The 144,179-nt window shown below is 44.0% G+C and overlaps 2 protein-coding genes across 11 annotated transcripts; one reads left to right on the top strand and one right to left on the bottom strand.

Annotated features, from left to right (window-relative positions):
* Window positions 1-26,006: 26,006 nt before the first annotated feature.
* On the bottom strand, window positions 26,007-59,650 carry LOC112267186 (Friend leukemia integration 1 transcription factor). 8 transcript variants are annotated; one of them, XM_024445381.2, is made up of 10 exons: window positions 59,497-59,650; window positions 56,840-56,955; window positions 48,670-48,881; window positions 48,154-48,311; window positions 47,190-47,393; window positions 40,700-40,768; window positions 32,562-32,621; window positions 30,671-30,730; window positions 30,476-30,523; window positions 26,007-28,665 (listed from the first exon to the last, which is right to left on the bottom strand). In XM_024445381.2, exons 2-10 carry the CDS (start codon window positions 56,909-56,911, stop codon window positions 28,136-28,138), a joined length of 1,413 nt encoding a protein of 470 aa, XP_024301149.1. In that variant the 5' UTR covers window positions 56,912-56,955; window positions 59,497-59,650; the 3' UTR covers window positions 26,007-28,135. The 8 variants fall into 8 exon arrangements, with proteins under 8 accessions (XP_024301149.1, XP_024301150.1, XP_024301152.1 ...); XM_024445382.2 differs by having other exon boundaries at window positions 48,154-48,308; XM_024445384.2 differs by having other exon boundaries at window positions 56,867-56,955.
* A 26,002-nt stretch (window positions 59,651-85,652) lies between these two features.
* LOC112267185 (protein c-ets-1-B) lies at window positions 85,653-128,293 on the top strand. 3 transcript variants are annotated; one of them, XM_024445379.2, is made up of 10 exons: window positions 85,653-85,752; window positions 87,084-87,178; window positions 89,932-90,088; window positions 112,230-112,349; window positions 113,037-113,237; window positions 113,774-113,851; window positions 114,008-114,253; window positions 115,634-115,894; window positions 124,646-124,764; window positions 125,056-128,293. In XM_024445379.2, exons 2-10 carry the CDS (start codon window positions 87,110-87,112, stop codon window positions 125,269-125,271), a joined length of 1,467 nt encoding a protein of 488 aa, XP_024301147.2. In that variant the 5' UTR covers window positions 85,653-85,752; window positions 87,084-87,109; the 3' UTR covers window positions 125,272-128,293. The 3 variants fall into 3 exon arrangements, with proteins under 3 accessions (XP_024301147.2, XP_024301146.2, XP_024301148.2); XM_024445378.2 differs by having other exon boundaries at window positions 89,932-90,100; XM_024445380.2 differs by lacking the exons at window positions 85,653-85,752; window positions 87,084-87,178; window positions 89,932-90,088 and adding an exon at window positions 97,888-98,199.
* Window positions 128,294-144,179: the final 15,886 nt, after the last annotated feature.

The raw sequence follows: 144,179 nt of genomic DNA, 5'->3' as shown, positions 1-144,179 counted from the left end.
TATTGTATTTTTAAAATTTAATTTAAAACATGGCTCAAATCTATCCAAACCTGTACACATGAGTTATCTGTGGTTCCTCGTACGTAAGACGACAATTGATGATAGTGTTGTTGTTGTTGTTAGAATGATATATTATTGGATGTAATGTATTTGTATTTTGTATTACTTTAGTGAGTATTTGTATAGTGGCTGTGTAAAGACCCTTACATGTCCAGGGACTACGGGTGCAAATGAGCTTTTGACTAAACCCGGCACATTTACATGGATGTTTCATTATTGTAATATTGATGTTGATTAATGTACATTGTCCCCTATAAATAAATAAATAAATGAAAATAAATACATTTCCACAACTGCTCAGAGAAAGAGATTCAGTTTAACAAACAATATATATTTTCTCAATAAGTTACCAATAAGATTTTTATTTGGTCCCAATTCCTAGCATGCAATGACTACATGAAGCTTGTGACTCTACAGACTTGTTGGATGCATTTACAGATTGTTTTGGTGTGTAAGCGAATATTTTGAGCCCAATCAAAACGAATAGTAAATAGTGTCTTGTGTCATTTTGGAGTGACGTTAATTGTAAATAACAATAGATTATGTTTCCAAACACTTCTACTGTACATTAATGTGGACGCTACAATCATTATGGATAATCCTGAATGAATCGTGAACGATGATGAGTGAGAACTTTACAGAGGATCAAAGATCATACCCCCGAAGACATGCTAACCTCTCACCATTACCATCATTGACCCTCTGACCCTCTCCTTCGTTGGAGAGACTTAAAAAGCTGCAATATAATATGCCCTGCAGAGACATGGCTGGATTACTCTGTACATAGAACTCCATGCACTCCATGGTTTCTCCATGCAGTGGCACAATCGGACAAAGGTGGCCTAGAGTCCAAAGGAGGGGTGAGTCTCTTCATGAACATTGCTTCCAGTGTGAAGGAAATCTCAAGCTTTTGCTCACCTGATATAGAATACCTCATAGTAAGCTGCAGACACTTTTATCTACCAAGATAGTTCTCATCCGTAATCATCACGGCTGTATGCATCCCTTCACAAGCCAACACCCCTCTGACATTTCAGCCGGAGCTTGTGACTTTCTCTTCCTCCTTCGGGTTCCTACGAGAGTGATAGCAAAAGACTTGAAAAGCAAAAGGAAACACAAAATATGACAGGTAGTAATGCATTAAGCTATGCATATTAATATATAGCAAAAACTGAAGTTTGATAACATGACGATTCCCACCTTCCTTAACCTTCGGGACACTGTTCTGCTGGGGTACACAAAAATGAATGCCCTAAAAACTTCCTCCTGCTTTCCCCCAGACTTCCCTGTCAGTAGAAGGTGGCCTAAGTCAATTAGATTCAGAGACAGGCTGCTGCCGGCCACAAATACATTTGCACATAAATCATTCCATCTAACCCAATAATTACTACTGATTGGCCACTTATATAGTTATAAACATACTCAAATAGTGCTCAAGTCCATTTCCCTAATTTGGAACAATGATCACTCACATTTCACACAACCTAGAAACCTTATTGACTTTCACAGGGAAGAGAGAGAACACATGTTATAACAGTTTCACACCAACCTTGTTAAGAATGAGATTGGGGCCAGTACCACAAAGCCTCTACCATCATCATCCCAATTATGGATAGCCCATGCTACATTCTAGTCGATTTTCTGATAACCTCGCTAGACTCAATGGATTTCCACAAATAATTAATTAGTTTCAAAGACAACCTGCAGGATAAGCAGTGCACCCTCCCTTCACTTTGTGCTCTCCTCACAGTTTAGGGGCAGCTGTCTCTCCTTCTCGCTTTTCCAAATCATAATTAGACCTATTGGTACAGTGGGGCAAAAAAGTATTTAGTCAGCCACCAATTGTGCAAGTTCTCCCACTTAAAAAGAAGAGAGAGGCCTGTAATCATAGGTACACTTCAACTATGACAGACAAAATGAGAAAAGAAAATCCAGAAAATCACATTGTAGGATTTTTAATGAATTTATTTGCAAATTATGGTGGAAAATAAGTATTTAGTCAATAATAAACGTTTATCTCAATACTTTGTTGTATACCTTTTGTTGGTAAATGACAGAGGTCAAACATTTTCTGTAAGTCTTCACAAGGTTTTCACACACTGTTGCTGGTATTTTGGCCCATTCCTCAATGCAGATCTCCTCTAGAGCAGTGATGTTTTGGGGCAGTTGCTGGGCAACACAGACTTTCATCTCACTCCAAAGATTTTCTATGGGGTTGAGATCTGGAGACTGGCTAGGCCACTCCAGGACCTTGAAATGCTTCTGACGAAGCCACTACTTCGTTGCCCGGGCGGTGTGTTTGGGATCATTGTCATGCTGAAAGACCCAGCCACGTTTCATCTTCAATGCCCTTGCTGATGGAAGGAGGTTTTCACTCAAAATCTCACGATACATGGCCCCATTCATTATTTCCTTTACACGGATCAGTCGTCCTGGTCCCTTTGCAGAAAAACATCCCCAAAGCTTGATGTTTCCACCCCCATGCTTCACAGTAGGTATGGCATTCTTTGGATGCAACTCAGCATTCTTTGTCCTCCAAACACAACGAGTTGAGTTTTTACCAAAAAGTTCTATTTTGGTTTCATCTGACCATATGACATTTTCCCAATCTTCTTCTGGATCATCCAAATGCTCTCTAGCAAACTTCAGACGGGCCTGGACATGTACTGGCTTAAGCAGGGGGACACGTCTGGCACTGCAGGATTTGAGACCCTGGCCGCGTAGTGTGTTACTGATGGTAGGCTTTGTTACTTTGGTCCCCGCTCTCTGCAGGTCATTCACTAGGTCCCCCAGTGTGGTTCTGGGATTTTTGTTCACCGGTCTTGTGATCATTTTGACCCCACGGGGTGAGATCTTGCGTGGAGCCCCAGATCGAGGGAGATTGTCAGTGGTCTTGTATGTCTTCCATTTCCTAATAATTGCTCCCACAGTTGATTTCTTCAAACCACGCTGCTTACCTATTGCAGATTCAGTCTTACCAGCCTGGTGCAGGTCTACAATTTTGTTTCTGGTGTCCTTTGACAGTTCTTTGGTCTTGGCCATAGTGGAGTTTGGAGTGTGACTGTTTGAGGTTGTGGACAGGTGTCTTTTATACTGATAACAAGTTCAAACAGGTGCCATTAATACAGGTAATGAGTGGGGGACAGAGGAGCCTCTTAAAGAACAAGTTACAGGTCTGTGAGACCCAGAAATCTTGCTTGTTTGTTGGTGACCAAATACTTATTTTCCACCATAATATGCAAATAAATTCATTAAAAATCCTACAATGTGATTTTCTGGATTTTTTTTCTAATTTTGTCTGTCATAGTTGAAGTGTACCTATGATGAAAATTACAGGCCTCTCTCATCTTTTTAAGTGGGAGAACTTGCACAATTGGTGGCTGACTAAATACTTTTTTGCCCCACTGTAAATTATCCAACACAAATTTAGAATTACAGTCCCTAGTGCTTCACATTGAGTCTATCATTCAAATTTAAGAACCTCAATTTAGCACACACCGACACTGGCAGAATGTTAATTTACATACGGGAGATAAATATACAGCATGTACTACTAACATTGACATACAGTATATTCATCTTATTCCCAGCATGAACTTTTCTCAGCACGGCCCCCCGTTGATCCACCTCCTACACTTTTGCGAGTTGCATGTTAATGACAGATCGGTATCGCAATGCATTTTAAATCTAAATTACCATAAATGTCACAGTGTGCTGACCCCCACAATCAACCTGACACCCCCAAATGACCAATTTTGAAGAAGCCTAAATCCATTATGGGCACAGTTGACTCCCCCGTCCCTCCCCGGCACTCATTCTTCTGGCGTCTCTTCATTTTCTTCTTTAGATAGCTGTATAGTTCATCCTCCCAATGGCACACATGTAACTCATACCATCCTTTACGGTCCATTCTGTCTTGTCCATTTTCTGGCCAGTACACCAGCAGCATGAGAGAAGTTTGGACGTGATCTCTCTCCATGCTCACTCCACATGGACGGTCTCGGGACTCATGGCCATAGTGAACGCCATTACTTCAACCGAGGGGGTGGTGAGGCTCACACTGTTCTCGGTCAAATTATGATCCTTTCATGCATCTAGATACAATCTGGGGTCATCTTTGTCATAACCTCAAGAGATGACAGACCAGAACAACAGTTTAGGGCATTTCTTATTTTGGAAATCCGGATAAACTATTCACTGTATCACAAATGATTACATTCCCAATATTCTTAATACAAATTTGTACGACAAATCTTGAAGAGAATAAAAACACACTATTGAAACCATTTAGCAGATTGGCTTATACTCCCTTATCATATTGGCGACCTCAGCGCAGATTTACATGGTCAGGGAGTTAGAGGGCTAACCCTTAGGGAGACATTCCGACCATACAGCAGACCTTATCTGATGAGATTTGTATTGAAGCAAAGACAAAAACAGAACAACAAAAAACAATCACAGCAATACACTTCTTCATATTTACCAGAATGTACATATTATAATTAAATCTCAACCAATGTATCTAGCCTTTCTGGTGAGGGTGATCAGGCCTCACCAGAAAGTCAGAACAGAGGTCATTCAACACCATTAAGTGAGTGTTCCTTCCCTTTTATTTCCCTGTACTTCAGACTCATTATTTAAAGACATTTCAAACATTCTGTGCCCCAGGTTTACATTGGGATTTTTAGCACATTTCTTATCAAGAGAATGTATGTGTGCAACCAAAATTTCGACAATGGATACCTCTGAAAATTTCATTGGTGTGCCCTTTAAGGTGCATCCTTTCTAACCTGTGAAGAACCCACTAATACCAAATAAATCAGAAACGGTATTACCATCACTAACAAATATTCATAACAGGTGGGTTGTGTGTGGTAACACATAGGGCAAAAACAAACAAATGGCCAGGCCTTACTTGATTGGGAGCTGTGTACACATATACTTAATAGAACTGCAGAATTTTACTAACTGCTCTCCCAAAGCAACAGCCTCGGGAAACATTTCAAAGGGAGAGATATGGACACCCCATCCTCTTCTAAAAGAGAATATGTATATTTCGTTCATTTTTACTTTGCCAAATCTTAATCAGCAACAAAAAGGTTTTAATTACAGACAACACAAAACATGATAACTTCTGTTCACAAGGAGGCCAGTGTGTGTTTTAATCTACCCCAACGTTTTTTTTACTCTGTGATTACAAAAATCGAGAAATATCAGGTTCTGAACAAATTTAATAAAAATCTCAAACCAAGTTTATTCACCCACTGGGTCGTACAGCTGCAAAGACAAGACATGATTACACAAGCACAAATACAGTATTTATAACCTCCTAATAGGCGTGGTCAACTCCTTACACATCTAGATAACCAATACATCACTGTTGCTAGACATAAATGTAATTGGTTCCTCTCACTGGTGTAGTCACAGCCCTGAGTGTGGAAGTGTATCACAGTGCCATCTGTTTTGTCAACAAAGCCCCATATACGACCCACCACTGCGACCTGTATGCTCTCGTTGGCTAGTCCTCGCTACTTATTCTTCGCCAAGCCCACTGACTCCAGGTCATCTATAAGTCTTTGCTAGGTAAAGGTCCACCTTATCTCAGCTCACTGGTCACCATAGCAATACCCACCCGTAGCACGCGCTCTAGCAGGTATATTTCACTGGTCATCCCCAAAGCCAACATCTACTTTGGCCGCCTTTCCTTCCAGTTCTCTACTGCCAATGACTGGAACGAATTGCAAAACTCACTGAAGTTGGAGACTTACATCTCCCTCACTAACTTTAAGCATCAGCTGTCAGAGTAGCTTACCGATCACTGCAGCTGTACACAGCCCATCTGTAAATAGCCCATCCAATCAACTATCTACCTCATCCCCATATGTTTTTGTTTTTCTGCTCGTTTGCACACCAGTATTTCTACTTGCGCATCCTCATCTGCACATATATCACTCCAGTGTAAACAGCTAAATTGTAATTACTTCGCCACTTGTAATTACTTCGCAATAACTAATTACTTATTTATTGCCTTACCTCCTTACTTCATTTGCACACACTGTATACAGATTTTTCTAATGTGTTATTGACTGTACATTTGTTTATCCCATATGTAACTCTGTGTTGTTGTTTTTGTCGCACTGCTTTGCTTTATCTGGGCCAGGTAACAGTTGTAAATGAGAACTTGTTCTCAACTGGCCTACCTGGTTAAATAAAGGTGAAATAAAAAAATTAAAAATAGTACTGCAGTAGGAGAGTCGTTGTGGTGGGCCTCTCTGGCCCCCCTCCCAGAGGTTTCTTCTCACTTCATCTGTTGATTTGACCTCGAGACACATTCCTCACTCCTCCCTACTTCCGCAGCCAGCCTGCCTTATTAGAGACTAACAATTGCCTTTCACCTCCCTCATCAGAAACATGGAACAGAAGATTAAGTTTCTTAGTTCCAAATCTACCCGTCATTGACCCCAACACATACATTCCATATACATGTCAAGTAATTCACGAGTTCTAGTATAGCAACATGAATCAGTAGATTTCAAGCTAGAACTTAACACTGCAAAGAGCTACAGAGGGTGGTGTGGACAGCCCAGTACATCACTGGGGCTGAGCTCCCTGCCATACAGGACCTCTATATCAGGCGATGTCAGAAAAAAATGTAGAAGACTCCAGCCACCCAAGCCATAGACTGTTCACTCTGCTACCGTCCAGCGAACAGTACTAGAGCATCAGCTCGCAGACCAATAGGTTCTGAGACAGCTTCTACCCCCAAGCCATAAGACTGCTAAATAGCCATAAGTAGTGCTCCAATCACCTCTCACTTACATGGCTCCATCACGTGATTGGGTAATTCTCAGAGGCTTCGGGTAATTCTCAGAGGCTACAAGTGAAGACAGACACATCGGGGACACAACTGCGCGCGTCCTTATCCAATTCCGACGTGCATATTGAAGATATTGGAAGAACTGTCCACATTTACTTTTCGTCAGCCTTCAAGATGAGTCAGCCTAACGAACAGCAAAAGCAATAGCCTATGTCAATCTACTATCCCCCATAGTGCAAAAGTCGACCTATTCTCTTCTGTGCGAGAAATAAATATTACAAAAATAGTCTGGGACAGTTGTAGGATGCGATAGATACCAAATTAATAGAACTAGCATAAAAAAAATCGTTTTACACAATGTGGCTGACGCAACAGATCAGAGCATTTAGCTTAAAATGTTGATAAACTATTAGGCTATTTCTTCACATTATATGCACAGCAATAAACATTAGGCTATATGCACAAATGTTCCATTAACAGAAAAACACCATTATCAAAAGTGACCGCAAATGCAATTATGCATGTCATGCTTTCATTATAAAGTAGCATTTTTATGGTGAAAATTATCTTCCCCAAACTTGAAACTCATCAAATCAAATCAAATCAAATTTATTTATATAGCCCTTCGTACATCAGCTGATATCTCAAAGTGCTGTACAGAAACCCAGCCTAAAACCACAAACAGCAAGCAATGCAGGTGTAGAAGCACGGTGGCTAGGAAAAACTCCCTAGAAAGGCCAAAACCTAGGAAGAAACCTAGAGAGGAACCAGGCTATGTGGGGTGGCCAGTCCTCTTCTGGCTGTGCCGGGTGGAGATTATAACAGAACATGGCCAAGATGTTCAAATGTTCATAAATGACCAGCATGGTCGAATAATAATAAGGCAGAACAGTTGAAACTGGAGCAGCAGCACAGTCAGGTGGAAGTTGAAACTGGAGCAGCAGCATGGCCAGGTGGACTGGGGACAGCAAGGAGTCATCATGTCAGGTAGTCCTGGGGCATGGTCCTAGGGCTCAGGTCAGTTGAAACTGGAACAGCAGCATGGCCAGGTGGACTGGGGACAGCAAGGAGTCATCATGTCAGGTAGTCCTGGGGCATGGTCCTAGGGCTCAGGTCCTCCGAGAGAGAGAAAGAAGGAGAGAATTAGAGAACGCACACTTAGATTCACACAGGACACCGAATAGGACAGGAGAAGTACTCCAGATATAACAAACTGACCCCAGCCCCCCGACACATAAACTACTGCAGCATAAATACTGGAGGCTAAGACAGGAGGGGTCAGGAGACACTGTGGCCCCATCCGAGGACACCCCCGGACAGGGCCAAACAGGAAGGATATAACCCCACCCACTTTGCCAAAGCACAGCCCCCACACCACTAGAGGGATATCTTCAACCACCAACTTACCATCCTGAGACAAGGCTGAGTATAGCCCACAAAGATCTCCGCCACGGCACAACCCAAGGGGGGGAGTGCCAACCCAGACAGGATGACCACAACAGTGAATCAACCCACCCAGGTGACGCACCCCCTCCAGGGACGGCATGAGAGAGCCCCAGTAAGCCAGTGACTCAGCCCCTGTAATAGGGTTAGAGGCAGAGAATCCCAGTGGAAAGAGGGGAACCGGCCAGGCAGAGACAGCAAGGGCGGTTCCTTGCTCCAGAGCCTTTGCGTTCACCTTCCCACTCCTGGGCCAGACTACACTCAATCATATGACCCACTGAAGAGATGAGTCTTCAGTAAAGACTTAAAGGTTGAGACCGAGTTTGCGTCTCTGACATGGGTAGGCAGACCGTTCCATAAAAATGGAGCTCTATAGGAGAAAGCCCTGCCTCCAGCTGTTTGCTTAGAAATTCTAGGGACAATTAGGAGGCCTGCGTCTTGTGACCGTAGCGTACGTGTAGGTATGTACGGCAGGACCAAATCAGAGAGATAGGTAGGAGCAAGCCCATGTAATGCTTTGTAGGTTAGCAGTAAAACCTTGAAATCAGCCCTTGCTTTGACAGGAAGCCAGTGTAGAGAGGCTAGCACTGGAGTAATATGATCAAATTTTTTGGTTCTAGTCAGGATTCTAGCAGCCGTATTTAGCACTAACTGAAGTTTATTTAGTGCTTTATCCGGGTAGCCGGAAAATAGAGCATTGCAGTAGTCTAACCTAGAAGTGACAAAAGCATGGATTAATTTTTCTGCATCATTTTTGGACAGAAAGTTTCTGATTTTTGCAATGTTACGTAGATGGAAAAAAAGCTGTCCTCGAAATGGTCTTGATATGTTCTTCAAAAGAGAGATCAGGGTCCAGAGTAACGCTGAACTCATGTGCTGCTTATGTATGCCAGTTAGGCTCTACGGCCATTGTAAAGCGTATTAATGCGCCTAAATGTGCCTAAAGTTATTTGGCCACTTTAGTTGTGATACAAACCTTAGCAAAACATATAGGCCTATGGGCTAGGCAAAATGAGGTGTGTGACTGTGATTAGAAAACGTATTTAAAAAAGGCATTGTGTGAGGGTGTTGGTGAATGGAAAAATGCGGGGTCAGGCGCAGGGCACAGATATGAGTAATAATCTGATAATTTACTCAAAAATAGATGTAATGTTCCAATAAGGAAAAACATAATGTCCCAGAGCACAAAACACGAACCCACATGGCAAACAATAATGCACAAAACAAAGAGGGAAGCCAGAGGGTTAAATAAAGAACATTAATTCATGGAATAGAAACCAGGTGTGTATAATTGTCACGCCCTGGTCGAAGTATTTTGTGTTTATCTTCATGTATTGGGTCAGGCCAGGGTGTGGCATGGGTTTTTGTATGTGGTGTGTATATATAGGGATTGTAGCTAGTGGGGTGATCTAGCAAAGTCTATGGCTGTCTGGAGTGGTTCTCAATCAGAGGCAGGTGTTTATCGTTGTCTCTGATTGGGAACCATATTTAGGCAGCCATATTCTTTGAGTTTGTCGTGGGTGATTGTCCTTAGTGTCCTTGTTCCTGTCTATGTGTTAGTTTTCACAAGTATAGGCTGTTTCGGTTTTCGTTACGTTTATTGTTTTTGTAGTGTTTATATTTAGATTCATGTTACGTTTGTTTATTAAATTATGGATCGCAATCTACACACTGCATTTTGGTCCGACTCTCCTTCACACCTAGAAAACCGTTACAGAATCACCCACCACAAACGGACCAAGCAGCGTGTCAACAGGCAGGAGCAGCCCAAAGAGGAGATGCGCAATAAGGATTTCTGGACATGGGAGGAAATCCTCGACGGGAGAGGACCCTGGGCTAAACCAGGGGAGTGTAGCCGCCCAAAGGTGCAGCAGGAGAATAGGCAACAGGAGCAGCCCAAAGAGGAGGACAGTATGGACTATACTTCTTGGGAGGAGATAGACAGGTGGGCGGTCGACCCAGGGAGAGTGCCGGTGCCCGTCTGGGATTCGATGGAGCAGTGCGCGGAAGGTTATCGGAGAATGGAGTTGGCGAAGCAAGCACGGCGGCTCGGACGGAAGCCCGAGAGTCAGCCCCAAAAATTTCTTGGGGGGGGGGGCTCACAGGGAGTATGGCTACGCCAGGTAGGAGACCTGCGCAAACTCCCTGTGCTTACCGGGGGCTAGAGAGACCGGGCAGGCACCGTGTTATGCAGTGGTGCGCACGGTGTCCCCAGAGCGGGTGCATAGCCCGGTGCGGTATATTCCAGCTCCGGGTATCGGCCGGGCTAGAGTGGGCATCGAGCCAGATAAGGTTGGGCAGGCTCGGTGCTCAAGAGCTCCAGTGCGCCTGCACGGTCCGTTCTATCCAGTACCACCTCCACACACCAGCCCTCCGGTGGTAGCTCGCCGCACAAGGCTTCCTGTGCGTGTCCTCGGTTCAGTACCACCAGTGCCAGCACCACGCACCAGGCCTACAGTGCGCCTCGCCTCTCCAGCGTTGCCGGAGCCTTTCTCCTCTCCTGCGCTGCCGGAGTCTTCCGCCTGTTCAGCGCAGCCAGAGCCTTCCTCCTCTACAGCGCTGCTTGAGTCTCCTGCCTGTTCAGCGCAGCCAGAGCTGCCAGCCTGCATGAAGCAGCCAGAGCTGCCAGCCTGCATGGAGCAGCCAGAGTTGTCAGCCTGCATGAAGCAGCCAGAGCTGCCAGCCTGCATGGAGCAGCCAGAGCTGTCGGTCTGCATGGAGCAGCCAGAGCTGTCGGTCTGCATGGAGCAGCCAGAGCTGCCGGTCTACATGGAGCAGCCAGAGCTGCCGGTCTACATGGAGCAGCCAGAGCTGCCAGTCTACATGAAGCAGCCAGAGCTGCCAGTCTGCAAGGAGCTGCCAGTCTGCAAGGAGCTGCCAGTCTGCACGGAGCTGCCAGTCTGCACGGAGCTGCCAGTCTGTAAGGAGCTGCCAGTCTGCAAGGAGCTGCCAGTCTGCATGGAGCCGCCAGAGCTGCCAGTCTGTAAGAAGCCGCCAGAGCTGTCAGCCTACATGGAGCAGCCAGATCCGCCAGTCAGCGTGGAGCAGCCAGAGCCGCCAGTCAGCATGGAGCAGCCAGATCTTTCAGTCAGCCAGACTCTTCCAGATCCGCCAGTCAGCCAGACTCTTCCAGATCCGCCAGTCAGCCAGACTCTTCCAGATCTGCCAGTCAGCCAGACTCTTCCAGATCTGCCAGTCAACCAGACTCTTCCAGATCTGCCAGTCAGCCAGACTCTTCCAGATCTGCCAGTCAACCAGACTCTTCCAGATCTGCCAGTCAACCAGACTCTTCCAGATCTGCCAGTCAACCAGACTCTTCCAGATCTGCCAGTCAACCAGACTCTTCCAGATCTGCCAGTCAACCAGACTCTTCCAGATCTGCCAGTCAACCAGACTCTTCCAGATCTGCCAGTCAACCAGACTCTTCCAGATCTGCCAGTCAACCAGACTCTTCCAGATCTGCCAGTCATCCAGACTCTTCCAGATCTGCTAGTCAACCAGACTCTTCCAGATCCGCCAGTCAGCCGGGATCTGCCAGAACTGCCAGTCGGCCAGGATCCGCCAGTCAGCCAGGATCCGCCAGTCAGCCAGGATCCGCCAGTCAGCCAGGATCTGCCAGCCAGCCAGGATCTGGTAGATGCATCAACCTGCCTGAGCTTCCTCTCACTCCCGAGCTTCCTCTCACTCCCGAGCTTCCTCTCACTCCCGAGCTTCCTCTCACTCCCGAGCTTTCTCTCACTCCCGAGCTTCCCCTCAGTCCCGAGCTGCCTCAGTCTCGAGCTGTCCTTCAGTCCCGATCTGTTCCTCAGTCCAGTGGGGTTCTGGGTGAGGACTACTAGGCCATGGTCGGCGGCGAGGGTGGACTATCCAGGGACGCGAGGAGAGGTGACTAAGACATTGACTGAGTGGGGTCCACGTCCCGCGCCGGAGCCGCCACCATGGACAGACGCCCACCCGGACCCTCCCTATTGTTTTGAGGTGCGTTCGGGAGTCCGCACCTTAGGGGGGTTCTGTCACGCCCTGGTCGAAGTATTTTGTGTTTATCTTCATGTATTGGGTCAGGCCAGGGTGTGGCATGGGTTTTTGTATGTGGTGTGTATATATTGGGATTGTAGCTAGTGGGGTGATCTAGCAAAGTCTATGGCTGTCTGGAGTGGTTCTCAATCAGAGGCAGGTGTTTATCGTTGTCTCTGATTGGGAACCATATTTAGGCAGCCATATTCTGAGTTTGTCGTGGGTGATTGTCCTTAGTGTCCTTGTTCCTGTCTATGTGTTAGTTTTCACAAGTATAGGCTGTTTCGGTTTTCATTACGTTTATTGTTTTTGTAGTGTTTATATTTAGATTCGTGTTTACGTTTGTTTATTAAATTATGGATCGCAATCTACACGCTGCATTTTGGTCCAACTCTCCTTCACACCTAGAAAACCGTTACAATAATTAAGACAAAACAAAATGATAATGAAACATGGATCGGTGGTGACTAGAAAGCCGGTGACGTTTATCGCTGAACGCCGCCCGAACAAGGAGAGGGACCAACTTCGGCCGAAGTCGTGACACATTGTTTCTTCTGCTGGGCGTCATTCACAAGTGGTAATATATAATTCACAAGTGATAGGCTAATATTGTCACCCATCAGACTCTTCTTGATTTAATCTTGCCTTACATATGTACTAAATAATATATGTGTGAATTCTTTTGGGATTTGGAATGGACCATTATCATGCACCGGTCTCAAAACAGGGGCAGCTAGAAAAATACATGTCATCTATGCACTTAAATAGCAAAACAGCAAAATGCGGTCACCACAACAACCCTAACCATAAGACTGCTAAATAGTTAATTAATGGTTACCCAGACTATCTGCACTGAGCCTATCTTGCACTGACTCTATGCAGACTCAGAAGATATATATATATATGACACTATATACACACTCACACACTACACTGACACACACACTTTCACTGCATACTAATACAAATACATTCACATACACACACACACACACATACCAACACAACGCAAACACATACACAGACACACACACACTTTTACACTCATCATATGCTGCTTCTACTTTGTTCCTTATTTTACTCTTATTATTATTTATCCTAGTCACTTTACCCTGCCTTCTTGTACATATCCTCCTCAAATACCTCATACCCCTGCACATTGATCTGGTACTCTTCTGACGCAATCCGAAGCGGTGCAGCCAGCGGGTTTCTCCACGCATCGCGCGGACAGAAACAAACATCTCTCTGGTAAGAAGACGGGCGGGGGCGTATGCCTTATGGCCAACGTGACATGGTGTGATGAAGGAAACATACAGGAACTCAAATCCTTCTGTTCACCTGATTTAGAATTCCTCACAATCAAATGTAGACCGCATTATCTACCAAGAGAATTCTCTTCGATTATAATCACAGCCGTATATATCCCCCCCCAAGCAGACACATCGATGGCTCTGAACGAACTTTATTTAACTCTCTGCAAACTGGAAACGATTTATCCGGAGGCTGCATTCATTGTAGCTGGGGATTTTAACAAGGCTAATCTGAAAACAAGACTCCCTAAATTTTATCAGCATATTGATTGCGCAACCAGGGGTGGAAAGACCCTGGATCATTGTTACTCTAACTTCCGCGACGCATATAAGGCCCTGCCCCGCCCCCTTTCGGAAAAGCTGACCACGACTCCATTTTGTTGATCCCTGCCTACAGACAGAAACTAAAACAAGAAGCTCCCACGCTGAGGTCTGTCCAACGCTGGTCCGACCAAGCTGACTCCACACTCCAAGACTGCTTCCATCACGTGGACTGGGAGATGTTTCGTATTGCGTCAGACAACAACATTGACGAATACGCTGATACGGTGTGCGAGTTCATTAGAACGTGCGTTGAAGATGTCGTTCCCATAGCAACAATTAAAACATTCCCTAACCAGAAACCGTGGATTGATGGCAGCATTCGTGTGAAACTGAAGGCACGAACCACTGCTTTTAATCAGGGCAAGGTGTCTGGTAACATGACTGAATACAAACAGTGCAGCTATTCCCTCCGCAAGGCTATCAAACAAGCTAAGCGCCAGTACAGAGACAAAGTAGAATCTCAATTCAACGGCTCAGACACAAGAGGTATGTGGCAGGGTCTACAGTCAATCACGGACTACAGGAAGAAACCCAGCCCAGTCACGGACCAGGATGTCTTGCTCCCAGGCAGACTAAATAACTTTTTGCCCGCTTTGAGGACAATACAGTGCCACTGACACGGCCTGCAACGGAATCATGCGGTCTCTCCTTCACTGCAGCCGAAGTGAGTAAGACATTTAAACGTGTTAACCCTCGCAAGGCTGCAGGCCCAGACGGCATCCCCAGCCGCGCCCTCAGAGCATGCGCAGACCAGCTGGCCGGTGTGTTTACGGACATATTCAACCAATCCCTATACCAGTCTGCTGTTCCCACATGCTTCAAGAGGGCCACCATTGTTCCTGTTCCCAAGAAAGCTAAGGTAACTGAGCTAAACGACTACCGCCCGTAGCACTCACATCCGTCATCATGAAGTGCTTTGAGAGACTAGTCAAGGACCATATCACCTCCACCCTACCTGACACCCTTGACCCACTCCAATTTGCTTACCGCCCAAATAGGTCCACAGACGATGCAATCTCAACCACACTGCACACTGCCCTAACCCATCTGGACAAGAGGAATACCTATGTGAGAATGCTGTTCATCGACTACAGCTCGGCATTCAACACCATAGTACCCTCCAAGCTCGTCATCAAGCTCGAGACCCTGGGTCTCGACCCCGCCCTGTGCAACTGGGTACTGGACTTCCTGACGGGCCGCCCCCAGGTGGTGAGGGTAGGCAACAACATCTCCTCCCCGCTGATCCTCAACACTGGGGCCCCACAAGGGTGCGTTCTGAGCCCCTCCTGTACTCCCTGTTCACCCACGACTGCGTGGCCATGCACGCTCCAACTCAATCATCAAGTTTGCGGACGACACAACAGTGGTAGGCTTGATTACCAACAACGATGAGACGGCCTACAGGGAGGAGGTGAGGGCCCTCGGAGTGTGGTGTCAGGAAAATAACCTCACACTCAACGTCAACAAAACTAAGGAGATGATTGTGGACTTCAGGAAACAGCAGAGGGAACACCCCCCATCCACATCGATGGAACAGTAGTGGAGAGGGTAGCAAGTTTTAAGTTCCTCGGCATACACATCACAGACAAACTGAATTGGTCCACTCACACAGACAGCATCGTGAGGAAGGCGCAGCAGCGCCTCTTCAACCTCAGGAGGCTGAAGAAATTCGGCTTGTCACCAAAAGCACTCACAAACTTCTACAGATGCACAATCGAGAGCATCCTGGCGGGCTGTATCACCGCCTGGTATGGCAACTGCACCGCCCTCAACCGTAAGGCTCTCCAGAGGGTAGTGAGGTCTGCACAACGCATCACCGGGGGCAAACTACCTGCCCTCCAGGACACCTACACCACCCGATGCTACAGGAAGGCCATAAAGATCATCAAGGACATCAACCACCCGAGCCACTGCCTGTTCACCCCGCTGTCATCCAGAAGGCGAGGTCAGTACAGGTGCATCAAAGCTGGGACCGAGAGACTGAAAAACAGCTTCTATCTCAAGGCCATCAGACTGTTAAACAGCCACCACTAACATTGAGTGGCTACTGCCAACACACTGTCAATGACACTGACTCTACTCCAGCCACTTTAATCATGGGAATTGATGGGAAATTATGTAAATATATCACTAGCCACTTTAAACAATGCTACCTTATATAATGTTACTTACCCTACATTGTTCATCTCATATGCATACGTTGATACTGTACTCTATATCATCGACTGCATCCTTATGTAATACATGTATCACTAGCCACTTTAACTATGCCACTTGGTTTACATACTTATCTCATATGTATATACTGTACTCGATATCATCTACTGTATCTTGCCTATGCTGCTCTGTACCATCACTCATTCATATATCCTTATGTACATATTCTTTATCCCCTTACACTGTGTATAAGACAGTAGTTTTTTTTTTTTGGAATTGTTAGTTAGATTACTTGCTCGTTATTACTGCATTGTCGGAACTAGAAGCACAAGCATTTCGCTACACTCGCATTAACATCTGCTAACCATGTGTATGTGACAAATAAAATTTGATTTGATTTGATTTACTGATACTCCCTGTATATAGAAAAAAATATTGTGTATTTTATTCCTCTTGTGTTACAATTTTTCTTTGTATTATTATTTTTTAACTCTGCGTTTTTGGGAAGGGCTCCTAAGCAAGCATTTCATTGTTAAGTCTACATTTGTTGTATTTGGTGACAAATAAAATTTGATTTGATTTTCTCCAACTCGATTGATAGCCTGAAATGGATTCTTGGTAGCTGAGGTTGGGAGATTGGGAACTATAATAAATTGCTAAGTGGCTTATAGTATTACAGAGAATACCTGGCCTGAGGAGAACACCGGGGCCTCACTGCGGTGACGGTCTGCACTGGCTTTCTGGCACAGCACGGCGCGCTGAAGGTGAATATGGCGTCCCATGTCTCCTCCCCGCGCCTGAACCAGTCGTCCACCGCAGGAGCCTCGGTTTGACTCTGATGCCAAGGAGCCAGAACCGGCTCGGGGCCATCTCTGCCCAGGGCATGAACGCTGCCCACTCCCCCGGCCGGTCCTGGCAATAAGACCTATAAAACCTACCCACATCCTGGTTGACTCTCTCCACCTGCCCGTTACTCTCGGGGTGAAAACCCGAGGTAAGGCTGATCGAGTCCGCCAGACGTTCCATGAACGCCCTCCAGACACTCGAAGTGAACTGGGGACCCCAATTAGACACTATGTCCTCAGGCACCCCGTAGTGCCGGAAGACGTGTATAAACAAGTCCTCCGCAGTCTGTAGGGCCGTAGGGAGACCGGGCAGAGGGAGGAGTTGGCAGGACTTAGAAAAATGGTCCACAACGACCAGGATCGTGGTGTTACCCTGTGAGGGAGGAAGATCTTGCATTAAACATCATATAGTGGAAAGTGTTGGCCCAGAATGTTGACCGTCACTGAAACTGCATTGTAAGTAGGCCTTTTTTTAAATATCCTATTTTCATTTGAAGGTTCTTTGATAGTCTATAGGACAAATGACAGCATCAGTTGGTGGTTGTATTTGATTAACATTTATTGAAAAAGTAATGATTTCAGCAAACAAAAAAAGGCACCTACAGAGGACAATCATAGGTACAAGGCAAGCATTTCATCGTTTTCATTTTTTTTTAATTGACCTCGGGCAAATCGATGTAATCAGAGCTGAATTACATAAAGCCTGGTCTCTGCTCCACTTCGTTGGTGGAGTTCATCATAAACTTCCTTCACCATGGAAAGGAGAGTAGTCAGCTATCATTAGCTTTATCTTTACATTATGATGGAAACCAGGTGAAGAACATCTCTCTCTGAACAATATCACGCCATTGTATTGGCTACAGAATAGCAAACTGTGCTTTCATTTTAGAATAACGAAATACTTTTTCAACCAACCAGAATTGTCAACGCAGTGATAGCGTTTTAATAACACAAGAATTGAATGTGCTTTCATGCCAAATTGGCTACTGAACTTGAAGACCCGAGCTGTCCATTGCTAAACGCTCCATGCAATTCAAATTCCTTGGGACGTCCCTACCGCATTGAAGCTGAAATTTTAAATGGTTAATGTAAGGGTTAGGGTTAGGGAAGGGTTAGGGTAAGGTTTAGGTTAGAGTTTAGGGTTAGGGTTTAGGGTAGGGATGTTCCAAGGATCTCGGATAACACTGACATTGCTAAATAGTCTTTTTTTCCCGACTATGTGCACTTTATCGCGAAAATAAATGTTTTTGTGACTACTGAGAAAACAAATATAGGGCAGGGTTATTCAACCGGGAGGTACTGCAGTGGGTCCGCAAAAATATATATACAGTATCAGTCAAAAGTTTGGACACACCTACTCATTCAAGGGTTTTTATTTATTTTACTATTTTCTACATTGTAGAATAATAGTGAAGACATCAACATTTTGAAAAAACACATATGGAATCATGTAGTAACCAAAGAAGTGTTAAACAAATCAAAATATATTATAGATTTTAGATTCTTCAAAGTAGTCACCCTTTGCCATGATGACAGTTTTGCACACTTCTGTCATTCTCTCAAAAAGCGGGAATTTTTTTATTTTTTTATTTTTATTTCACCTTTATTTAACCAGGTAGGCTAGTTGAGAACAAGTTCTCATTTACAACTGCGACCTGGCCAAGATAAAGCAAAGCAGTGTGACGCAGACAACAACACAGAGTTACACATGGAATAACATGGAATAAACAATAAACAAGCCAATAACACAATAAACAAGTCAATGACACAGTAGAAAAAAAGAAAGTCTATATACAGTGTGTGCAAAAGGCATGAGGAGGTAAGCAATAAATAGGCCATAGTAGCGAAGAATTACAATTTAGCAGATTAACACTGGATTGATAAATGAGCAGATGATGATGTGTAAGTAGAGATACTGGTATGCAAAAGAGCAGAAAAGTAAAAGAAACAGTATGGGGATGAGGTAGGTAGATCGGGTGGGCTATTTACAGATGGACTATGTACAGCTGCAGTGATCAGTTAGCTGCTCAGATAGCTGATGTTTAAAGTTGGTGAGGGAAATATAGGTCTGATTTTTGTCATTCGTTCCAGTCACTGGCAGCAGAGAACTGGAAGGAAAGGCGGCTAAGTGAGGTGTTGGCTTTGGGGATGATCAGTGAGATATACCTGCTGGAACGTGTGCTACGTGTGGGTGTTGTTATCGTGACCAGTGAGCTGAGATAAGGCGGGGCTTTACCTAGCATAGACTTATGGATGACCTGGAGCCAGTGGGTCTTGCGACGAATATGTAGTGCTGGTCAGCTGACTAGAACATACAGGTCGTGGTGGTGGGTGGTAAAAGATGATTTGGTAACAAAACGGATAGCACTGTGATAGACTACATCCAGTTTGCTGAGTAGAGTATTGGAAGTTATTTTGTAGATGACATCGCCGAAGTCGAGGTTTGGTAGGATAGTCAGTTTTACTAGGGTAAGTCTGGCAGCGTGAGTGAAGGAGGCTTTGTTGCGAAATAAGAAGCAGATTCTAGATTTGATTTTGGATTGGAGATGTTTGATATGAGTCTGGAAGGAGAGTTTACAGTCTAGCCAGTCACCTAGGGATTTATAGTTGTCCACATATTCAAGTCAGAACCGTCCAGGGTGGTGATGCTAGTCGGGCGGGCGGGTGCGAGCAGCGAACGGTTGAAAAGCATGCATTTGGTTTTACTAGCGTTTAAGAGCTGTTGGAGGCCACGGAAGAAGTGTTGTATGGCATTGAAGTTCGTTTTGGATGTTAGTTAGCACAGTGTCCAAACAAGGGCCAGAAGTATACAGAATGGTGTCATCTGCGTAGAAGTGGATCAGGGAATCACCAGCAGCAAGAGCAACATCATTGATATATACAGAGAAAAGAGTCTGCCCGAGAATTGAACCCTGTGGTACCCCCATAGAGACTGCCAGAGGTCCGGACAACAGGCCCTCCGATTTTACACACTGAACTCTGTCTGCAAAGTAGTTGGTGAACCAGGCGAGGCAGTCGTTAGAGAAACGAAGGCTATTGAGTCTGCCGATAAGAATACGGTGATTGACAGAGTCGAAAGCCTTGGCCAGGTCGATGAAGACGACTGCACGGTACTGTCTTTTATCGATGGCGGTTATGATATCGTTTAGTACCTTGAGCGTGGCTGAGGTGCACCCGTGACCGGCTCGGAAACCGGATTGCACAGCGGAGAAGGTATGGTGGGATTCGAAATGATCAGTGATCTGTTTATTAACTTGGCTTTCGAAGACTTTAGAGAGGCAGGGCAGGATAGATATAGGTCTATAGCAGTTTTGGTCTAGAGTGTCACCCCCTTTGAAGAGGGGGATGACTGCGGCAGATTTCCAATCTTTAGGGATCTCGGACGATACAAAAGAGAGGTTGAACAGGCTGGTAATAGGGGTTGCAACAGTGGCGGCGGAGCTGATTTGTACGGGACCAGGTTTTGCAGCTCTTTCAGAACATCTGCTATCTGGATTTGGGTGAAGGAGAAGCTGGGGAGGCTCGGGTGAGTAGCTGCAGGGTTGGCGGAGCTGTTGGTCGGGGTTGGAGTAGCCAGGAGGAAGTCATGGCCAGCCATAGAGAAATGCTTATTGAAATTTTCGATTATCATGGTTTTATCGGTGGTGACCATTGTTACCTAGCATCAGTGCAGTGGGCAGCTGGGAGGAGGTGCTCTTGTTCTCCATGGACTTTACAGTGTCCAAAAACGTTTTGGAGTTAGAGCTACAGGATGCAAATTTCTGCTTGAAAAAGCTAGCCTTTGCTTTCCTGACTGACAGCGTGTATTGGTTCCTGACTTCCCTGAAGAGTTGCATATCGCAGGGACTATTCAATGCTATTACAGTCTGCCACAGGATGTTTTTATGCTAGTCAAGGGCAGTCAGGTCTGGAGTAAACCAAGGGCTATATCTGTTCTTAGTTCTGCATTTTTGGAAAGGGGCATTCTTATCTAAGATGGTGAGGAAATTACTTTTAAAGAACGACCAGTCATCCTCGACTGATGGGATGGGTCAATATCCTTCCAGGATACCCGGGCCAGGTCAATTAGAAAGGCCTGCTCCCAGAAGTGCTTTAGAGAGCGTTTGACAGTGATGAGGGGTGGTCGTTTGACCACGGACCCATAGCCGATACAGGCAATGAGGCCGCGATCACTGAGATCCTGATTGAAAATAGCAGAGGTGTATTTGGAGGGCAAGTTGGACAGGATAATGTCTATGAGGGTTCCCATGTTTACAGATTTAGGGTTGTAACTGGTGGTTTCTTTGATAATTTGTGTGAGTTTGAGGGCATCTAGCTTAGATTGTAGGACTGCCGGGGTGTTAAGCATATCCCCGTTTAGGTCACCTAACAGAACTTACTCTGAAGCTAGATGGGGGGCGATCAATTCACACATGATTTCCAGGGCACAGCTGGGAGCGGAGTGGGGTCGATAACAGGCGGCAACAGTGAGAGACTTATTTCTGGAGATATAAATTTTTTAAATTAGAAGTTCGAACTGTTTGGGCATTGATCTGGAAAGTATGGCAGAACTTTGCAGGCTATCTCTGCAGTAGATAGATCAACAAAGTCAAAAAATGGGGTTGCCTGGGGACACGCAGGGCCTGGGTTTACCTCCACATCACCCAGGGAACAGAGGAGGAGTAGGATGAGGGTACAGCTAAAGGCTATCAAAACTGGTCGTCTAGGTCATTTTAGAGCGTTGGGGACAAAGAATAAAAGGAGCAGATTTCTGGGCATGGTAGAATAGATTCAGGGTATAATGTGCAGACAAGGGTATGGTGGAGTGCAGGTACAGAGGAGGTAGGCCCAGGCACTGAGTGATGATAAGAGAGGTTGCATCTCTGGACATGCTGGTTATACTGGGTGAGGTCACCGCATGTGTGGGAGGTGGGACAAAGGAGGTATCAGAGGTATGATGAGTGGAACTAGGGGTTCCATTGTAAACTAAAACAATGATAACTAACCTAAACACCAGTACACAAGGCATATTGACATTTGAGAGAGACATAAAGCGAGGCATAAAGCAATCACAGGTGTTGATTGGGAATGCTAGCTAAGACAACATCGGGTAAGACAACAACAGCTAATCCGCTAAGACAAAAACAATAGGTAAAATGCAATGAATAGGCAGAGAGGGTCGGTTATCTACACATAGAGCCTGAGTTTGGCGCTGGGGCCGACAGATAAACAAAAATAAACAGAATGGAGTACCGTAATTAATGTACAGTCCAGCAGGCATCAGCCATGTAGCCAAGTGATCATAGGGTCCAGGGGACAGCAATAGGGGGCGACAGGGTAGCCTAGTGTTTAGAGTGTTGGACTAGTAAACGAAAGGTTGCAAGTTCAAATCCCTGAGCTGACAAGGTACAAATCTGTCATTCTGCCCCTGAACAGGCAGTTAACCCACTGTTCCTAGGCCATCATTGAAAATAAGAATTTGTTTTTAACTGACTTGCCTAGATAAATAAAGGTAAAAACATTTTTTTTTAAATAAATTAATAAAAAAAATAGATGGAACAGGGAAGCCGCGGAGTAGTCGCTAATATGGTAGCACGCGTTTAAAGTTAGAGGCTAGTAGAAGCCCGGGGCTAGTAGAAGCGTCTGCTCTGACTTCCGACAGAGGCCGGTTGAAAGCACAGTGGCTGGAGTATTCGTCAGCAGACCAGTCGTGGTGGTGCGGTGGGGCGCCGTGTCGACAAAGGATCGAAGCCAGATGGCGAAAGAGGTGTTGCAGTAATTTACTTTGCTAGCCAGGAGATGCTCATGGCTAACTGGTGCTAGCATCGGGGCAGGGGCTTTAGCCACTATAGCCACTCGATAGCAGCGGTGATCTGGTGCCAAGGTCCAGAGCTTACGGCAAGGATCCGGTAGTGGATTCTAGCCGTGTTTGGGTGGAGTCAGGGTGAACAACTGAGTAGGCCCGGGAGGTGGGCCTGGCTCAGGGCTAGCTTCGGTACTGGGTCACTCGGTGGCAGCTATCTAGCTGTGAAGATCAGGAGTAATGGTCCAGGGTTTAAGGCAGGAGTCCGGCGTTGTTGTGGAGAAACAGTCCGATACTGGTGGGCTGGCAAGTATTTTCCAGGCTACAAAAGAAAGGGCTGGTATCTGTGCAGAAGGTAAAGGCCGCTAGCAGTGGCTAACAATGACTAATAGCTAGTAGCTAATTAGCTGGTTAGCTTTGATTGCTAGGTGGTTCTGGCTGCAAGGTCTAAAAAAATAAAAAATAATAATTGTGGTTCCCTATCACATTGGGTGAGGCAGGTTACCGGAAGGTATAATTGATTTGAAATGGTAAGGAGATTGAAAATAAAATTGAAATATATACAAAAAAAAGGACGAAAAATTAAAAAGTAGACGAGAGGACGAACAAAACACGTCTGCACTGCTACGCCATTTTGGAATGCTTTTCCAACAGTATTGAAGGAGTTCCCACATATCCTGGCTACTTTTCCTTCACTCTGCGGTCCAACTCATCCCAAACCCTCTCAATTGGGTTGAGGTTGCGTGCTTGTGGAGCCCAGGTCATCTGATGCAGCACTCCATCACTCTCTTGGTCAAAAACCCTTACACAGCCTGGAGGTGTTTTTTGGGTCATTGTCCTGTTGAAAAACAAATGATAGTCCCACTAAGTGAAAACCAGATGGGATTAGTCCCACTAAGCGCAAACCAGATTGCTACAGAATGCTGTGGTAGCAAAGCTGGTTAAGTGTGTCTTGAATTCTAAATAAATCACAGACAGTGTCACCAGCAAAGCACCCCCACACTATCATACCTCCTCATCCATGCTTCACGATGGGAACCACACATGCGAAGATCAAACATTCACCTACTTTGCGTCTCACAAAGACACAGTGTTTGGAACCGAAAATCGCAAATTTGGAGTCGTTAGACAAAAGGACAGCTTTCCACCAGTCTGATGTCCAGTGCTCGTGTTTCTTGGCCCAAGCAAGTATCTTCTTCTTATTTGTGTCCTTTAGTAATGGTCTCTTTGCAGCAATTCGACCATGAAATCCTGATTCAAGCAGTCTCCTCTGAACAGTTGATGTTGAGATGTGTCTGTTACTTGAACTCCGTGAAGCATTTATTTTGGCTGTAATTTGAGGTGCAGTTAACTCTAATGAACTTATCCTCTGCAGCAGAGGTAACTCTGGGACTTTCTTTCCTGTGGTGGTCCTCATGAGAGCCAGTTTCATCATAGCGCTTGATGGTTTTTGCGACTGTGCTTAAAGAAACGTTCAAAGTTCTTGAAATTTTACAGATTGACTGACCTTCATGTCTTAAAGTAATGATGGACTGTTGTTTCTTTTTGCTTATTTGAACTCTTCTTGATACAATATGGACTTGGTATCTTACCAAATATTGTCACGTTCTGACCTTAGTTCCTTTATTTTGTCTTTGTTAGTATGGTCAGGGCGTGAGTTGGGGTGGGCAGTCTATGTTCGTTTTTCTAGGTTGTGTTTGTGTTTGGCCTGGTATGGTTCTCAATCAGAGGCAGGTGTCGTTTGTTGTCTCTGATTGAGAATCATACTTAGGTAGCCTTTTTCCACCTGTGTTTTGTGGGTGAATATTTATTTTATTTTTGATTTTGATTTGTTTAACACTTTTTTGGTTACTACATGATTCCATATTTGTTATTTCATAGTTTTGAAGTCTATTATTCTACAATGTAGAAAATAGTAAAAATAAAGAAAAACCATGGAATTAGTAGGTGCGTCCAAACTTTTGACTGGTACTGTATATATATTAAAAAAGTGATTTTGTGTATGTTTATATGAAATTACCTACAGTAGATAAGAGGGGAACATCTTCTTTCTAATGATGTTAACTTTATTTCTCAAGTCCTAATATTGAGCACATTACACTCACTGGAGTCTCTGACATAGGCTTTGAAAAAGCACCCACGAGAACGGGTCTTGGAAATAATTAAAAACTATCGACCAAATCTATTCACTTTCAAATTTTAATTACTTCTCCCTGACATTATCATTCACTAGGTGATAAGACAAGATGTGGGGAAAAAAAGACTCCTGTTCGAGGCTGATTTACACAGTGAATTGCTTTGTCAATTGCATTGGCCTGTACTAGCCACATGGTGGTGACAGTGAAGTGTTTTTGCTCATGGTGATGTGCATGACTGCAATTGTCGATTTTTAAAGGTGGTATGGGATGGATGTGATGGATGTTGCCTTCTCTGTTTAATGGAATACAATAAATGTTTTATCATTCTCAGAATATTTCACAGCTGTTTAAAATCCATGCAAATAATCAAGGCTTTCAATGGACATCACATAAAAAACTTGATATGGAAACTTATAGCCTGATGACAGCTGCATTGCTTGACCGACTGACATGATACATCGATAAATGAGTATGACAGTATAGGATAGGAAAGTGTTTCTCTCCTTTCTTTCTCTCACACACATGCACGCGTTGTCATTTTGTACGACTCAATTGTACGTAGGCTGATGGGGTACACTGAATACATTACTGTAAATAACCCAGTTATCATAAACACACACTTGACATCCTCTATGATAACAAGAGGACAAAGGTTTCTCCTCCCATCCATGTACCTCTCAAGTTGAGAAGAAATCACAACATACTCTTCTGAGGCACTTACATAACACCCCAACAACCCCAGTAGTCATCTGATATTGTTAGCACAGGTATTGGGACTTGGGTCGATGTGTGTTGTCATTATACAGTATATAAGAAACATCAGATAAACCAATAAAGTATTTCCTGTTACAATCTCTTCTCCACAGGAAATGTATTTTCTCATCAAATAATTTTGTATAACACTGAAATTATAAAAATTAATGAAATTGTGTTATAGTCTGGATAATATTGCTAGTAATGATGATTACGTATTGATTGAAACAGAGCTACACATTAACTAGATTTCTTATAGTGATGCAGATAAGAGGGAAAATATACAAATTATGTTGTAACTTTGCCTAGTAGTTAAAGATCAGTATTCTACTTTCTGGCAGACAATGGACCAACAGAAGTAAATATGTTCAGAAGTAAAAACTTTTATTTTGTCAAATTTCTTTCCTATACAAAAGCCCTTTTTCAAAAGTTAGTACTTAATACATGGCAGGAATTACAATAATAATAAAATGGTTAATTGCAAAATTACATTTATATATTTAATATCCAAAATACATTGCATATACGAAGTAGCACAGCTCCCCTTTCATTGAACATTACTGTTTATGAGAGGTGGATGTAAAGGGTACATTTTAGATTATTACCTTCATGCTACATCTAACAAATTCCCTTGAATTCACACATCTAAAGCAATCGAGCTTAAAAGAGATGCTTGCTGTGAATATAAGGGGTGTCTGTGCTCTTTTGCATAATATACCAGGCCAATTTAAAGGCACAGACAAAAGCTGGCAATTTCTGGGTGGTTGGCTTAATGATATGAGACATGACAAGTATTGTTGGCCTATTTTAGAATTGAAAGCAACCATAAGCATGGTATATACAGAATAACAGATTGACTATAAGTATAGGATTATGATTCAAGCAGGCATTTGTGGTTTTTGGTAATAACTAGCTAGAACAAATCTTGTGTTCACTCCAAGGCACTGAGGACATTACAAATTGAATTTCATAAAATAAAATAAAAATCATGTAAAAATGGACTGCCCAAATGTACAGATATAAAACGTTTAAAAATGTTGAACATACTTATATATCAGTAACGGACTTAACAATGTTTGCATTTTTGACCGAGGTCAACTCGTATTAATTCTCTTGACTTTTTAAAACTGTGTCACATATGAAAATAACTCTGCATAATTTATACAGTAAGTTGCTTTAATGCCTAGTTGACCAATGTTTACAAAATAATAGAAAATAGGTCTGACGAACGCACAGCATTCGCGAATCTGAGGATTTCTACGTTTTCATCCTTTCTTACTTTATTGGTTTTGTTCTTTATTTAGTAAACCATTTATTTTCAAGAAGTAGTGAAACAAGTCCATATTCAGCTGTTTAAATACAATTATTTCTTTCATACAACAAACTTTAAACATCTGAAAATGCACGTTTTGAAATGGCAGGGCAGTATGAATGCACAGAGACACTTGACTGGCCTGGACAGACAAACAACTGTGATTGTCAAATTGAGGATGTGTTCCATGGACCAGAGGGCATTCACATTAATAATGACTTGGTCCAACAAAACATCTGGAAATGGAATGAACCAATGGCTGAAGAGGACAAACAGCATAGTTTCTATAACAACAGCCAACCGGTGTGTGGCCCCCTGAAAACATAGCTACAGCGCTTCACTTCCAACTCTGGTCTCCAACTCGCCTACTTCCAGTTTGGAGGATAAGATAAGTGTGAATCAATGGCGTATTCCAGTTGCCAACATTTCATTTTCATTCAGTGCTGAGAAGTCCTTTTCTTTAAAGCCCTACCTACACCGGATGCAGATGGACGGACTGATAACAGAACATGAGACAGACGAACATGATGTTGATCTGAGACCCCATACAGGACTGGAACGAGGAACAAGGCAGGAGCTTTATCATATGAGGGAAATGTAGATAGAGACACATAGAGAATGGGTCCATGTCTGTGATCAGGCACAAAGTAGGTATGAGAGCCTCTATGGTCTCTCGATAAGGCTGCGTCTGTGTGGGTAACGTGTCTAGATTTTGGGGGCACTCAGAACTGGCGCATGGGTGCTGTTTTCAAGGGACACATGGCACAAAAAACACAGACAAACTGAAAAACTGAACAAAACAAACATGGAAACAGTCTCTTGTCTTGTAAATAAGTAGTACTCCATTTGGAACATCCAGTTTTTTTTATCCTTCAAACATTCCTTCAGTTAGATCTCTTCAGTTAGATCTCTTCAATTAGCTTTCTTCAGTTAGCTTTCTTCAGTTAGCTTTCTTCAGTTAGCTTTCTTCAGTTAGCTTTCTTCAGTTAGCTTTCTTCAGTTAGCTTTCTTCAGTTAGCTTTCTTCATCTTGCCAGTTAAGAGCAGACTTTGGGTCCAGGCGGAGAATCGCCCTTTCTCTCGGTCTTAGTTGGTTTGGTTTCATTGTGGTTTCAGATCAGCACTGGTGGGTTTGGTTGGGGGGAGAGAAGGTTGGAGAAGACGTCATGGTGCAGTGGGGTTTAGTAGTAACTGCCTAGGTGGGAGGGCACGTGGGAGTTGGGGTGGCGGGGGACGCTGTGGTTGGGGTAGATCCCCCCTGTAGGGGAGCTCCAGTACGGAGCAGTGGGTCCAAAGAAATTAGAAGAGGTGACGGGCATGGAGGGGGGATGTGGGGACACGAAGTTGACCTTCTGCTGGTGGGCATGGTAGGAGGGCACGTATGCAAGGTCCGAGGGGTACTTGTACATGGAGGACTCGGTAGGGTGGGGCTGAAGGGCCTGAGCGATACCGTGGAAGTCAAACTTGTAGGCGTAGCGCTTGCCGTGCACCTTGGTCATGATGTTCTTGTCGTAGTAGTAGCGCAGGGCGCGGCTCAGCTTGTCGTAGTTCATGTTGGGCTTGCTCTTCCTCTCGCCCCAGCGCCTCGCCACCTCGTCTGGGTCAGTCATCTTGAACTCTCCATTGGTGCCCTCCCATGTGATGCAGCCAGCATTGGTGCTGTCTGACAGGAGCTCCAGCAGGAACTGCCACAGCTGGATCTGTCCTGAACCTAACCAGGAAACACACACACACATAGGTCAAATCAACAGATGTTCTATCCCTGAACACCTAACAGCCGATTGATCAAAGACCCATAACTCATTATGTACAGTCATGGCCAAAAGTTTTGAGAATGACACAAATGTTAATTTTCACAAAGTTTGCTGCTTGAGTGTCTTTAGATATTTTTGTCAGATGTTACTATGGAATACTGAAGCATAATTACAAGCATTTCATTAGTGTCAAAGGCTTTTATTGACAATTACATGAAGTTGATGCAAAGAGTCAATATTTGCAGTGTTGACCCTTCTTTTTCAAGATCTCTGCAATCAGCCCTGGCATGCAGTCAATTAACTTCTGGGCCACATCCTGACTGATGGCAGCCCATTCCTGCATAATCAATGCTTGGAGTTTGTCAGAATTTGTGGGGTTTTGTTTGTCCACCTGCCTCTTGAGGATTGACCACAAGCTCTCAATGGGATTAAGGTCTGGGGAGTGTCCTGGCCATAGACCCAAAATATCGATGTTTTCTTCCCCGAGCCACTTAGTTATCACTTTTGCCTTACGGCAAGGTGCTTCATCATGCTGGAAAATGCATTGTTCGTCACCAAACTGTTCCTGGATGGTTGGGAGAAGTTGCTCTCAGGGATGTGTTGGTACCATTCTTTATTCATAGCTGTGTTCTTAGGCAAAATTGTGAGTGAGCCCACTCCCTTGGCTGAGAAGCAACCCCACACATGAATGGTCTCAGGATGCTTTACTGTTGGCATGACACGGGACTGATGGTAGCGCTCACCTTGTCTTCTCCGGACAAGCTTTTTTCCGGATGCTCCAAACAATCGGAAAGGGGATTCATCAGAGAAAATGACTTTTCCGCAATCCTCAGCAGTCCAATCCCTGTACCTTTTGCAGAATAACAGTCTGTCCCTGATGTTTTTCCTGGAGAGAAGTGGCTTCTTTGCTGCCCTTCTTGACACCAGGCCATCCTCCAAAATTCTTCACCTCACTGTGCGTGCAGATACACTCACACCTGCCTGCTGCCAATCCTGAGCAAGCTCTGTACTGGTAGTGCCCCAAATCCCGCAGCTGAATCAACTTTAAGAGACGGTCCTGGCGCTTGCTGGACTTTCTTGGGCGCCCTGAAGCCTTCTTCACAACAATTGAACCGCTCTCCTTGAAGTTCTTGATGATCCGATAAATGGTTGATTTAGGTGCAATCTTACTGGCAGCAATATCCTTGCCTGTGAAGCCCTTTTTGTGCAAAGCAATGATGACGCCACGTGTTTCCTTGCAGGTAACCATGGCTGACAGAGGAAAAACAATGATTCCAAGCACCACCCTCCTTTTGAAGCTTCCAGTCTGTTATTCGAACTCAATCAGCATGACAGAGTGATCTCCAGCCTTGTCCTCGTCAACACTCACACCTGTGTTAACGAGAGAATCACTGACATGATGTCAGCTGGTCCTTTTGTGGCAGGGCTGAAATGCAGTGGAAATGTTTCGGGGGGATTCAGTTCATTTGCATGGCAAAGAGGGACTTTGCAATTAATTGCAATTCATCTGATCACTCTTCATAACATTCTGGAGTATATGCAAATTTCCATCATACAAACTGAAGCAGAAGACTTTGTGAAAATTAATATTTGTGTCATTCTCAAAACTTTTGGCCACGACTGTACTTGAATGCAAATGTGCACAATTCTCAGCAGACTTATTTTTTTTTCAGAGAAATCCACCAAGGCCATAATGAAGCAATGTATGTTGGGAAATTTTGTTTACATCTGATATATGATTGGTCTCATACATCCTCCTGTACCTACCTGGGTTGGCCAGTCGACTGCTGGTGGGCCCCAGGATCTGGTAAGGATCTGTGGAGAGAGAGGTCTGTTAGTCTGTATGTATCACTATACATTAGGCTGATCCTCATCCTTATGAGATGGGTGTAACCAACTGCGGCTGTCTTAAGTGGAGCACACACACATGATGGTAGGAATGAGCAGGGTGAAATACATTACCTGGCTGAGGTCTGGGCTGTTCAGTGGACTTGGACACGTTCTGTGTGACCACCGGCGAGCCTGAAGAGGGAGAGTTTAGGAGGGGAAAGAAACAGGAGGGAAGAAAGCCAGTTGGGCGGTCATGGATAAACCACAGTACACATCTTAATGGCATGTCAGCCCCGTTCCAAAGAAAACAGGCCAGTAACTGGTGGCTAGGGTAAGTGCTTAAAGTTCACAGATTTCAGGGTTGACGACTGAGGATTTAATCATTGGTGGTTTGCCTTGCGTGCTTGGGTTGAGTGGGCTCTCACACGTCTCTCTATGAGCTAGGGAAGAATGTAAAGTGCATTAGGAAAGTATTCAGACCCCTTGACATTTTCCACATTCTGTTAGGTTACAGCCTTATTCTAAAATTGATTACATTGTTTTGTTCCTCACCAATCTACACACAATACCCCATAATGACAAAGCAAAAACAAGTTTTTTTAAATGTTTGCTAATTTATAAAATACAAGCTTGGCACAACTGTATTTGGGGAGTTTCTCCCATTCTTCTCTGCAGGTCCTCTAAAGCTCTGTCAGGTTTGATGGGGAGCATTGCTGCACTGCCATTTTCAGTTCTCTCCAGAGATGTTCGATTGGGTTCAAGTCCTTGCTTTGGCTGGGCCACTCAAGGACATTGAGACTTTTCCCGAAGCCACTCCTGTGTTGAATTGGCTGTGTGCTTGGGGTCATTGTCCTGTTGGAAAGTGAACCTTTGCCCCAGTCTGAGGTCCTGAGCGCTCTGGAGCAGGTTTGTCAAGGATCTCTCTGTACTTTCTTCCATTCATCTTTGCCTCAATCCTGACTAGTCTCCCAGTCCCTGTCGCTAAAAAACCCATCCCCACAGCATGATGCTGCCACCACCATGCTTCACTGTAGGGAGGGTGCCAAGTCTCCGCCAGACGTGAAGCTTGGCATTCAGGCCAAAGAGATAAATCTTGGTTTCATCAGACCAGAGGATCTTGTTGCTCATGGTCTGAGAGTCTTTAGGTGCTTTTTAGCAAACTCCATGCAGGCTGTCAGGTGCTTTTTACTGAGAAGTGGCTTCGTCTGGCCACTCTACCATAAAGGCCTAATTGGTGTAGTGCTGCAGAGATGGTTGTCCTTCTGAAAGGTTCTCCCATCTCCACAGAGGAACTTTAGAGCTCTATCAGAGTGACCATCGGGTTCTTGGTCACCTCCCTGACCAAAGCCCTTCTCACCCGATTGCTTAGTTTGGCCGGGCGGCCAGCTCTAGGAAGTCTTGGTGGTTCCAAACGTCTTCCATTTAAAAATGATGGAGCCCACTGTGTTCTTGGGGAATTTCAATGCTGTAGAAATGGTACCCTTCCCCAGATCTGTGCCTCAACATAATCCTGTCTCGAGCTCTACGGACAATTCCTTTGACCTCATGGCTTGACTTTTGCTCTGACATGTGAAGTCAACTTATAGAAAGGGTTGTGCCTTTCCAAATCATGTCCAATCCATTGAATTTACTACAGGTGGACTCCAATCAAGTTGTAGAAACATCTCAAGGATGATCAATGGAAACAGGGTGTACCTGAGCTCAATTTCGAGTCACATAGCAAATGGTCTGAATACTTATGTTAATAAAGTTTCTGTTTTTTGTTTTTAAGCATTTGAAAAAGTTTCTAAAAACCTATTTTTCCTTTGTCATTATGGGGTATTGCATGTTGATTGCTGAGGAAATTGTTTTATTTAATCCAATAAGGCTGTAACGTAACAAAATGTGAAAAAGTCAAGGGGTCTGAATACTTTCCGAAGGCACTGTATGTGATGATGCATGATGGGTTGGACCATATGCTAATTCCTTGGGTGGTTAGGCTACAAGTCTTTCTGTGACTCAGTAAAGCAAAGCGCTTGCTTACCTTTTCCACTGTGCATGTTGTTCGACCATCCAGTCCGCCGTACAGCATCATATGAAGGGTCTGAGAAGTGGAGAGTGACAAAGAGAGATTTGTCAACATTAAACACTCTACTGCACTTCCTAGCATTTAATATCGGAGTATTGCATTTATTTATCCTATAGATGGGTTGGCTGACATCGTATACAAAAATTATGCCCACGCATCGATGAGGCAGAAGGCTGTGGGGTGTTATGACTCTGAATGGTTAGATAGCTAGCAACAATTACAGGAAGCTGCCATGTGGGGAATCGTTTGTAGCTCGTTTTAACTCAGTGTATCTTGTTTAATTTTTTATTTTCAAAAACAGGGAGCCGAACCAGCGACCTATCGGTCATCGGCCCAAGCTCCCAACCACCAGGCCATCAACCATCCAAGATCCCTCTACAGTTACGTGAGAGCTGCCCCTTAACCATTCCAACCCCCCCGAATAAAACAACAACCTCTCCCTCGACACCCTCTCCCTCGAGTAGGAAATTAACTGATTCTAGCTCGAGAAGATGAACCCTCCACTTCATCTCATAATATACACTAGTCCTGAATTAAAATGTGGTAGTGTCTCTTCTTGCTATGTGGCTGTGTATGTTCTAGGCTGTGCTCTCTACCTCCCCACCTGCAAGCGAACCCATCTCAGGAACACAACTTGGCTTTAAACAAGCAACGAGATTGTCACAGAAATAAGGCAGAGTAGTGATGCCAAGAGCTGGCTATAAAAAGGTTTGCCTGCCTATCCAAGCCCTGTCCAAGAAACCCTGTGCAGCAGGATATCTGGCCACGGTTATGTGGGTTTATCTGACATACAACTATGTCTCAAAACTAGAGGAGCCAACAAGATGTCTTCGATGAAATGACAGTTTCATAAGCAGGTTGCACCATGGTGACCACAAACTGGAGGGGAAAATACACACAAACTGACACACAAACAGATAGACATTCTAGTAGTTTATGATTGTAAGATGCTGCAACTGGAAAGAATTGCCTTACGTTTGTGAGGTTCCCAACTGATGAATGCTGTCTGGGTACCTGAATTGCTACCAGTTGTAATCAATCTCCTTGACGTGCAGATAAAACAAGATGCATATTTTCTCCATCAAGTCATCAAAAACAGTACTGCACATTCCCATCTAAATTGAAAGTAGATGCAATTTCACCTTCATTTGGCTGGCAACGACTAGCAACCCTGACATTTAGCTGTGTTATCGGCCCAGACTGTACCACATGCAAAGAGTCACTAGACAGGAGGACATATAACAGCCAGTGAAGCAAGACACAGATCTAACAGATGTAATTTCCTACTAATATTACATATAGCTGATATAATGTCCAACTAATATTACATATAGCTGATATAATGTTTTACTAAAATAACATATAGCTGATTTAATGTCTTACTAATATAACATATAGCTGATATAATGTCTTACTAATATAACATAGAGCTGATATAATGTCTTACTAATATTACATTTTCCTGATATAATATCCTAATATTACATATAGCTGATATAATGTCTTACTAATATTACATAGAGCTGATATAATGTCCAACTAATATTACATTTTCCTGATATAATATCCTAATATAACATATAGCTGATATAATTTCCTACTAATATTACATACAGCTGATGTAATGTCCTACTAATATTACATATTGCTGATATGTCTTACCAATATTACATACAGCTGATATGTCTTACTAATATTACATATAGCTGATGTAATGTCCTACTAATATTTCATACAGCTGATATAATGTCTTACTAATATTACATATAGCTGATGTAATGTCATATATATATATGCTCATATAAGCCCCTGCTGAGCTCAACATGCAGTTAAGAGACACCGCAGGTGTCTAACGTGAAGACTTAAGGCTCTAAATCATGTGTGTCACCCTACATATACAGCCAATGGGACAGCTAGAAGTTAACACGCTTCACCGTGGTGATGCAGACACCCACCTATTACAGGAGGTTTTGTCACAACTAGCTCCCTCTGACTCATCAGTGACCTCCGCATCTACAACTGGTTGAGAGCCATGTCATGGCTTCTCAAAACATTATCCAACACTGCCCTCTCGTGGTCAGAAACATATAATTTCCTATAAAACAAACATTTGGAAATGCAGACCTTCCACTGGTTTACTTCAACCAACATTGAATAAATCAAAATGCACATCTACTTTAGTGTTGAGTACTTCTCAACCACAAACTTGATTTAAAGCTGTAATAAAAAATAAAAAAATCAGGCTTTCTAAGAAGCAATGTCACTAGAACTTGTTTTATTGTCTCACATAAATTACATATCTACAATAAAATTATTATAATTATAAAATATAATAATTACAAACAGTGTATTTAATCACACTTTCACAGGATGTTATTTCAAGTTATTTCCTTTTGCTCACGTGTGCTTGTGTTTTATAAAACCGGCCTTCAGCAAAAACATTTCCCTAAAAAGAGATCTCATGAACATCTCACTCTTTATGCTTTTTAAACTATTAACCCCAGAGTTGACTCAATGGGCCTGAACCTGGAAGAACTAAACAAAGAGTGGGTCTCTCTTTTCTCTCACTGTCAGGTGGGCCTGGGGTAGGATGGAGGGAGCTGGTGGAGTGGTAGAGAAAGAGGGGGAGGGAGAAGAGAGAAGTCAGAGAGAGAGTGATAGAAGAGAGAGTGAGAGAGAGAGACAGATTGAGAGAGTGAGAGAGGAATAACAGTCGGGCGGCCGTCGCTCAGCAGAGGCTGTCAGGTCCAATCTGCAGTGGGCTGGTGGGATAGCCAAGTAGCAACGACTGGGGGAGAGTCCTCGGAGAGTTGCGTTTCCTGCTTGCCTTGCCTGCAGACAACCTCTCTTTGTTTTACTAGCCCTTTTTTCCCCTCTCCCGCTCCCCCTCCTCTGCGAAAAAACACACAGGGGCTACCTCCTTCCAAGAGAAGGGTCACAAACAGAAGGGGGAGAGAGAGAGAGTGCGAGAGACAGAGAGAGAGAGAGAGAGAGAGAGACAGACAGAGAGAGAGAGTGAGAAACTCAAGAGACCCAGACAGACGAAACACAACTTTGGAATCTGAAAAGAAAACAATGGCGTTGAATCCCGCTACTGTCTGATAAAGAGCAGAGGAGGTGGTTGGATAGACTACACTCGGCTCCACTATGTAGCCTTTCGACATGAGAGAGGGTCACATCCTTGCAATATCCTCATATTAAGGGTTCACCGCTATAGACAGTGGGGAAGTTCCTATTCCTTATTCGATTCGGGTCTGAGTCAGACCAGAAGGGCAGGGGTGGACATGAGACCTATGTGGAGCACCACATAGGTCTCAGCAGAGTAGACGAGAGGAGACGGGAGGTGAGGAGATGAGAAGGGAAGAAGAAGGGAAGGAAGGGAAAGGGGAATACTTAGTCAACTGGATGATTTCAAGCTAAATGTGTCTTCCACATTTAACCCAACCCCTCTGAATAAGAGAGGGGGGGGCGCCTTAATCGACATCCACTTCATCGGCAACCGGGAGCAGTTGTTGTGGGGGTTAACTGCCTTGCTCAAGGGCAGAAGAGGAGAGGAGAGAGAGGAGAGGAGAGGAGAGGAGAGGAGAGGAGAGGGAGGAGAGGAGAGGAGAGGAGAGGAGAGGAGAGGAGAGGAGAGGAGGAGAGATGATAGGAAAGGGGGAAGCCAGGCAGACAGACTGGGAAGGACGACCAGAGTCCAGATGAGCACACCAGGTCAGGAATACAGTCAGCCATGCAAACTCAACAGACACCCCAGAAGTATGGAGCCTCTCTCTCCCTCTTTTTCCAGGCCCTCTGAGTAGAGCCAGTTTCCACTCTGGGCTGGGGTGTGGTGCAATGCTTGCTCCTCCTGGGAGACCTGACTGCAGTCCAGCTATTCAAAACAAGGGCTGAGCACCAACGAGAGAGAAGCATAGTCATGGACCACTTTTAACCCACAGTCTCAGCCAAAGACAGACTCAGACAGAGCAGGGCTTTTTATACTGTATGCAGGTGCTTTAAAAGCCATCTGTGTGAGAAAGGAAAAGAGCTGACTATATGAGCTTGGCAGAGGCAGCTGCCAAGCTTTAGCAGAAACAATGTACATACAATGGATAGAGTACTGTATGTATGCTTGGCTATACAACCAATGTAAATCAGCAGTTCTCCACTTGGGAGGCCATAGAGGGAAAGATAAAAGACAAAGAATAGCCCATCAATCGCTAAAGCTTCCCTCTCTGTGACCACTGAGGAGCCATGTGGTAAATCACTGAATCTCCAAACTATCTCCCTGTACCCTTTAGCTCCACACACAGGCAAGCAAGCACATGAACACACGCACACACACTTTTCATGGCTGCTGCATTCCATGTTTTATATGCTCACTTTTATTCATAACATTGCTTTTTACATCAGACAGTCTGGAAAAGATTTGGAGGTCTCCTGCTGAATAACGGTGCATACTATACCCTGACAGAGCTGAGATGGTATGTGACCCTTTTCTACAGACAATATGACTGTGAACATCTGGCGATAGAAAGTTGATAAAAGTCTCAATACTGGCATTTCTTGAAGAAAAAGGCTTTTATGGAATTTGGGCTGTGACTGAGTTTGTATTAGGAGAAGAAGGAGCACTATTATGGTAGCCACTTCTCTGTGTTGGGGAAATGGTGTTGAGGGGAGTTGACCTGCTGGATCTGCCAGTCCAAATACCTGCCACTGAGAACCAGGAAGAAGGGGTCAGAGGTGACACTGCAGAATCTTAGCGCTCATGTATTTTGTCTATGTCTATTGTCTAAAAAAACCTGAATAAAATCGTACAGAAACATAAAGTATCTCATCGAGCACGCCCATGATGATATGAACCAGGGTGAGAACAGTGTAACTCAGCCTAGTCTCTTCCTCTCTTCCCAGTTAGATATGCCCTTTTCCTGTGAGCCAGGCTATCAGTGTTATTGCAAACTGTTCTCATGTACTGTATATGGTGGTGACTTCACAGTCCACATGTAAAGGATATGTACTTCATCTCACAGACACTAACACAGGCTTAGGCGGGTCTGACACACCAAGTCTGGAACCAATAGGATCCTGAACAGCTTCTACCCCAAGCCATAAGACTGCAAATAAATGTAGTTAAATAGTTAACCAAATAGCAACCTCTGCAGTGGTCCTTTTTGCAATCACTTTTTTGACTCATAACATACGCTGCTGCTACTGTTCACTATCTGTCACTTTATTCCTTGTTGCAGTGCATTGGAAAACTATTCAGACCTCTTGACTTCTTCCACATTTTGTTATGTTACAGCCTTATTCTAAAACTGATTAAATAGTTTTTTTTCTCTTCATCAATCTACCCCCAAAATGACAAAGCAAAAACAAGTTTTTAGACATTTTTGCAAATGTATTAAAATTTAAAAACTGAAATATAACATTTCCATAAGTATTCAACCTTTTACTCAGTACTTTGTTGAAGCACCGTTGGCAGCAATTACAGCCTAGAATCTTCTTGGGTATGACACTATAAGCTTGGCACACCTGTATTTGGGGAGTTTCTCCCATTCTTCTCTGCAGATCCTCTCAAGCTCTCTCAGGTTGGATGGGGAGCGTTGCTGCACAGCTATTTTCAGGCCTCTCCAGAGATGTTTGATCAGGCTCAAGTCTGGGCTCTGGCTTGGCCACTCAAGAACATTCTGAGACTTTTCCAGAAGCCACCAAGTTGTCTTGGCTGTCTTGGCTGAGTGCTTAGGGCCGTTGTCCTGTTGAAAGGTGAACCTTTGCCCCAGTCTGAGGGCCTGAGCACTCTGGAGTAGGTTTTCGTGAAGGATCTCTCTGTACTTTGCTCCTTTCATCTTTCCCTCGATCCTGACTATTCTCCCAGTCCCTGCCGTTGAAAAACATCCCCACAGCATGATGCTGCCACCACCACAAAGAGTTCAATCTTGGTTTCAGCAGACCAGAGCATCTTGATTCTCATGGTCGGAGAGTTCTTTAGGTGCCTTTTGGCAAACTCCAAGCTGTCATGTGCCTTTTACTGAGGAGTGGCTTCCATCTGGCCACTCTACCATAAAGGCCTGATTGGTGTAGAGCTGCAGAGATGGTTGTCCTTCTGGAAGGTTCTCCCATCTCCACAGAGGAACTCTGGAGCTCTGACAGAGGGACCATTGAGTTCTTGGTCACCTCCCTGACCAAGGCCCTTCTCACCTGATTGCTTAGTTTGGCCGGGCGGACAGCTCTAGGAAGAGTATTGGTGGTTCCAAACTTCTTTCATTTAAGACCTCACAGCTTGGTTTTTGCTCTGACATGCACTGTCAACTGTGGGATCTTATATAGACAGGTGTGTGCCTTTCCAAATCATGCCCAATCAATTTACCACAGGTGGACTCCAAGTTGTAGAAACATCTCAAGGATGATCAATTGAAACTAGATGCACCTGAGCTCAATTTCAAGTCTCATAGCAAAGGGTCTGAAAACTTGTGTAAATAAGGTATTTCTGTTTTTTATTTGCAATACATTTGCAAAAGTTTCTAAAAACCTGTTTTTGCTTTGTCATTATGGGCGTAGATTGATTAGGACATGTTTTTATTTAATCCATTTTATAATAAGGCTGTAACGTAATAAAATGTTGAAAAAGTCAAGGGGTCTGAATATTTTCCAAATGCACTGTACATGTACATATCTACCTCACTTACGTCATAACCCTGCACATTGACTCGGTAATGGTGCCCCTTGTATATAGCCAAGTTATGATTACTCATTGTATGTCTATTATTACTTTTATTATTATTCTGTGTTTTTCTTTTCTATTATTTCTCAATTTCCTTTCCCTCTGCATTGTTGGGAATGCATTGGTAAACCTGTCGTTTACGAAGCATGTGACAAATAAAATGTGATTTGATAAATGTCAGTGTAAATGCGCATTTGACAAAGTGTCTCCTCAGAGTGGCACAGCGGTCTAAGGCACTGCATCTCAGTGCTAGAGGCGTCACTACAGACCCTGGTTCGATTCCAAACTGTATCACAACTGGCCGTGATTGGGAGTCGCATAGGGCGGTGCACAATTGGCCCAGCGTCGTCTGGGTTAGGATTTGGCTGGGGAGGTCGTCATTGTAAATAAGAAATTGATCTTAACTGACTTGCCTAGTTAAATAAAAAACATTCAGAGTTATTTATGGACCATAAAGTCACATTTTAGCTGTCTGCAAAAAACCCTGTCTTCCAGACTGATCAGTGTATCTGATCGGAGAGAATGAACATGTCTCATCAACATCAAACAACACAGAACGCTAATCTACATGTTAAAACAATGAACAGTGCCCTACAATGCTCAGTGTAACAGTTGCCCTCCAAAACCTGCACAAATACACACATCAACCGCCAAAAAACCTTTCCTCCCTACCACCACGTGTTCCCTCTTAGATTGAGTCAAAGTTCTGACAACAAAAACAACTCATCTCCCTTTCTGTTTCCTTTCTGTCTCTGTTTACATTGTGGCTGAACCACCTGTCCTTTAAGTACACCGCTCCACAAAAATGACCTTATTTAGAAGTGCTATCTCACTGAGCCCCGCCACCCTATCCTCCTATATCTCCCCCTGTGGATGGGGAGGATAGCCACCGCATGCCTTTTGTTTTGCTAATTCCCTTCCATTGTAAGGTGGCCCTCGCTTTCCTCCATGTGCAGGTAGGCCATGAATAGCATAGACTGGGGTAGCGCTGCCTGATATTATTCCCCTGTACAAAAGATACACCTGTCAATAGCTGTGTCTCTGCTTGGTGCTGCCAGGACCTGGGCCTGTTCTCCTCTGTGGCAGCAGAGAGGGAGCTGGCACTCACACTGAGACCACCGTGCACTGAGGGGCTGGCAGACAGAGCGGAGCGTGCTGCGGCTCTATTGTTTTGGCTAAATGATCGTGCTAAATGAGAACACTCTTTGTTGTCCTCTCTCACATTCTCTCTCTTTCGCTCTCGCTCTCTCTCTCTCTCACTCTTTCAGCATATACCTGGCTCTCTTCAAAAAAGGAAGCATAGACCCCTATAAAAACACCTCTGAAATAGAAAACTGTTGGCCCATATTTAACATTAGCAGTAAGGTTTTAGAAAATAATGCTGTCCTACCTTCTTTGGCAGCCAGGCGTGGAGACTGGTCCGTGTGAGATGGAGTGTTGTAGGATAATGATGAGCTACCTGCAACACGCCAGATGGGCACAACGTCAGAGCTATATGATCTCAAAGTTTACAGTTATCTGTGCATAGGGCAAGATTCATAAAATATACTGGCTAATAGGTTATATAGTATAGAAATGCATCAAGAACTGCAACACTGCAGGGGTTTTCACGCTCAATAATTTCCAATAATGGTATATCAAGAATGGTCCACCACGCAAAGGATATCCAGCCAACTTTACACAACTAGGGGAAGCATTGGAGTCAACTCAATATTAGGAAGGTGTTTCTAATGTTTGGTATGCAGTGTACAATGATATTAGCTGTGAGTAGAAACACTGGCCAATACCCAGTAGGTGGCAGTAAGAAGATCCTTGATTAGTGTAAGTAGATCTCAATTTCCTTTAATTTGAGATGCCTCTTAAAAGTATACTTAAAAACTGCCCATGGTACATTGTAAACAGTCAATCCATTCTATCCAATAAAGAATCGACCCAGCAATATTTTTTATATGTAATCCTTTAAACTCAGAATGCTGTGCTGAGTCAACAATTCCACCACAAACCTCCTGACTATTAAAGTCCAGAAACCAAGACTATTTATAATAGCATAATGGCTAGCTTTTCATTTTACCTTATGGAGCAGAACTGTGCTCTACATTCCTCTGCTTACACAGGCACCCTGGGCGGCACCAAAATGCTCTCTTAACTTTAGCTGCCCTGACGCATAAATCAGAGTGGAAAAACAGACCAAAAATGCACTGGGAAAATACCAGTACTAGTACTACTATGGGGAGTGTAAAATTTAAGACAAAGACTACTACTATTGGGAGTTGCTGGTTAGGAAGGAACTCTATGAGCTTTTCTGAATGGGCAGGAGACGGAGAGATGAATAACAGTATAGGCTAGAGCTTGGGAATGCAGGATGCCTTTGCTCATTTTGGAGGGTGGGGGGAATGGGGGTGCCCACAGCAATGCAGACCTGGGGTCTGTTTCTTGGCGGGTTGGCGGAGGGAGGTGGGAGGCGGGGGCTCTACACACATATTCTAACCCCCACCCCATCCTGCAACACCAGAGCCCACGCCACCCCCAAGGCTCTGGCCCTGGTTTGGACCTGGGGCTGGTGAACAGGGGAAGCATTGTGTGAGGCGGGGTCCCTGCACAGCAATCAAACGCAGCTCCCCATACAAAAATTATTCCACACTCTCAGTGTAAGCGCACGGGGCAGGCACGGCACCAACCCATCTCCAGGGTGAGAGAGAGAATAGTAAAAAGTAGTAGAGAGAGAGAGACGGGGTTAGGGTTAACTACTGCCCTACTGGGTTTCACATGGGGGCCGCCCCAGACAGGCAGAGCTGCTGAGAAAACAGATTCAAAAGAGAACACTGGGACCGCTATTATAAGGACGGGAGAGAGAGAGGGAGAAAGAGAAAATGGGGAGCGCCAACACTGACACTTTGGGCGAGGGAGGCTTGGCTAAACCGCCTATTTATTTGGACGTGCTCTTCCCCCTCGAAAACACATCCCAGTAATCTGACTGCGCAGTGGAATGACTGGCTGATGTTCAGCCTCCTCCAACCGAGCCACATCTGCCAAAAGTCTGTACTTCTATTACATAATACCTCCAATAGCAGTGTTTTGTTTTCTTTCTTTTCTCTAAATGATGAGTCTAAAACGCTTCCTGCCCCTTCATCCTCCATCTTGACACACCATAATATTGACAGACATCCTTCTGAGATGGTTAGACGTCATTGACCTTTGCTGAGCCCTGCGCTGATGTTGATCCTACCAAGCTAAAATCTATACTATCCCCTCACACATGTATACCCTTTTCTCTATCAACAAACCCCTCTCAAGTCCCACACCCCCTCAAACATGTACATACCCTTCTCTCCATCAACAATCTGAAGTGCACCCACCTGGGCGATGAGGCCACTGCCCCTTAAAGGAGGCCTAGGAGACCCCAGTAATTAGACTACATTAGCCCAGTTCCCTGACCAACGCCAAACCAACCAGAGGTGCTGTGTAATGGTACCTAACAGCTAACAAGTGGCAGCCAGGCCTCTGAGCCCCTCAACTGCAGTGCTAATCTGCCAATAGAAATAACTAATGCAGGAGGAGCGCCATAAAAACCTAAAAAGAGAGAGAGAGTGAGAGAGGGAGATTGGGAGTAACTTGCTGCGAAGGAGAGAACTCCAGATCTCCTTTTCCTCTGCAGCCTTCAGCCCAGATGTTTATGGTCTGCATAAACTATTGAGGTCTTGAGAATGTCCCCACACTCGAGTGGGCTGCACCAGCAGCAGCAGTAGGATCAGGAGCAGAGGCAGCCCGGGAGACTGGGAGCCCAGACTTATCACTCTGTAAATCCTTCCAGCCACAGTCAGCCACACAGAGCAGACCAGACCATAGCAGGGACACCTGGGAAAGAAAGCAATGCAGCTATTCTCCTATGGCACTCAATCAGAGCCACTTCAGGCTATTTCCATGCACTTCAATAAAAACTCCCACTCTTTCATTCTCTCTTTTTCTCTCTCTCCCCCCTTTCTCCTGTGTCTGAGGATACAGTCTCTCCTTGTTGGAGGTTTCACTGTGCTGTGCTTGGTTCGTTCCAGCACATGTGGTATCAAACCGACCTACATGGGTGCAATAAAGCAAACAGTCCGCAGTCCCTCCCTGACAGACTAATTTGAACAAATTCTCAAATTGCGCCCCAAATTGAAAGCACATTGGAGAATGGGAGGCCATCGCGTAGAAAATCTGGATAAGTGACCAACAATGGGGCCAAAATAATGCACAGGCAACCACCCTTATTACTGTTCGCAGCTGGAGACAGAGATTCAGATATGTGCAGAATGCCTTGCTGGCATGAGCTTTTATATGATATTCCTCCCTGTGTATGACTAAGACAAAAGAAACAGGCGTGTGTTGTTACTTTTAGCGTATAGCCGCAGGGAGGGGAAATGTCCCTGCCCTGCTCGGGCCTACTGTGAATAAGCTTAATGACACTGAAGAATGTTAATCAGAGTTTCAATAAACAGACCCCAAAGTAACACACATGATGTACACAGATGTGTATGAAATTATTCCAGCTCGTCAAGGACAGACTGTCGTCGGGTTGGGAGGAGAGTGGAGAGGCGGAGGACGGGAGAGGGTGAGCCATCAGACGGCCTGTAATCACTAAAAACATCCACGGCCTGCTTCTCCCTCTCCTGTGTGTCTGAGTCGGAACCGAGAGCTTAGCCCCGCCCCACCTCTCCTCGTGAGTGAAGCCAGAGGTCTGCGTTCTGGATGGGCTAGCTCCGTGTCTGTGATTGTGTTTGTTTGTGCTGCAGGGGGAAGAGATCGGCTTCAGTTTAAAATCTGCGGCCCTGAGGTCAGGGTAAACCCTGGAAAGTCCCCACACTCTTCCGACGTTGTGCCTTTACTAACACAGTTCCTACCACCTCAACGCGAGCTCACCGCCCCGCGTCAATATACGCCCTAATGCTGCTCATTTCTCAAAAGGCCTGCCACTGGTCAGCCTGGTACGGGACGAAGAGAGAGCATTTGTCTCCTGGCTTGGGAAGGAGTCCAAAGCAATTTCAATACCCGAGCCGAGGATTCCGAAGCATCTCTTCTGTTTCCAAAACACACAACAACTAAATCAAAAGAACGGTGGCGGGGGTAGAGCCGCAGTGCAGGACGCCTAAGCCAGGCTAAGTCCCGCGGCAACCATTCCTAATGAAAACTGCTCTGCTGAGAGTAAGAGGGCCCAGCGGCAGTCATTCAAACACATAGAGCCTCCAGTCCATGCTGTATTGTAACACAATGGGGCTGTTATACTCACAGCAGCCATCCCTATTCCCTGGGCCCAGACGCCACGCACAGCACAGAGAAAACTGTTGACACCCACAGAATAAAGTTCCCATTACATCACAGCAAGACCCATCACGATTTTTAGGAGAAACTTTAAAATGAGTCAGCCATTAGGGCTCCACCCTGCTCCATGTCATGACGCTTTGCAGCTGCTATTCTTGCTATACAGTACAGTACAAACAGCAGAGGATAACTGTCATACATAGAGGGTGGGATATCCATGGAAATATTAACTGGTTTACTGAAATAACTGATGTTATGGATGGCCTCCAACATTATGGCTTAGTATGTTTTGTGATGGCCATCCACCAACTCCATTAAGTGCAGTGGATGTCTATAAAACCTGAACTCTACAGCACAGAACGGTACACAGTTCCAGATAATCTCCACGAGATGCCAGATGCTGCCTGTCCTCCTGGTATTTTGCTTATAGATTGCATTTGCATATTGGTGCAGCAAAACCTTGTTTCTTTATAGTCGTGTCTCGCTGCCAAAACGTGTGTGGTCGTAATGTACAAAAGGCCTTCCAATTAATCAGCAAAGCTGCCTCCATTGTATATTACAGATACACTTCCTGTGCTCTGCTGAACACACAGACCTCACTCACTCGCGTGATTCCTGAGGCAATGCACCTGGGCTTCATCTTACTGTGGCCTATGTGGAATAAGGCAATCCTGAGTGGAGGGAGAGCGGGTTACAGTCCAGAGATGATGGTTATCTACAGGGAAAAAACTCTTAAGTCCTCATGGCTGGAATAGCTGTATGTGCCAAGGCCCGCAGGGCGGCCATTTTGGAGAAATGGGGTCCAGTTTTCCAGTAAGGCTGTATCATTGTCTGGCGACTGTAACATGATGACTATGGTGACAAAACACAGTGAGTCATTTAATTTCCCTTGGTTCGGCATACTCTGTTCACATCCAAAAGCAGGGGCGATGCGCTGAGAAACAGAGACTGAAATGTCTGTGCTATTTAAGCCTCCTCTACACTTTATGAAAAACCAATCCAGGCAAAAGACCAATGTAAAACATTCAAAGTGGTTAAACCACGTTTTCTGGCATTCTCACATGGCCGGGTGAACGAGATTGGACGTAGGTCAATGTCAGAATACAGTACAAACTGGCTAATGGAAGAGACAGAGAACTTCTGTTCTGTCATTGTTTGTTACTACACTGAGAATAAAGATCATTGAGAAACTAGCGTCCTACTATCCATCACTGACATATACTGAAAAAATATATGAACGCAACATGCAACAATTTCAAAGATTTTACGAAGTTACAGTTCATATAAGGATATCAGTCAATGTAACCTATGGATTTCACATGAATGGGAATACAGATATGCATCTGTAAACACTGTAAATACCTTAAAAGAAATTAAGGGGCGTGGATCAGAAAACCAGTCAGTATCACGTGCAGTGCGACACATTGCATAGATTTGATCAGGTTGTTGTGGCCTGTGGAATGTTGTCCCACTCCTCTTCAATGGCTGTGCGAAGTTGCTGGATATTGGTGGGAAATAGAACATGCTGTCGTACACGTCAATCCAGAGCATCCAAAACATGCTCAATGGATGACATGTCTGGTGTGTATGCAGGCCATGGAAGAACTGGGACATTTTAAGCTTTCAGGAATTATATACAGGAGGCCGTGCATTATCATGGTAAAACGAGGGGATGGCAGCAGATGAATGGCATGACAATGGGCCTCGTCAGGATCTCGTCACGATATCTCTATGCGTTCAAATTGCCATTGATAAAAAACAATTGTGTTCATTGTCCGTAGCTTATGCCTACCCATACCCCCACCGCAACCATGGGGCACTCTGTTCATATATATAGATATATATATATATATATATATATATACATAACCATTATTTAACTACGCAAGTCAGTTAAGAACAAATTCTTATTTACAATGACGGCCTACCCCGGCCAAACCCGCCCGATCACGGCCGGTTGTCAAACAGCCCGGGATTGAACCAGGGTCTGTAGTGATGCCTCTAGCACTGAGATGCAGTGCCTTAGACCGCTGAGCCACTCAGGAGAAGACGTTGTTCATAACGACATCAGCAAAACGCTCGCCCACACGACGTCTGCGAATGTGAGGCCGATTGGACGTACTGCCAAATCCTCTAAAACAAGACAGCTTATGGTAGAGAAATTAACATTTAATTATCTGGCAACAGCTCTGGTGGACATTTTTGCAAAAGGCATGCCAATTGCACGTTTCCTCAAAACTTGCGACATCTCTAGCATCGTGTTGTGTGACAATACTGCACATTTTAGAGTAACCTGTTATTGTCCCCAGCAAAAGGTGCACCTGTGTGATGACCATGCTGTTTAATCAACTTCTTGATATGCCACACCTGTCAAGTGGATGGATTATCTTGGAAAAGGAAAAATGCTCGCTAACAGGGATGTTAGCAAATTTGTACACAAAATTTGAGAGAAATACGTTTTTTGTGCTTATGGAACATTTCTGTGATCTTTTATTTCAGCTCCTGAAACATGGGACCAACACTTCACATGATGTGTTTATATTTCTGTTCAGTATAGATCAATTCAAATGGCTGCCAGAACTTACTTTCCCTGAGGTAATTGAGATGAGAGAGTAGGACTTCAGCGTTGTACATGGTGGTCAGTCGGAGGAAGTCGTCCTTGCTCATCTTACACAGTTCCTTGCCGTCTGTGTTGTGGAACATGGCCGTGTCCATCTCCAGCAGGCCGTACTCCTTGATGGCCCACTCTAGCCACTGGCGGACATGATCCTGAGACCACAGCGACGGATCTGGAGAAATACAAGAAGACAGAGGTAGTGTATACAGCACGGGACAATCTAGTCTTTTCACAGTGATTTGAGAATGCATTTCAAGTTTTGGTCTCATAATTATTTCCAAATTATGGCTAATGTATACATTCGTTATTTTCACTTGTTTATTTAACTAGCTATTCATTCATCCATCTTTCAGTGAATGTATCCGACCCATCCTTTCCCAGATTGTTTTGCCTATGTAATACTTTGATGGAGTGAAATCATACACCTGCATCTATTCTACAGTATATCTGATGTACCATCAATCGCTTCCAAGACTGACAGAGAGCGTTTCCCAAAGCATTTATCCCTCATAAATAATACTCTGTAATATGTGAACCAATTTGCCAACGTAAAGAGCTCTTTGACTGAACAGACCTCTGTTGCCTGTACGTGTTTAGACGTACTCCCATGAGTAAACTAAAACATGACTAACAAAAGCATCAAAGAGCCTTCACCCGTGACATAGCTAAATACATCCGGGGCTAATAAAAACACTTCTACAACATCAGAAAATGTATGCCAATTAAGAGCATGTTTATAGGCCCTCCATTTGACTAGGAAGAAAAATGACTAAGAAATTAACCTTTCTCGCAGCCTGGAATGTAGAGTCATAGTACTTATAGGTCTAGGTATTGAGCAATTAATAACATCGGAAATAAAGAAAAAACAATTTGTTATTTTCATTCATTATAAAGAAATACCATGCGGTTTATATTATAGAAGTCATTGTTACCTGCGGGGACGATGACTCTCCTCTCATTGGTGGTCATGTTGGGGGGCGGAGCGTTCTTCTCGTCCATGTAGCTTCCGTAACTCATCTGAGATGTGTCATTGCCCCCCACCAGCTTGTTGCATTTACCCCCCACACTGCAGTCCACTGGGGACTCCCTGCTGCACAGACACACAGTGTCAGTGTCAAAGAGAGACAAGAGATCCTTATATTGGCTCTAAGCAGATGAAAATGGTTTGCAATATAGACCAACCACAGGGCCAATGGAGCAGAGCTTGAGCTAGCCCAATGAAATGTAAGTGTCAGGGGAGTTAGTGGTAGATGAACAGCTCACTTTCTGCAGAAGGTGGACAAAAATCATATTTAACTGTGCACAAGCAATTGTTATGATCAACTATCCTTTTGAATCTAGACTAATCTAGGGAACATCAACTCAAATCAGCAGAGACGAAGACATACTACGACAAGACATAAGAGCTGGAGTCTAGTGAGATGGACTGTGCATACTGCTGAACATACCTGGATCCATTGATGTGGTCATACTCTCTCTTGACATTCACTCGGACTGGCTGGTTAATCCACTCTTGCTGAGGGGGTAATGGGTTGATTTTGTGGGGCTGGACGTAGTCCTGTGTGCCAGATGCAGTCATGTCTGTCTTGGGTAGAGGGGCAGCAGCAGCGTAAGGAGGCTCAAACAAGGACTGGTCTTCACTCACCACTGACAGTGCCTCCTGCAGGCCAGAGGAGGAACAGGTTATGGCGGGGCACCTCTAGAACAACAGAGAGAACCTGTGATCTCACAACTTCAATCTCTCACTTGTTGTAGATCCATTTTGTTTACAGTAATTATGTGCAGTTATGTGTCATATCGCAATCTGGCATCCAAAGGGGTTTGTGTATACAGTGATTGGGCCTATGTAGCAACTACAGCTTCCTGTTGATGTTACCATGACTTCAAACATGACTAAAATCCTGATGACTACTATGCACAACAAGATCTAGTCTGCGTTTTCCTTCCACAGAGAAGGAACAGCAGATGAAGAATCAACAGGAACAGCAGGGGGGTCAGTTCTACATTGACCCCAGTGCAGTGGCTCCACTGGAACTCTCCTCTGTCTGTGTCCACGTGTTCTGTCTCATGTCTGGTAACTGATGCATGGAATACATATCAGATCTATCATTGCCAGAGATGTATATGGGCTAATGGGAATACAATATGTGCTATTCCAATGATCTGACATGCAACAACCTATACACAGAGCCAAAGAGATGTACAGTATTTATGAGACATGCAGGTAAACGGCTCTGCCTGTATAGACTGTGGCAGCCTTTTAGCTAAATCCATTTTAAAACCTCTGTTTACTATGAATGAAGGAGCTGGTAAATTCTGCCTTGCCTCAGCTCTGTCAATGACACATTTTAGTGAAACAAAGCAGCAGCAACAGAGACAAACTGATCTAGAGTCATTACAATTAAGCTGTTTCAAGGATTAGGCTCATGTCCGACACACATCTGATCTGGTAGCATCTGATGTCACAGATTACACAGATGTCTGTAATCTTGAGGGATTATAGATATTTTAAAAGATAACATCCTAGATCAAGACAAAGATGTGCCACTAGCACAGTTCTTACCCCATCGAAGAACAACGTACTGTATGTACGCATCAAAACACGTCTGACTGTTCACGAGATAGCAAACATGGATCAAAAAGGCTACAAGGGCTAGATTTCAAAAATCTAATCAAATTGTATTTGTTATATGCGCCGAATACAACAGGTGAAATGCTTACTACAAGCCCTTAACCGGAGCCAATGAGTCCTAACAAGTGAAAAAGTGAAGCAGAGTTTGCCCTGTGGACTGGAGTTGCAGTGATACATGCAGTGGCCAGTCTGCTGTTTACAGCCTGTGTACTCATCTCCTGAGAAGTCTAATCTTGGGATGGGGATTTCTATCTTCACCGCTAATCAGAATAATACGGCATATTCACATACAGTACAGTGCTTTCCAGCAAACTAATGCTTCAATGTACATTCACTAACACTGACTGTATGTGCCTGTAATGTGCCACCGGTTCTAAACTGACCAAGGCGACAGCTTTTAAGGCCATTCATTGGGAGGGCTGGATGGATGATACTTTGTGACAGCATCTGATAATGCCCTCAGAGTTGGACGGACATGCCAGTGATTTCATCAGTCAAACCATCATAGCTGCACACTAGCAGTCTGGTAGCCATATGCCCTATCAGAGAAGTCTATACAGAAGCTAGCCTGGTCTGTGGATGATATGTTGAGAGTAGTGAGGGAATGTCTCAATGTCTCCTGATAAGGGCAGCTCTGCTGTTATGGCTGTTGCACGTTACATTTACACTGACATATCAGCATGTGCCTATCAAGATGACAGGTTTTTTTTTAATAATGTGAGTGTATGCACTTCCAAACAGACAATCTAACACACCAGTCTGCGTCTATTTGAAATGTGTGTTCTTTATCAATGTGGAACACACACACTGCCAATGATAAGGGTGCGACAGAGATAAAGTTAATTTATCTACACTCATTGATCTACACTCTTCTCTCCTGAACATCTTGTGCTAACATCCCTTCCCACGTAAGCTATTCAAGTAGCCTACAACATAATATTCACTGGGAACAAACAGAAAGGCACTCCAAGCCTTGCATTCTCTAAATGATTTACAGTACTTTTCAATGATTATGTGGTACCATATGATGCCATTATGAACTCAACATAGGTTAATGTTGTTCACAACCCTCATTCATAAACTAACAGGTCTTCCTAAACTCTTCTTGGGAAACTGTGACAGTGGAAGTTGCCACGTGCCTGGGCCACCACAGATGCCTTACAGCCAAACGGCCTGGATCACAAATGCCTCACGATGCGTGCCAGTACCAAGTGCCAGTACCCAGTACACCACTTCCATCCAGACTGCACACGTCTATTGTGTCCACCACACACACCCATCAGCATGCGATTCAGGAGGCATTCCTGCCCTTTGTTTGAGGAGGAAAGGGAAACCTGTCAGGAAACCAGATTGTGGAGAACAGGAAGCTCTCATGGCTCGATAACCCCCCCCCCCTTTTGATGAGTAAAGTCTGAATACAGTTTGTAGCCAATCAAATACACACACAGATACATGCACAGTCCTGATACATTCATAATAATATATTAATTATTGCTGTTATATTATTGTTATATAGTCATCATTGTTATACATCATCACAATTCATCAGAATATTAACAATCATTTCACAAGGCCTAAATGTTTCTATTTGTGCATGTTTGTGTATTAAACAATCACAAACCAGTCGGGTGAAAATGATTTAATATTAATTCAATTTTTCTGTGCAGTCAAAGCTTATACCGTTCCAAAACTTACACCACACCCAGCCGCCACTTCAACCACACAACCCCGCTTCTTTCAACATCCAAAGAAAACACATTGGCAGAACAATACGTTTCCATGGGTATTATAATAGCCCAGTTAGTTAGAAATAAGAGAAGAATAACTATATTTGACAATCGGCTATGTCTACTCAAAGTCAAGACACAATACCGTGGTGCGAAATGCAGTGACCTAACCATCAAACATCTGCATAGCCATGCATCTGGAATTTCAATACATGGAGGACCGTGCTTGAATACCCGTCCCTCAAGACTAAAATATGAGCGCTCCCTATTATGAATGACCTTTTGTGTTCAATTTAAGTATAACTACCCAGGTAAGACTATGAGCCTTTTGTTATTCATGAATTTACAAGAAGGAGATGTGCAGTTTTCTCTTCTAAATCACTCCGTGATATTTCCAAATGACATTCTGGCTATTGATATGACTATTAAAAATGGCAAGTGTTCAACACTCGTTTTACAACCGAAAATATGCGTTAAAAAGCTATGGTTTTACGCATGGATTCTACTTCCTTGTACACCATCAGTAACGTTTTGAACCATGAACTGTGAGAGGATCCCCGGGCACCGTGCCACCACAATTGCGCAGCCACATCTTTGACACACCATACCTTACAAAGAAACGCACGTTCATCTAACCGCACAGCAATATATCGCCTACATATTGCGTAATCTCTTGCCAACACTATTTCAACTGGAGGCAAATAATTGTTCTCCATTTTGTTATATAATACATACTTTCAACTGAATAAAATTAGCACTTTGTTTTGTTGCAGATGTGCATCTACGCGCTCGTTCCAAAATTGAACGCATGTATCGAGTCTAAACGTTTCTTATCCAACCAAAGCTTATTTTCCCTTTCAAAGTTTCCTAACGGAAAAGGAAACTTCGGGATAAATAGGAAAAAAGAAGGACATCTGGTTACCGCTTTCGGAGCAAAAAAAAACCGTTCATTGCCCAACATTGTAGGCTACTGCTCACAGACATAGCGAACTCATGCTAAAAGGAGGCGCAACTCCGAAAAGCAAAGCTCTCACAAATTCGTACACCCAGTCTTCCACCCTTACCTTAATAGTTCCGTCCATTTTGCGCAATTTTCAGCGAACCCCAACAATATTCCAAACATGACACGCTCCTGAATTAATTCCAGCCCCCGATATGTCGCAGAGAGAAAGAGACAGTTACCGGATGGTTTTTTTCTCTACATTTGGGAAGTGAAGTCACCGCTTTTGAGAGGAAGCTATGTGTGTCACTGCAAGCCCTGCCTTCATTGCAGCTCCAAAAAGCAGGATACTTGTCCCAAAGAGATAAGCAGGGAAAACAATTGCGTGTTTCTCCCGCTGATAATGTTTTTACTCTGAAATATTTACAGAATGGTTGCCAGCGTTGTGCACATGTTGTTGTAGGCTACATATGTGTCATTTTTATACAAACGTCACAGACACTGGCGAATGAGTTTGTTTCAACAATTCCATCAATATACATGTATTATGTTATTAAATGAATTTGCCGATGAAAAAGTAATAATTTAAACTGGTATAGATTGTTATGTGATTCCATATTGTTGTATAATCTCCTCATTGCTTTTAATACAATGCGTCCATTTTTCCCCCTTGATTTTACTTTAGCCTAATTCATCCCCTTCTCTTTTAACATCTTATATTCGCGTTTCCACTGCGAGATGGAGATATAAAATAGAGTTTCACTTTCAAAGCAGACAGATGTTTTCCTCGAGAGTGCTGATGAAATTGACTGTAAATCAAACCAAGAGGAACAAGAACTTGAACTACCTGTGGCAAGGGTTGATGCTCTTTGTTATAGCTTTCCAAGCCTCAGTGACGTTTTCCTGAAACACCATTAATAACATCCAAGCACGCAGCGCCCCAGATCAAGGTCCGCTCTACACGTGTGCGTCTGCTATCCAACACAGTAGGGAATTATGATGGATTGTAGGCTTATATTTCCAAATATTGCAAAGGGGAACCCCCTCTCTTAATATGTTTGGAGTTTAGTTCATGAATAAATGTGTGTGGTTTTCATTAATGTAATGATGAAGTATACCTACTCCCGTGATATGTTATTACATTGCTATTGCATGTTATTACATTATTATAGGCTTCTATTATTATTATTATTATTATTATTATGTTATTATTAGGTCTAGGCTATAGTTGAACTACTTTCTTCCTTAGGTTCCTGGAGCCATGGACAAACATCTCCTGTCCCCACCCCCAACCATTTTTCCTCTACCTTTGGAAATTGCCCTCATCAATTCAGACACAATTTCAGCTCAGATGCTAGACATGGAGCCAGCTCTGAACGTGACCAGACCAATAGGGCTCTGCCTGAGGGAGCGGCAAGGCCACAGAGCGGCCAAACCGAGCCTGCGCTGCTGCGACTGACAGACGGGCCGGTCTGTCTGCTCTCGACTTGGGGGTCTGTTGCGGGAGAAGCCCCCTCGAGACCACCACATCTGGATCCTGCTTGGGGTCAAGGCTTCTCCTGCCTGAGGCCAGTTCAGCTTCGTGTAATTAAGGGAGACACCTTGTTTAACTATTTAGTGGCCGTAACTTTTTCTAATTCAACATTCCACTGTTTTGGTTTTGTATTGGATTTCGTTCATTTTAGTTCAAAATAAAAGTAGGGCGAATGATGTCATGGTATAATATTCATTATAGATTCCATCCATTTTAAACCCGTTTGCAATAGCAGAGGACAATAGCATGGCTTAACTTTTAGAAAATAATATATGTTTATTATTTTAAATAGCCTATTGACTAGTATGCCTAATAGTGAATGTCTGTCATTTTCTGGGCCATATAAGTAGGCCTATTTCCAATATGCCTAATAACCCGTAGAACGCTAACACAATCTTGTGTGATTTGTTGACACCTGAGGTTACTTGAGGAATAATGTGACCAAACTCTGAAATCACCTGCCAATATTGATTGAGTTGGTCATAGAGGCACAGTAAGCGAGGCAACTCACTAAAAAAAACTAAAGACTAAGTAAGAGGTAGGTAATTTGATATCGCTAATCAAATTACTCACGCCATTACGCACGAAACATGCAGGTTTATGCAAAGAGAGAAAAGCTATCCCGGCTTCCGCCAAGGCCATAATGAATACTGTGGTAACAAACATTTTCGGAGGCCAATAAGCAGATGCAAGTTGGTTTATACAGCGAACCACATAACATCTGGCTTGACGCTGAAACTTGACAGCCAGACATTTCTTACCACGAGCTGTGGGAAGCCATAGCTCCTCCATTGGACAATACAAGAAGTGGGTGGATACTACTAGTTTCAGTTTTTAAATAGTTGCCCTTTTGCTCATCGTGAATTTACAGCACTTCACCACTTCACTTGCTTACAAGTGCGCAAGAATAGCCTATATAGGCCTAAACATCTCCATAATGTAAACAAATGATCTAAGAGTAAATTATAACGGCGATGATTATGCCGGTATTATTATAGATATTCATCATAATTATTAGTCAAGATTATTAGCCTACTGAAAGAGGCCTTTGTTTATATTATTCGTGAAGAAATATGAATTAATAAAAGACCAAACAAACGTTAGGCCTACTAAATTCCACTTCTATAAATTAATTTATGTGACAAACCTTTTTGGTCTATTATTTTAACCACTAGGCTTACATAGCCATAGATATGGATCGGCCATTTAAGATTGTTCATTAGACTTCAGAGTTCTGGTAAGCCCCTTCCCTCTCTCGGCAAAAAGAAAAACAAGTAAAATACTCAGGGCAAAAAGCAGAGACTGCAGCATACAAGACCTAACTGTCTGGTCCCTTGCTCGGGGCCATAATTAATTTGAGATTTATTTTTATTGGAGAGCTCGAGCCTCGCCTGGCCTTAACCTAACAAAACAAATGCTAGACCATGGATTCGCTTGAATGAAGCAGCATATTTATTTAAAATCTGCCTTGAGGCGTGCCTGGTTCACATTCTAACCAATATCTTGCCCGAAAATGCAAAATAATTAAATGAACGTTTCGATTAAAACGAGGGCAATGCGATATTCATTTACCTGACCTACTTTGTCTGAAATGTGGGTTGCTTAAGGAATCTTAAGCATTCAGTGGTTAACCAAAGAGTACTTCGCACAGGTTCTTGGATTGGTTTCCCAGTCATTGCCCCTTTGTCTTATTTAGGGAGCAAAAAGGGTAATTTCAAAACACATTTTCTCCTCAAACATTCCTTGCTGTTCAAGTCTCCCAAAACAAATCGTGAATTGTTCAGAGGACTCAAGCAATGTGGCCAGTGAAAATTAAGTCTTTCTGCAGAGCGCTACAAACGTTATGACTGTATGAGAGCCCTTATATGCAAAGGGAAATAAGTCGCCAAAACATAACAAGTCACGCTTGGAATATTTTGATTATAAAGATATTATGAATGGCTTGACTAAGCATAATTGTTCATTTTCATAAGCAGACATGCTCCGCCTATATGCAATTGGTCTTCAACAAATGATCTATGAAATATATGGCATCACATTTCCAATATTATTTTAAAACAGCCTGACTCACATAATAGCCTGCCGAAATGTTTATGTGTTATGGTGAGCACTCAACAGGCAGAACAATGACAAGGCATATACACTCACACAACACATTCCCATAAAACATGACGTCTGCACGTACCCTGATGGTTTTCTAAAGTCAGATTATGGCATGTCCGGGATTGGGCAGTTTAATGTAGGATTTAAGATTAACAATGGGAATGCATATTTCGTTTCAAACAAATCGTCCCAAGGCCTACACATTGTCCGCTTGCAAGAATTACACGCTGTACCATGTGATTCAATGCACAGAGTTTTAAACCTGAAAACCAGATGTCCACTATTTGCTTTGTTTACATTCTTTGAGATTGTGGCGGAGAGAGAACAAAAACTGCATGATGTCAAATATAATAATGTGCTATACCGGTCCCGCAAAGAGATTGAATCAATCTTGATGTCCAGACAGATTAACAGAATCACATTATACAGTAGACTACCATACAATGTTTGGATACAGGACTATTCTGCAGAACGGTTATAACATGATAACAACAATGGAATAGAGAGAGGCAATTGTGCCAAGATGTAATTGATAGGATACCTATTCAATATACCTCTCATATTATGCGTAGGGTAGGCATACCGATAGAGATTTAAAAAATGACAACCAGATGCAAATTATTCGCAAAGTATCCTCATGAATATAAAATTAGGGACGACCCAGAACGTCCACCAAAATTACCTGTTCGAAGAGACGATGTTGTCTTACCTTGACATAAGACGAAGTGTCAGGCACGGTCTGAAACATGTTCATAGAACCGAGAGGGCCGAGAGGTGTTCAACAGTGTTCAACGGGCCCTGGGGAGAGTAGAGGAATATTAACACAGGGAAAAACTGAAAGAGTGAAATATATTCTAAAATAACAATGCATTAAAAGAATTATAACACAAATAAATAGATTAGTAAAACATATTCATAATATGCTAATATTGTGCATAACAATACTTATAATAATGTGCATATTGATCATCAATTGTGGTTCAATGCATATGACAATAATTAATTATGTAATAACAATGTAATGACAAATAAGGCCTATAGTGTGGAGAATAATACATGTTATGTCATGCCAATATGTCACGTCTAAATAGCTATGATAGCTATGTCTGATTGGTGGAAGAATGACTCTGCTTCCTATTGGTAAAAGAGCTACAGTAGGCTTGACGTAACACTGGGATAACAAACTTTCCTGGCCACTCGTTCAGTAATGCAATCGACCATCAACAACCTCTCTTCATAATGGACTAGCATCCACACAGCCAGCATTCAAGCTTCATTCATTAATTAACTCATACTTCTTCGACTCTTTTGTTAGTTCATTTTTTTTTATGTTAAATTAAATGTGCAAACTTTTGTGCATTTTCAATGGCTGTGATCTCCTGAAAATATTCCCTTCAGGCTAACAGTCCAGTTTTCTGCACTCTGGTTGTTATCAAATGAGTTTTGTTTAGATATTTTTTCAATTCGCCCTCAAGTAAAATTCTTTATTTATATAGACTTCAGCCAAGTCTCCAAGCCTCAGACCACATATTGTGGTTTCAATTAAATAAACAATTTGAAAACATTTTTACTTTCGGAAGCCTTTTGCTATTGTTCATGCTGTTGTGATATCAGGGTAAATTATGGAAACAATTATCAATAACCACCACAGCTAGAGAGCGATCCCAGGACCGCGCACGAGCACCTTGCGGTTTTGTGAATTGCGTTCCATTCCGTGCAACCACTTCCACTGAAATAAGGAATAGGGTCAGATTTGGTTCGTAGGCCCACTGTAAGTTATTGGACGCAGACTTGATTCATTCAGACATGTGACCTTCCTTGCCGTGTTGTTTCCTTCGTCACATATTTGGTGGCGCAATGATAATCTAACAACCAATCACATATTATCATGCATGATACCACTGTTCATGATGACCAGAACCACTACCATGGTTGACTGACTTTAACTTTCTCGATAGACAACTCATGTGGAGAAAGCAGGGCAGCAGAGCCCCAACCCCAACCCCCATCACGTTTCTCCCTAAAGCTTACCACATATTGAAACACTTTTCGCTTTAATAAGTGCAGTTTACAAAGTCTAGGGTGAAAGGGCAGCTCGAGGACGGTGTCTTTAGCGGTTCCCTCAGTGTGCAATTATCAAGTAGGCTGGCACATGCAGCATTTAACATTCCTAACATCAAGCAAATTACACTGAGTCAAACACTGGTCTCCAGAACGAGTGGATAATGAAAACGAACTTTTTATTGTCAGTGCAAAGATTGCGGTCAAAGACTCATTAATTTCGACTCACATCCACTGACAGGAGACATTCACTGTCATTGTGAAAACGGGGAATACCGAAAGGTAAAGTATAACTTGTCACTATAGGCCTAAAATGCATTGTGCAGGGCCCCCAAATCCACAGCGGCATTATGTTAAAAATAATCACATGTTCGAAATACGATGAAAACAAATGGACCACTACACATCCAGAATGCATGTTATAGCAATCTCTAAACAAATAAATACATGTAAAACACACGGACTGACTAGTGTCTGATCAGGTATTTTATAGGCCCACAGTCACATATTTTATAGAATCCTTTCACGTTTGGCTAAAATGTTTTGGTTATTGAATATCTGCCTCAGCACCGGCCACTGATACAATATCCAATAGGCTTATGATCGTGGCACGATTTATAATTGTAGGGGACCAACATGTTTCGTATTTTCAGCTCCTGTAGGCAAACTTTAGGCTCGCCTCATAAAGTTTCCCAAATGCATCCAATTTCTAAATGGTAAAAGAGCATAGAATTCCGCATATGTAGCCAATTAGCCGACTCGCGGCTCAGGAGGACTGTTGAATAACTGCAGTGACTTTCCTCTGAGACAGCCCGTGGACTGGAAGCCTCTAGTGTTACATTTTAAGTATATTACCTTGTACGAGAGCTTGCTGTTATCCATCATACATGAGAACGAACTGATTTCCCCTAATCTTTGCACTTCTTTCAAACCACAGTTTTCACTCATCAAGCAACCACGAAAGCAAGTTATATTAGGACAAACTAAAACACATTTCGAAAACAAACATGACTTGTAAACGAAAAATAAACTAAATGTAATTTTTTATCAGATGATAGCCTGCAAAACATTTGTTTAATCTAAATGGAAACCAGACTGGCATTGAATCTTGATAAATTAGATAGTTTTATGAAAAGGCAGGCTACATTAATCCAGAATTAGTAAAAAAAAACAGTGGAATTGATTTATGGTCACCAAACACACAGCATACACAGAGGTTTGTGGCTGGTTAGAATAGCCTACGGGTCGCAATCTTACAAATGTAATTTCCTCACTCACCTGTCGTTATGTTGTCAGTCGTCTATTATTTCAGTTTAATTATTCCCCAATTTAAATAATTTGTCCCGTCTATTCAAAGTCGTTACCATGGATGACAGTAAGTTATTTTGAGAAGGTGTATGGAGCGCGGGGTGTATGAATGGGAATGTTACTGTGATGAGAGAGCCGCCAGTCGGCAACCAATGGGAAGTGAGTGAAAAAACTCCCCTTGGGTTTAGTGTGAGAGGGAGCCGGAGTTGCAAGTCAAATGAACCATGAAATAAGGAAAATCTTATAGGAAATAGGAACAGCACCATAAAAAAGGCAAATAGTGAGAGGTACTTTTAAATTGGAAAAATAATAGGGCCTAATGTCCCTCCGCCGCCCTTTCGTGGGATATTGAAGGCCACCAAGTGTTTTTAGGACAAAATAAATAGGCATTTCTACACACCTGTCCATGTAGGCTATGTTTACGTTATGAATACAACAGGACATCGAGTGAACTTTTGTACAAAACTTAAACAAAATGCGTTAGCAAAAGAAATATCATGCCAACCTTGAAACCACAAATGAGATCTTAATAATATCAACCATATGAAACCGTTTCTGTTGTTAAACATAATGTGTTATTTTCAAACACAGAAAGTGACAACAATGTCTGATTGAATAAGTTATATTTCCCTTTACGTGTTTACAACAGTACAGTCCGATTGAATTAAATGTAAAACCTTTAAAAAAAATCTACATTTCTCTAATTTTACTTCGAAATGTCTCCAACAGTGGAGATATTCTTGTGATAATTCCCGCATGAATAATTGCAGCCATAGCAGGATCCGCGCTTCGTGGCCTCCTGACAGAGACACGTGTCTCCAGTGAGTTTGTTTTTCCTGTTCAGTTGACCCCACTCAGTTCAGTAACTTCATTTCCTACACAGTGCCCTTATCCTCCACCCAAGAGTCCCTCAAAGGATGTTGGGCAATTCACAGGGAGAAAAGTTGCCCAAGCATAGGATTTTACAGCCTCATTAAGGTCATCATTTAAAGCAGGACAACCAAAGTGAAATTGAGAAGCTTTCAGTTATCTACATATGTCTTAGGTATAGGCACTTTGCCTAACCCATGCATCAATACTCTGTAATGGATGCATGTTGTAGCCTAGGCCTATGGGCCAAAGCTGGTAGATTATTGTATTACCATGGCTGGTGTGCACTGATGTGGTCAAGGTGTTCCAATTAAAAATAGCATCAGTTGCAACATGATTGTGCTTCTACAGAACAATGACCTGAAATTCTAACATCCGTTAACTGACAATGTTCTCAACTTCTCAATACTGTATCCTTCTGTTCCATGATAGGCTACAGTCATATTCAAGTAGCCTTCTTTTAAGACAATCTGTTGAGCATCTGTTGATTTTGTAACAGATAACTGAAGTGTGGAACCATACAGGTAGGGGGGGGGGATCATTAAAAAACAAAGCCCACAAAACATACACATGACTTCAACATTGTAAAGTTGGTGACGCATACACATCCAAGAGCCTCCTAGCAGGACACCAGGAAAAGAAAACAGTGGACTGACTAGTCTACCTATAGGAATTCCAGTTCAAATGGTGAGGAACGTTGACATTTTGAAATCTGCATTATAAGTCAACCTAATGGCATTCATGACTGATGCTACTGTTATAGCGGGACAGTTTATATCTAATATGGTAACTTTATTTTCCTTTTTAGAAGACCCATGGGTACCCTGTGATAAGAGTGGATTTTTACATTCCCATCCAGAGGTTTTGTGTCAGCTATTTACTCTCATCTTCAATTACTAATGCAGAAATATAATCCAATGTTTAAAACATGGGTAAATGATGATGTCACTGGAAACACTTATCTTCTATCTGTTTTTTACTGCAAAACATAGAAACGTGCCATTTTCACATACACTGAGTATACACAAACACCTGCTCTTCCATTACATAGACTGACCAGGTGAATCCAGGTGAAAGCGATGATCCCTTATTGATGTCACTTGTTAAATTCACTTCAATCAGTGTAGATGAAAGGGAGGAGACAGGTCAAAGAAGGATTTTTAAGCCTTGAGAATATTGAGACATCGATTGCGTATGTGTGGCATTCAGAAGGTGAATGGGCAAAACAAAATATTTAAGTGCCTTTGAATGGGTATGGTAGTAGGTGCCAGGTGCACCGTTTTTGTCAAGAAATGTAATGCTGCTGTGTTTTTCATACTCAACAGTTTCCCGTGTGTATCAAGAATTGTCCACCATCCAAATGACAACTAGCCAACTTGATACAACGGTGGGAAGCATTGGAGTCAACATGGGAAAGCTTCCCTGTGGAACGCTTTCGACACCTTGTAGAGTCCATGGCCTGAAGAATTGAGCCTGCAACTCAATATTAGGAAGGTGTTTCTTATGTTTGTGTATGTTGATGTTGGGGTGGTGCTGGAGATGTAGTTTTAAGTATGTATCTGAATGAGAAACAATGGAAAGTTTGCCTGGCTGGGTTGATTGCTGTCAAAAGATCTGTTGTTCAGTGCTGGTTGCCACCACATGACCTTCATATAAGGAAATGGTTTGTAAACTTTCAGGACGTGGTTATGTTGGAGTTATCCACTGCCCGCGTGCTCAAAGCCAAACATACTCTTCTGGAAACGTGGAAAGTTTCTGCTTCAGAAATCTCTGAATTCCTTGAGATGGTACAGGTGTGGGATAAAAATGCTTTCTTGATGTTGTTATACTGGTCATAAATCTTACTGTGTGTACTTTTTATTTAATTGTAGTGTTGATTTTTTTTAAAATTCATTTTCTTCTGTGTGTTTTCTATATGAAACGTCCTCTCACTGTCAATTGAGTTTATTTTCAGCAAACTTAACATGTGTGAAAATTTGGATGAACATAAGATTCAAACAACTGAGACATAAACTGAACAAGTTCCACATACATGTGACTAACAGAAATGGAATAATGTGTCCCTGAACAAAGGGGGGGTGGTCAAAATCAAAAGTAACAGTCAGTATCTGGTGTGGCCACCAGCTGCATTAAGTACTGTAGTGCATCTCCTCCTCATGGACTGCACCAGATTTGCCAGTTCTTGCTGTGAGATGTTACCCCACTCTTCCACCAAAGCATCTGCAAGTTCCCAGACATTTCTGGGGGGAATGGCCCTAGCCCTTGCCCTCCGATCCAACAGGTCCCAGACGTGCTCAATGGGATTGAGATCTGGGCTCTTCGCTGGCCATGGCAGAACACTGACATTCCTGTCTTGCAGGAAATCACGCACAGAACGAGCAGTATGGCTGGTGGCATTGTCATGCAGAAGGGTCATGTTAGGATGAGCCTGCAGGAAGGGTACCACATGAGGGAGGAGGATGTCTTCCCTGTAACGCACAGCGTTGAGATTGCCTGCAATGACAACAAGCTCAGTCCGATGATGCTGTGACACACCGCCCCAGACCATGACGGACCCTCCACTTCCAAATCGATGCCACTCCAGAGCACAGGCCTCAGTGTAACGCTCATTTCTTCGACAATAACCACGAATCCGACCATCAGCCCTGGTGAGACAAAACCGCTACTCGTCAGAGAAGAGCACTTTTTGCCAATCCTGTCTGATCCAGCGACGATGGGTTTGGTAGGGACCTGCCTTACAACAGGCCTATAAGCCAGCCTTTCTCAAACTATTGCGGACAGTCTGAGCACTGATGAAGGGATTGTGTGTTCCTGGTGTAATTAGAGCAGTTGTTGTTGCCATCCTGTACCTATCCCGCAGGTGTGATGTCCGGATGTACCAATCCTGTGCAGGTCTTGTTACACGTGGTCTGCGAGGACAATCAGCTGTCCGTCCTGTCTTCCTGTAGTGCTGTCTTAGGCGTCTCACAGTACGGACATGGCAATTTATTGCCCTGGCCACATCTGCAGTCCTCATGCCTCCTTGCGGCATACCTAAGGCACGTTCATGCAGATGAGCAGGGACCCCGGGCATCTTTCTTATGGTGTTTTTCAGAGTCAGTAGAAAGACCTCTTTAGTGTTCAAATGTTTCATAACTGTAACCTGAATTGCCTACCGTCTGTAAGCTGTTAGTGTCTTAACGACCGTTCCACGGGTGCATGTTCCTTGTTTATGGTTCATTGAACGAGCATGTGAAACAGTGTTTAAACCCTTTACAATGAAGATCATGAAGTTATTTGGATTTTTACGAATAATCTTTGAAAGACAGGGTCCTGAAATAGGGACGTTTCGTTTTTTGCTGAGTTCATGTGTTGACCGAGGTTGGGGATTGGGTGGGGCCGTAAGGGGTATTTTTTGGGATGGGGTTGTGAAAGAAGTGGGAACATTTGTGTTGTTTTGGATTGATTGCATTGCCTATGTGACACAGTAAAAACAATGGTTCTCAAAAAAGAAGACCTATAGGTATGCTCATCTGATTCTGAATCAGAGAGATGCCATCCAATCTGCCTTCCAATCTAACGCCAGAAAGTTTTTTTAAAAACAAAAAAACAACCTCATTGATTAGATTTTCACTTGTAAGCTAGTTTTGGTGTTACAGCTACATGATCTGCATATTTGTAATTGTTACAGTAGCTAGACTTTAGCTTTCTCTTTGTATCTCTTGGCTCTAGCCATTCTCTCTGTCTTGCTCTATAAAAAAACATGTATGCATTCAGGTCTGTGCCACATCTCCATTCCACTGGCAGGCCCTCTGACTGGTGTTAACATCATGGGTTGTTCCAGAGTTCCACACCCTCTCCTGGGATTCCACCAAAACAGTTGTATTTCGGACTTTGTGGCAGCAACGTCGTACAGACATCTCTGATTACATCGACTGGAGTAAATTAAGCCCCTTACTGACTCTGAACTGTAATTCGTTATTTATTTAGTTGGAGGAGCTACCAGGAGAGATAATCTGGATATTGAGATAGAAACAGGGCTGCAATGGGAGCGAACTCCTCAGGGGCAGAGAAAATTGGAGCGTGGCACCAGGCAAGGCAAGGCAGGGCGGAATTTGACATCTTTTCACGCTAGCCCCCGTCAAGCCCAGATGCAGTGTAGTTAAACCCAAAGACCCAAACTTTAAAACCGTGACTTCTGGGGAAGAGAGTTCTGGTCCTGGGAGGGGGGTAAGGAGGGAGTGGGTAGAGTGGGGCCTATAGACTATGAGTAGAGAAGACTATAACGCCTATATAAGTCTCACCAATCCTCTTTTCATAAAGGACTGTTACAGATGAATGTGTAGAAGAACAATGCTCCAGATTCATGGTATGCAATATAAATTCATAGACGACGGGAGGAAAATGCCCCCATCAATCCCACCCTGTGTAATCAGAGACACGCTCGCGTGTGTCATAATAATTTGCAGGGGGAAGTATTAAATGAAAGCGCTGCAGTCCTTTCATGAGGCAAACATTTCTGAAGGTAATGGCATCCCTGATGTGTTGCCACTCATCACGCTCTGAGAGTATCAATAATACACCCTCTTTGACCTCATGGAGAAATGAGAAGTCCTTTATATGAAGGCCTCGCTGGTTGCTGCCCAGAGGGTTATCTTTCAGACAGCAAATACATGCTCCCATTATACACAATATGTTCTGGTATACTTTTAATGAAAATCACTGAAAGGGTGTGTGTGTTGATTACTTGCCTTACCATTGTCTCACCACACCTTAAACGTGTATCCCACTTGTAATCAAATAGTGTGTTTACGTTTCTCTGTGTGAGTACAAAAGTGTAAAGAAGGTTGCCATTCTTCCTTACTGCATATGGGAACCAAGGTGCTGTTCACTTTACACAAATACTCAAAATAGTAAAACACAAGGGGATTCATCCTTGTATAAACTACATGGGGATGGAATAAAGCCTTCAAAAATGCCTATACTCCATGAAAAAAAGGAGGGAGCGAGCAGTAGAGAGTAGTGCCATTTAGAAAGCCTAAATCATCCCTGGACTATAAATCTACTGACCGCTCATCATTCAACAGCATTTAAAAAGCCCTTAAAGAAAAACACAGAATGAAATGAATATGCTGTCACCTCTAATTTTGATCTAGCTGTTTTGCTCCATAAGACTTGTGTTGTTCCCTGGAAGGCGGCTGAAGGCAGTAGGGCTCTCAGGTTTACCGTGCCATACATTCTCAGGCATTTACTTTGAGGCCCCTGTCCCCCCCAGACATGTCTGACAGCCTGAACTCTCTCGATGTGGGCTGTTCACCAGACTACAAAAATCATTCATCTGTGCCTTCAGACAGTCAAATCTGGATCTAATAAAGGAACCCACTATTGATCCCCTTCCTTTAGGAGTCATTCAACCTTAGACCACTAGAGGGCTCTCTGGTCCAAGCTAGAGCAATTTACCTAGCTCTGTCTTAAACATCTTACAAGGCATGTTGAAGAGAAGAAGCATGTCCTAAGACATGCATTTATATATGAACAATATGTTTAGTTTCATTGGCAGATCTTCAGGAGACTTGATAATACATGACTATTTCCTTAGCTACTAAGCCTATATCCTTTCACTTATTATACCCCAAAACACAGACAGGTCTTCTGTTTGAGAGTTCACAACGTAGCGATTGCCATATTCTTTAGAGATGTATTCTACAACAAAAACAAGTCACTGTATTCTATTCTTATTTGACATCTTTAGAAGTCTCTCTCTCTCTCTCTCTCTCTCTCTCTCTCTCTCTCTCTCTCTCTCTCTCTCTCTCTCTCTCTCTCTCTCTCTCTCTCTCTCTCTCTCTCTCTCTCTCTCTCTCTCTCTCTCTCTCTCTCTCTCTCTGGGAAACAGACGGTGCAGTTTACTGATGCCAAGCATTGTTTTTCCAAAATGCTGAGTGAAATGAAAATCAGCCACAACAACACACATCCTTCCAGAGGACAGGGCTCAAAGAGGAGAGAGCGAGAAATACACATTTTATCTAGACATCATTGCCTTAGAGCACACAAAAACTATACCTCCCTCAGCCAAAACATCAGCACCACAGGTAACTTCCACAAAGCTGTGAACGATCTGAGAGACAAGACAAAGACAAAGCCATCACATAGGGAGAGACAGACCTAGAGTAGAGTCCCTTCAGCAAGATGGTCCTAGGGCTCTGATCACAAACATACCTCACAGAGCCCCAGGACAGCAACATAATTAGACCCAACCAAATCATGAGAAAACAAAAAGATAGTTATTTGACACACTGGAAAGAACCAACCAAAGAACAAAGCAAACTGGAATGCTATATGGCCTTAAACAAAGGATACACAGTAGCAGAATACCTGACCACTGTGATTGACCCAAGTGGGCTCATGGGTGGAATATTTTTTATATTCTATGTCAAACAGTTTTGTTATATTTCAGTCTTCTTTAATGTATATAAAGTGTAATATTGGGATGCAAACTCAAAGTTGACCCTGATTTAGCCCACTTCAGTAAAAGGTTCAACCAAAAAAAGGAGCAAACTGGAATGATATTTGATCCTAAACAGAGAGTACACAGTGGCAGAATACCTGATAACTGTGACCCAAAATTAAGGAAAGCTTTGACTATGTACAGACTCAGTGAGTATAGCCTTGCTATTGAGAGAGGCTGCCGTGGGCAGGCCAGACTCACAAGAGAAGAAAGGCTATGTGCCCACTGTCCACAAAATAATGTGGAAACCGAGCTACAATTCCTAACCTCCTGCCAAATGTATGACCATATTAGAGACACATATTTCCCTCAAATTACACAGACCCACAAATATTTTTTTTTAAATCAAATGTTCATCAACTGCCATATCCATTAGGCAAAGTACCACAGTGTGCCATCACAGCAGCAAGATTTGTCACCTGTTACCACAAGAAAAGGGCAACCATTGAAGAACAAACACCATTGTAAATAAAACTCATATTTATGTTGATTTGTTTTCCCTTTTGTACTTCAACTATTTGCACATTGTTAGAACACTGTACATAGCCATACTACAAGATTTGAATTGTCAATTCCTTTGATACTTTTAAGTGTGTTGTTTACTGTTTATTTCACTTTTGTTTATTATCTATTTCACTTGCTTTGGCAATGTAAACATGTGTTTCCAATGGCAATAAATCGCTTTGAATTGAATTGAGAGTGAGAGAGAGAGAGGTTGTGTTTGTGTGCAATTATAAGGGCAGTGCCCCAAACGCCTGGGCAAAACCACTGCATTCCTGCATGCCTCTTAAAGAGACAGTGTCACTGTCATCATATGTGTATCTGTTGAATAAAGTTTTACCATATGGTGCTGTTCTCTGGGTCTGACTGCAGGATACGTTGAAGCCAGTAGGTGGCCATACTAGTTATTATAATGGGCTTTGTGTACGTAAAGACAATGTATTCAGCACTGCTTGATTACATATCCACTTCAGTCATTTGGTGTAAATTGTTTTTGGGAAGTCCAATTTAGAAAATGCCTGAATCAAAGTTCTCAGCTGTAGCAGGTATAATGAAAAAAGCATTTATTCAAATGTAATCTGCCACTTCAAACCGTATAGCACTTCTTCACTTTACCATGCTACTGAGAGGACTGGCTGGGAAATGGCTTTAGTATGGTGTTCCACTGATAGAGGGCACAGTTGAGCTTTGGAACAGACTGAGAACCTCATGTAAGTATATTCACGATTATTAGTAAGCTAGTAACCAGAGGACCATTAAAAGGAATACAGAAATTGACTGCAATGAATCGGAACAAACATCAAACTTGCTCAACACGCACCATCTTCCAAAACATTTAGACGTTGAATAATTTAGGCAAACTGACAACTTGGCCAAGGTCGCAGTTGCAAATGAGAACTTGTTCTCAACTAGCCTACCTGGTTAAATAAAGGTGAAATACATAAGATTAACAGCAGAGAAGAATCCAATTTTACTGGATTTGTTCAGATACCAATAGGAAAGACATTGGGTTAGAGTTGAGGACCAAACATGTCCAGAGATCAGAGGTTGGTCACAGGTGTTCTTGACAGTCAGTGTTATGACATACTGTTGGGAAATGGAGAACTGAATATACATGCAGTTGCGAATATAGCATTTAGAAGACTAGGCACGATTCGACAAGGCAATTACCTACAATATAGTAACTGCCAAAACAATGGAAACACTTGAGTAAATGAGGGATACAAAGTATATTGAAAGCAGGTACTCCCACAAAGGTGTGGTTCTGGAGTTAATTAGGCAATTAACATCCATTCAAATCCAATTTTATTTGTCACATGCGCCGAATACAACAGGTGTTGAAAAAATATGACCAATGGAAATGTTTCTCTTCTGAATACAATTATTTATTGGGGATTAATTGTCTTTGTTTTGCTGCAGTGTATATCCAGCAGAGCATTTGGGGATGAGTGCATGCCTTGTGGTGCCTCAATAAATGAGTAACAAGAAGACAAATTAAATCAATTAAAATGGTATTTTATCACATGCGCCGAATTCAACAGGTATAGATAGACCTTACTATGAAATGCTTACTTACAAGCCCTTAACCAACAATGCAGTTCAAGAAATGGAGTTAGGAAAATATTTACTAAATAAACTAAAGTAAAAAATGAAATCAAAGTAACACAATAAAATAACAAGGCTATGGACAGGGGGTACCAGCACCGAGTCAATGTGCGAGGTTTAGATTAGGCGAGGTAATTTGTACATGTAGGTAGGGGTAAAGTGACTATGCATAGATAATACACACCGAGTAGCAGCAGTGTAAAATCAAAGGAGAGGGGGGGTCAACGTAAATAGTCTAGGTGGCCATTTGATTAATTGTTCAGCAGTCTTATGGCTTGGGGGTCGAAAATGTTAAGGATCCTTTTGGACCTAGACTTGGCGCTACATTACCCCTTGCTGTGCGGTAGCAGAGAGAACAGTCTGACTTGGGTAACTGGAGTCATTGACAATTTTTAGGGCCTTCCTCTGACACTTTTTGGTATATAGGTGCCGGATGGCAGGAAGCTTGGCCCCAGTGATGTACTGGGCTGTACGCACTACCCTCTGTAGCGCCTTACGGTCGGATGCCGAGCAATACCAGTTGGTGATGCAACTGGTCAGAATGCTCTCGATGGTGCAGCTGGAGAAATTTTGAACATCTGGGGACCCATGCCTAATCTTTACAGTCTCCTGAGGGGAAAAGGCATTGTTGTGCCCACTTCACAACTTTCTTGGTATGTTTGGTCCATGATAGTTTGTTGGTGATATGGACTCCAAAGAACTTGAAACTCTCCACCGCTCCACTACAGCCCTGTCAATGTGAATGGGGGTGTGTTTGGCACTCCTTTTCCTGTAGTCCACAATCATCTCCTTTGTCTTGCTCACGTTGAGGGAGAGGTTGTTGTCCTGGCACCACACTGCCAGGTCTCTGACCTCCTCCCTATAGGCAGTCTCATCGTTGTCGGTGATCAGGCCTACCACCATTGTGTTGTCAGCAAACTTAATGATGGTGTTGGAGTCGTGCTTGGCCACGCAGTCGTGGGTGAACAGGGAGTACAGGAGGGGACTAAGCACGCAACCCTAAGGGGCCCCCATGTTGAGGATCAGCGTGGCAGGTGTGTTGTTGCCTACCCCTTACCACGTGGGGGTGGCCCATCGGGAATTCCAGGATCCAGTTGCAGAGGGAGGTGTTTAGTCCTAGGGTCCTTAGCTTAATGATAAGCTTTGTGGGCACTATGGTGTTGAACGCTGAGCTCTAGTCAATGAACAGAATTCTTACATAGGTGTTCCTTTTGTCCAGGTGGGAAAGAGCAGTGTGGAGTGCGATTGAGATGGTCCGTGCATACTCCGAATCCTGGTAATCCGTCTGGCCCCGCGCCCTTGTGAATGTTGACCTATTTAAAGGCCTTGCTCACATCGGCTATGGAGAGCGTGATCACACAGTCGTCCAGAACAGCTAATGCTCTTGTGCATGATTCAGTGTTGCTTGCTTCAAAGCCAGCATAAAAGGCAATTAGCCTGTCTCGTAGGCTCACGTCAATGGGCAGCTAGTGGCTGAGTTTCCCTTTGTAGTCCTTAATAGTTTGCAAGCCCTGCCACATCCAACGAGTGTCATAGCCGCTTTGCCTGTTTGATGGTTCATCGGAGGGTATAGCAGGATTTCTTATAAGCATCCGGATCAGTGTCCCGCTCCTTGAAAGTGGTAGCTCTAGCCTTTAGCGCGATGCAGATGTTACCTGTAATCCACAGCTTCTGGTTGGGATATGTACATACGGTCACTGTGGGGAAGACGTCGTCGATGCACTTATTGATGAAGCCGGTGCCTGTGGCGGTATACTCCTCAATGCCAAATTCCAGTTTGGGCTAGCAAAACAGTCCTGTAGCATCCGCGTCATCTGACCACATCCGTACTGAGCGAGGTTTTGAGGTACTGATTTAGGTTTTGCCTGTAAGCAGGAGTCAGGAGGATAGAATTATGGTCAGATTTGGAGGGCGAGGGAGAGCTTTGTATGCGTCTCTGTGCGTGGAGTAAAGGTGGCCTAGTTTTTTCCCTTCTAGTTGCACATGTGACATGCTGGTAGAAGTTAGGTAAAACCGAATTAAGTTTGCCTGCATTAAACGTCCCTGGCGATTAGGAGCACAGCTTCTGGATGAGCATTTTCTTGTTTGCTTATGGCCTTATACAGCTAGTTGAGTGCAGTCTTTGTGCCAGCATCGGTTTGTGGTGGTAAATAGACGGCTAAGAATAATATAGAAGAAAACTCTCTTGGTAGATAGTGTGGTCTACAGCTTATCATGAAGTACTCTACCTCAGGTGAGCAATACCTTGAGACTTCCTTAATATTCGGCATCGCTCACCAGCTGTTATTGACAAATAGACAAACACCCCCACCCCTCATCTTGCTGGACATAGCTGTTCTGTCCTGCTGATGCACGGAAAACATAGCCAACTGCATATTATCTGTGTCATCGTACAGCCACGACTCAGTGAAACATAAGAAATTACAGTTAATGTCCCGTTGGTAGGATAGTCTCGTACGGAGCTAATCCAGTTTATTCTCCAGCTATTGCATGTTGGCCAATATAACGGATGGTAGAGGCGGACAAATTCTAACAAGGCGCCCTGATCTTCGCCCGCCGTTTTTTCTTCACGCAAATGAAGGGGATTTGGGCCTGGTCTCAATAAAGTATATACATTTCGTTAAAGAAAAAATGTAAGAAAAAATCTTCGTCCAATTCCAGGTGAATAATCGCTGCTTAAAAAAATTATATGATTTCACCTTTATTTAACCAGGTAGGCCATTTGAGAACAAGTTCTCATTTACAACTGCGACCTGGCCAAGATAAATCAAAGCAGTGCGACAAAAACAACACAGAGTTACACATGGGATAAGCAAACGTACAGTCAATAACACAATATAAAATCTATATACAGTGTGTGTAAATGTAATAAGATCAGGGAGGTAAGGCAATAAATCGGCCATAGTGGCGAAATAATTACAATTTAGAAATTAAACACTGGAGTGATAGATGTGCAAGTAGAGAATACTGGGGTGCAAAAGAGCAAAAATAAATAACAATATGGGGATGAGGTAGTTTGGTGGGCTATTTACAGATGGGCTGTGTACAGGTGCAGTAAGCTGCTCTGACAGCTAATGCTTAAAGTTAGTGAGGGAGATATAAGTCTCCAGCTTCAGTGATTTTTGCAATTCGTTTCAGTCATTGGCAGCAGAGAACTGGAAGGAAAGGCGCCCAAACGAGGAGTTGGCTTTGGGTATGACCAGTGAAATATACCTGCTGGAGCGCGTGCTATGGGTGGGTGTTGCTATGGTGACCAGTGAGCTGAGATAAGGCGGTGCTTTACCTAGCAAAAACTTATAGATGACCTGGACCCAGTGGGTTTGGCTACAAATATGAAGCAAGGGCCAGCGAACGAGAGCATACAGGTCGCAGTGGTGGGTAGCATATGGGGCGTTGGTGACAAAACGGATGGCACTGTGATAGACTACATCCAATTTGCTGAGTAGAGTGTTGGAGGCTATTTTGTCAATTACATCACCGAAGTCAAGGATCAGTAGGACAGTCAGTTTTATGAGGGTATGTTTGCCAGCATGAGTGAAGGATGCTTTGTTGCGAAATAAGAAGCTGATTCTAGATTCAATTTTGGATTGGAGATGCTTAATGTGAGTTTGGAAGGAGAGTTTACAGTCTAATCAGACACCTAGGTATTTGTAGTTGTCCACATATTCTAAGTCAGAACCGTCTAGAGTAGTGATGCTAGTCGGGCGGGCGGGTGCGGGCAGCGATCGTTTGAAGAGCATGCATTTCATTTTACTAGCGTTTAAGAGCAGTTGGAGGCCACGGAAGGAGTGTTGTATGGCATTGAAGCTCGTCTGGAGGTTTAACACAATGTCCAAAGAAGGGCCAGAAGTATACAGAATGGTGTTGTCTGCGTAGAGGTGGATCAGAGAATCACCAGCAGCAAGACCGACATCATTGATGTATACAGAGAAAAGGATCGGCCAGAGATTTTAACCCTGTGGCAACCCCATAGAGACTGCCAGAGGTCTGGACAACAGGCCCTCCAATTTGAGACACTGAACTCTATCTGAGAAGTAGTTGGTGAACGAGGCGAGGCAGTCATTTGAGAAACCAAGGCTGTTGAGTCTGCCGATAAGAATGTGGTGATTGACAGAGTCGAAAGACTTAGCCAGGTCGATGAAGAAGGCTGCACAGTACGGCCTTTTATCGATGGCGGTTTTGCTATCGTTTAGGACCTTGGGCGTGGCTGAGGTGCACCCATGACCAGCTCGGAAACCAGATTGCATAGCGGAGAAGGTACGGTGGGATTCGAAATGGTCAGTGATCTGTTTGTTAACTTGGCTTTCGAAGACTTTAGAAAGGCAGGGCAGGATGGGTATAGGTCAATAACAGTTTGGGTGTCTCTCCCTTTGAAGATGGGGATGACCATGAGCTTTCCAATCTTTAGGGATCTCAGACGATACGAAAGAGAGGTTGAACAGGCTAGTAATAGGGGTTGCAACAATTGCAGCAGACAATTTTTAGAAAGAGAGGGTCCAGATTGTTAGCCCAGCTGATTTATAGTGGTCCAGATTTTCAGCTCTTTCAGAACATCAGCTATCTGGATTTGGATGAAGGAGAAGGGGGGCTTGGGTAAGATGCTGTGGGGGTGCAGAGCTGTTGGCAGGGGTAGGGGTAGCAAGGTGGAAAGCATGGCCAGCGGTAGAAAAATGCTTTTTGAAATTCTCGATTATCGTGGATTTATCGGTGGTGACAGTGTTTCCTAGCCTCAGTGCAGTGGGCAGCTGGGAGGAGGTTCTCTTATTCTCCATGGACTTTAGTGTCCAAAAAATGTTTTGGAATTTGTGGTACAGGATGCAAATTTCTGTTTGAAAAAGCTAGCCTTTGCTTTCCTAACTGACTGTGTATATTGGTTCCTAAGTTCCCTGAAAAGTTGCATATCGTTGTCACACTCTGACCATTATTTGCGCTGTTTGTTTCTATGTTTTGTTTGGTCAGGGTGTGATATGAGTGGGCATTCTATGTTGCATGTCTAGTTAGTCTGTTTCTATGTGTTTTGGCCTGATATGGTTCTCAATCAGTGGCAGGTGTTTGTCATTGTCTCTGATTGGGAACCATATTTAGGTAGCCTGTTTTGTATTGTGGTTTGTGGGTTATTGTCTATGTTATGTTGCATGTTAGCATAGTGTTTCATTAGCAGTCACGTTCATCTTATTATTTTGTATAGTTTGTTCAGTGTACTTCGTGTTTTTCGTCAATCATTAAATCATGCATTCACACCACGCTGCGCTTTGTTCTCCCCTTTACGACGATCGTGACAATCGTGGGGGCTATTTGATGCTAATGCAGTATGCCACAGGATGTTTTTGTGCTGGTCAAGGGCAGTCAAGTCTGGAGTGAACCAAGGGTTATATCTGTTCTTAGTTCTGTTCTGATATTCGGTCATAAGAGACGGTACTAGGAACATTATGTACAAAATAAGTTACAAACTTACAAAAACACACAGTTGGTTTGGAGCCCTTAAAACAGCAGCCATCCCCCCGGCACCATTATTGTCACGCCCTGACCTTAGAGCTTTTTATGTCTCTATTTTGGTTTGATCAGGGTGTGATTTGGATGGGCATTCTATGTTATTTTTTAAGTTTTTGTATTTCTTTGTTTTGGCTGGGTATGGTTCTCAATCAGGGACAGCTGTCTATCGTTGTCTCTGATTGATTGATCCTTTATTTTACCAGGTAAGTTGACTGAGAACACATTCTCATTTGCAGCAACAACCTGGGGAATAGTTAAAGGGGAGAGGAGGGGTATGAATGAGCCAATTGTAAACTGGGGATTATTAGGTGACCGTGATGGTTTGAGAGCCAGATTGGGAATTTAGCCAGGACACCAGGGTTAACACCCCTACGATAAGTGCCATGGGATATTTAATGACCTCAGAGAGTCAGGACACCCGTTTAACATCCAATCTGAAAGACGGCACCATACACAGGGCAGTGTCCCCAATCACTGCCCTGGGGAATTGGGATATTTTTGTAGACCAGAGGAAAGAGTGCCTCCTATTGGCCCTCCAACACCACTTCCAGCAACATCTGGTCTCCCATCCAGGAACTGACCAGGACCAACCCTGCTTAGCTTCAGAAGCAAGCCAGCAGTGGTATGCAGGGTGGTATGCTGCTGGCAATTGGGAAACATACTTAGGTAGCTTTTTCCCACATGGGTTTTGTGGGTAGTTAATTTCTGTTTAGTGTTTGCACCTTACAGAACTGTTTCGGTTATTCTCTTTGTTATTTTTGTTATAGTGTTCAGTTTTAATAAAGAAAGCATGAACACTTACCACGCTGCACTTTGGTCCGATGATTCCTTATCCGACGACAACGAATACCGTGACAATTATCCACTGGACAGGCAATTATTTTGGCTACCATGGCTATACCCCCATATGATGACAATACCCCCATCAACATGGAAAGAATGGTCACTGAATGGTTTGATGAGCATGAAAACGATGCCGTGGCCGTCTCAGTCACCAGATCTCAACCCAAATGAACAATTATGGGAGATTCTGGAGTGGCGCCTGAGACAGCATTTTCCACCACCAAAACACCAAATTATTGAATTTCTTGTGGAAGAATGGTGTAGCATCCCTCCGAAAGAGTTCCAGACACTTGTAGAATCTATACCAAGGTGCATTGAAGCTTTTTGGGCTTGTGGTGGCCCAAAGCCCTATTAAGACACTTCTGTTGGTTTTCCTTTATTTTGGCAGTTATCTGTATGTTCACAAACACGAAACAGTAAACATATAGAATAAAGTGGTTTGCTGACAGTAACTGGTGGGCCCCCCTGGCCCGCACAGACGGTCCTGGTGGTAAGGGGGAGCAGGCGGAATGATGAGAGGCCTAGATTAAACACAGAACAACCACAATGCCAGGACAACAACCTCTCCTTCAAGGTGATCAAGACAAAGGAGATGATCGTGGACTACAGGAAAAGGAGGGCCAAGCACGCTCCCATTCTCATCGACAGGGCTATAGTGGCGAAGGTTGAGAGCTTCAAGTTCATTGGTGTTCACATCACCATCAAACTATCATGGTCCAAACACACCAAGACAGTCATGAAGAGGGCATGACAACGCTTATTCCCCTCAGGAGACTGAAAAGATTTGTCACGGGTGCTCAGATCCTTAAAAAGTTCTACAGCTGCACCATCGAGAGTATCGTGACTGGTTGCATCACCGCCTGGTATTGCAACTGCTCGGCCTCTGACCGTAGGCGCTACAGAGGGTAATACGTACGGTCCAGTACATCACTGGGGCCAAGCTTCATGCCATCCAGGACCTCTATACCAGGCAGTATCAAAGGAAGGCCCAAATAAATTGCCAAAGACTCCAGCCACCCATTTTTTTACTTTAGTTTATTTAGTAAATAACTCTTCTTTTTCTTAATTGCATTGTTGGTTAAGGGCTTGTAAGTAAGCACTTCACGATAAGGTTTACACCTGTTGTATTCAGCACATGTGACAAATAACATTTGATTTGTCACCTAAAACCCTCACAAACTTTTACAGACGCACAATTGAGAGCATCCTGTCAGGCTGTATCACCGCCTTGTACGGCAACTGCACCGCCCACAACTGCAGGGCCTTCCAGAGGGTGGTGCGGTCTGCACAACACATCACAATGGGCAAACTACCTGCCCTCCAGGACACCTAAAGCACCCGATGCCACAGGAAGGCCAAAAAGATCATCAAGGACAACAACCACCTGAGCCACTGACTGTTCACCACGCTTCCACCCAGAAGGCGAGGTCAGTACAGGTGCATCAAAGCTGGGACCGAGAGAATGAAAAATAGCTTCTATCTTAAGGCCATCAGACTGTCAAACAGCCATCACCAACACAGAGAGGCTGCTGCCTACATACAGACTTGAAATCATTGCACACTTTAATATATGGATCACTAGTGACTTTAATAATGCCACTTTGATAATGTTTACATATCTTGCATTACTCATCTCATATGTATATGCTGTATTTTGTACCATCTATTACATCTTGCCTATGCCACTGTCATTGCTCATCCATATATTTATATATTGTTATTCCATTCCTTTACTTAGATTGTGTGTATTAGGTAGTTGTGGAATTATTAGATTACTTGTTAGATATTGCTGCACTGTCGGAACTAGAAGCACAAGCATTTCTCTACACTCGCAACACCATCTGCTAACCATGTTATGTGACCAATAACATTTGATTTGAACCCTCTGAGTCTTCACAATCAGCAACAGGGCAGGAGAGAGAGAGAGAGTAATGGCCTATGCCTAAACCACACAAAAACAACACTAGACACTATGGAAGAACGTTTTTACTATCTCATCCTTGAATATACAAGGTCTGAGGTCATCTGCCTTTTGTTGCCCTCTAGGTTACAGAGAGCTTGTAGTTCCATCCACCAGGTGTTACACAGGGAGGAGACTCAGGGGGTATGATAATTTGGTAAAGATCAGACTTAACCCACTCCATTAAATTAATCAAAACAGGAATATTTTACGTTTGGTTAGAAATGAAAAAGGAAATAATCTCAACAGAGAAATGTTTAATTCACTGTGCTACCTACATCCTTCCACTAGAATCCCCATACTTTAATGAAGAAAGCTTCTCCATCCTAGACGGGGAGTTCAACCATTTCCAGGCATGGTGACATGTACTAGCCCGTGGTGACCTAAACGCCAGAACTGGACAAGAGCCTGACACCCTCAGCACACAGGGGGACAAGCACGTACCTGGAGGTGACAGCATTCCCTCCCAAATATGCCTCCCTTGACACAACTACAACAAAACAAGCAACAAAAAATGGGTCACAGCTCTTGCAGCTCTGTCAGTACATAGTCAATGGTAGGCTTCGAGGGGACTCTTACGGTCAGTACATCTACGGTTCATCCCGTGGCAGTAGTACTGTAGATTACTTTACCACTGACCTCAACCCAGAGTCTCTCAGAGTGTTCACAGTCAGCCCACTGACACCCCTATCAGATCACATCAAATCACTCTCTACTTGAACAGACCAATACTCCACCATGATGTATCGAAGCCAAACAAACTGTATGTTATTAAAACATGGGTAGAGTAGACAACCTACCAAAAAACAATTGGCCAACAAATCCAATCGATCCTAGACAAAATATTTCCCTGCAATATTGAAGGTGTAAATTTATCAGTAGGAAGCCAGGACAGTATATTTTACATATCAGCTAACATTCTAATTAAAAATATTGTAGCAGAAAACCAAACAAAACTAACAATGAGAAATGGTTTGATGAAGAATGCAAAAACCTAAGAAAGAAATTTGGAAAACTATGCAACCAGAAACACAGAGACCCAGAAAACCAGAACCTACACCTACACTATGGGGAAACACTAAAACAGAACAAAAATACACGAAGAAAGAAGAAGAAGAAGGAACAGCATGTCAGAAAACAGCTCAATGTGATTGAAGAATCCATAGAATCAAATCACTTCTGGGAAAAATGGAACACACAAAGAGCTATGTATCCAAAATGGAGATGTATGGATATTTTACCTTCATTTAACTAGGCAAGTCAGTTAAGAACAAATTCTTACTTTCAATGACAGCCTAGGAACAGTGGGTTAACTGCCTACTTATCTTCCCTTACTATTAATACCACAACTTCCACCAAAGGTGGCTCCCCTGCCTGTTCGGCCGGTCGTCACCAGTCTACTAGCTACCACCGATCCCTTTTTCCTTTTCTGTTGGTTATGTCTGTATTGATTTCACCTGTTCCTTGTTTGAGATTTGTTTTAGGGCTATTGAAGCCTGTTTAGGGCTGTTAACTGCCTGTTCAAGGGCAGAACGACAGATTTTGTACCTTGTCAGCTCGGGGATTTGAACTTGCAACCTTTCGGTTACTAGTCCAATGCTCTAACCACTAGGCTACACTGCCACCATGTTTTTCTGGATGGTTGCGTGTAGTATGTTCTCTGACCTTTTTGGTGTCCTGTTTTGGGTCGGTCAAATTTTGTTTGCTTGTGTTGGTGTTGATCACTTACCCGTTCACCAAAATAAAGTTGGTTTTCTATGAATCCTCTGCTCTCTGTGCCTGACTCCGCACCCACCACTCCTAGCTGTGTGACAACAACTATTTGCAAGATGTCAAAACACTGTACATAGCTGATAATATAACTTTTGAAATGTCGTTATCCTTTTGAAACCTTTATGAATGCAATACTGTACATTTGTTTCGTGTTATTTTGTGTTTCTTCTCACTTTTATTTATTGTTTATTTCACTTGCTTTGGCAATGTAAACATGTTTCCCATGCCAATAAAGCCTCTTTGAACTGAATTAAGAGAAAGAGAGACAAAAGAGAGAGAGGGGGGGGCTAAGCAAAGAGAGGGGTTAAGGGAGAGAGAATGTGAGGGGAGGTAGGGAAGGATGGAAAGAAGAATGAGGAAAGACAGAGAGCATCCCGTTTCCTCACAGAGAGAATCATGGCACAGGATGTACTATACATCCTTAAAACATCAACTCTGGGCTAAAAATATCTCCTGCGCTGCACAGTAAGGGGGCGGGGTGGAAATGGGGTGGGGGTTAAGGGGGCATGGGAAGGGGAGCCAAGTGGGATAGTCAGGAGGAAAGCTAGTGAGAAACACTTCTCCAGAGGACGGTTATGTTGGGATAAGACTGAGTGTGAGTGAAAAGGGGCGAGATGGAGAGGGGATGGGGGGTATTATTTAAGCAGTTGTAATCTAACCCCTGGCTGTATCTATCTACCTCCACAGAACAGAACGAGGACTCAAATGAACTATCCTGTCATTAATTATAGGCTCTGGCTCTATAAACACTTCTCTCAGCCCGACCTGGTGGAGGGAGGGAGGGAGGGAGCGGAGGGAAGGGAAGAGGGAACCATGGGTTAGGGGCTGCTGGTGTTCTCAGGGTGAGCATTAGCAGGCCTCCATCATTGTAGCAGCTGGAGTACCTATAGTATTATGGGGGGTTGTAGAGCTAAGTTTACATCCCTTCAGATATGTTAATGAAACCAAGGCCTGGTAAGAATAAGGGAGCATATGAGTGAGGGGTGGCAGGAGCGATGTCTTTCCCAGGGCAGACTGGAAGAAAGCATAGGCTCTGGACTGGACACTACCCAGACCCTGGTGAAAATCACTCACTGACAAGCATCAACATCTTCCCTCTCATCGCCCTGCCGTTGATAAGCCTTGCTGCACCTTCACAGATAGCAGCATAGATGAGCTGAGTGAGCCTGGCAGATCTACTTGTGTCACTTATGTTGCTATCAGAGCTAACACAACGGGACTAGGATGGAGTTACTGATTGTCCAAAACACACCGAAGAGAGGGTCACAAGGGAGGCTGTTTTACACTGTCATCTCCCTCTTTACAAAGCAGGCAAGCCACTCCAGCTGACCCCTGTCACGACTTCTTCCGAAGTCGTTGCCTCTCCTTGTTCGGGCGGTGCTCGGCGGTCGACGTCACCGGTCTTCTAGCCATCATTGATCCATTTTTCATTTTCCATTGGTTTTTGTCTTGTCTTCCCACATACCTGTTTTCAATCCCATTCATTACCTGTTGTATATTTAACCCTCTGTTTCCCCTCATGTCTTTTTCAGAGATTGTTTTATTGTCAGTGTAGTTTTATGTTGTATAGGTGCGTGACGGGTCCTCGTACCCATGTTTGTTTATGTCTGTACATTTTTTTGTTATGGAGCATGTTACGTGGACATTTTTTTAAAGACTCCATTTACAGTCCATTTTGACTCTCCTGCGCCTGACTTCCCTGCCACCTATACACACGACATTGACAACCCCTCTCTCTCCAGCTTCACGTGGTGCTGCTCTCTTACCCTCTTCTCTCTTCACCAGCTTTCTCTCAAGTCTCTAATGACAGTATGTGTTTCACAAGCATTCAGAAAACCCCTCTTCTAATTACATGACAAGCATCTCGTTCTAGGCGGCTAATGAAGAGGAATAGTTAGTGCCGGTGCTGGGACCGGGGCCCAGGCTGGGACTGGACAGAGGAGAGGAGGGGGCTGCGTGGGTGTTCGTTTTGGAGCTCTGCCAGCACCTTATCAAGGGCACGCTGGACTCAGCATCTTGTTCTTCCTCCTCTTTACTCCTTTCCCCCTCTCTCCCCTTCTTTCATCTTTATTTTCTGCTTCTTGAGCTAAAACTAAGTTTAAGGCAGTCAGTTAACTCTGAAATGTTTCACCACACTGTTGTATTTCAGAAGAGACATATGGAGGGGATGATTTCAGTCCCTGTGTTGCAACTTGCAGTTAGTTGGTACATTTGCTGATCTTGAATTAAAATGCAGAGAACAAACATTCCATTGGGTCAAAATCAAACTCTGTATACGTGCCACAACCTCCAAAAATGCATTTGCATTGCTCTTCTACCAAAGTTTTCAAGGGGCATAAAAATACTTTTACTTTCTGTCCCCTTTACTCAAGAGGTGAAATGGCATGCATTTGTTTTAATAGTACTGTGACAGTGTCATGACCCCATAGATATTTCAAGACAACAACTTGTGAGCTGAGATGAGCAACAGTCAAATGCAGGGGAAAATGCTCTTTAGATTGAACTCAGCAACACAGTCCCTGACTAAGGGGTGAGAGAGAGAGGGGGGGGGATTCAGCATGTGATTCTGTGGAACCAGGTCTGTCAAGGCAATGCTTAAACAGAAGATCCCTGTCCTGGGCCATCCCTCATGAATCACTCCAGAAACATGAACCATCTGGAGCGATTGCACGCTCCCAAACCATCAAATACTGAGGATGTTAGTCTGATTTAGTAGACCTATTTAGGCCTGTTTAGACAACTTGGCAAAGGGATTGGTGCCTTAATTAAAGATAATATATCTCCCAAGACCTCTGCTTCACAGTCAGACTGCAACAAACTCACAGTTCTTTGGGTCAGAGTGAGACCTAACCTACCTAACCACTGCCACTTCTGTATAAACACACTCGAACCAATACAGAGAGCATTTCTATGACTTTAGTATTCAGTGAGTTTAGTACTCCAGTGTTTCACACTTTCTTTTTCCCAATGTCAGTATAGCTTCTTAGCCTTTTCAACGACCTAAAACTCTACCACAGTGATCGCACATGAATAATGTAATACAATATGACATCCTCACTTCAGTAATTTGAATTGGGGATTTAATAAAAAAAATATCTCGGCAAGGAATAAAACAAGTCTTGAGCTAAAAGATCAGGCCTCTACCTCTCAAAGCACCACATATCGGAAACAGAAACACACAGGGACCAAAATAGACGTTCTCCTCATAAAGAGCTTCTTCTTTGTAGTCGGCGTAGCAACATCTGCGGGCCAGTTTCTTCGGGGGGGAAAGGAAAGGATTCGGGCATCATATCAAAGAGAGTGGCCATCTCCTGTGTGAGGGGAGTGGGAGGAGAACTCCCCATTCTCACTCTCCTTAGAAAGGGATGAACGCAGCCCAACCTAAAGCAATCAGAACACTGCTAATAAAAGACCATTAATATCACCTGTCAGTGCTATCTTTAGAAGATCCAAAAATGAGAAAGTGAGACAAAGGCTTCATGGTCTGCACCCACTCAACACACCACAGGACACCGTTGGGGAGAGGGGGAGGGTGTTGATTAAAACAATATTGGGAATTGGGATGACAAACGCATATTGTCAATGAGAGATGAGAACAGGACTGACTGAGAGATCTTCTTAATGATATTCTGAATGATTTCTGATGTTCTTCTGGCTTATCTGATCCATGGGAAGGAACCCTGGGAAGTAATGCTCTTACTTTTTACCTCAGTTTAAACACAATAGTTCACCCTAAAATCGAAGCGTGCCAACTATACCATGCCAACCCTATGTCAATTCATTGAGGACTGAGACCTGCAGAACTCTCCTGATGCCTAAAGTAATACATTGTGAAATAAATAACAAGTGAAATAAATAACAAGAGTACATACAGTGCCTTTGGAAAGTACTCAGACCTCATTACTTTTTCCACATTTTGTTACGTTACAGCCTTATTCTAAAATGGATTAAATAAAACAATTTCCTAAGCAATCTACACACAATAACACATATTGACAAAGCAATAACAGGTTTTTAGACATTTTTGCACATGTATCACAAATAAAAAACAGAAAAACCTTATTTATATAAGCATTCAGACCCTTTGCTATGACACTCGAAATTGAGCTCAGGTACATCCTGTTTCAATTGATCATCCTTGAGATGTTTCTATAACTTGATTGGAGTCCACCTGTGCTAAATTCAATTGATTGGACATGATTTGGAAAGACACACACCTGTCTATATAAGGTCCCACAGTTGACAGTGCATGTCAGAGCAAAAACCAAGCCATGAGGTAGCGGGAATTGTCTATAGAGTTCTGAGACAGGATTATGTGAAAGCACAGATCTGGGGAAGGGTACCAAAACATTTCTGCAGCATTGAAGATCCCCAAGAACACAGTGGCCTCCATCATCTCTAGCGAGACCTGAAAATAGCTGAGCAGCAACGCTCCCAATCCAACCGTACAGAGCTTGAGAGGATCTGCAGACAAGAATGGGAGAATCTCCCCAAATACAGTTGTGCCAAGCTTGTAGCGTCATACCCAAGAAGACTCAAGGCTGTAATCGCTGAAAATGTGCTTCAAGAAAGTACTGAGTAAAGGGTCTGAATAATTATGTAAATGTAAAATGTAATTTATTTAAAAATTGTATTGCAAACATTTTGACAAAACTGTTTTTGCTTTGCCAGTAATAGTGTATTCTGTGTAGATTGACGAGGGAAAAACTATTTAATCAATTTTAGAATAAGGCTGTAACCAAACATAATGTGAAAAAGTCAAGGGGTTTGAGTACTTTCCGAAGGCACTGTATATCTGTAGTTTCACAGAGACAAAAATCCGGAGGGAAACTGTGAATGTCAAGTAACACCATGACTTTGGTGAAAGTACATTTGTAAATAAAAAAGTTCCCACTGAATGATGGGGTTTACTGGTGGCGATGGCAGGGTGTTCACTATCTGTTTAATGTAAAGCATGACTGCAGTTGAGCCAAAGAGAGAAGGAAAGACTGAGAGAGAGTGACTGAGCGGAAAAAGGTGGCACAATAATGGGGAGGTGAAAGGCATGAGGCCAAGTGATGAGAGCTGCTTCATGTGGAGCAGAAGTGTATCGGGGCCTCCCCTTTGAACTCCCAACGTCGATAATTGAAACAGCATTGAGAGGGCATCAGAAGAGATCTGGATCGCATTCCTCCCCCTTTATTAAATTTAGCTCATCAGAAGGGCGAGCCTGATTTCCTCTCTCTGCATGGCAATAACTCATCCCCTCCCCGTTTGCCCCTGACGTGTTGCCCATGTGTGCCCTAAGGGGGCCAAGGGAGAAAAGGGGGGGCCGGGGGTGAGAGGCCCGCGTCAGGGCTTCAAACGGGGAGCTGAAAAAGTACAGGCCGCCCACCCCAGCCCAGCTTGCCACTGGGCTCCTTGTCTACAGCACTTTTTCACGCCTCTCACCTTGGACTTGAAAGCACCCCAAGATATTTCTTTAAAGTGGCAGCCACTGCCAGGGGCGTGGACCGTGCACTTTCTAATTCAAACAAATGTTGTAACAGGGTCAAGAGAACCAGGGTCAGGAGAACAAAGGTGTTTCAGATGAGTCGCAAGTGTTGAGCTGATAAAACCCTGATTTTCCCTCCTCACCATGATGTTTTCCAGTAGACTGTTCTTTTTACATAGACAAATACATATAGTACAGTTAATAACCAAATGAATAGATACATCTCCTGTTGTTACCTGTGTATAACAGCACCCTATCAGACACAGAGGGCTTGTAAATTTCACAGAGCGTGGAATCACCTCTTCTCATTTCGCAGACGAGTGGCTGAGGTTTCCGTCAGGGCTCTAATCAGCGTCACACATGCATGGCCTGGGAGGGGGCTGAATGGCGCTGAGGCACCAGCCACTAGAGAGCTCTGGAGGGGCAAATAGATGACAAATATTAAAGGGCATCCTTTAGTGACCCGGAGGCAGCCATGAGCCACAACGTCATGTGCTGTTTGCAACACCTTGGTGGTGACACACTGTTGACGAGCACATGCTTCCTGACACCAGGCAGGACAGAAAAAGTCCTTGGCCTGTATGTTCTAACAACTGACTGACCACTCCCTTGGTCTCACCCTGGCTTGACTCTTCCCCGATGTGATTCTGTGTGGCCTGTGTGCACATAACTGGTGGCTTATTCCAGGCCACACAGGAAGCCTATCCATTGTCACCCTTATTAGCTCAGTTGGCTTCCCTTTAACTCTTGATTTGGTATGTTCCTATCTCCTCATCCTACTTATGACAACCTAAACTGGGAATAAAAATGAATTTCATAATTCCAAGTTCCAACTACACGTGCAAAACCAACCAAGCTGATCAAATCATTGGCTTGATAGTAAGAATACAAGTTGACTTGTAAAGTCCACGATTGACAAACCTGTATAGGGTTGATAATGAAAACCCAGATGCATCACGAAACAAGTATACGTTTTTCTATTTGGATAACAGCAGTTCGGTTACTTAGCGAATGTATGGAAAACCCAAAAATGATTTTGAGTGGGTCTCGGTAGGATTCGAGGGTGGGACTTAAATCCGGCAAGTGCATTGTCCTTCCTTCTTGGACTCACGGCAAGCCCAGGTACAGCATCAGTGCATTGTCTATCGCTGAACTGTCACAACCAAGTAGCGTGCAGAGCGCACCACTCAACCAGCCTGCAAGAAGTTTCACTCACAACACACGGTAAGGTTATATACTCTTACCAATTTTACAAATCCAGTAGATATGTGTTGGTAGAAAATAATACTGTTTACACATAAATAGGTGAAAAAATAGGAATTTGATGTGTCGTGTTGTAAAGCTCGCTTTAAAGTGCTGTTGCGCTTCCCGTGAGGAATGCTGTTGGAGCGTGCATGAACTGTACAATCTGTTGCATTTTGAATGAAACGGAGAAGTCCTCGTTTTTCTTTATTCAAACGTACATCAAAATAGTTACAAGAAAAATATTACAGCTTAATAATATTTTTGGTATATGTGCATTCATATGCAATAGCATTATCACGTGCGTATCTGTTTGGATTCTCTGCTGTACCATTGGCCACTGACCCAGTCATTTGGAAAACATGTTTATATTTCCAAACACAGTCGTAAAGCCAAATTATATATATTTTTAATACTAAGACAATTGTTTTTTCGAAAATATATTTACAAACATGTAGTACCTCACAATGAACTGCAAAGTATTTGTGTCCTAATGTAATTTTGGGATAGACAGATAACCTATTTTTCTCTTAGTAGTCAATTACACTAGTTATCACTTGAACGTTATAAAGTCTTTGTTATGTGTGCTAAATGAGGTGTACATGCTAGGCTACTTGTCCCTGCCCACGTAGTCAGTCAGCTCCCCTGGAAAAGCGCTCCTCAGCTGGGTTTCTGCTCCCCCTGTCTGTGGATGTTGCTGTTAGTAAACACTTGATAAAGAGATTCCCAAAATGAGTGGGAGGGAAGCAAGGAGAGTGGGAGGGAGGGGGAGAGAGAGAGGACAAGGAGGGAAGGAGGGGTGGAACATCATGCAAATTGAACCTTTATTTAACTAGGCAAGTCAGTTAAGTGATCACCTATCAACACTGGAGACAGTGTGACTAAACATGTTCAATTATGAATATTGAAAAAATCTGCCTAATATAAATGTCCAAATATGGAGAGACAATAGCAACTGAATTCATTATAATTTTGACTGGAATGTTGTAGGCTAGAATTTAGTATCTGTTATTGCATTGTCCATGCAAATTTTACATTTGGGGGGGAAGTTCTTGTTCATTAAAGATCCTCTATTTCTAAAACCTTTTCCATCAAGTGATTATGTCATTTAAAGGCAACATTGCAAAAAGGAAGAATTCTAACAATGTTGTTTGGGATGTCTGCATCAGATGTTACACAGGGTAGTGTGGGGTGGTGCCACTCTATGTTGACCTGTGGTGGCAGGTTATTGTAGTCACACACAAACACAGTGTAAACAGCGCGTGATTGATAGGGGCCCCGCCCGGCTGTTTGTATGCTGATCCCTTCCACAGGCCTGCTGCTCCATCCAAACCCCAGGATGAGTTACTACATGGATCCAGTTTCCTCCTACCCGACCCTTCACCCCTGTGACCGTCTGGGGGCGATGGTAAGACCCCAACCACCATAAATCACACTGCTGTTACAGCCTGTGGATGGGCTAGCTACCTACCACACGCCACAGTGTAGGCAGAGTGTGTTAGCACAGTACCTCTGGATTCCATCAACCTAGCTACCGCAATACAGACTGTCCATGTCAACTTAGTTCAACACTGGGGTGTTGTTAGATTTACTATAAAAAATGGACACAATTTGTTGTTAAAAAAATCCACTATCAGTTCTTCATTCTAGACCACTATGGACCAGAGGTAGACATTGTATTCGGAGGCTGAGGTGAAATAAAAAATAGACTATAGTTTCAATCACCTCTGGTTTGCACAACCTTCTCTACAAAACAATTATTACCTCCTAACCATGTCGGCAGTAAATATCTTAAAGTGTGGCCTAACCATCACTGAGTCTATTTAGAGCCATGCAGAGCAGCCCCACAGAACAACACAACACTTTACCACGTAATGCCATCTTGATGTGCTACAGAGCAGGCTATTTGTAAACAGCCTTTTTAACACCATCCAAATGAAAGGACCATATGAATACAGTCTGTCAGATCACAGGAATCAGGGACATTGGGATTCCTGTCATTTGGGCTCTGAAAGGTAAAGGTTGACAAGCGTTGGCAGAAATGTTGCCATTTGTATGCAGAATGCAGCCCCGTTAGACAAAGAGGACGAGGTCACATGCAAATATCAACCCAACCTGGCTCTGGTACAAAACATGGAGGGATAAAGCTCCCTCGCCTCTAATTGGCTCAGGTGGTTCTGTTTGCCTTTGAAATTGAGATTACTGTACCCGAGGCCAGACGTGTTCGAAAGATGAACCTGGGTTGCCACTGCTTTTCCTACGAATTGACATGTATTAGTAGAGAAAAGGCCTCTGATTCCCCTACCCTCTTCCTTGGTAATTTTCCATGTTATTCTGGATGCAAAGAGGGTGTTTGTGAAGGAAATGGCAGAGGTTTCCATGTTTTGTGACCATGTCCTGTAACAAGACAGTTAACCCACTGTTCCTAGGCCGTCATTGAAAATAAGAATTTGTTCTTAACTGACTCGCCTAGTTAAATAAAGGTTTTAAAAAAAGGAATAACTGTGCGAGATGCTGTAGTTGAATTGCCCCTGACTCTCCTACTTTTATAAATCAGATGTGTGACCTCAAAGGATCATCCACAAAAGGAATGGATAACTCCAAGCAACCTACTTTTGCTGGACCTCCAATATCACTTTACAGCAGTGGAGGCTGCTGAGGGGAGGACGGCTCATAATAATGGCTACAACAGAGCAAATGGAATGGCATCAAACAAATGGAAACAGTGTGTTCAATGTATTTCATACCATTCCACTTATTCCGCTCCAGCTGTTACCACAAGCCCATCCTCCCAAATTAAGGTGCCCCAACCTCCTCTGCTTTACAGTGCCGATACGACTGGCCCACTTCCGCTGGCTATCACTCCCCTCTCCCTGCCAGACTGAACTGATAGTGCCGTCATCGGCCCACGTACCCCCTAGAGACTTCCCTAGATTAGGCTCCCTAGTCCCCTCTCACTCACTATTAGCTGGCTGTAAAGCTGACAGCCTACTGATAAACCCAGCATCGCTTTAACAAGAGTCCTTATCAGATGGGCAGTCAGTCAGGTACCCTGATCTGAGGTCTCTGCTCCTAACCAGGCCTGTAGTGAAGACCGACCAGACAGTAGTCAGGTGGTGAGGTGACAGGAGCCACCACTATTGTCCCTATGGTGAGGTGATAGATAGAAACTGATACTGGAGAGGCTCCTATGCTTCTTGCTACTGGTCATCACATCCCTGCCAGGTATGCATCAAATGTCACTTTCAGAGTGTGAACACCCATATCTTGAAGTACTGCATCAGAACTGCATCATGTTCCATGTGCTTGCTTAGTGTGATTTTGAGTCAATGGATGTTTTTCTCAGAATAGTCCTAACCGTTATCTACTCACCTGATATATTGTGTATCCACATACATACAGTATTCATGTCTGGTCCTCCCCCCAACTACTCATTCACTTTGGACCTCCCCTCAGTCCAATCTCACATGTGATCAACAGGATGAAACAAAGATAAATCTATTGAATCAAATTTAGCCTTCATTGTATCTGTACGGGAAGCATAAAACAAAACCAGCCAGCTCCACTCCAAAATAGTATTTTTAAAACTCTAGCTTGGTCTCTTCTCCCCTTACAATCAAGCTCGTTGACGTTCTCGCAGTAAGTCAGTAAACTGTTGTATCACATTATGTACAGCAAGTTAACACAGTTTGAAAGTAAACAAGATGTGAGGTTGAGATACTGTATACTGCATCTGTGCCTTGCTGTTGCTATAGGAACCAGGTTAGGGCTGGGCCATACATCGTCTTTTAAGGTATACTGGTATGGATTTTTATAATACCATCTAAAAAGGTGATTTAGTACATTGCTACATAAATGAAAAATTCTAAGAATTTGAGTACTTCAATGTCAGTTTTGTCCTAGTTTGGCTGAGTATAAAACAATTGGAATGGAGAAAGCCCATTAAAACCACTTATAAATTTGTTGCCATCCTCCGATTATGCACTACTCATAAAACAGATTTAAAACGTATATTATTCAGAAACATAAAATACCACCAAATACCTCCATATCATCTAAAATAAGAAACATATTGTGATATTATACTTTGGCAATATCGCCCAGCCCTAGATCATGTCCAGGCCCAGTTAGTTAACCCCCTGCTGTGTGTTGCCTTTACAGAGGCAGAGTGGAGGGTTGGCTATGGGACCACTGACCCAGCTCCCTGGTATGGTGGTTCACCCCCAGCAGCAGCAGCACTATCCCCCATCCAGACCCCTCTACCCCCAGGATGTCACCCTGCAGGAGGTCCCCAATGGACACGACCTCGCACCCACAGGTAGGAGCCAAAGTAAGCCTCTGACTAAGACCAAATCCTACAGAACACAGTTTTTTGCCTGTTTTTTCATGTCACTGCACTTAAAACAGTAAATTAACCAAGCAAAGTAAAATATGCCTTTTAAATTTCACAAAGGAACACATGTATTGCCTCATAAAGGAAAACTAGATTGGGGTAAAAACAGAAATGAGATTGGGGGTGAAATATATTGTTCATTGTGAATTATGTGTTCACTGGAAACAAAGGACTTTATGTGGAGGGGTGTGGTAAATGAACTGTGACTCACACACAGGCACCCACCTCCTCATCCCCACATCTTACATGGACACACACACGCATGCACCAGTCCAGGCAGTCTGTCTGGCTCCAGAGTGCTGCATGCACAGTGGCCGGCTGAGTGGCCCGGGGCCCCCTGTGGGTCTCCTCCTCCCTGGGGACCATGGTGACGTTGACCCCAGGGCCTTTACCAGATGCCTCCTCCTCTAGGGACCGCCACATGCCCCGCATTTTTCTTCCTGCGGTTTTTTCCTACCGGTTATTTTAAACTGGAACATTCCTCCCAGTGCGTTGTCTCTGTTTGACTCTGGCCTCCCTCGTTCTTAAGAGTGATTTATTCAGGGGACTGGGACACACGCCATGGGGAGGGGGGGTTGCTTAGGCCGGGCACCAGCTTTCTTCCATCTCCACCCAGGCTGGATGCAGGGGCACAGGAGGCAGGAGGGCCAAAGGGCGGCCATATTTTTCCCAAGCCTCTGGTTCCCCTCGGGGGGATTGGGTCAGGGCTGGATCTGATGGGATTTGCTGATGTTTGTTGCTGGAGACACACTCCTTTGGAGCCTCCAGTGCTTCCAGCGCTAAACTGTTGACATAAACATTATCAAGTGGAAAGAAACGACCTCCAGTTGACCTCCTCTCCATCATGATGGTGATCATGCAAACCAATGCCGTTACATTCGTCCGCGCAATGCAACCACCTGTAGACGAAATTAGAGTTTAGTGACCCCACTGAGTGTCATTTGCATGTTGTTGTGTAGCCTCCCAGTATATGGAGCTGAAATCTCAAAATCAGGTCAGTAACCCTTGACACACTCCACTGCCTGAAACCATTGATCTGACCCATATGTTTCTCAAATTAAAATATTTTGACTTCTTAACGATAGTCGTTTGAAGTCATCTCAATAACCTACTGAGAAAATCAACTAGTAAGGATAGACGTGAAGAAGTCTTCTTTGGCTGACTGTGCCACCAGTAGACGTGCTCTTTCTTTCCTGAAGCCACACTTTACCATGTGTGTAAGCTTGGCCTGCTTATGAGGCCACTCCTGCACCTTGCTTAGCTTTGAAAACATTTGTGTGTGCTTCCCTTTCATATTTTACAGCCCAAGTCACAGCGCACGATTAATCAATGCCATATTTCTGCTAATGAACATGCATTACATCTTTCCTTTCATGGAACCAATGCAATTAAACACAGATACCACCTCAACTGCTGTTGAGTCAGGCTAACATTATGGAAAATGACTGTCTGTGTGTCAGTATCCATCTAGAACGTCCAATACAGTATACAAATTATGAAGAACCGCTTTCTGTTTCACTATGTGTATGGCCAATACAAACTGCCCTGGTTCCCTTTCACATAGATGACAGCTACATGATATCAGCACATGTGCACTGAGTACTGGGGCCAGTAATGAAAATGTTCTCTACTTTTAATTGAGGAACACAATTAAACTGACTGACTTCCTCATTCAGTACTGTAACACCCTTTTAGTTTACATGAGATGACTTTGTTGGACTTTGGATTTATAGCGTGCTGTTACAGTAACTGTGAGAGAGAGCTGAGAGCAGATGTGGTGAAGGGATGTTGTATGTTGAAGGGCCTTTGCATGGTTGGCCCTGAGCCCACTGTCACACACAGCTTCCTGACATCCGCCATGCCATAGTACTGTTTACAATACACCCGCACTCTCCTCTCTTTTCCACCCGTCTCCTTTCCACTCTATGCTCCGCTCTTCTCCACTTCCAGAAACCTGGCCACTCTCACACCACTGGGTCTGATCTTAAACGCCCACTTAGATCCATGGTGTGTGTGCTGCACAGTCTCACTGAAACCCAGAAATGCACACACAAACAAACACACACACACTTTACTTCCGGTAGTCGCTCACACCACACATATCCATTCATTAAATTCACACCAGTTTTCTGGCATGTATTGTATTACTGTATCCTCCCATTCAGTGAAAAGCCCACTTCCACTCCCAGGCACCTATGATCTCACTGTACATTTAAACATGCACTCCCATTTAGAACAGCTGTGATATGGAATCCAGGGACCATTGGCCTAGGTTTTCATTTATGTGATTTAACAGCTGGATAGTAGGGAGGAGGGAGGAAAGGGGAGGATAGAGGGGGCGGGGGAGTCACAGGGCCAGGGCTGGGGGTGGTGGGAGAGAGGGAGGGAGGAGTAGAGTAAATGAGGGGAGGGGGTAGAGATTGTGTGTGGGGGGGGTCGCCTCTGATGAGGGGCATGTCTTTTCTACGAGTAAACAGGCAGCCTGCGGGGGTCTGGAGGTTATGGGAAAGGAGGAAACAGCGATGCTAATCAGGCCGGCACACACTTCCCCCGACAATAAAACAAAATGAGGGGAGAATGGAAAAAAGAGAGACAACTCTGGTGCAGAGGGTCACATCGCAACCCCACTTCGCTAGGCTATGTTTTTGCGAGTGGTTGTAGTAGTGACATTGGCTTTATTTGTCGTGATAGCTGATGATACCATCAGGCATACTTCAAAATTGTTCTCTAGAGAGCCTCTGTATGTAGTGGCAATGACTAGTCCTGGGAAAGGTAAGTGGGGTCAGTTCCTCTACAGTGACTAACCAGTGACTACATATACAGAAAATTCAGTCTTCAAGGACATATAGTACAATCACTGGGAGCGATGATGCAACTAATGCCAACTCATTGGAAAGGTGGAAAATGTGGGTAAAAAAATGCTATTGTGTGGCTTAGTAATACATACTGTCATTACACCCTTATGAGTGTGTCAGGACTGAACAATGCATCAGTGTCGATAACAGGTAATGACTATGTCATTGTTATAATCATAATGGTATCCTAATCATATCACATTTGGAATAGAGTGAGCTTTTATAGTCAACCAATCAATCCAGCTAATGATTTTAACACAATATTGTAATGAAGACGTGCTTCTAATAAACAGGCTGTAGTGTAGCTGAGGAGATGAGGGGCTTTCCTTTAGCTGCAGGGGGTGGTGGAGCTTTATCAGTGAGCTCTCTAACTGTGAGAGAGAAGGAGGAAGGCCTGGGGGGGATTGAATTATCTGCACAATGGAGGGCACGTGGTGGCGCTAATGGAGAAAGAGATGTTCTTTTTATCGAAGATAATTGTTCAGAAAGAGCTGAACTTATGTTCAGGCAGGCCCAGAACCACCCACAAGCATACTCACTCAAACATACATACGGTCACTCACCACGCACGCACGCACAGATGCACACAAATACACAGCCCGTGGTTCTGTCCCTACTGGATGCCTGTGATCTCAGCAGGACTGCATCCAGCCTGTCGCATCCCCAGACGGCGTGTGTGTGTGTATGAATGACTGGTCAATAACTCGCTAAGTGGTACCTAAGAACAGGGACGCCAATCCAGTCATACCATACCGATTGGCTGGTGGTAACATAATAGTATTTTTCATTTCAGTACGCTTCTCCACTACCTCCAAACCCTAGTGTCTGGGTTTCATATTGTAACAAAAAGATAAACATGTCAACGTGTTGCATTTTAAGGCACATAAAGAAACAACAGCTCACCAACAATTCCCCAGCCTAGCCATTGTTTCTAAGCAAAGCATACTGTAATACATCCTTGTAAATCAAATCATATCTAAAACCAGGGGAAGGCATGTCATCATGATGTAATCAAGGAATGACACCCAAAACTTAAAGAGATAGACCAATGTCAAAACAAGGTGAGCTTCAATCCCCAGGATATAGTATAGGTCATAGGTTAAACTTTCAGCTTGCTAGCATTCAGTAAACCCCTGGTAGCACCAACAGGTCCTTTCAGCTAGCTAGCACTCATTTAATCCCTGGTAGCAGCAGCAGGTCCTTTCAGCTAGCTAGCTAGCTTTCAGTTAACCCCTGGTAGCAGCAGCTAGTCATTTCAATTAGCTAGCTATCAATTAACCCATGGTAGCAGCAGCAGGTCCTTTCAGCTAGCTAGCTGTCAGTTAACCCCTGGTAGCAGCAGCAGGTCCTTTCAGCTAGCTAGCTGTCAGTTAACATCTGATAGCAGCAGCAGGTCCTTTCAGCTAGCTAGCTGTCAGTTAACCCCTGGTAGCAGCAGCAGGTCCTTTCAGCTAGCTAGCTGTCAGTTAACATCTGATAGCAGCAGCAGGTCCTTTCAGCTAGCTAGCTGTCAGTTAACCTCTGGTAGCAGCAGCAGGTCCTTTCAGCTAGCTAGCTGTCAGTTAACCTCTGGTAGCAGCAGCAGGTCCTTTCAGCTAGCTAGCTGTCAGTTAACCCCTGGTAGCAGCAGCAGGTCCTTTCAGCTAGCTAGCTGTCAGTTAACCCCTGGTAGCAGCAGCAGGTCCTTTCAGCTAGCTAGCTGTCAGTTAACATCTGATAGCAGCAGCAGGTCCTTTCAGCTAGCTAGCTGTCAGTTAACCTCTGGTAGCAGCAGCAGGTCCTTTCAGCTAGCTAGCTGTCAGTTAACCTCTGGTAGCAGCAGCAGGTGCACCAGTTACATGTCTGGATTAAAGAGAGGCAGTCAGCCATCACAGATGTGCCCGAGGAGCAGCTTTGCTTTAGCTATGGGTGCTAAAATGCAATGCCATTGTGTGAACCCCTAACTGTCAAAACCATGGCAACAGCATTTGCCAGGTGAAGAAGCGAGACATTGAAACCCAAGTGCCCATGTTGCCTTATTTGTGGGACATGACAGTGGTGCTGCTCAGTCTCATTGGGAGGACTGTCACTTAAACTTAAAATGACATAGAGAGACATTTTCATTCCCATAACCATTCTTCCTGTAACTGTACATTGTATAAATTACAGTACAATGACCAGTGACTAACTTGACGTGGTAGTGTCCAGGAAACTGTTTGTGGTTAACAACAGCAGCCCCAGTTCTTACAGATGTAGTATCTTAATTTGAGACAGTTTGCTATAGCAGAAAAATCATTCTGCAGCAACAGGAAATGTGAATTATTATGTGGATTATAATTAATGGACAAGTCTGAAATTACAAACTTCAGAAGCCTTTTTAAACCTCAAATACAGTGCACATTTTACATGTCCTGCATTGCAATCCTGCAAATTAAGATCCTACATCTGTAACTGGCTTTTGTAATAAATAAATCAACTTTAATATTTCCTCTCAGAGTTTCTCTTTGAACCATTGGTTTTAGTAAAGGGAGACCCAGCTCTTATTCCCTCTGTTGTAACGCTCATGGAAATTAGTTTAGCCTGTCAGAAATATAATACTGAATGAAAACCGGAGTGTATTAACCAAGTGGAAATGGGTACATCCCCTCTAAATTTGTGTCTGCCTGTGCTTATATGTGTCTGTGGAGCTCTCAAAACATTAAACAAAAGTTTATATTCAACTTGACCTATTTCTAGAACTTAGTAAGTTTCAAACTAAGATATTAAGTACATAGATAGATTAATACCTACTTTAAATGTTCACCATTAACACATGGATGTTTCTTATAAGGGAGCGAGAGGGGGCATAATGAAAAGTGGCCTTGAAAAGGCCACTCAGCTAGCTCCGGTCCAGATATTAGTCAGCAACGCTATTAGTCTTAATGGCTGCCCTCAGGCACAAAGGACCTGGGCTGTCCTTTTAAGAGTAGATACAAGGAGCTCATTAAGCCAAAACAAAAAAGGGCAGTGAGAGGGAGAGAGTGGAGAGTGACTGACTGACTGACTGAAATGAAGTAAGCGTACCTTTAAACCACCCCTCCCCTCATACCCACCCCCTTGACAGGCCCTTGTGAGGAGCAGTGAGACCGCAGAGGCCACACAACATCTCTGCCTGGCATTTCCACTATGGCTCATATCCAGGTTTGCTAATGGAGATGGTGAAAGATCCCTATTTAAAAATCCATACATGATCAATACCACTGGCTTCCCTACCTCCCAATCCCATTTGGAGATATAGCTACGTATATGCAGAATCATATTGCCTTGCAAATTAGGATGGACCATATTGACTTATATAGCTAGCTATGTTATTTTGTGTATACAGATCTGTGTAGATTGGATGCTGATACATTGGCTAAATCCTATGTCACTATATTGTTTGTTTGAGGCATTAATTCTACAGCTCACAAACAATGAAACTATTGTACTTTATCTGTCTACTTCTACCAGTAATATTGTCTTGGACAGACCCTCCTACTGTGGTCAACATAACTAGGTTCCACTAAAGAAGCAGGGCAACCTGCATGTAAAAAATTGCAATGACAATCTGTTGCCATGGCAGGTAATTTCCTTGTGGTTGTCATTGTTTCAAGTGGAGCACCAGTACTCTTTCTCTCTCGCTCAGATATTCAGTCATTCTCCTACAAGAGGCATAACTAAATCTTGATTCAATATCCTAAATGACACGTTGATTGCTCCTCATCAGAGTAGCCTAAAAAACAGACTCAAATATAAAAAGGATCTTATAGATTAAACAGTAACACTTACAAACCAGATTAGCAGTGATGGCCATGATAACAGGGGCCCCAATTTTATTTGTGTCCATAAAAGAGACGATTGATCCAGTTATTTTGAACTCTCTGTGTCTACTGAGTGATTTTTGGATGCGTTTCAAGTTTCAGCAGCATCAAATCCTGTGCATTCTTCCAAAACATCATCCCTTTTCTAAAGCCTGAGAGGTAGTTCTGTAAATAGGCATCCTTGTTTTTTATTGATCAGTACAAAGTGAACTTGAAACAATCTGAGGTTTTTATGAGGGCCGGTTGCATGTGATGAGGACGCTTGGACCCTTGGAATTGGACACAGACGGCCCCCTTAGCCTGGGATGCTTTGTATACTGCTCTGTATGCTGGTCTATCAGATGTTTAACAATCCTCCCACGCCTTTCTTTTAACTTGTGCTTAAGGGTGACAATGAGAATGTTTCATAAACAATGCGAATTGTATAGGGTTATTGACTCACTGTATTAGGTCTCTATCTGCATAATTATGTCATTTGTAACATTTTAATTGAAGACCTTCCTATAATGTTTCATAAAAGTTGCGTTATGGGGGAGTCTTTGACACTAGGATTATAGAACATGGATGAACTTCTGTAGGTCTACTGTTGTGCATAAAAACTAACAGAACTAATCTCTAAATACAAGAAGTAGCCTAACAAATCAGATGTCCAACATAGCCTACTGTCAGCCATTGAATTTGACTAATTTGCGGAAACATGTGGATCATTGTTTCTCACAGAAAGACAGTGGACAAGAACGTAATATAATTGAATCACTGGTGGAGTTCCTTTTGCATCGCCTGGTGCTCCGGTTGAGTGTAGATGTCACTTAAGGACCAATGGAATGTTCTAAAATGAGAACTCTCCTCACCCGGGGAACCGGGCCATGCAAAACGAACTTGAGCACGGGCTGTCGAAACGCCTCCCCTTCAGATGTCAAATCGTACATTTAGGCTCCACAGAGGGAGCAATCTTTTCCGTGCTTCTCAGTCAGAGCGACAGAAACGCCCTGACGGAGATAGAGGGAGGGAGGGAAGGAGAGCGAGAGAGAGAGAGAGAGAGGGAGGGAGAAAGCCATTGAATTGAGAGAGAGAGAGAGAGAGAGAGAGAGAGAGAGAGAGAGAATAGCGGAGAGAGAGAGTAGCGGAGAGAGAAGTTTGTAGCCTACTGGAGAAATGTTGGTGGAGATAAATTGAAGCGGGAGGATAAGAAAAAACGCAATATTGTTTTTGAGTAAATCATAACTTTATTTATGAACTATTGTGTTAGAGAGAGAGACACAAATAGAGCATCCCGTTATCGAACAAATTGATCTGATGATCATGACGGCAGCTGTCGACATGAAACCGACGTTAACCATCATAAAGTCTGAAAGAATGGACGGTGAGTAAATCAACTTTTGAACTTTGACATAATATAACATTGTAATTACAGTAGCCTGCGCTCCGTATGTTTCATATTTTTCCCGGCCAGTTAGCGGCTTGCATTTCAAACTTTTGTAAGCCAAAATGCCGTCCTAAGTAGTGCAACATGTATCAGTGGAGGTGATAAGTATTTCCCTATGATAAAGCCATCATGTAGCCTAACGGGACATAATGTCCGCGTCCTATCGCATCTCAATAATCGTTGTGTATGCATGAACAAGACAACAGGTTTCGATAAATGTTTGTGGTTCCAGACAGTTGTGTTGGATAAAATAATGGACAAGGGAAAATGCATGTTTTACATTACTCTTATGCAATTTAGGTTACAGTACATTATGCTTGGTTCATAACCTACTCCTAACCTACAAAATGAATGATATCCCCCGTTTACATAGTTGTATTTCTTAATCTTCTATCTCATTTTCAGTAGACATGATGCAGGGACTATTCTGTCTATACCGGTCTAAAGCTATGTATCACAAGGCTAGACTGTAGGCTGCTGCTGCTGCTGAACCCTGCACTAGACTGACAATCATATTTCAGAGGATGAAGAGTTCATTTATGAGGAGACATGATTTAACTATTTTACCTGTATGAACACTTACTTCAGCTATGGTAAATAACATAAAACTAATGCAATCAGTGTGACATTGTGCATAAGCGTGTTAAAAATATATATTTTAATTTGACAGTTGACACATTTCCTCATTCATAAAAAGTTTGTTAATTTGAACACATGATTATTTATGGAGGTTTACAGTAGCCTTGTGCCTGTTGTGTATGCCTTTGGTATAATAGGAAAAAAAAACATCTGTCCAAATGATTTCCCTCTAGAGAGTAAGCCTTCTCTTTCATCCTGAGATCATGCCTCTCCGGGCACCTACTATCACAGTCCCATCTCCTCTCCCAATCACAGCCCATCTAACGGCCTCTCCCAGTCTCCCTCCCTGGCCACCCAGAGTTGCCCCAGCCCCAGCACAGGGGGGGTGGTGTGTGTCATATCAGGCATGCTGCTCTGTCTGCATGGGAGACCACGCCCAGTCATCAGTATTCCCCCTCTCCTTTCCCCCTCTCATCTCCTCCTTGTGCTGAGTGGTTTAGCTGGCGTCTCCAGAGAGAACCAGAGGCAGACGGTGGTGATGAGTGTGCAGGCCTAAGGGCTGGATATCTTGCCTGCTGCCCGTAAGGCCAGGTTGCACTAGGCTGTGGCATGGAGACAAGCCCACACAACACAGTGTTTGTGTCTGTATTTAGATCCTTGTGGTTTAATTCCCCTCAAAGTGACTCTGTTCTTTTACACAGAGAATCAGGCTGATTTCACTCTTTCTTCCTTCATTGATAGGTCTGACTGGGCTTTAGTAGCTAACATCAGGCTAATAATCAGACAAGTTTTTAGCTTCAGATGTGTGCCAGCTGTTAAGGTGGCAAAGGCTTGAGACGTCATGGAAACATAATACATACACTACACCGTAACCCGATACGCTGAAAAAAAGGAAGAACGTGTAATGACTCCTTGAGGTGAAGCACTGGTGATGTGTTCACCACTTTAATTCAGATTACACCTGCAGAAGGTGCGCACACACAGGAATGGTAACACACTCATATAAAAAAGTTGCTGACAGCTGCAGTGGGGTTGCCAAAACATACTGCTATCTTGCAAAGCCATTTCGCAATGCTAGCTCCCTCTTCCTCTGCCGACCATGTGTGCTGGGGTCAGGCTGTAGCTGCCAAGACTCTCTACATCAGACATACACATTCCGTCTACTCCTTCCCAGTTTCCATGTAGCTAGCTTCTCTCACTGCAAATAGGACAGTAGACCAATGGCCCACTGATGAACTGAACCCTTCCTGCTCTTTCGGATCCAAAGAGGAAATTGCAATGTTCCTCGTGGCTGGTTTATACCAGAACAGCCCTTTGTCTGTAAATGGTGGAAAGGGTTAAGTGAGCTATAGAGTGATGACACTTAGGCAGAGGATTTGGTTAGTAACATTTACACTAAGATACAGGTATAACCTTTTTCTGTCTCTTTTTCTCTCTATGCACACACACACACACACACACACACACACACACACACACACACACACACACACACACACACACACACACACACACACACACACACACACACACACACACACACACACAGCAAGACAATAGGATTAAGTGGTTGGAGTACATCTCATTGTCTTGTTTATTTTTCTATCTTTGTGAAGGTGCAGTGAGTGTCAGTTTACTGAAACTTTTTTTCACTCTATCCCACTGAGGTAATTATTTTTAAGTGCCTACAGGCTGTGGTGGAGGTTAGGGGTGATCCAAAACAAAGCTGTTTATATTCCACAAAGCAGGTTCCTGAGTTACAGTAGTGGTACTGACATAGTAGATCCTTCATTCCTACACACAAGTCAGATTCTTTGGGATTCCAAAAAGTAGTGCATATGATATATTGGGAAATGCAAGTGAAAGTTTTCCACATGCAAGTGAACACTTGGCAATAAAGTGCTGCTATATTGAATTAGATATAAGCTCAGTATAATGTAGAGCATGGTGCAGTAGCTGATTACCCCATGTATCAAGTAGCCATAACAAAACTAGAAAGCTATGGAGTGGAGCTGCCAAGGCTTAGATGAGTCCGATTTCTTCTCAAGATGGAGGGTGTCGGATTGCAAAATAACGGCCTCTTTTTCTGATTTCAAAAGAATGTAGCTTATGGCTTCTTTACAGGACTGTATATACACTATTCCTACCATCCTGTATAAGAACATGTGCTGTCCTGTACTGACTGAGTCCTCCCTGCATGGTCTAAGATCCCGCTCTCTCTGTTCGTCAGGTCTGCAGGTCAGGGTTAATTGACTGAGAGGTATGTGTGCGGCAGGCAGGACTGCTCGGTCGCAGTCTCCCTTTTATCTGATTAAGGCGCTGCTTGTCTTAACTGGCGCGCTGCACTACCGGGCCGGGCGGCTGCACTCAGAACCCCTTATGCCACCACACACCCTAGCCACACACAGCCAGCCATGGCCCTCAATGGGCCAGGAGCCAGAGGCGCGACCCATCTCTCCCCGGGTGGGTGCCTGTTGGCATGGTGAGGTGTGTTTTCCTCCTGGGCATGGTGGCTTGAATAAGCGTGTGTCGGCTGAAGGCTGGTTTGACGGTGTCAGCGCTCCTTCAGTAGTGGCGTATAAAATGCTAAATGTGCCCGTGTTTGATCCCGCCTGGCCACTTGGCAGCTGTGCAAACAGCGGTGGGGCGATTCAGCCTCCTCTGATGTGGGCTGCTGCTTCTGGACCCAACAGAACAAACACATTTGCTCAGGTCCATTTCACTTTGCTGAGTCAAGTAATGGCCAACCAGGATGTTAGATCAAGAGCACTTTTCGGTGCCTGGTATTTGGTGCTGTGCCCATAGTATTTAGACAGTGTTTACCTAAACAATGTCTCCATGATGCCAGGCTGCCATTGTGCCCAGTGCGCATTGGATGCCCAGTCTCCTGAATGGGCCACAGTCTAATTTTATGCAGAGCAGACGTTGGTAGAATGGTTGTCTATGAGGAGAAGTACTTTACTACTGGCCACAATGACCCAGTGTCTCTGCTGTGAATGGGCTGTGATGTCACCCTATAATATCATTAAATGGGTATCTCCTCCTCCCTCCTCTCCTCCTTCGTTCATTCATCTCTTTGACCGTGGTCTTCACCTGTTAATCTGTGAAATTTTATCATGAATGGGCAATATCGGGATGACTGCACGCATTCATTTAGCCTTTTAGAGTTTCGTCATATAAAATAGGTGTGCTACCTTGTGGATACATCAGTGTACTAAATAGTAAGCATATGTGGAGAGAGAGGGAGCAAGAAAGGCATTTGAAGGTGTGACATACTGTAAGATGTGCTGAAGCATAGGTATGTGTGGAATCAAGTTGAAAAATGTAATTTGGTTGTATAACGGTATGTGAACTTCTTGAAAGATAATTTATTTTGAATGTGTCAGAAACATCAGAGAAGATGAATCTCTTGGAGTGTAGCCTTCACCAATAAGCCTTCTCGAGACTGCAACCAAAACAAAGAAACAGCACGTCCCTGAGTTTTACATCCTCCCTCCTCTTTTCCATCCTCTCTGTGGGCCACATGAGCATCTCTCAGTCTAACGTCACCTCAGGCCTTGATGTGGCGTCGGCTTCTCTCATCCCAGCCGTCTGTCAGTCTCTGCTAATCACTGAGTCACAGCACCAGCCACACCACCGCATGCTACTGGCTGCCTCCTGCCGCCACAGGCCCTTCCTTTCCCCCATTAATCCACATTACTGGACTGACTGGGAGAGCTGACTGGGAACTGACTAGTGGTGGTCCACGCTGCCTCACCAAACCATGGCCAACCACCTCCCACGCATCCCACCATTCCCTGTGTGTGGCACTACATGTATTTCTGTCCCCATATTGCTGTTTTACAGTTCCTCATCAGGAGGTTGTTTGCCCAGAGTAAGAATACTTTGCCTGGTATACACATCAATCTGGTGTCCTCCGAGGCCAGCCCGGTCTTTTGTTTACGGCCAGCGGCCCAGATTTTCCTCTTTCCTTTTTGTATGCATTTTCTGTTTTCTGCAGACCACCTGTTTTTGGAGTCAGCATGAGTGCTGCTTTTGTAATCAGGCTAGTAGTGAACGTCCCATGAGCCACAGCTTGCGCTTTAATGTATGTCAACCCTACTATATCAGAGGGGTATTGACAAGCAGGTCTGCTCTACTTAGCAGGGACCAATAAGTAAAGTTGTGGCGGGGAAGGAGAGTTCTATGATGTAGGTGAGGCTCTGTGGCACTCTCATGTCGAGTCGGGCCTCAGTGACACAGGCACAGTCAAATCGGAGGCGCATGTGCCCTTACCTTGCTCTGGACCCCAAGGAGGGGAGGTTGGGGCCAGGGCTGTGGTTGGTTGAGAGTTGGGTGTTTGGAACAGCTGGATGCCTTAGCTTGGCCTGGCTCCTTCTCTCTCTTTCTTCATATCTGCATATTTGGGATGGAGTGAGTGGCCTGGCCTGGCAATCTCCAGACTGAGTGTTGCTAACGACAATTAATGTGGGCGTCTGGAGGAGGCCCAAGGGTCCGTCCTAATGAGAAGTTGACAGCGTTCACTTCCATCACTACAGAGCTGCTGGGACACAGTCCACTGGCAGTTTCTCATAAAACCACATGAAGAGGTCTCTCTACGTGCTCCTATCCTCAGCCCTCAGAGCTCAGACTCCAGTATGTTTTTTTGGGGAACTTCTTAGGAAGAAATGACAAATAGTGAGTAAATGATGACATTTATTTAGATAGACTGATTGCTTGCATTATGTTTACTCACGTCAAGAGGAACACAATGTTAAATTCAGTCATTCTTTGACGGTGTGAGTCACATCTACTCAATGTTTTGGATGAGTCTGTGTGTGTGAGTGTTTGCACGCTAGCATGCATGTGTCCCATGAGTTGCTGTTGTCCATCTGTTACACATCATTTGATCAGCACACACACAGCTATTTCATTTTGTCTGAAGTGTAGCATTGCGTCAAAAAACACCTACATTGAGATAGAGGTGAAAAGTAAGTAGATGTTTGATATGTTTTACAAATATATGATTGTTTGCCTCTCACTCAAACATCAATTTCAACTCTAAAACATCACTGTTCCATCGAAAATAGAGATGAATTAATGTATTTGAACTCCAACCGTTTTCTAAGGGGGCCACAGTCATTCTCTGACTCATTAGAGGCACACAAGAAAGCTGTGGGAAGCACATTAGTGATTGTTAAACACAAGAGGAATGTATGGCACGCAACATGAAAACAATGTGGTCTGGAGGGAATTTATTTATCCCCTGTCCATCTGTCGCCCATGCTCTAGAATGAGCAGAGCACATTGAGCTATTTGATGTAGAACTGTATCCATATAGTGTTTGTGTGCGTAGAGTGTCATAAACAGAACTGTGGAATGAATTAATATTCTGTTAATATGATGGCTTCCCTCTACTTTCAGGCGGTATCGCTTCCCGCCACATTTCAGAACAGTGTCAGGAAACTGTACTCACGGAATGTTGCAGTTTGGGCTGAAAACGGGACAGGCATGGTGGGTTTGTTAGAAGAATGCAAGCGAGCAAGTAAACTGTTTGTCAGATATGTGGTGTGTTTGATTTAATGCCTAAACAGTTCCCTCAGAGCATCCCCTGTGTGTTTACAACTGGGCTGGGGCCAGGGAAAGCTGCTACATGCCGCTAAGCTCACACCACCTGCTCTGCTCTCTGGCATGGTAGTCTAACAGCTAGCCAGAGCCCTGCTAACTCACAAAGAACACGGAGCAGCCCTTTCCTGCTTTTTTCCCATGTTTTTTTTGTCTTGGGTAGATTGAAGTGTTCTGAAATTTGCTGTAGGCGTTTTTCATAGGGAGCTGGGGCATTGCAAAATGTGTATGTATTTTTGCAGAGTGAGACATTTTGCAACCCAGTCGTCATTTCTACTTTGAAGACGTATAAAACCATCTGCTCTGTCTCTATGATTGAAGTATTGAGTGTATGATCGTGAGTAGCAAGACATGTAGGCGGCTGGCATGGATGGTGAGCATGAGCCATTAGTAAGAGCTTTGTCTCTGTTTTTCCCCCTCTGCTGTAAGCCGGGAATTTCCACCAGCTTTCAAGAGAAAAACTCAGCATCCACCAGGCATAGCCTTGGATCAATTGAAAAAGGCAGCTAATATCATCACACATGAACTGAGACTGGTAAACAATATGGACGAGTTAATGTACTTACCACACATCAGAAGCTAGAATTTCAAACATAGAGAAGAGAGAGAAATAGAGAAGAGAAGCTGTGGGGGCATTAGTCTCTGTTAGCCTCAGACCCTGGAGAGCTGTGTGTTTTGTATTGTAAAGAGAGACAGGCATACTGTAGTTATAGGTCTGGTCAACAGTAGTAGTAGTTACAGGTCTGGTCAACAGTAGTAGTAGTTACAGGTCTGGTCAACAGTAGTAGTAGTTACAGGTCTGGTCAACAGTAGTAGTAGTTACAGGTCTGGTCAACAGTAGTAGTAGTAGTTACAGGTCTGGTCAACAGTAGTAGTAGTAGTTACAGGTCTGGTCAACAGTAGTAGTAGTAGTTACAGGTCTGGTCAACAGTAGTAGTAGTAGTTACAGGTCTGGTCAAGTAGTAGTAGTAGTTACAGGTCTGGTCAGTAGTAGTAGTAGTTACAGGTCTGGTCAACAGTAGTAGTAGTTACAGGTCTGGTCAACAGTAGTAGTTATAGGTCTGGTCAACAGTAGTTACAGGTCTGGTAGTAGTAGTTATAGGTCTGGTCAACAGTAGTAGTAGTAGTAGTTACAGGTCTGGTCAACAGTAGTAGTAGTTACAGGTCTGGTCAACAGTAGTAGTAGTCATAGGTCTGGTAAACAGTAGTAGTAGTTACAGGTCTGGTCAACAGTAGTAGTAGTAGTTACAGGTCTTGTCAACAGTAGTAGTAGTAGTTACAGGTCTGGTCAACAGTAGTAGTAGTTACAGGTCTGGTCAACAGTAGTAGTAGTAGTTACAGGTCTTGTCAACAGTAGTAGTAGTAGTTACAGGTCTGGTCAACAGTAGTAGTAGTAGTTACAGGTCTGGTCAACAGTAGTAGTAGTAGTTACAGGTCTGGTCAACAGTAGTAGTAGTAGTTACAGGTCTGGTCAACAGTAGTAGTAGTAGTTACAGGTCTGGTCAACAGTAGTAGTAGTAGTTACAGGTCTGGTCAACAGTAGTAGTAGTAGTTATAGGTCTGGTCAACAGTAGTAGTAGTAGTTACAGGTCTGGTCAACAGTAATAGTAGTTACAGGTCTGGTCAACAGTAGTAGTAGTAGTCATAGGTCTGGTAAACAGTAGTAGTAGTCATAGGTCTGGTAAACAGTAGTAGTAGTTACAGGTCTGGTCAACAGTAGTAGTAGTAGTAGTTACAGGTCTTGTCAACAGTAGTAGTAGTAGTTACAGGTCTGGTCAACAGTAGTAGTAGTTACAGGTCTTGTCAACAGTAGTAGTAGTTACAGGTCTTGTCAACAGTAGTAGTAGTTACAGGTCTTGTCAACAGTAGTAGTAGTTACAGGTCTGGTCAACAGTAGTAGTAGTAGTTACAGGTCTGGTCAACAGTAGTAGTAGTAGTTACAGGTCTGGTCAACAGTAGTAGTAGTAGTTACAGATCTGGTCAACAGTAGTAGTAGTAGTTACAGGTCTGGTCAACAGTAGTAGTAGTTACAGGTCTGGTCAACAGTAGTAGTAGTTACAGGTCTTGTCAACAGTAGTAGTAGTAGTTATAGGTCTGGTCAACAGTAGTAGTAGTGGTAGTAGTAGTTACAGGTCTGGTCAACAGTAGTAGTAGTTACAGGTCTGGTCAACAGTAGTAGTAGTAGTCATAGGTCTGGTAAACAGTAGTAGTAGTCATAGGTCTGGTAAACAGTTGTAGTAGTTACAGGTCTGGTCAACAGTAGTAGTAGTAGTTACAGGTCTGGTCAACAGTAGTAGTAGTAGTTACAGGTCTGGTCAACAGTAGTAGTAGTAGTTACAGGTCTGGTCAACAGTAGTAGTAGTAGTAGTTACAGGTCTGGTCAACAGTAGTAGTAGTAGTTACAGGTCTGGTCAACAGTAGTAGTAGTAGTTACAGGTCTGGTCAACAGTAGTAGTAGTAGTTACAGGTCTGGTCAACAGTAGTAGTAGTAGTTACAGGTCTGGTCAACAGTAGTAGTAGTAGTAGTTACAGGTCTGGTCAACAGTAGTAGTAGTAGTTACAGGTCTGGTCAACAGTAGTAGTAGTAGTTACAGGTCTGGTCAACAGTAGTAGTAGTAGTTACAGGTCTGGTCAACAGTAGTAGTAGTAGTTACAGGTCTGGTCAACAGTAGTAGTAGTAGTTACAGGTCTGGTCAACAGTAGTAGTAGTAGTTACAGGTCTGGTCAACAGTAGTAGTAGTAGTTACAGGTCTTGTCAACAGTAGTAGGAATAGTTACAGGTCTTGTCAACAGTAGTAGTAGTAGTTACAGGTCTGGTCAACAGTAGTAGTAGTAGTAGTTACAGGTCTGGTCAACAGTAGTAGTAGTAGTAGTTACAGGTCTGGTCAACAGTAGTAGTAGTAGTAGTTACAGGTCTGGTCAACAGTAGTAGTAGTAGTTACAGGTCTGGTCAACAATAGTAGTAGTTACAGGTCTGGTCAACAGTAGTAGTAGTAGTTACAGGTCTTGTCAACAGTAGTAGTAGTACTTACAGGTGTGGTCAACAGTAGTAGTAGTTACAGGTCTGGTCAACAGTAGTAGTAGTTACAGGTCTGGTCAACAGTAGTAGTAGTTACAGGTCTGGTCAACAGTAGTAGTAGTTACAGGCCTGGTCAACAGTAGTAGTCGTTACAGGCCTGGTCAACAGTAGTAGTAGTTACAGGTCTGGAGGCTGAGCACCACAGGCTTGTGAAGGGAGTGGGCAGACAGCGGTGGAGCCCTAAGAATAGCTGCAGTGTTCCAACAGGGAGGGATGGATGGATGGTGAGATAGCCCCAGCCTGTGACCTCAGAGCAGCGCCTGGGCTGGCCCTCATCTGGCCCTGGCCCATGGTCAGTCCTGCTGTAACGCAACTACTCTGCCTGCCCGGCAGCTTCCTCTAGCGAGTGCCGAGTGGCCTCTTCTATTACTGTCTCTGGCCTTCACATGGGAATCCAAATAGCGGTAGAACAAGCGGTCCTCTCAGGACATAGACTGCCCTCTGAACCCCTACCCCCCCAACTTCATTCCCCTGCTGAATGGTCTCTCTTTATGTCAGCAGGGTTTATGACCCTTCGCTCCCAGACTGGGACTGATAGGAATCCCCATCAAAGCTCTCTCAGATAGCTGTGTCACCTCTGGACATGGGGTCCCTGAGTGAGTAGGACCCCCTGGTGGTACCCACCACGCTGCCTAATAACCTATATTAGCCGTGGAGGGATATTTTTCATAAAGGGATTAACCGGGGTTGGCCCTGAAATGACCGACCCGCTCAACCCACAACTAACCTCTCTATTTCTTTCTTGGAAGTGACACCTTAGTCTCAGGAAGTGTACCCTCTCGCATACTTAAATACAGCCTTACAGTGCTGCAGAGAGAGAGAAAGAGAGGTGTATTGTCAGCCACGGATGTTAATCTCACAACGGACTGAAATAAATCAGCCCTTTATGGCTTTAAAAGCATTTCACTGCTGAAATATTTGACAGTCCACTGAATAGCCCCATAGATATTCTACCCACTTTGATCGCACACCCACTGTCTTTCTCTCACACACACACAGTGACAGACCTAAATGGACACGCACACATTTATACACACTCAGTCTAGGTCTATTTATAGCCACATGATAGCACAGTGTCTCTTTCTCCCATTGTGTGGGTGGAAGTTGCCTGCTCCATGCATATTGAGGCAGCGTCGTAGCAGGGGGTTTATGAATGAACACAGCAGTCTCAGCCAGAGACAGCATCGTAGCAGGGGGTTTATGAATGAACACAGCAGTCTCAGCCAGAGACAGCATCGTAGCAGGGGGTTTATGAATGAACGCAGCAGTCTCAGCCAGAGACAGCATCGTAGCAGGGGTTTATGAATGAACACAGCAGTCTCAGCCAGAGACAGCATCGTAGCAGGGGGTTTATGAATGAACGCATCAGTCTCAGCCAGAGACAGCATCGTAGCAGGGGTTTATGAATGAACACGGCAGTCTCAGCCAGAGGCAAGGAGGAGAGGCAAGGAGGAGAGGCAAGGAGGAGAGGCAAGGAGGAGAGGCAAGGAGGAGAGGCAAGGAGGAGAGGCAAGGAGGAGAGGCAAGGAGGAGGCACCGTTCCAAACACTGAGAGTGTGTGAGAGCAGAGGGAGCACTTTGAGGCCTGTGATCAACTCGCATTACTGCTCAATGACTCATCCTTCCAGTCTCCCTGCACTCCCCTCACCCACCCTACCCCATCCGCCTTGGTCTGCCGCACCCCAGCCCCACCACGGTTCCTTAGGGCCATGGCCCTGGCCACAAAATCCCAATTTCACGCCCTCGCTCCGGCGCACAGGCAAAGACGGCTGCTAATTTGGTTCACGTGTGCCTCCCTCCTCCTCCTGTTCCCCACTGCTAACAGACCTGGGGGCCAGAGGTGTGGACTGGAACCTTTTGTCTGCAGGGAAGGTTAACTGGGGGAAGGGCGATGGCTATTCCGGCACGCACAACATCCATTCAGTAGGTGTCTCTCGGGACAGATATCATAGTGGCACTCTGTACACCAACCACTCACTGACATTACTCACAGGATGACACCAGAGCAGTGGCTGTCAATATATTTTACAGTATATCTACAGCACATCTCTCTCCCAATGTCTGTCAATGATTATATAGTCCCATTTTACATACCACTTCTAATTCAAATTGGAATGATCCGTATGTTCTCTTAATTGGCAGGCAATAAAACGATTTACCACAAGCCACATGCAGGCACGGGCCTTCCTTTCTCCACTCTGTAATCTAAGTTGTGGGTGTCATAGATCACCAACCTTACCCTCCTTCTGTCATAATCACACCCCATATTAAACCCAATCACACTGTCAGGCCACTAAATGGATGGGTCTTATCCTATGATAGACTACCACTCTGTGTTAGAGGTGGCTGGCGGATGCTTATTAACGCTCAGTGATAGTGACCTGCTCTGCCCAGCCTGCCATAATGGGACTCCCAGGCATTGAAACCATATCAGGAAATCCATCTTTTAGCAGAGACTCTAGACCCAAGCCAGCCTCCCCAGTTAATGGATGGACAGTACATTAGCTATCTTACAGAGAACTGCATAGGCTGTTTCGAGAGGGAGTGAGCACCATTCTCAGTATACTGTATGAAATGTAATCATTTGTAATGTGTTAAACAGAATCATATTCAGTTCCGACTATAGGAGCTTCATGCACCAGGAAATATCATGTTGAAGTTAAAACATGAATGTTATGCAGTACAGACACATGCACATTGGTTAAGTACAGACACACGCACATTGGTTAAGTACAGACACACGCACATTGGTTAAGTACAGACACACGCACATTGGTTAAGTACAGACACACGCACATTGGTTAAGTCAAAGCTAGGACACCTGTCTTTTCTAGGTTTTTAAAACTGCCTGTTTCAGCTGGTGGGCATCTGAATGATCTGAAGCCCCACCTGCTCACCCAGAGGGAGCTATGTGTGTCTTTGAGTTGGTTTGAAAGTGCAGACAAATTCCGCTCGATCCATCTAAAATAAAATGCAACATTCCCTCAGTCTTTGCCTTAGAAAGTTATCAAAGCCCAGGCACAGTCGGACTCTGAGCATGCTCCACCTCATCTCAGACTGCGACCGCTCTCCGCTAGTGCTATCTAACACTACATAGTTACTCAACAACCAGCCGCCTTGGTGAAGACGGTCAAGATGACCGTGCAGTCAGGGACATGGTGTACGCTATACAGTCAGGTCTTGTTTTATTTTCATTTCAGAATGCTTTCAGAATCGGAGCCTGTTTTGCTGTGTGATGTCGAGGGCCTTGTCTGACAAAAGCCTCTTCAGTCTTTTGCAATATGATACTAAAATAGCTTGATACTGTAGAAACGTGTAACCTAGCCAACAGAGTGGATACTCTAATATGCAGTATAATCAGGTCTTCCAAATGGAGAGAGAGGGAGCATGGAGGCCTAATCCAATCACACACCGGCAGTGTTACGGTTCGCCTCCATTTGGGCACTCTGCATAATGTGGCCTGTCAGCTTCCAGCAGTTAGACAGAGAGAGAGCCTTGGGTTCCAGTCAGGCAGTGTTGGGTTACAGTTCCACAGCCCAAAGAGGAGAGATGGCTGTTGGGCATTCCATACGAAGTCGGGAACATTGACGAGCATTGAAAACACGCATGAACTGCACATCGCCAAGGTCTCCCCTTCGCTGGGCTGGCAGATCAAACCAGGGCAGAGATGCCAGAACATCTGTGGCGTTGAGAGACAGCAGAGTGGTGACAAAACATTTCCAATCTCCCTCCGGGCCTGCTTGTGATCTGGTAGTTTACCTCACACGGCGAGGGGTGATAGAGACAGAGTGACATACAGCCATGGTAATCATTTATGCCTTTCTTTGTTATGAAATGCGATGTGGGGATTTCTATATTTATTCACAGTAGATTGTCTGTCTCTCTGTCTGTCTCTCTGTCTGTTTGTCTCTCTCTCTCTCTCTTTTCATGTCATTGTTTTTTCAGACTGTTGCCGTCTGGATCCAAGTAGAGTTTTAGCACTCTAGTCTAGCTCTCCTGCCCTGGGGGCTTTCCCTCTCCCCCTCCCTCCATCCACCCCTCTGTAATCTGGTAGAGTTGAATTAGATCAGTGCGAGTCATCAGGCACTGTTTAAAGCCATCAAAGAGTGCTCTGTCTCCTGCTGTGGGCCCACTGGCTGTGAGGGAAGAACAGTGAGACTGTGTGTCTGGGACCCCAGAAACACCCCTCACCCTCCATACACCCCCTCGACTCCCTCTAGCCTGGCAGGGCTCAGGGTGACATCATCACCTCGTCCCTAACCCCTGACCCTTGCCGTTTGACCACCGTGGTGTCAGGGTGATAGTAAACCCTCTGTGTGTCAAGGGAGGACATAGTTAGGAGGTCACAGTGGCCACTGATAGGTATTAACCCCACCTTGTGAGTCCCACCCAGGGTGTGACCAGGTCAGTGAGAATGGCCTCTGAAAGCCTCTTAAAGCCCTTCTACCTTGTCCATGTGTGAGTCATTCATGTATTATATTGCCAAACAAACAACCCTTCCCTTGAGGTACTGTGACAACAAGGAGAGTGGAAGCTGGAGCATGTGTTGTTTGTGTACACACGTATCTGACCAATGTGTTTGCGGCAGCTACCTTATAATTGATTCTCTCCCAAGTTGATACACTGTCTGTCTGGACAGTGTGTGTGTGTGTGGCCCTGTGCTCTGTCTCTGACTGCTAGTCTCCCTCTCCTGTGTGACTGACAGATCTGGAGTGTGGAGATGTGCCCCTGCTCACTCCAGGGAGTAAAGAGATGATGTCGCAGGCTCTGAAGGACACGTTCAGCGGCTTCACAAAGGAACAGCAACGACTGGCTATTCCCAAAGGTAAGGCACTTAAATAAGGGATTACTTTCTCTTTTTGTGTCTTTCTCTCTATTTCTCTTTCTCTCCCTCTGTTTCTTGTTCTACCTCTCACTTTACATGTATATTTTTAGATGAACCACTGTGACATGTTTCCATATACACACTCAAAACCTAAACCCCTCCTCTCAGTATGACTAAGGATAGCTTAGTGGTGACATTATATTCAAAATGACAGATTGAGTGTACTGGTTGTCAGACAGACTGTAAGAATCAGAGAAAGCCAGGGTAGAGAGACAGACAAAAATGATTCATTATGGTTCCTCGATTGAGGCATACCACAGAGCTCATCATTTTGGTATTAGCAGGTCTATATTGGGATTCCCCAGTCCAGCCCTCCCAGGCAGTCTGCAAGTAGCTGGGGTTTCACTGACAGTCTATTGTTGCTGTCACCACGTATCTGCACCACTTCTCCTCTTACCTCTAATAGCAACAGCAGGTCTAAAATCATGACCCACTGAAACTGCTAATGAAAATGAATGTGCTCGTGAAATGGCTCTGTGGCCTGATAATACCTCATCTCTAGTTCAGGGGAGTGTAGATTTAAACCAGAGGAGTGGAGTGTAGGTATTTTGTGACCATGTATATGACTGTGACCTCGGGTAGCACTTCAGTGACATGTCCCTCTCTCTCCCCCCATGTCCCTCTCAGACCCCAGGCAGTGGACAGAGAGCCACGTGGGAGAGTGGCTGACGTGGACGGTGAATGAGTTCAGCCTGAAGAGTGTGGACTTCCACAAGTTTTGTATGAACGGGGCCAGTCTGTGTGCTTTGGGGAAGGAACGTTTCCTGGATCTAGCGCCTGACTTTGTGGGCGACATTCTCTGGGAACATCTAGAGATGCTTCAGAAAGGTAGGCCCAGGCTGTAGCATGATTGTACTACAGTACCCATAATGCTCCGTACAACATATCAATCAGCGTTGGGCTCAAATTGAATTGTAGTCATTTAATATTCAGAAATGTCAAAACTTTTTATATAAATACTTTTCAGTTTATTGAGAAGTAATTTAAAAAATAAATGCCTTTGATATATTATTAAATTGTGATTTCTCTTTACTTCCTGAATTGACTACCTTCAATGAAAAATTGAGCCCAACCCTGGTATCAATCACAAGCCTCAGAAATGCTTACTGTTCCTGTCACATTAGCTGCAGTGTGTATTGAAGCACAGCGTTGTCTATCTTTGTGCAAAACAATTTCAAGTGTTAGCGCTGTTAGCGTTTACCTGGTAATCTGAGACGAAGAGGAAGACCTCCCTTTCCTCCTGGTCCTCCTGATATTTAATCAGCTATTCCCAACCATACTGGATGCAGTGTGTTTATGGCTATTATACGATACATGAAATCAATGACGGGGTCAGTGACAGTTGATATCTATTTTTCATGAAGAAGACACAAAGCATTTCCCTGTCAACGGCCTGTCCTCTACCTTCCAGGAGTCCCACTATACCTCAGACTACTTTGTCAGTAAGTATCACTGAGGGGATAACATCCTATGTACTGTAAATAAACTGGCTCTAATGCATCAATGGTCTGTTAATCCCTCTCTATCTTTCTCTCCTCCTCCCTTTCTCTCCCCCCTCTCTCTCTCCTCATCCACCTCCTACTCCTGTATTTCTCCAGGCTATGGCGTTGAACATGCCCAGTGCGTTCCTCCCTCTGAATACTCCGAGCCGGGCTTCATCACAGAGTCCTACCAGACCCTTCACCCAATCAGCTCAGAGGACCTGCTGTCACTCAAGTACGAAAGTGAATACCCCAACGTCATCCTCCGGGACATGCCCCTCAACCCACTTCAGGGGGACTACTTCTCCGTCAAACAGGAGGTGGTCTCCCCCGACAACATGTGTGTGGGCCGCATCAGCAGAGGTGAGGGGTTACACACAAGATAGTGAAGGAAATGGTTGGAAATCAAGGTTTAGTGTAGTGTGGCTGTTACAGCTGCTCTATTTTAAGTGCCCTATCTCTAAGAGGAACAAGTTAACTTGGGTAACTTGGGGCCAATACTTGAGTAGGCCTTTAGTCCATGTCTCAGTTCTGCATAAGACTGAGACTCTGATTCAATCTGATTCAATCCATACAGTATGATTCTATGATAGATATGATTTGTGTGAGTTGAGGTCTAGCTAATTGTGTTGGGTTCGTGAACATCACAGTGTGCGTGTGATTTTGCTGATGTTCTCCAGTCTTGCCCTGCCACATCACTGCATGCACCAGGATAGTAGAAAGGAGGCCCTATAGCTGGCTTGTGGATCAAGCAAACTCACCTTGAGGAGAAAATAAATTGTTTGTGTCAAGAGTGAGAAGTGAATAAAGCCACACGGTTCATTAGAGCTGTCTGTCCCTATAGCTTTCATGTAAAACAGCTCAAGCGAGGTAACCTTAAAAAACAACCACATTTTTTTTGTCTCTCTCAACTTTCTCATCTCTGTTTCTCACATCTCAACCTTGAGGTTGTTCTCAGCAAGCAAGGACAGAGAGTGACAGAGTGTCAGAGAGCGTGGGTTTTCTTTCTCATAAACCACTCTGTTTACTTTATCACATGCACATCTGGTTGCTTTCCCACTGATCGTTTGGAGAAGAATTAACAGTGTGGTTTACATTGATACCAATAAAGCTGGGATTTTCTTCTCAAATCCCCCAGCTGAACAAATGAATAGGGGGTATCATGGATTTTACTGTACACAGGACCAATTCAGTGGACTGACTGGGCATTCGCCTGCAAGGTATGTCCAGGCCTCGTACATAATAAATCCCAGGGTTTTTGGCAGCGCATTGTGCTTTCTCAATGTGGGAAAGTATTTGTGGCACCACCGAAAACCACACGTGGCTTCAATTTGTGCAATAGAAGATTTCAGCATCAGTCGAGGCACTGGATTATCTTTCATTCTTTAATAGCTCTCAGTTGAAATGCTCCTCTTATCTTTGCCGAGGCCAGAAATAGCAATTCAATTTGTATTGATCTTCTTCCAATTAGACCAAATCAAATGCCAGTTGCGTATGCTAAACTGAGGTGTGAAATGAAGGGGCCAAGACCATACATTGCGTTATACAGAACAAAGAAGCTCAGTGAGAGTGTAATTTACTGCCAATGTCTAATGTGTATTCCTGCTATAACTATTGTCCTCTGTCAAATCGTAATGTCCCTGCTCAAAACGATTTACTTTCAGACAATTATATTATCATTCCCTCTCACACTATGAGACAATACAACTAACAGCTTCTGCTCTCCCCCTCTCTGTCTCTCAGGTAAGCTGGGAGGCCAGGACTCGTTTGAGAGCATTGAGAGCTTTGAAAGCTGTGACCGTCTGACCCAGTCCTGGAGCAGCCAGTCTTCCTTCAACAGTCTGCAGCGCGTCCCATCCTACGACAACTTTGACTCCGAGGACTACCCCAACGCCCTACATGGACACAAGCCCAAGGGAACCTTCAAGGACTACGTCAGGGAGCGCTCAGACCTCAGCAAGGACAAACCTGTTATCCCCGCCGCAGCACTCGCAGGATACACAGGTCAGACGAAATTAATAAATAAATGATGTCATCAATAAATCCATCAATCAAATGTATTAATAAAGCCCTTTTACGTCAGCAGTTGTCACAAAGTGCTTATGCCAGAAACCCAGCTAAAAACCCCAAACAACAAGCAATGCAAATGTAGAAGCACAGTGGCTAGGAAAAACTCTCTAGCAAGGCAGAAATCTAGGAAGAAACCTAGAGAGGAACCTGGCTCTGAGGGGTAGCCAGTCCTCTTCTGGCTGTGCCGGGTTGAGATTATAAGAGTACATGGCCATTGAGGCCAGATTGTTCTTCAAGATGATCAAATGTTCATAGATGACCAGCAGGATCAAATAATAATAATCACAGTGGTTGTAGAGGGTGCAACAGGTCAGCACATCACGAGTAAATGTCAGTTGGCTTTTCATAGCCATAGCATTCAGAGGTCAAGACAGCAGGTGCAGTAGAGCGCGAGATAGAGGGAGAGTCGAAAACAGCATGTCCGTGACAAGGTAGCATGTCCACTGAACAGACTATTGCAGCATAGATACTGGGGGCTGAGATGGGGGTTGGGGGACACTGTGGCCCTGGCCGACGACCAGGCAGGATATACCTCCACCCACTTTGCCAAAGCAACAGACCACCAACATACTACCCTGAGACAAGGCTGAGTATAGCCCACGAAGATCTCCTGCACCGCACAAGCCCGTGGGGGAGCAAGACCGGACATATCCTAGGGACGGCATGGCGTAGCACTAGTAAGCTAGTGGCTCAGCCCCTTTAATAGGGTTAGAGGCAGAGAATCCCAGTGGAGAGAGGGGAGCGGCCAGGCAGAGACAGCAAGGGTGGTTCGTCATTCCAGTGCCTTGCCGTTCACCTTCGCACCCCTGGACCAGACTACACTCAATCATAGGACCTACTGAAGAGATGACTCTTCAGTAGGTCACACATCATCTCTTCACCATGAAGAGATGACTCTTCAGTAAAGACTTAAAGGTTGAGACCGTGTCTGCGTCTCCTACATGGATAGGCAGACCATTCCATGAAAATTGAGCTCTAAGCTCTGCCTCCAGCTGTTTGCTTCAAAATTTTAGGGAAATTGATGAGGTCTGCGTCTTGTGACCATAGCGTAATGTGTAGGTATGTATGTATGTATAGCAGGACCAAATCGGAGAGATGGGTAGGAGCAAGTCCATGTAATGCTTTGTAGGTTAGCAGTAAAACATTGAAATCAGCCCTAGCCTCAACAGGATGGCTAGCACTGGAGTAATATGATACACATTTTTGTCAAGATTCTAGCAGCCGTATTTACCACTAACTGAAGTTTATTTAGTTCTTTATCCAGGTAGCCGGAGAGTAGAGCATTGCAGTAGTCTAATCTAGAAGTGAGAAATGTATGAATTAGCTTTTCTGCATAATTTTTGAACAAAAAGTTTGATTTTTGCAATGTTATGATGATGGGGAAAAACCTCCAATTGAAATATTCTTTATTATGTTCCTCAAAAGAGAGAGCAGGGTCCAGAGTAACGCCAAGGTCCTTCACAGCTTTATTTGAAACGACTGTACAACCATCAATATTAATTGTCAGATCAAACAACAGATATCTTTGTTTCTTGGGATCTCGATCTAGCATCTCTGTTTGTCCAAGTTTAAAAGTAAAACATTTGCTGACACACAGGTTTCCAGGGTAGGCCATTTTTCGGCTTCACCATGTTTCATCGAAATGTACAGCTGTGTGTCGTCCTCATAGCAGTGAAAGTTAACATTGTGTTTCTGAATGACATCACCAAGAGGCAGAATATATAGTGAAAACAAGTGGTCCTAAAACGGAACCTTGAGGAACACCAAAACTTGCAATTGATTTGTCAGAGGACAAATCATCCACAGAGATTATTGATATCTTTCTGACAGATAAGATCTAAACCAAGGAAGAACTTTTCCGTGTAGACCAATTAGGGTTTCCAATCTCTCCAAAAGAATATGTTGATCGATGGTGTCAAAAGCAGGTCTAGGAGCACGAGGACAGATGCAGAGCCTCGGTCTGATGCCATTTATAGGTAATTTACCACCTTCACGAGTGTAGTCTCCATGTTTTGATGGGGTCTACAACTAGAGTGTAGCGTTTTGTATACATGAAGACAGCTTTTAAATTTTGGGGGGGAGGGGAATGGGAGATTCAATTTAGGCCAATCATTTTTTACATTTCCCGGGTCAAGGCTTGGCTTTTTCAAGAGAGGCTTCATTACTGCCTTGGTTAGTGAGTTTGGTACACATCCGGAGGACAGGGAGACGTTTATTATATTCAACATAGGAGGGCCAAGCACAGGAAGTATCTCTTTCAAGTAGTCTAGTTGGAATAGGGTCCAGTATGCAGCTGGAAGGTTTAGAGGCCATGACTATTTGTGTGAATGTGTCAACAGATTCAGCATTAAAAAACTTGAGTATCTCCAGTGATCCTATGTCCTGGCAGTTCTGTGCAGATTCAGGACAACTGAGCTGTGGAGAAATACACAGATTCAAAGAGGATCATTATCTTTTTGTCGAAGAAGTTAATGAATTCATCACTGCTGAAGTAAAGTTAAAGCAATCCTCTCTTTGGGAATGCTGCTTTTTAATTAGCTTTGCAACAGTATAAAAAGTACATTTTGGATTGTTCTTACTCTCCTCAATTAGGTTGGAAAAATAGGCTGGTCGAGCAGCAGTGAGGGCACTTCGATATTGCACAGTACTGTCTCTTCAAGCTAGTCGGAAGACTTACAGTTTGGTGGAGCACCATTTCCATTCTAATTTTCTGGAAGCTTGTGTAAGGGCTTGGGTATTTTATGTATACCAGGGAGCTATTTTCTTTTGACAAATGTTTTTAGGGGTGAGACTGCATCTAGGGTGTAGTGCAAGGTTAAATTTAGATCCTCAGTTAGGTGGTTAACTGATTTTTGTACACCGACGTCCTTGGGTAGGTGAAGGGAGTCTGGAAGGACATCTATGAATTTTTGGGTTGTACGAGAATTTATAGCGCAGATTTTGACAATCCTTGGTTGGGGTCTGAGCAGATTATTGGTTGCCATTGCAAACTTAATAAAATGGTGGTACGATAGTCACGGATTATAAGAAAAAACATTTAGATCCACAATATTTATTCCACGGGACAAAACTAGATCCAGGTTATGACTGTTGCAATGGGTAGGTCCGGAGAGATGTTGGACAAAACCCACTGAGTCGATGATGGCTCTGAAAGACTTTTGGAGTGGGTCTGTGAACTTTTCCATGTGAATATTGAAATCACCAAAAAATGTAATATTATCTGCCATGACTACAAGGTCCGATAGGAATTCAGGGAACTCAGAGAGAAAAGCTGTGTACGGCCCAGGAGGTCTGTAAAAGGTAGTTATAAAAAGTGATTGAGTAGGCTGCATAGATTACATAACTAGACGCTCAAAAAAATGAAAACACTATTTGATTTATTTTTTGTTGAAATTTGCTGTCGTAAATGTTAGCAACACTTCCGTCTTTGCGCAATGCGCTGTGGATATAATCACTAGTGTAACCAGGAGGAGGGGCCTCATTTAACAAAGTAAATTCATCAGGCTTGAGCCATGTTTCAGTCAGGCCAATCACATCAAGGTTATGATCAGTGATTAGTTAATTGACTATGACTGCTTTGGAAGGGAGGGATCTAACATTAAGTAGCCCTATTTTAAGATGTGAGATATCACAATCTCATTCAGTAATGACAGGCATGGAGGAGTTCTTTATTTCAGTGAGATTGCTAAGGCGAACACCGCCATGTTTAGTTTTGCCAAACCTAGATCGAGGCACAGAGATGGTCTCACTGGGGATAGCTGAGTTGACTACACTGACTGTGCAAGTGGCAGACTCCCCTAAGCTGTCAGGTTGGTTAGCAGCCTGCTGCCTGGCCTGCACCCTATCTCATTGTGAAGCTAGAGGAGTTAGAGCCCTCTCTCTATATTGATAGATAAGATGACTAAATGCAGGTTACAGTTTGAAAAATGTGCGATCAACTACAATAGGCATGGCCAAACGTTCATTCCTCTTCCTTCTTACAGGCGTTGTTATGCCACCCAACTGGGCCCTATGTTACATGTTTGCCAGGCAGTTGCAGCAGTTGTACATATTGTAGGTGTACCTCAATGTAACTGGGTCTCCGTAACTGGCAGCACAGCTTCTGGCTGAGAGCGTTTTATATACACTCTTCTATATCAGCCTCTGTGGCACTGCAGGCCCAGAGTCATGCACTTACAGGAAACACTTGCTCCCAGCCTCTTCTCTTTCTTCTCTCCATCTCGCGTTGTCTTGCACTTCTGACTTTTTCATCTGCACCGTTTTATCTGTGGCCGCATCTCAACCTATTTTCCAGGTCGTCTTGGCAACCCGGGTGCAAACACAAAACGATACCTGCCCTGTGCACTTAACACTTGAGTAGATTTATCTGTTCATCTGTTATAGCTCCTTTCTGCCTACCTGATGAAAAAACGACTCTTTCTTCTATTTAAACAGAAAGAAACACATTTTAGAAGTAAAAAAAAAAAGATCCAAGGTCTGGCACATTTCTATTTTAGTATTCCTTTTATGAGGTTTCAGTTCGTTGCTACTTAAATCCCTATTCACCATTTGACATTTTGGAACCTATACAGAAAAACCACATGATTTCACATGCGGAAAATCACCTGATTTCACGTGAAATAATTTGAAAACGTGTTTTTGGAATACTTCACGTGTGAACATGTGAAATCCATGTGGTCTTTCTATAAGGGAGGGGAATTCTCCATGTTTCAAAGTAGAGCACATATGCCGCATATATACAGTGCATTCAGAAATTATTCAGACCCCTTGACCTTTTCCACATTTTGTTACGTTACAGCCTTATTCTAAAATGGATAAAATGATTTTTTTCCCCCCTCATGAATCTACACACAATAACCCATAATGACAAAGCGAGAATAGGTTTTTAGACATTTTTGCGCATTTATTACAAATTGTATTTTTGCAACTTGATTGGAGTCCACCTGTGGTAAATTCAATTGATTGGACATGATTTGGAAAGGATGTCTATATAAGGTCCCACAATTGATAGTGCATGTCAAAGCAAAAACCAAGCCATGAGGTCGAAGGAAATTGTCCATAGAGCTCCGAGACAGGATTGTGTTGAGGCACAGATCTGGGTAAGGGTACCAAAACATTTCTGCAGCATTGAAGGTTCCCAAGAACACAGTGGCCTCCATCATTCTTAAATGGAAGACGTTTGGAACCACCATGCTTCACCATTCCTATGGTGAAGCATGGTGGTGGCAGCATCATGCTGTGGGGATGTTTTTCAGCGGCAGGGACTGGGAGACAAGTCAGGACTGAGGAAAAGAGCAAAGTACAGAGAGATCCTGGATGAAATCCTGCTCCAGAGCGCTCTGGACTTCAGACTGGGGCAAAGGTTCCCCTTTCAACAGGACAATGACGCTAAGCACACAGCCAAGACAACACAGGAGTGGCTTCAGGACAAGTCTCTGAATGTCCTTGAGTGGCCCAGACAGAGCCCGGACTTGAACCCAATCAAACTTCTCTGGAAAGACCTGAAAATAGCTGTGCTGCAACACTCCCCATCCAACCTGACAGAGCTTGAGAGGATCTGCAGAGAAGAATGGGAGAAACTCCCCAAATACAGGTGTGCCAAGTTCGTAGCGTAACACCCAAGAAGAATCGAAGCTGTAATCGCTGCCAAAGGTGCTTCAACAAAGTACTGAGTAAAGGGTCTGAATTCTTATGTAAATGTCATATTTCAGGTTTTTTTGTAATGCATTTAGGATCTTGTATTAATACATAATACAAAAACCTGTTTTTGCTTGGTGGTATTGTGTGTAGATGGATGAAATCATTGTTTTTCCTCATCAATTTTAGAATAAGGCTGTAACGTAACAAAATGTGGAAGAAGTCTAGGGGTCTGAATACTTTCCTAATGCACTGTACATCTATGGAGACTGAGAAGCAATTTAAGGGGAAACAGTCTCTCAATAACTTTAATGCACTAGAAAGACTAGTCCTTTGGGGACTTTCTCCCCTCTGTGTTAATTTGCAGTCACAAGGTCGTTAGTAGGGAAGAAGGGAAATGCCAGAACACACCCGTCAATTACTTCAGATTGCATAAGGCATTGCCCACAATTGGCATCTCAAGGTCATTTTTGATCTGCAAGGTTGTCTGTACTAATAAATTATGTAAATTACCTAATTCATGCATTAATCTTTTGATGATAATTGCATACCTACAGAGATGTAAATTAGAAATGTAAGATAAAGTGAAAGATAGATATAAACAATTGGCATACCCTCATTGAAGCCTTTGACATTAGTAATATAATGCCAGCTTGTGGTAAAGATGTAGAATCTTAATTTGATCCACCCTGTTGAAGGATAACTTTCCTGCAATGGTTTTAAAAGGCTTCTGAAGTTTGTAATTTCCACTTAGAAATTTCAGACTTGATTTTCCCTAATGAAAAAGGTATCATCCCCTACAAAAATGTCCATTAATTATAATCCGCATAATAATTCACATTTCCTGTTGCTGCAGGATTATTTTCCTGTTGTAGTAAACTGACTCAAATTAAGATCCTACATCTGTAGGTTATTTGCTGCATGTCATCATTCATACATTTAATTCACAAAGTAATTCACTTCCCTATGTGTACAATGATGTAGCATTAGATACAAAGCTACCGTAGACTCATGTTCAGAGGCTAATGCATGTTCACATATTTTCATTGGAGTCAGAATACTTTCTCAGAGCTTTTAGTCATGCAGAACTAAAGAGAAGAAAATAAACATAAGACTTCAATATGCTTATGTCTAGCTGGCAACAACCATTTTTATCAACGGTTAGCACCCTGTATCCAGTCCTGCAGCCAAGAGAAAGATCACCCCCATTAGGCTCCCAAGCAACACATGCATTTTCTTACTATGTGATAATAGAGAGAATCTGCCAAAAAAAAAGAGTAAGACGTGTATGTACAGTAGTATCTCAAATAGCTGTTGATGAAAACGTGTTTTGGCTTCCTGTCCCAGTAGCTGGGCACTGACAGGCACACACACGGTTCTCTGTCACACACAGTGATGAGTTGGTGTGATAAAGAAGGTGTGAGATAAGTGAGGCTCAGTCAGTCGTCAACTCAGAGGTTGACTGTGTTTCTCATCACCAATCACACTTCTGTCAGCTCTTGGGATGCAGCAGGCAGTCAGCCACAATGCCTTGGACAATTACAGCCTACTCCTCCTATCTATCTCTCTCTCTCTCTCTCTCAATTCAATTCAAAGGGCTTTATTGGCATGGGAAACATGTGTTAACATTGCCAAAGCAAGTAAGGTAGATAATATACAAAAATTAAATAAACAATAAAAATGAACAGTAAACATTACACATACAGAAGTTTCAAAACACTAAAGACTCTTTCTGTCTCTCTCTCTGTCTCTCTCTCTGTCTCTGTGTGTGTCTCTGTCTCTCTCTGTCCACCCTGCACAGGCTACAGCCTCATCTGTAAAGCCTAAGGGCAGATCCTAAACAGTACTATGAATGCCAGCCCTCCCACCCTTTCTCCACCGTAGATGTTTTTTCAATGAGGCCCATTCTGCTTGGAGGCTTATAACATATTTTTGGAGATTTTTTGGGGGTGTCGCCAACATTTTCGTCTGAGCGCTCGAGGGGATTGGAAATGGGCACTGTTGTATCATCCTTATGTGGGCCCACTGTTACAGTATTGGGATTTTTGGAATGTGACTTGATCTGGAGGATTATTTGCTGAAGTTTGGGTGTTGCGTCTTTGCATTCATGTTCATAACTGAGTGAAGAGGGAAGAAGGCCTAGATTGAAAATTACTTATTTTGCTTTCAAGTGTTCAACCTACGGTCCCATTTCTCTGAAAGCTTTGGTTTGTGTTGTATAAGGGTGCGTTTATGAGCCAGTTCTGGGAGGTAACAGCTCCGCTCTGCTACAGCTTTGCTAAGCAGCCACTGCATAGGCAGGTGTGATTTGAACTGAGTGGGGTTTTCTGTCTGTACAGAAAACCACAAGATCAAAGAGTACCGAAGCTTTGTTTTTCTCTTCTGCTACTCTTTTTCTTTTCAACACACATGTAATAACCCCAGCAGTTCTGGTTGTCACATTTAGGCCATTTGTTAAGTGTACAAATATATACGTATATATTTGTATTCAAATTGTAGGTAAATGCATTAAACTGCTTTTATAGTATGTTGCATTATCAGTGCATATCTGAACATTACAGAAGGCAAGCAACATTTATTTACCAATTAGATTAAATGTCTACACACACACACACACACACGGCCTCATATGAAGACCCCCTCTTATTTTTAAACCACGGTGATTTCATTGCCATGGAATTCATACAGTCAGACAAACATATGCTGTGAACTCCAGCTCCAGATACTGCAGAGGGTAAAGTGTACTCAAAGGGATTCATGATGAATGGGACCCTTGTCTGTGAAAACACTGATTTCTCTCCACTATCGTGCCTTGTGCATGTCTGATTTAGAATTGAATATTTGTCTTTTTATAGTAGGAAATGAATGACCCTAAGACGAGTAGTTAATGAGAAGCATGAGGAGAACAGTCAGTCATGCTGTGTTTGCATGTGGCTGATGATGACATGTTCTGTCATACTGATCTGTATTATACTGAAAACAAGACTCCTCTCTATGTGTTCTAACCTTGTTCTCGTCTCTCTCCCTTCTCCTGGTTCTGCTCTGCAGGCAGTGGCCCCATCCAGCTCTGGCAGTTTCTGCTGGAGCTTCTGACGGACAAATCCTGTCAGTCCTTCATCAGCTGGACGGGAGACGGCTGGGAGTTCAAGCTGTCCGACCCTGACGAGGTGAGAGGTCATGACCCCCCCCCCACCACTGACCTTACATGGCATGGGGGCCCTAAACAGTTAGACAGAGGAGGTTGATCTCTTTTTAATGTGATGCCAACAACACTGTCATTTGCCTCACTTAGACTTAAAGGAACCTTAGTGGTATCAGGTACATTTAGCTACATTAAATATCGATCCATGTCAAGAGTAGACATGTACACGATAACATTGTATTGTGAGGTTAGTGCAGAGCTCTGTCTCAAGTTTGATACACAGTGTAACAGGGAGCCTTTTCCCTCTGTGACTCAGGTGGCTCGGAGGTGGGGGAAGAGGAAAAACAAGCCCAAGATGAACTACGAAAAGCTGAGCCGAGGCCTGCGCTACTACTACGACAAGAACATCATCCACAAGACATCAGGGAAGCGCTATGTCTACCGCTTTGTCTGTGACTTAAAAAGCCTGCTGGGATACACCCCCGAGGAGCTCCACGCCATGCTGGACGTCAAGCCTGATGCGGACGAGTGAAAACAGGGATGAGAGAAGAGGAGAGTAAAGGAGCCGAGGGGACTAGGGCTCAGAGATTGATATTTACCCTCTGGTAAAAGGGGGCGTCCATTTTGGGACCAAACATGTTCATTCTTAACACCTAAACTGTGGTCTGTATCATTTTGAGCTGTTGTCAAACGATGTTCAGAAAGAAAGCACTATGCCAAATGTGCAAATTCATAATTTGTTGCATTTGAGATAGATACAGGTATTACTTAGTAACTCAAGGCAAATGGAAAGCCATCAATTAGAATAGAGTGGCCATTTAGCCTAAGTAGGACAAAGAACTGTCATTGAGGAAGAGGGCCAAGAGACAGTGAAGGATTCATTTTTAGGGAAGGACATTGCATGGATGGAGAGTTCCTTCTATGGAATTTGTTGCCAAATTAAAAATGGAAAGTAGTGGAAGTAGGTCACTGTTTCTATGCCACTGCACACAATAGGCATTGGGTAGAGTTCTCAGCTTGGACCAAAAAAGTATTTTTATTTTCTACTGTTGTTTCAGAAGCATAATGTTTGTGCCAGTATTATCGTTGAGATTGTACTGTTGAGTCTCAGTCCGACCAGGGTTCCCCTGTTTAGTGTTTTTATGCTGATGAAGCTATTCTGAAACCAAACATTGCACCATTTAAGGCTAAGTTAGTCCTGTCTCCTCTCTGCGAAAGCCCAATAACTGAAACATGCTGATTTGATTATACAGACGACACTAGACACAGGCCTTTTTACTCATTTTCATAGGTTGGATAGAGAATAACTTACTCATACCAAGAACGGTTGATAGACAACTGAAAGTAACCATTGCTTTAAAACTGACGCTTTCTCCTTTGCACATTTGCCGCATCGCTATAGAAATATACTGTCTGCCACCAGGACTTTGCAGATTGCATACATTACTGTCCTGCCACCAGTAATACAAGTCCTTAGACACCCTTTCTGTGGTGAGTTTTGAAAGTATTTGGACACAAAAGAGTCAAACGTGCTCAATCTGTATATTAAGTGGTTTTCCATGCCCCCATTTTAGCATTGTTTTAGACGAGAACAAAGAGGGAGGGACCTGTTGTCGACAGATTGAATTGCGAGCCGTGTACATGAGGGATTGTTTTTGTCGGAAAGCTTAGGAATGTAGAGTGTACTGTATTTTTGTGTGTTATGTGGTGTTCTCTGAATGAAGGGACGCTGCCATAGATAGGTAAGGTATATCGAGGTGCATGATGGTAGTAGGATGAAAAGATAAGGGTTCGAAGCAAGGAGTATCAACTTTGGATGACTGTTTGAAGAAGAGGACTGGGTGGTTTTGGGAGGGAACCGTCGAGTTGTGAAGTCAAAGAGAATGATCATCATTATGGCATGAGGATGAGATTAATGCTTGTGCCGCTGCACAGCTTGGAGGCTTTTGTTAACTGAAGTGTTTGTATAGATGCTCCCTTTCACCACTGTCGGAGGAGGTAGAGATCTATAGGAAACGGGACTACCATAAACAGTTGAGCTAAAGGACTACTTGGAGAGATGTGGCATTGTATGCTATTTTCTTACCATGCTTTGTACATGCTTTTCTATTGTTTCTAAGATAAAAGGACATCCCATTCAGTATATGAAATGGATGAATGAAATTATATGCCCTGAAAACTGTATGTACTTGTGCGGCTTGCTGAAGATCCACAGTAGTTTTGCTGGTTGCTCGTCAGTGGGAACATGGCTGTACGCAGGCATTATGGGAAAAGCCGAAGTCAAGAAATATCATCTTAAAATACAAATGTTATTGTTTACAGTGGCTGAATGTTACCCATATTGATGAAAATAGGTTTTGAAATGTCTATTTGTACAGATTGTATTTCCTAACGCTTTATTAAGACCCAGATTAAACAAATAAGCAAGAGACTAAGCAGGAATAATAACCAAACCCATGTGAGGTCTGGGCGATAGATAACGCTTTGGGTATGTCCACCATCCTGGAGGACAGGGACCGTTATTCCCTCGTGTTCAAAGTGTTGTTTCTGCTTTGATCTTTTGATTTGTTGGAAAGCACTCAGCGTTAGGACTCAGCGAAGAGATTTGGCTGGACTGACTGTAGTTCCCCCTTGAGATTATAGGAAAGCGATTTCTTTCCATATTAGTTACTTTTTAGTTGGGCAACTAACCACAGAGTTGGTACTTCAAGTGTCGGTCAGCATAAACACACACCCACACACACAAACATGTAATTGTGTAGAGAAGATTGAATTCTCTTGAACAAGTCAATCCACCCAGTCTCTGTGGTTCCGTCGTTTATGCACGCTACATGACCAGGATTCACATCACTGTTTGATTATTACTGTTCAGATGTTTTTACTTCAAAGAATGTTTTTTTTTAAATGTTAGGACAACTGTTCAGATATTTAAATATATGCTTAACTTGATGTTGACGATGCCTTCCAGCTCCAAGCCAGTCACCATTTTGAGTAGATCAGAATATAATATCTTTGTCTGTTTAAATGGAACATATACTGTGTCTGTTTGGACTTCAAAGTCAAGTTTGTTTCAGTAAATGTCATATACGTTAAGTTGTAGACACAAGTATTGCACAGCTATTTCTAAATGGACTAAATGCATACATACACAGATACCTTACCATATTACCATATCTCAAACTGATCCATTAGGAAACCTGTTTTGTTATGGATGGTGTTGTTTTTTGTATATTTTATAGTGTTTCTGTATTTTTGTTAATGAGATACTTTTTATGTATTTAGTTCACAAACATTTGAATATTTTTCAATAATTTATATTTTATAAAAGAAAAAGACAGACAGCTGGTGCTTTCATGGGAAATAAAGGTAGCACAGGAAAAAATGTAGCGATTTTCTTTCGATATAGAGAATAGACCTTTCTGTTAAAGAAAAAGGCTGATGCTGGCCCATCATTGATTTCTGCTGGAAAGTTTTATAAACTGAAGCTTCTATTTCTTAATGTACTTTTAAAAAAAATATGTCATAAAAAAATATATGTGAACAAATATTTCATACTTTGTGTGTATTGTGTGGTTATTTCTTCTAATATTACCAGAGCAAAAAAGGCGTTTGAAACATTACATCTATACTGTAACTTACAGTACATTGAGCTCTTAACATGAAAGAAATCAGAAATTGCAGTCTTACTTGGCTTCCTGGTCTTGACTACATGCCAAAAGAAAGGTTAGTCAGCTCTTTGTAAACACAATAAAAGTAGATACAGAAGTGTCTCCTGTACACATTATTATCCTCACAATATTTCTATGTACTCATTTTAATAACTACCTGGGCATATACTAGGCCCATACACATCACACATTGTATATTAATAACTCACATCCAAAACCTGCCTGAGCAAGTCAGTATATCACTCAACCATGATAACACTTAAGACTGTGTTTACACAGGCAGTCCATTTCTGATCTTTTTCCTATTAATTGGGCTTTTGACCAATAAAATCAGATATTTTCACATCAGATCTTATTCAGAGCTGATCTGATTGGTCAAAAGACCAATTAGTGAAACAAAAGATCAGAATTGGGCTGCCTGTGTAAATGCAGCCGAATACAGTACATCTACATGTGCAGATCAATAGTATGTCTTGGTCTCAGTTTAGGCCTGGTGGCAGATGCAGGTCCACTCTGAAAGGCATGCTGGGATGTCGCTGGCGGGTACCTGGTTAACGAGCCTGTCACTTCCACGGCGATGGGTGACGTCAAAGCAGAAGCAGGCACACTGGGCCCATTCATGTGTTTGTAACCCTAGGGTCCTAGCAATTCCACTTCAGATAAAAACCATACAGGCCGTGGCCCGCTCCCCAGCCGGTGCCCTGGCCGACACAGCACAGCTGTCTGGCTCCTCTAGAACAGCACACTGGACAAAAGGCCAAGGACCAGTCCCAATAGAGACTAGTGTCTTCATACCACAGTCACAGAATTGTCTCTACCATACTAAGCTTTATCAGTTATTGGCATAAAGATGAAAAATGTTATATTCCTTTACTGGGATGACAATGTATGCTTGGTGTGAGATTGAAATCCTTGAAATCCGTACCTTATTTAAGACGTTTTGTACATCAAAAACCAAATAGGAAGATCCTTGCTGAGATGTTCAATAGCGTGCAATATGCTCATGGTTCAAATAAGCTGTATGGAAGAAGCTTAGGTTAGAACTCTAGTATTAAAACTATAGTCTCAGACTCCTTAACAATGGCATCATTTTTACTGGGACTTGGATGCAAAATCACTAAAACTTCTTGTACCTGCAAGTTTTTATAAATACAGTAGACAGGATGTAGATGCTGACACTCATGCATGCACACATGCGAGCACCTACACACAGACACACTGGCTAATTTTCGAATGGACTGGAGGAGCATGTGCAGAGGGTGGCTTAGGTGATGCAGGTGGCTCTTCTAACATTTCAGATTCCACCCCGTGGGTTTGTGATCCAGACCAGACACTATAACCAGGCCCCTCGTGCCAAAGAACCTGGAACAAAACCCAACACATCATGATACCATTCACACTTGTTGGTTTCACATCCAAAGAGAGAGAGAGAGACAAAGCACTCAGATGAGGTGTGGACTTCACATGGTTATTTGTTTGTATCTCAATCAACTCACAGACCCCAAAAACCAAATCACTGCTATAAAGAGAAAAGAGAGAGAACATAACAGCGGAATAGAAGAGTAAACCGTAGCGCCTGGTGGTGGCACCAAGATGTCAGGAGACGGAGATGTCTGCCTCCCTGTCTGAGACCCCATGTCGCTCACAGCTTACTCCACTCCAGAAATGGAGAGAGACACATTTGTCAGACTTCAACCCAAATATTTATCTAAAGGCCTCGCTTGCAGAGCTTCATCTGTCTCCTACGCCTAGTCTTTTAAACAGGAGTGAGAAAGGAGGAGGAGGATAGAGCACACTAAGGTTCAGACTGAGATAGCTGCACTACAGAGGTTGGTGAAATGTGTTGTTCAACACGGTTCAGGATGACATGTTCTGTTAAGATGAAAAGACTGAGATGCAGGAGTGGGATAGGACCTTTGACTGGCCCTGTGCTGTGTTTACTGCCATTAGATTCTCCTAACCACCGAACCTTACCAGGCAAAACTCCTGGTCCTACTTAGTAAGCACTGTATGTTGTGCAGGCCTATTGCGTAGTTGGTTCAGCAATTTGTCTAGGATGGTAGGGCCCATGATTCCTCCCTGATCTCTGCCTCTCTCAGTACTTAATCACAGCTCCTCTGTAGGGAGAGAGGGAGAGTGTGACGCAGACAGATACAGCTCACTGCTTCCATTACGCAGAGAAGGCATGAAATATGACCAACATTCCCCTTGGCCCCCCATTGGCAGTAACACAACAGAGTTGGTTCTATTCTGGTCTTATTGTTCTCCATGGTAGAGTTTTCTTGTTTGAGTCAATATGGACCCAGGGTAGGAGTGGTGTCTGGGGAACACATAAACACATTGTCCCATGTCCGTTACAAGAGACAGTATCTTTTCCAACGGTCTGACCCTTCTCATGGTTACTGCTGTGACCAAACATAATTCAGAGACGAAGGATTTACACAATCACCACAGTTGTCAGAGACTGAATAAACACCCAGAAAGCAGTGACACTTTTAAGATGTTTGACATTTACGGAACATTCATGTAATTAACAAACTTGATTGACATACAAAAGAAGACATTGTATTTACTATGACTTCCCACTCGGGGAAAAGGAGGTAGTCAATCTCCTGCTTTTTTTATTTTCATTCTCATTCATCTGTGTGTATTGTGGTGGAGGAGATGGGTTGACCCACATGTCACTGCAGGTGGAGGACTGTATTATACAGGTTTATGAAGGTCACGGCTGGGGCATCCTCAGCTTGGGCTGCAATTTGCATTTTTATTGCTGTTGTCGCATCCCCAGTTAATATGCCATTGACTCCCAAAGGCACCCTTGGTCCTCGTGGTAGCCCTGCTGAAATGAGAGGCAGTCTTGGGGCTGGTAGACTGCCCGCCCTGCATTCATGAGGGCCTGGGTACCAGGGACCTGGCATTCTGGGCAGGAAATGGACTGGCTTCACATGGTAATGTGGACTTTCCATTAGTAATGGTGATTGATTTACAACCCAGGCACTACAGTACCTGTCAGATACAGGGCCACAATGAGGGGGGTGGCTTCTTTGTGAGGAGGTGAAGGAGTAGATGTGTGTTTGAGGAGTGAGTGGAGTGGTCTTGCCCGGTTAAGGGGAGAGTGAGAAGGGTTGGTGGGGTGAAGGGATGGTCGTGAATGTGTGGAGCCACTCTCCTGCATTGATTATAAAACGTATTCTCCAGACCACAAGAACAAAGGGGAACGGTAATACGCTATAATTTATTTTCCTGAATAAAGGTCATTTTCAAATTTGGTTCTTAAGAGGCCAATTTATTACTTGACTTGAATACAGACACTGAATTTGATATTTATAGGTGTAGAAGCGTTTCAGTTGGACATACTGTAAGAATGTGATTCCATGCATGTGTTCCTCTGTCTGTACAAGTGGATTGTGTGTGTGTGAGCATGCACGGGTGTTTGTGTGTGTGTGTGCAGCTGGATTAGAACAGGTTTTGGTCACTGTCCAGTTGTAGGACCGAATGTTTTCACTTCTCTTTTACAGCGGGTCGGTTGGGATTCAACAACTTTCCCAGGACATCTGTTCAGAGCGCCCACGTTAGAGCCCTTGGCCAATCAGACGGCTTTGAACGCCCCTCAGACCAGTGTGTGCGTGCTTTGATTGGCAGCTGGAGCCAGGGCCCAGAAAGGGAAGGCCTGAGAATTTTCCGAAACATTTTCTTCTCTGCCTTGGTTCTCGCCAACATCTGCTTCCAATCACAGTCAGCGAGTAGCCCCCCCCCTCCCCCCAGTCTGGCTTTCTTACAAACACACACCAGTCCCATGCTGGCCACCCCCTCAACTCCTGCCACTGCTGCCGCCCACCCCTCAAAGGCCCACAGTCCACTCTCTTTCTGTTATGGACCCTCCACTCCCTAGCCCTCTCTACTCCCCCTCGCTTGTAATGAGTCCATGCATTACATTCATGATGAGTATGATTTTTTTCCATGGTTTGGATTTGAAAGCTTTCAAATAACCTTCTACAACTGAGGAAAGTGTTAATTGTCTAGCTTTGTCTGAGGTTCATTAAGTCTGTCAGCAAATTAAGCTGATTTAATTACATTTTATAAAGTCATTATTACAATAAATCAAAACAATATTATCTTCTAATGTCCTTGGTAAAAAATATAACTGGCTTGAGAGGAGATGTTTTCCATTGTGGGTGTGAGAGTTGTGGGTGGGTGAAAAGAGAGTGGATCAGATATGGATGTCTTAAATTAAGGTAAAGTGAACACACAGACACTAACACGCTAACACACTAATGCACACGTACACGCACAGCTGCATCATGGAACTGCTGCTCTCAGCACCCCACTCCCACCCTCTCCCTGAGAAAACAGAGTCAACCCTTTCGTTCTTCACCAAAGCCCCATGGCTTCCACTCTCTGTCTTTTCTCTTTCTTCTTGTATGTAGCCTGCCTTTCCCCCTTTACTAATGCTTTCAACCCCCAGCCCCTCCCCACTAATTAAACTACTTCAGCCTCATGTGTGGTCAGTTGTAGCTCTTCTTGCGTGACTTTCAACCATGCAGAGAGAATCAATAAACAGTGAAAACCCTGCTTATCAAAGCAGGCACTTTTCATACATATTCAGAAATAAGCATGGTGAATCACTGTAGTCAAAGAAAAACACACAACCTAAGGAGCTCTTACTGGAGTTCTCAGCGGCGTTCGCAGGAGGTTGTCTCACTGTATTATTTCTGCCTCTGAGGCTTCAAGGCTAAACATGGGAAACAAGTTTCCTGGAGAGAAAAGTTAGTCAGAGAAAGGTTAAGGATTTTTCCAACTCACACTAACATGTGCTATACAACCTGTACTGTGCAGTACATGTGCTGTTGACAAACAATGAATGTCAAATTCTGTACATCAATAAATCATGGACAATGAACACTGTAGCTGTGATGCCAGGAGTGAACCACACACTACCATCATTTATTTAACAACCACCGATAAAGGGTATAACAAACATGTTAGCTCTAAGGCACAAACACAAGTCATGGGTTTCTAGTGACCTAAGATGTAGAGACAGACTGTTCTTGAGCTTCCTTCCCATTGACCTTTGACCCTTAACATCATTGGCTCTCTGGCCTGCTCCTGCTGAAGCTGTTGTGATTTAGTGCCCAGTAGTGCTGACTGCTCTTCCTGGATAATCCAGGGCCTGGCCTGGACCTGGCCTGGCAGTAAATCTACTGTCTCTGTCTAGGGAGATAGGGTTCAAACTGCAGACAGGGTTCTTAGGTTGTATCCTTTGCCTAAGACATTTTCTGGTAAATCGCATTGATTCAACCTGGACTGAATGCAAGTAAAACATTACGAGAGATATTTTAATGGACCATCTTCTTGCCTGTTTTTCCTGCACAGGCACTTGTGAAAGTAGAAGAGTTGAGTAAACCTTAGGTTACCTCTGACTGCAGGAATTGCGGTATCCTTGGCAGAGAGCAGAGCTGAGGAGGCAGTAGACAGCCAGGTCATGTTTGGTCTATGGTCTCTGGTTAAGGTGGTCTCTCACCCCTCCACCTCTCATCACTTCACCAGTCTACTCTCACCGTCCATCAGCCTCTCAGAGGTGGCTGACCAGGATGCAAGAGTGCAAGAGTTGCCATAACCAAAAATAAAAACATGGACACAGAACAAGCATGGGTGAATGTGTGTGACTGCAGCCTGTGCTAACTAAGCAGAAGAGGGGAAAATAAAGTCATATTCAGCACCTGCTATCCCACAATCCTTAGTAACTCATGGGGAATTGGTTACCTGCTTCTTGTCTTGATTCACAATAAGGGCTCTATTCAATCCGTATTGCGGAAATTCTACGCTAATGCCAAATAAGAATTTAAAGGCATTTTTCCCTCGTTGGCGGAGACGGCATTTATGGTAAATGCTGCATATGTCGGCTCAATCAGAAATGACCTTTACATTTATATGCCAAAATCTGTAACGCTTTCGCAATAGGGATTGAATAGAGCCCTAAGTATTTTTCTATATTTTTAAGGCTGATTAATCATGTTAATTTATAATACATCTCTATAGCTACCTTACAAATGGTTCCTCAACTGAAGCTAAAGGACAAACCGGGTGACACTTTAAAATGTAAGCAGTTTAGAAAATAAAATGCAAAATGTTCACAAAGTCTTACTTTGATTTAAAACACTAGAAAGTTACAGCAGATATTGTCCTTGTGAGGAATTCAACCCCCCCTCTTTCTTCCAATGGCCACACTGAGTTAAGCAATCTGTGACAACCTTTGGCATCTCAGAGGTTAAAGCTTTGTGGGAAAGGACAAGAGCATTTAGAGTTTTTGTGAAGGCAGACATACACAACATGAATGAACTCACACAACATTAATTGACACATTTTCTTGCAATAACACATTAAAATATCTCGTCTGCCTTGAGCCATAAACTAGGTGGGCGTAAACTTACACAAGAAAACATTCCTAAATTGATCGGTCTGCTGGCCGGTGGCTTTGCCAGTGGTTAGGGCAGCCAGGCCGGCAGGGGAGAAGGCCATTGGGACTTGGGAGGTGCTCTGAGTGGTTTGCTGCCCATGAGTGGGCATCTAGATGGACAGCTATGAGCCCTAAACTGGCAACAGATGGTCATAGGCAGAGTTGCATATCATTGCTCTTTGGGGCTGCAGTTGCTAATGGAAATACAATGTTCTCAAGGGAACTCTCAAGAGCTCCTAAAGGTCAGAGATGATAGTCACCCTTACGTTTTCATTGATTTATTTTCTGTATTTAAAATGTCACAACCTTACTGTTGTAATATGGAAACATCTGAAGGAGTTGATAGACAGGTGATTATGGCTAGATAAGGTTTCAGTTTGGCAAGAACATGGAAACATGTTCTCGTTTCACTGTAGTTCAAAGGTTAACACTGTCTACATTTGGAAACAGAGGTTTCTTGAAGTCATTCCTGGAGTCGTTTGACCTCCAAGCTCTAAAGTTAGTCAGTGGCATATTTTTTGCTTGTTCAGAACACACAAAAAAATCATCATCTCCCATGGCTATTTTCAGTGGAAGGCAACATTTCACAAACCCACAGTGTACAATACCTAGAATTAAGCTTGGTAAGTACCACCACTTCTTTCCAAGGAAGCTGAAATCATGCAATCAACTAAGCCATGTTTCCAGTAATATCTTTCCACAGAATCGTTCTATGTGACTAAGTAGACACATCAGCCCTCTCTCACCTCTCTCACTGTCTCAGTGTGATGTCACAAGATGGCACTGTCCAAGATGACACTGCCCAACAAGATGACACTGTCCAACAAGATGACACTGTCCAACAAGATGACACTGTCCAAACTCCCTCCTATGACCTAGCAGTGCCTGCATGCACCCCCCTCCACCTCTCGCCCCCCTCACTGTCTCAGTGTGATGTCACAAGTCTCAGTGTGATGTCACAAGTCTCAGTGTGATGTCACAAGATGGCACTGTCCAAGATGACACTGCCCAACAAGATGACACTGTCCAACAAGATGACACTGTCCAAACTCCCTCCTATGACCTAGCAGTGCCTGCATGCACCCCCCTCCACCTCTCGCCCCCCCTCACTGTCTCAGTGTGATGTCACAAGTCTCAGTGTGATGTCACAAGATGGCACTGTCCAAGATGACACTGCCCAACAAGATGACACTGTCCAACAAGATGACACTGTCCAAACTCCCTCCTATGACCTAGCAGTGCCTGCATGCACCCCCTCCACCTCTCGCCCCCCCTCCCCCACCCAGCGCTTAGGCCTACATGCGTGTATTTCACAAAAGCCAGAGAGAGAAAATGGGGGGGGAATTAGGAAAAGTTCCCTGGGCCTGCTTCCCAAGCCTGCATTCCACAGAATCAGGCAGCAATATATACAGGGCCCTCCAAGTGACTAAGGCCTAATATAAACCAGAGTCAGGCGTCTGGGTACCAAATCAAATCAAATCAAATCAAATCAAATTTTATTTGTCACATACACATGGTTAGCAGATGTTAATGCGAGTGTAGCGAAATGCTTGTGCTTCTAGTTCCGACAATGCAGTAATAACGAACAAGTAATCTAACTAACAATTCCAAAAAAACTACTGTCTTATACACAGTATAAGGGGATAAAGAATATGTACATAAGGATATATGAATGAGTGATGGTACAGAGCAGCATAGGCAAGATACAGTAGATGATATCGAGTACAGTATATACATATGAGATAAGTATGTAAACCAAGTGGCATAGTTAAAGTGGCTAGTGATACATGTATTGCATAAGGATGCAGTCGATGATATAGAGTACAGTATCAACGTATGCATATGAGATGAACAATGTAGGGTAAGTAACATTATATAAGGTAGCATTGTTTAAAGTGGCTAGTGATATATTTACATCATTTCCCATCAATTCCCATGATTAAAGTGACTGGAGTAGAGTCAGTGACATTGACAGTGTGTTGGCAGTAGCCACTCAATGTTAGTGGTGGCTGTTTAACAGTCTGATGGCCTTGAGATAGAAGCTGTTTTTCAGTCTCTCGGTCCCAGCTTTGATGCACCTGTACTGACCTCGCCTTCTGGATGACAGCGGGGTGAACAGGCAGTGGCTCGGGTGGTTGATGTCCTTGATGATCTTTATGGCCTTCCTGTAGCATCGGGTGGTGTAGGTGTCCTGGAGGGCAGGTAGTTTGCCCCCGGTGATGCGTTGTGCAGACCTCACTACCCTCTGGAGAGCCTTACGGTTGAGGGCGGTGCAGTTGCCATACCAGGCGGTGATACAGCCCGCCAGGATGCTCTCGATTGTGCATCTGTAGAAGTTTGTGAGTGCTTTTGGTGACAAGCCGAATTTCTTCAGCCTCCTGAGGTTGAAGAGGCGCTGCTGCGCCTTCCTCACGATGCTGTCTGTGTGAGTGGACCAATTCAGTTTGTCTGTGATGTGTATGCCGAGGAACTTAAAACTTGCTACCCTCTCCACTACTGTTCCATCGATGTGGATGGGGGGTGTTCCCTCTGCTGTTTCCTGAAGTCCACAATCATCTCCTTAGTTTTGTTGACGTTGAGTGTGAGGTTATTTTCCTGACACCACACTCCGAGGGCCCTCACCTCCTCCCTGTAGGCCGTCTCGTCGTTGTTGGTAATCAAGCCTACCACTGTTGTGTCGTCCACAAACTTGATGATTGAGTTGGAGGCGTGCATGGCCACGCAGTCGTGGGTGAACAGGGAGTACAGGAGAGGGCTCAGAACGCACCCTTGTGGGGCCCCAGTGTTGAGGATCAGCGGGGAGGAGATGTTGTTGCCTACCCTCACCACCTGGGGGCGGCCCGTCAGGAAGTCCAGTACCCAGTTGCACAGGGCGGGGTCGAGACCCAGGGTCTCGAGCTTGATGACGAGCTTGGAGGGTACTATGGTGTTGAATGCCGAGCTGTAGTCGATGAACAGCATTCTCACATAGGTATTCCTCTTGTCCAGATGGGTTAGGGCAGTGTGCAGTGTGGTTGAGATTGCATCGTCTGTGGACCTATTTGGGCGGTAAGCAAATTGGAGTGGGTCAAGGGTGTCAGGTAGGGTGGAGGTGATATGGTCCTTGACTAGTCTCTCAAAGCACTTCATGATGACGGATGTGAGTGCTACGGGCGGTAGTCGTTTAGCTCAGTTACCTTAGCTTTCTTGGGAACAGGAACAATGGTAGCCCTCTTGAAGCATGTGGGAACAGCAGACTGGTATAGGGATTGATTGAATATGTCCGTAAACACACCGGCCAGCTGGTCTGCGCATGCTCTGAGGGCGCGGCTGGGGATGCCGTCTGGGCCTGCAGCCTTGCGAGGGTTAACACGTTTAAATGTCTTACTCACTTCGGCTGCAGTGAAGGAGGGACCGCATGTTTCCGTTGCAGGCCGTGTCAGTGGCACTGTATTGTCCTCAAAGCGGGCAAAAAAGTGATTTAGTCTGCCTGGGAGCAAGACATCCTGGTCCGTGACTGGGCTGGGTTTCTTCCTGTAGTCCGTGATTGACTGTAGACCCTGCCACATACCTCTTGCGTCTGAGCCGTTGAATTGAGATTCTACTTTGTCTCTGTACTGGCGCTTAGCTTGTTTGATAGCCTTGCGGAGGGAATAGCTGCACTGTTTGTATTCAGTCATGTTACCAGACACCTTGCCCTGATTAAAAGCAGTGGTTCGTGCCTTCAGTTTCACACGAATGCTGCCATCAATCCACGGTTTCTGGTTAGGGAATGTTTTAATCGTTGCTATGGGAACGACATCTTCAACGCACGTTCTAATGAACTCGCACACCGTATCAGCGTATTCGTCAATGTTGTTGTCTGACGCAATACGAAACATCTCCCAGTCCACGTGATGGAAGCAGTCTTGGAGTGTGGAGTCAGCTTGGTCGGACCAGCGTTGGACAGACCTCAGCGTGGGAGCTTCTTGTTTTAGTTTCTGTCTGTAGGCAGGGATCAGCAAAATGGAGTCGTGGTCAGCTTTTCCGAAAGGGGGGCGGGGCAGGGCCTTATATGCGTCGCGGAAGTTAGAGTAACAATGATCCAGGGTCTTTCCACCCCTGGTTGCGCAATCGATATGCTGATAAAATTTAGGGAGTCTTGTTTTCAGATTAGCCTTGTTAAAATCCCCAGCTACAATGAATGCAGCCTCCGGATAAATTGTTTCCAGTTTGCAGAGAGTTAAATAAAGTTCGTTCAGAGCCATCGATGTGTCTGCTTGGGGGATATATACGGCTGTGATTATAATCGAAGAGAATTCTCTTGGTAGATAATGCGGTCTACATTTGATTGTGAGGAATTCTAAATCAGGTGAACAGAAGGATTTGAGTTCCTGTATGTTTCTTTCATCACACCATGTCACGTTGGCCATAAGACATACGCCCCCGCCCCTCTTCTTACCAGAAAGATGTTTGTTTCTGTCGGCGCGATGCGTGGAGAAACCCGCTGGCTGCACCGCTCGGATTGCGTCTCTCCAGTGAGCCATGTTTCCGTGAAGCAAAGAACGTTACAGTCTCTGATGTCCCTCTGGAATGCTACCCTTGCTCGGATTTCATCAACCTTGTTGTCAAGAGACTGGACATTGGCAAGAAGAATGCTAGGGAGTGGTGCACGATGTGCCCGTCTCCGGAGTCTGACCAGAAGACCGCTTCGTTTCCCTCTTTTTCTGAGTCGTTTTTTTTTTTTTTTTTTTGGTCGCTGCATGTGATCCACTCGGTTACACTGGTTGTAAGGCAGAACACAGGATCCGCACGAAAAACATATTCTTGGTCGTACTGATGGTGAGTTGACGCTGATCTTATATTCAGTAGTTCTTCTCGGCTGTATGTAAAGAAACCTAAGATGACCTGGGGTACTAGTGTAAGAAATAACACGTAAAAAAACAAAAAACTGCATAGTTTCCTAGGAACGCGAAGCGAGGCGGCCATCTCTGTCGGCGCCGGAACTTTCAATGACAGCCTAGGAACAGTGGGTAAACTGCCTGTTCAGGGGTAGAACGACAGATTGTGCACCTTGTCAGCTCAGGGGTTTGAACTTGCAACCTTTCAGTTACTAGTCCAATGCTCTAACCACTAGGCACCCCGCTGAGTCAATGAAACTTTAAAAGACAAGAGAGAAAAGGGTGGAAGGGAGGGTGGGAGGGTGGAAGGGTGGTGGAAGGCAGTTTTTCACACGCTGCATAGGAGACAAACTCACCTCAGGTCACCGACTTTCCCATACAAGGATCACAGTGACATATGGACATTCGAGTTAGTGTTGTTCATGTTCTGTTGAGGTACCTGGATATGAGTCATAACACACAGTAACAGTCTGTTGAGGTAGGTGGATCTGAGTCATAACACACACTAACAGTCTGTTGAGGTAGCTGGATATGAGTCGTAACACACACTAACAGTCTGTTGAGGTAGCTGGATATGAGTCATAACACACAGTAACAGTCTGTTGAGGTAGGTGGATCTGAGTCATAACACACAGTAACAGTCTGTTGAGGTAGGTGGATATGAGTCATAACACACAGTAACAGTCTGTTGAGGTACCTGGATATGAGTCATAACACACAGTAACAGTCTGTTGAGGTAGGTGGATCTGAGTCATAACACACAGTAACAGTCTGTTGAGGTACCTGGATATGAGTCATAACACACAGTAACAGTCTGTTGAGGTAGGTGGATCTGAGTCATAACACACAGTAACAGTCTGTTGAGGTACCTGGATATGAGTCATAACACACAGTAACAGTCTGTTGAGGTAGGTGGATCTGAGTCATAACACAGTATAAGTGTTTGTGATACTAGTAATAATTCTGACAGTTGTTTGTAGTAAGAACAAGAGAGGTGGTAACTGAAGAAAGAGAAACTATAGCAACGAGTTGAAAAAGGACAAAGGGCAGAAAAACAACTGAGGGGCATAAGGGGGAATAACATGAATCCTGGAGTGACCATTTTCTGCAACAATGCAAACACGCTTACACACTGCTCTTATATGAAGTCACAAAGAGGTCATAACCCCTGGAACCACTTGGCCGCATAGACTCCTGTCCCAACCACTTGTGTGGCACTGTTGTTAGGTCTCTGAGGCAAGGCGAAACAACAGAAAAGCAAACACACACAGAGCTAACTATCTTTAACTGTACGGGCCGGGCTGGGTGCCTGAGTCTATTCAGTGGGACAAACTCCCTCCCTCTCTCCCTCTCTCCCTCCCTCCCAGGCTATTCCAATTCCCACATCATGGGGTTGAGCGGGGAGAGGCAGACTCTCTCCATGGCAATCTCCTGGGCCATGGCTGTTGGCTGGGAAAGGCCAGGGCCCACCGTTCTCACATTCTCCCCCTGCAGCACAGCAAGAAGGCTCAGAGCAGCCCAGAGGCAGATGTGTGGTTGGGGACTTGGCCCGTGCTCCCAGCCTCCAGCCCCAGTGCAGAGGAGAGAAGCAGGGAATGGGAGAGCCAACCAGTGCAGCAGGGGTGTGAGTAGTGTCAGGTGATAAGGAGACTAATATAGAACAGGACAGTCATTGACCGCAGTGTACAGACAAGTAAGAGGAGTTTTATCTTGTTACAGCAGCTTGGGTTGACAAGAACAAACTCTTCCTGAAATGTTCATGCTGATGAATACTTGCATTTATATACTCTGCAGACTACAAATACGCCAACTTTCCAAACTAAGACACTGCACTGCCAAAACACTGACAAAGGACAGACGTGCACCCAACAAGAGTGCTACTTTAGCTCGAACACCCCGTCCCCCATTCCCCTCTGTGCTGCAAAGTAGATAAGGGGGAGGAGAAAGAAAAGGTCTGTTTTTGGGTCAATGACCTGGCAGCCATTAGTGTGTTGCTGTGGAACTATAATCAGGGGCTGTTAGAAAGGACACTCCTTCCCTGGGCTGGCCAGAGGATGTGCTCCGCTAATCAGACACACAAACACACACATACGCGCACACATACGCGCACACACACACACACTGGATCTTCCCTTTCAGCTGTGATTGCACTTTTCACTATCTCTCCCAGCTAAGTGGAGCAGTGGCAGGAAACCACCTTTATCAGACACACATCGCAGCGCTACAACACCCCAGAAGACATCTCTGCAGCGCACCACAAAACAGAGCGCTGAGACCTCACCGGGTTTGAACTAAAACAAAAGCACTCTCTGGGACGTGCATCCCAATGTATTCTCAAGTCTGTTTGGACCGTAAGAAGCTTAAAGAAAATGTAATGCAGCTGTAAACATAAGTGTGTTACACACAAATTAATTTACAGACTCCCATCTGCATCTCATAACTAAATCTCATATCATTTGAAAACCCACCCTGACTAACACCAGCACCATACATTGGTTGTGTAAACACATTGTGTTAAACCAAACTGTTCTCAACTTAAAGACGTTTGTTTATAGCACAGACTCTCCAGTGATGGCAGCTGCTTTGAAAGTAAACTCTGGGGCTTGAGGAGCTCCAATGACATGAGTGTGTTGTCATTATTATACTGTAAGTGATGATTGTCAGTATGCTACCAGACCAAAGCCAGATCTTCATATCTCCCTACACTGCATTGCTTTGAGAGAACATCTGGAGGGACAAAGAGTGTGTGCAGGTGGGGTACTGAACAGCATGCCTTGCTCATAAGAAACATTTTCAAAACTCACTTGGGCTTTTCAATAAATTGACTTAACACAGCTCTCTTGGATTCTTGAATATATCAGACCTTGTTAAATGTAATTAGGGAAGCCTTCCATTTAAGTAATTTACTCCATTTGAGTCATTTAGTCCTTAAAGGGAGTCACACAAAAACACATTAATTAAAACTCAGACCTTGTGTTGGATTTACCCAACCATGGCGAGATCGTTTATGAAGTTTAGTTACTAGCAAGGCTTATAGAAGCAAATTATGAGAAAAAAAAACGACTTAAAAAAACAATTTTTTTCTGTGTACTATCAACTCACTAGCCCATGGATCAATCTGAATAGCTTCTATATCTGCATCTCCACTGTCACGTTCTGACCGTAGTTCCTTTGTTTTGTCTTTTGTTTTAGTATGGTCAGGGCGTGAGTTGGGTGGGTTATCTATGTTGGTTTTTCTATGATTTGCCATTTCTGTGTTTGGCCTGGTATGTTTCTCAATCAGAGGCAGCTGTCAATCGTTGTCCCTGATTGAGAACCATATTTAGGGAGCCTGGTTTCTATTGTGTTTTGTGGGGGGTGTTTTCTGTTTTCTGTTGTGTGTCTGCACCAGCCAGAACTGTTTTCGGTCGTTTCTCTTTGTTATTTCCGTGTTCATTTAATAAATATGGACACATACCACGCTGCACCTTGGTCCTCACCTTCTTCCACCGACGGCAATCACAGAACCACCCACCAAGAAAGGACCAAGCAGCATGGGGATGAGAGGCAGTGATACCTGGAGATCTGGACTTGGGAGGAGATCCTGGACGGCAAAGGACCCTGGGCACAGGCTGGGGAATATCGCCGCCCCAAGGAGAGCTGGAGGCAGCGAAAGCTGAGAGGCGGCGGTATTAGGAGGCAGCAAGGCAGCGCGGCTGGAAGCCCGAGAGGCAGCCCCAAAAATGTCTTGGGGGGAAGGAACACGGGGAGTGTGGCTAAGTCAGGTAGGAGACCTGAGCCAACTCCCCATGCTTACCGTGGAGAGAGAGGGACCGTGCAGGCATCGTGTTATGCCGTGAGGCGCACGGTGTCCCCGGTGCGCAGGCATAGCCCGGTGCGGTACATAGCAGCGCCTCGTATCGGCCGGGCTAGAGTGGGCATCGAGCCAGGTGCCATGAAGCCGGCTTAGCGCATCTGGTCTCCAGTGCGTCTCCTCTGGCCGGGGTACCAGGCTGGTGCGGGAGACTCTGGCAGCTCAGGACAGACGGGAGACTCTGGTAGCTCAGGACAGACGGGAGACTCTGACAGCACTGGGCAGGAGGAAGACTGACAGCACTGGGCAGGAGGAAGACTCTGACAGCACTGCCGGAGTCTCAGCCTGGTCTGTCCTGAGCTGCACCGGAGTCTCCCGTCTGTCCTGAGCTGCCGGAGTCTCCTGTATGTCCTGAGCTGCCGGAGTCTCCCGTCTGTCCTGAGCTGCCGGAGCCGTCAGTCAGCCAGGAGCTGCCGGAATCGCCCTTCACTCCGGAGCTGCCGGAGTCTCCCGTCCTACCGGTGCTTTCGGAATCTCCCGTCCATTCGGTCCCCGGGGCTAGGGTCCCCAGTCCGAGGTCGGCGGCGAGGGTCGCCGTTCTTAAGAGGCCACGGAGCCGGAGAAAAACTATGGTGGAGTGGGGTCCTCGTCCCGCGCCAGAGC

Source organism: Oncorhynchus tshawytscha, linkage group LG14, assembly GCF_018296145.1.
Source record: "Oncorhynchus tshawytscha isolate Ot180627B linkage group LG14, Otsh_v2.0, whole genome shotgun sequence".
Lineage (NCBI taxonomy): Eukaryota > Metazoa > Chordata > Actinopteri > Salmoniformes > Salmonidae > Oncorhynchus > Oncorhynchus tshawytscha.
Note: the sequence above shows the minus strand (reverse complement) of the source record. Positions and strands in the feature narration are given on the sequence as shown.

Excerpts from the sequence above, each read along its gene's own strand:
- LOC112267186 (XM_024445381.2), bottom strand. The coding sequence starts at position 56,911 with ATGAACATGTTTCAGACCGTGCCTGACACTTCGTCTTATGTCAAGGTA. Across the intron at positions 47,394-48,153 it reads GAGAGTCATCGTCCCCGCAG|ATCCGTCGCTGTGGTCTCAG; the intron begins GTAACAATGACT and ends GTATTTCTCCAG. Across the intron at positions 32,622-40,699 it reads ACGCCTGGCTGCCAAAGAAG|ACCCTTCATATGATGCTGTA; the intron begins GTAGGACAGCAT and ends TCCACTTCTCAG.
- LOC112267185 (XM_024445378.2), top strand. The coding sequence starts at position 87,110 with ATGAGTTACTACATGGATCCAGTTTCCTCCTACCCGACCCTTCACCCC. Across the intron at positions 113,852-114,007 it reads TACCTCAGACTACTTTGTCA|GCTATGGCGTTGAACATGCC; the intron begins GTAAGTATCACT and ends GTATTTCTCCAG. Across the intron at positions 115,895-124,645 it reads AGCACTCGCAGGATACACAG|GCAGTGGCCCCATCCAGCTC; the intron begins GTCAGACGAAAT and ends TCTGCTCTGCAG.